Raw genomic sequence first — 144,179 nt, forward strand, 5'->3', positions numbered from 1 at the left:
AAAATATACTTGATATAGATACAGTTTCATTCATAATATGACCCTTTACAAAGGTTGAAGAGTTCAAGGCTATGTATAAAAGCTATTAGAGTAAAATAAAACATCAATTTCACTGTGTTTACCCAAATAGCTGTGTTTATTTATAGGCTTGTTTTTAAAATTCAGGAAGTAAGTTTTCTTTTAAGAATTAAAAAAAATTAAATTTTGTAATCTATTGTCTTCCAATGTACAACTTGTGTATTTTTCTGTCCTACTAGTTTTAATACAAAAGTTTTCTCTCTCTGGGTTGATTCGCTGAAATTGTTACTATAACCTCACTGCTGAGGAATTTCTCCTCTTATGATTTCATCTCCTATCACTTCATGAATAATTTTCAAAAACTGAGCTCTTACATTTAGACAACTTTCTTGCAGTGTAACACCTCATCTCCCACACCACAGGGTACCCTGGATGCTGCCTTGCATGCCAGGTTGGGCATATCAAAGACAGACTTTTTATATTCATCTCAAATGCCTCAATATTCTGTATACTCAGGTCATTATGAAATATTCAAAGTCTCCACATCTGGGATTTGGTTAAATTAAGACAGTTATTTTATCTTTGTGTTTTTTTTTTGTTTGTTTTTTTTTTGGTATGTGTGTGTGTGTGTACACTTAGTGATACCGCTGTTGACCGGTGACGAGTCCTTGCTCCCCCGATGTTGAAGAATAACACCAAAGAAGCACGCCGAGGCAAGGTCAGAGTAGAAATTAGAAGTTTATTAAAGGACAGCAGAAAAGACTTCTCCCGGAGGAAGAAGGGGACCCAAGAGGTGGAATCCGTGGAAGTGCAGTTGTTTCCCCTTCTTATACTTTTGGGGATGGAATGTAGGTTGGAAGGCCCAGGGGTGGGACACTTCTTTGTGATGGGCTATCTTTAAGTTTGCTGGGGGCTGTTCATTAACACTTCTTTGAGGTGGACTTTGGCCTAGGGCCTATTCGGGACTTCATTAACATTCCATGAGTTGTCCTGTGTTTTCCCTGAGTCATTCCCAGCATGGCCTCCATTTTAGATTTCACTTGATATTAGACCCGATTTACCTAACTACACTGACTACCTAACTTTAAATCTGGCTTTATTAGGATACAATTTATTCATGAGGTTAGTATGACCAAGAAAGCTACAGGGTTTCAAAGAAAGAAAGGTAATTCATTTTGAGAATGATAAAGAATTTATTTATTGATGGATTTAATGTGCTTTCAAATGTTAACTGATATGTCACAGGAAGGTTGAAATAAGTATCTAGCATGCTGGGGAGATTCCACTTCTTTATTGAGAGCACTTCCCTTGTCTCCAGGGACAGAAGCAGAAACTGAAATCCTAATTCAGTCCCTGGAATGCATATTGAGAATATTATTGGGAAGAAGTTTGGTGACTTAAAAAGCAGTGAAGTGGGATATCACTGAAAATGGTGAAAAATATTCAATTACCCTATTTTTCAATTATATATTTCAATTATATTGAAAAATCAAGCAAAAATATTATGACTAAACTTTTTCAGAATCTGGGAAAGTGAAATGGGTTCCATAATAAAACAAATACTGAAAACAAACAAACAAAAAACAGCAAATTTAAAAATTATAAAAATTATCTTTGTTGTTTTCCTTGTCCTCAACCCCCAGCCCTGGCATAGCCCAGGGGTAGCAATGAAAAGAGCATCCCATGTGTAGTGTAGGTGATACCACTGCTTATCTTGAATGCTGCAGTACTACACCAGAGAACCACACCAAGGCAAGTGTAGAAAGTAAGAAGCTTCATTTAAAGGATAGTAGAACAGACTTCTCTCTAGAGGAAGAGGGGGACCCAAAAGGCAGAATCAGTGGGATGAGGAGGTCCCAACCCTTTTATACATCTAAAGTTTTCTTTGTTCTCTTTCATTCTTCACCCTTATCTTGTTCATTTCCCTTCATCCCTGATATGTGACTGGGAAATGCCAGTGGGAAATCCAAAAGGTGGTAAACAGGTGGGCTGACGGGTCTGGGGAGGAGTGGTCCCATCTGGGCAGGAAGCAGGGCCCAGGGTGAATTAATTAGCAGTTCCCTGTCAACTTAGGGCAGTAGCGGCCAGACTTTTGGGGACTTTGGTATTTCAATCTCCCACTGTGGAGTCTTCAACTTTTTGGACCCCAACTTGTTTGGTCTGTTTTTCTCAACTTGGCCCCATTTATCTATCTACATTAACTACTTATTTTTAATTCTGGATTCACAGGGACCTGTTGCCTGTCCCAGAGAAGGCAAAGAATTGCATCTGTCCTTTCTAACTTGCCTGGAGGCTGCCTGAAATGTTGAAGAATGGATCTCTCTCTCTCTCTCTCTCTCTCTCTCTCTCTCTCTCTCTCTCTCATTCTCTCTCTCTCTTTCTCTCTCTCTCCCTAAGAACTCAAACAGGTCTGAATTTCTGTAGGACTGCCTATGATGATGAAGCAAGAAAAAAGGTCAGGCAGTAAGTGTAGGTAGATGATGGGGTTAGGGCAGGAAAATGAAAGCTGAGTTGGGTTGGGAAGATGGAAGCTGATTCAAAGCTTCTGAGCTTCATCCAGCACTAGGAAAGCAGGAAGTGAAAACAAAGAAACAAAGGCAGAGTTTTCAGTGGTCTGGCTAAGTGCTGAATGAATCTCATCACAGAACCATTCTGCAATGATTGGAAATTTTTTTCTTTTCCTATCTATTTGCATATCTATTTCATTATCTTTCTCTCTCTCTCTCTCTCTCTCTCTCTCTCTCTCTCTCACACACACACACACACACACACACAAACACACACACACACAAACACTCAAAGTAACATCTTGTAATTAAAGGAAATAAGTTTTAAACATTAGATATACAAAAGAGAAAAGAAAAGCTACTTCAAAGAAGCATATGCATGAAAAAGAATAAATTTTTATATCTTGAATTACAAAGAGATAATCAACCCAATTAAAAAGGAAAAGAAAGTATATGGATGTATCTCTGAAGTTTTATAAATTACCAAACTAAAATAAAATATAAAAAGATGTCAATATGCTGAGGGCCATTGCCACGTAGGAATGACGCATCGAAATTTCCTTGCCAGCATACTCCATGTTGCTTAGAAGACATTCGCTGGGACATTGCATGTATGCTTTAGTAAGGTGACCTTGCTCAAGGACCAGGGTGGATCCGGGTTTAGAGCTGATCAGGTTTTAGGGAGTATCCCGTCCTTGGGTTTAGGGAAGTTCCAGGTTTAAGGTGTACCCTGGGGGTGGGGGTGGGGGGGAATAGGGCGTATCCTGCTGCCTCAGGCACGCCGGCCGATCCTTGAGTTCTCGTGAGATTCAGAAAGTATTTTGGGACATGAATTGTGCGGCAGAACTTGGATTTCCCCAGAACGTGTGTGTAGAGGCCAGTGTGAGTTCGGGAATAAAGAATTGCTGTTTGAATCTACAAGGTGTGAGTGGCTCGTGATTCTGTGCCCAGCCAAGACTGCGGCATTCAATATTATTACATTAGGAAAATACAAACCGAAACCAAAATGCTATTCAACTTCTCCTCAACCTGGATGGCTCTAAGGAAAGAAGGAGAGAAGAAAGGAATAAAAAAGAATAGTAAGTACTCTCAATAAATATGTGAATAAATGGGAACATTTATACATTGCTACTAGCAATATAAAATTCTTCAGCTGTCATGGAAAACAGTTTGAAGGCTTCTCAAAATGTAGTTCAACATAGAAATACTGTATGATCTGATTGCTGAATGTGGACCCAAAGGGATTTAAAATCTGTGCCCAAAGGAATCCAAGTATATACACATTCATAGTAGCATGATTCACAATAGCCAAAAGTAGAAATAATCCAAATATCTCTGAATGGATGAATGGATATAAAATAAGAGACATGTGTTTCTCTCTCTCTCTCTCTCTCTCTCTCTCTCTCTCTCTCTCTCTCTCTCTCTCTTATTAATCCATACAAATAAATGTTGTGATAATGCAATTATGTATGGTCTGAATGTTTGTGTCTATCTCCAAAAATTCATTTGTTGGAACCAAATGCTCAGAGTTACAGTATGAATAAGTGGAGGTTCTGGGTAGTGATTAAGTTGTGAAGTCTCCAATTTCTTGGACTGAACTGATGTCCTTATAAAAGAAGTTCAAAGGAACTCCCTCTTTCCTTTCATCATAAGAGTATGCAGCAAGAAGATGCCATCTTTGAAGGGGAGAAAACTTACTGAAGGCAAGACACTCAATCTTATGGGTTATTAATCCTACACTCCCAAGCCTCAAGAACTGTAATACATTTTTATATTTTACAATTCATACATCCTCAAGTATATTTTAATGGGAGCCTCACTGGTCTAAGATGAGAACTAATATGTACAGCAATGTAGACAAATCTTTCTTTCTCTGTGTGTGTGGTAAACCTTAGAGGCACACACATGCATGCACTAAGTGAAAGAAACCAAACACAAAATATTAAGCATTGTGAGACTCAATTTATGAAATATCCATAATAGGTAAGTCCATGGAGACAAAGAGAAATTAGATGGTTGATTGCTAAGGGCTGGAGGATGGAGAATGAGGAATAATTGCTTAGGGGGTATAAAGTTTTCTTTCATGATGTTGAATATATTTTAGAACTAATCAGAGGTAAGGATTGTAAAACAGTATAATTGTACTGAATGCCACTGAATTGTTCACTTTAAAAAGAAATTTAAAATGGATTACTTGATGATAAGTGAATTTGATTTCAATTAAAAAATAAATAAATGAAAAACAGAAGACCATTGATTTCTGTCTTTGCATTCCTGGCTTTTAGAATAAACAAACAAACTATATATATTTATATGTGAACAAATCTCTTTTAGAAGTAGAAAAGGTTCTGAAAAATAACAAACTGTTAAGTGATAAAAACTTAATTGTAAATTTCGGTGATCCTGAAACTTTCTGGAACAAGTTATAGAATAACAGTATATATGAATAAATAAATTGATGTTTCCTTAAAATCCTTAGTTTCTTTCACATTCATATGACTTCCTTTAAGTGGTAAACCTTAGAGGCATAGTGGTAAAGGATAGCAAGACATGACTTTTTGGCATATGAATTACATTTATCTACAATGGTTGAAACAAGAGTTAGGATAATCTCTACTAATAATGTACCAGATGTTCACTAGGAAGTAAAGTTCTACATATCAAAGATGTCACCTTCCCTAGGAAGAGGAAGGCTGAACAACACTTATCAATGGAGATAGCACTGAATTAAATGTATAAGAAAAAAAATTATTAAACAACCAGTGTACCAGGGTCACCTTTCCATAACTTGCTATACTCAGAAGCTTAAACTCCAGCGATTGCTTATGATTTCTACTCCTTGGACACCCTTGTTTATATGCACAATGTAGATGGTGAAAAACCTGTTTTGTGTTTTTCTTGGTAATTGCCGTTCATCTGTCTAATTTATAGAATCCTGGCCAGAAACACTAAAGTAAATAGAAGAAAAAAATATTTTAATTCTTCCATAGTTTCAAGTAATATCAATTGCATTACCTTCCTTAGTATTTGATTGGGACAATATTTTGATGTTACCCAATATGTTTTAATAATTGTTATCTGATTATCATTTACATTTTAAATCTGTTCCTGGCATCAAAGTTTTAAGATAGGAAAATACAAACCAAGAGCCACAACAGAATAAAAAGAGAATAAGAAAGTGGGTTCTATTAGTTAAGCATTTGATTCTCCTCAAACATGAAATTTTTAAAGGATATATCTGTGAAAAAAATGAATAATTACTTATTACTCTACTACGGTTGAATATGGTTTATCTCTTCTTAAACTCATGTTGGAGATTACATATTGTGAGTTATTAAGAGGGCATAAACTTAATTCCTGATAGTGCTTAGAGGTGGGGACTTGGGAATGTGATTAGGATTGTATAAGGTCAGCAGGATGCTGAGGTCGATGTATGAAGGGGGGAGGGGTGTGCAGATATGACCAGAAGACACAGACACATTGCCAGGTGAGACCCCTTGACCTTGAACCATCCAAAGAATGAGCCAAAATAAACCTCTTCTTTATAAAGTTATTTAACATCAGGTAGTTTATTATATTTAGAGAAAATGGACTCACAAAGACTAAATTGATAGTTCATTTAGAAAAAATGCATAAACTCATAGATTAAATATCACAAATTTTGTGAATTAAAATGACTGTTTTAGAAATTTTTCTCAACACGCAAATTAATATTAAAGTCTATGAATGTTTATACTTACTAGGATAACCTGGTCATATAACTTTTTTTGTTTGCATTCACTATTTACATAGAATGTCCACATTTTAATACATTTTTCTTATCAGATATCTGGTTTTATTAGACTCAACAAGGATTATTTTAGCTAAATGACAAAAAATTCCATTCATATTAATGAAGAAATTTAAATGAACAAGCTGAGTAAACATTTAAAATTATCTAAAATATTTTTACACATTCTTTGTTTTCCATTCCCCCCTTTTTCTCCACCTTTGGAATTCATTTAACCATCACCCACTGAAAAATCTCCAAGTAATTCAGTGCTAGCCTCATTATTCATGGAAACAGAAGCAAAGAAAACTCAAGAAGCTTTTGTTCTTAAGCAGTCAAAACAAGATATGCCAACAATAGTTACAAAGCAATGGATTCAGTACTAATTAGAGATTTGGAGGGTCTTTGTGTAGCTGTTATTCTTCAGAAACCCTTAATCCTCCCAGTTTTTCTTTCTCATATATTCTATAGTTCTGACTTGTGTGAAGTGACATGTAGTTTCTGAGTCTGCAGAAAGTTTCTAAAGCTAAAAATGCAACACAACTTTCTTCTCTAAGATCCAATACCTATATGTAGCAAACAAACCTTTATACTGCACTATATAAGCACATAAAAGCATCAGTTTAATAAATTACTTTTTATTGAGCCTCTGTTAGTACAAGATTATGCAATTAAATGGTTTAGTGCATTCAAAGTTTATGAAATGATTTTATACTCTTCTGTGCAAAGGTGTAAAAAAGTAAGCATCCAAGGTTAATTACTGGCAATATTAAAAGCAGTAATTTTAGTAGAACAATATTTTGCTAAGCAAGACTAAATTATGTTTATAACTTGCTGTGACCTTATTTTATAATGTTAAACTTAAAGGTTACTTTTCAAAATGTAATTACCAACTTCCAGAAGAGGTTTTAGGGACTGTTATATCTTAGCATCATTGAATAAACTGTTGAAACATTTGTGTGGCGATGAGAAAAGTGCATTTATGTTCTGTTATTAGGCCGACGATAAGAAAAATGACCATGTTTTGCCAAGTCTAGCATTTAAGAGGAAAGTATCTTGTTTAAGCATATAGACCTATATGCTTAATGGCAAAAGGAACATGAGAAAGCATAGGTATAAAATGCTTCAAATAAATTTCTAATTAAAGAGTGTCTTAAAGCCCCTCTCTCTTTCTCTTTTGAAGATTTTTGATCTAGGAAGTTTTTCTCATTTTTGTCTAAAATTTAAACAATATCATGAGAAACAAGTCCAGTAAATGTTATCTCTGAACTGCTTCTTGGATTAACCTCTGCAGTGTAATGGAGACTGTAAGACTCTTGGGAATGACAGTAACCACAGTGACAGGAGAACACCTGGTTATTGGCATTTCATTCTTTATAATAGATACCCAAACAGGTCCCAAGACACCTTCAGAAATTACTAGGGTGTGTTAGACCATGACAGTTGATAAATTATTACCAGACACAATCTGGAAACAGGCTTTAAAGCTTTAGTGTCATCCTTGCAGGGAAAAGTACAGGTAAATATTCTGAAGAAAAACAATATATGCATAAGATAAACATCAACTCATTCTGGTAAATTCAACAGATAATTAAAAATTAAACAACAAAAATGTAAAAAATCAAATGTTTGAAAGAAACAAATATAATAAAATCAATGTCTATCAAATAGATAATTATTGAATACTTGTAGATTTTTATGCATGTGAACACAATGCAGCTAGAATAGCTATATAAAATTTTAACAAATAATAAAAGTATAGTAGATTAACATTGGGAAAATTGTACATTTTAATCACATATAATGAAAAAAATGTTAGACTTCTCTATATTCGTCATAAAGTAGTTCTAGAATGATCTTTCCAATGCCATAGACCAAAATTTAAAAACAATACATGTTACTGATGATTCACCAAAGATTTAGCTAAATATCTGAGTACTTAACCAAGTATTTACAAATAAGAGTGTATAAGATACATATATAACCAAGTATTTACAAATAAAGTGTATAAGAACTTTTGTTCCTTTTCTACTTTAGTGGTGATACTCAACACAGAACACTTTTTTGACCAAATGTAAGTTTTTTTCCCCACAATTTATTTCCAAATTATCTGAAGACAAAAATTGATTACATTAAAATTCCATTTGGTTCTGATACTATAACTTGCCTGGACTATAGAGTTCATGGACTACAGAGTCCAAGAGCTCAGTCCCATAATTCTGCTCTCACTTCAGATGCCCATCAATCTTGGGATTTTACCTTATACTTCCAGCTAACTGGTCAAAAAATTGCATTCTCACAACCCCCTTCTCAGGTTCAATTATTTGCAAAGAGAATGCAGAATTCAGGGAAAAACTTGATTAGTTTATTTTACAATAAAGATGAGATCCAAATGAGTATTGAGCATGGGACGGGACCTTCTGTCCCCACAGAATTGGTGACCATGCATACTTTCTTGGCATGTGTTCACCAATCTGGAAATTCTGCAAAATCCATATCTAAGAGTTTCATTTTTAACATATTCTCCATCAAGTACATACTGTTGCTATATACTCAATCTCCAATCCCCTTTCCATTTCCCAAAAGATGGGAATTAGAAAACTACCAAGATTCTCATAAAGATGTACATCTTTACATAGCACACCTGCCATTCAGGACATTATAAGATTTTTGTTCTTGATAAAATCTGTTTTTATTGTAGACTAAAAATGAACTTCATTTGCTTGCTAAATTGTATCTCACAAAGAATATAGAGACAGATTCTTAAAAAAAGGTGAAAATCTGGTAACTCTGGAAAAATAGATATTTGACTGCTGAGTTTATGGACTGCAGTATGTTTTCCACATGTGAAACTTAAAAAACAAATATTTATTGTGTCTTGTTTTAGTAAAACATTACATAAAACATTAAAATTTGTCAAGATATTGACCAATATTAGAATTTCCCTCACTCTCAAATGTATGTAGCCATTGCTCAGTATCTTCAGAGGGTTAATTCCAGGACCCTGTGGGTACCAAAATTCAGATACATAAGCTTTTTATTAGAAATGGTGTAATATTTGTGTATAACCTATGCACAAAATTTCGTATACTTTAAGTCATCTGAAGATTACTTATATTGCCAAATACAAATATAAATACTTGCTATTCTATATTATTTAGGGAATAACCACAAAGACAAAAAGTCCACACATGTTAAGTACAGACCCAATGTTTTTTCTGAAAATTTTTTTTTATCTTCAGAAAGTACTCAGGTATCTGGGTGCAGTGTAAGATGATTATAAATAAAAGAAGGCTTGGGACACTGTTTTAATAGGCTTAGGTTATATAATATTTCAAACATACAGCAGGAAAATGAAATGACAGATACTGTCATTTCTCTCTTTTATACACATAGTTGTGAGTAAAAAAAAATATGTTCTAGAATCAAATGAAAAAAATATTAAAAAGACATGGATGAAATGCATTATATAGAAAAATGAGTGGATATTGAAAAGTTTTAACATCTAACTTGAATTCTAATAATTTGTTCACTTATTTTCAGATTATTTACAAATGTTTGAAGAGTAGAAGTATAGCTGTAAAAATTTTACTTAATAACCATCAGCCTGAAGGTAGAAAAAGAGCTAAAAAGTCACTTGTATGATAACAATATTTGCATTTATGTTTTAAAGATCTTTTGCATGAAATAAGCATTCAGGTAATGCCAAATTCTGAAGCAAGTTTCCAACCTCACACCATAAAAAATCATTCTGCCACTAATTAGATTAATACATATCTTCCTCATATTGAACTATTCATATTAATAAGGAATTATATACCTTCATTATTGGCTCTAGATGAAATAAAAAGCTTCGTGATTATCTTAAACTCTTAGGAAAACACATTCTGAATATTGCAGTTTTGTTGAGAGTTAATGATTTGGCTAGGGTTTATAGACTTCTTATAGGAATTCACAGATTTTAAGCATCTAAATCTGCAAAATTACCACATTTCATGCATATTGCCCAACTAAAAAAGTCTGTCCCTCTTCAAACTGGCTTGCTTATCTGTGATCTGACAGATGGATTCTACCCACTGGTGGAGAAAAAACCTTATTTTAAAAATAAAATATAATTAAATCAAAATTGAAATCTCACACCAAACTACAAAGTATTTTTATTGCATAAAAATATGTTAGAGTACTGACAACATTGTTTTAATATTCATTTTCATCCATCACTGAAGACATTTCTAAAATCTTTGTTTTCTAGAAAACACAAGTAAAATTTGGTAGAGGAGTCAGACTGCATTAGAACAACATGGAAGAAACTATGACTTCTTACACAGTATCTGTCATTTCCTTTTTTCTAGTTAATTATGATTTTTTTTCTTGAAGCAGCAATGAGTCTGTAACAAACAACACATATACTGATTTAACTAAACCAATAGAATCTTGTTCCATCTTTTCTCTTGTAATCTGCTGTGTTGTGGGATAGGGGGGTTATTAAATGCTTTAGAGTTTCTGAGACAAAAAAGAAAAACTGGTAATTCCCTTTTCTGCTCTTTCTCTACTCTGATTGTAATTGTGTTGACTAGAAACTTTTATTATTTATATGCATGAAAAATACAATCTAACATCTCAAGATGTCAAGAGGAATATAGAAGTGCATATTGCCCAACTAAAAGTCTGTCCCTCTTGCTTATTGGTGAGATGTTGGTGGCATGCCAAGGGATCTAAAACTATGTTAGGATGGCCTACCTTCAAATTCTTATTTCTTATTTCTTAATTGATTATCTGATTTTTCCTTTTTTTATTTTTTGTTTGTTTTAATTAGTTTTGTACATGACAGTAAATGCACTTTGATTCATCATATATAAATGTAATATAATTTCTGGTTGTATATGATGTAGAATCCCACCAGTCATATAGTTATTATATATGTACATAGAGTAATAATGTCTTATTTATTCTACTATCTTTTCTATCCCCATATCCTCTCTTAGTCTGTATTCTATAGTATGTTATTAAAACACTGTTCAATGTCAAATTATGTTATTTTCCCTCACATATAGTGTAAAACTTCCTAGAAGAGTACACTTTTAATTCAATCTTCCCATAAATTTTGGTATATGTTTGTCTTTACATATTCTATAAACTCATAGCATATTGCCTATTTTTTCTTTAAGTGCTGTGTCAGTTACAACTTATAAAAATAAGAACAATATTTTATTAATCAATATTTTAGTAATGTATGTATTTTAGTAATAGATATTTTAGTAATTTATGTATTTTAGTAATAGATTTTCATTCCTTTATATAGATTTATGTTTCTATAAATATCAAGTGCTAATATCTGAAGTACTTCAATTAAAATTTCCTGTAGTGATGAACCACAGGCTATTTTGTTAACCTTTGTTTTTTAAAGGTGTTGTTTTGGTGTTTGTTTGAAGAGATACTTTTACAGTGTATGGGATTCTGGATGGACATTTGTCTTTTTCCTTTTCTTTCAGCACATTGAAAATTTCAATCTATTGTCTCCTGTATTGCATGGTTTCACTTGAGAAGTGTGTTCTAAACCTGTCTTTAGTTCTGTATAAAATAAGTCTTCTGTTTTTGCTCTTTTACTATGTTATACCTAGAAGTGTGTGTGTGTGTGTGTGTGTGTGTGTGTGTGTGTACGTTTCAATTTTCTTTGTTCTCTATTATGATTTTCTGGATTTCTTGTATATGTATTTTCATGTACATCATTTTTAGAAAAATCTTTACATTGTTTATTTAACTCTTATGTTCTGTCTCACATATACTTTTCATTTGTTATACTAATTGATGTTTTTTTTTAATTATTTTATTGTTGGTTGTTCAAAACATTACATAGTTCTTAATATACCATATTTCACAGATTGATTCAAGTGGGTTATGAACTCCCATTTTTACCCCGTATACAGATTGCTGTGTCACATCAGTTACATTTCCATTGATTTACAAATTGCCTTTCTAGTGACTGATGTATTCTGCTGTCTATCCCATTCTCCACTGTCCCCCCTCCCCTCCCCTCCCCTCCCCTTCTCTCTCTCCATCCCCTCTACTATTGATGTTTTCATGACTATATTTTTTTACTCTTTTGTTTCAGTTTGGATAAGGTATATTTACCTGACTTTAGTGTGTGGATTCTTTCATTATCTCCATCAAGTCAACCCATAGCATCTGCTATGGGTTGAATCAGGACCTACACAAAAAGATATGCTGAATTCCTAACATATAATACCTTAGAATGTGGCCTAATTCAGAAATCTATCTTTATAAAAGTAATCAAGTTAAAATGAGGTCATTAGGGTTGATTATACTATAGTGTGAAGAATCTCATGCTCAGACAGAAGATGACAGGAAGATGGAGAGCAAAGGCTGTGTGAAGAGGATTGATGGAAGTGATGATCCATAAACTCAAGAATGCCTGGGGCTGCCAGAAATTAGGAGGCATAGACACGTCATTTCTAGAACCTTCAGAGTAAGTGTGCCCTTGTCAAAACCTTCATTTCATATTCTTAGTATGCACAATTCTAAAACAATAAATTCTTGTGGTCTTAGCTATCAATGTGTATATTGTTAGGTGTGTGTGTGTGTGTGTGTGTGTGTGTGTGTGTGTGTGTGTTGTGTGTTTTAATGGAAGCCCTAGGAACTGCCAACCCTTTTGACAGTATTCTTAATTTCAGTTTCAGTGTTTTTTTTTAATTATTTCATTTGAATTTTATATATCCAATTCTATATATCTCTGTGCAAAGAAATAAGAAATACATGAAGAATAAAACGAAAATGGTATAAATAGCAACACTCTTTATGTGCTTATGCATATTAATAATAATATATTAACTACAATTAATTTAGTTTCAAGTTTAGTGTTTCCAAACCTGTGTCAGTTCTGATTCTATTTGTTGTTTTACCTAGGTTAGTTTATTTTACTTTTTTTTTAACAGCTCTTAATTTTAGATTAAATGACCACTGATATGTAGATCACTAGAATTTGAAGTAGATTATATTGATGACTGAAAATGAACCTGCCTTCTGTTTGCAATGCCTTTAGGTAGAAGATTGTATCAATCTAGTAGGAGGTGAGTTGAGTTTTATTGTCACTAAGGTAAACTTTAAGGTTACCAAGGTTACTATGTCATTGCCTTCAAGTTTCTTTCCTGTTATCCTGAACTTAAAAGTTGAGACTGGTTTGCCTGAAGGGTTTTCTTAACATTTCACCTCCACTGACAGCTTTCAAATTCTACTGCCCACTTGATCCTCAGGGTGTTTTTCAATGTTCATTTTTTTTTTCTTTAATAGAGTACAGTTGCCTTTTACCTCCTGTTTGTTACCCTTCAGAGAGGGAAACAGAAGTGTTCTCTGTTGTCTTACTTCATCCTAAATGTTATCTAGGTCCTATGTTCATCATGTCAGTGATGGGATTTCTCATTTATTGATCCATCTGATCACTATCTCCACGGCAGGGAAATCTATGTGAATGTTTGATCTTATGAAACATAGTAACCCTTGCCTCTACCTAAAGTTTAGGCATTACTAATTACCCTGGCACAATGGTTAACTATTCTTTCCTTTATGTTAGTGATCATTTTATTTTACCTTTCCTTTCTATTCCCCAGTGGCTTATCTTCTTTGTTTTGTAAGCAAAGGGAGACTGGAAAAGTATTTGTGACAATCCTATTGTGAAATCCCTTCTCCTACATCTGTACCACAGACAGAGGCTTTCTTGGACATCTATCCTACTTCTGAAAGTTTTTTGTGAATAGGAAGAGAATGCTTATGAAGAGAGCATAATCTTTACTGTTTATGCGTTGCTTGCGTGGTTTGAATAATAGGAACTTACTTCTTCAGGGTTTTGGAGACTGGCAGGTCAAGATCCAGGTGCTGGTATGATTGGGTCCTAATGGAGTCTCTGTGCTTTATCCTTCTTTTGTAGAGACAGGGGAAACCGTCTGGTGTCTCTTCTTATAAGGGCATTGGCTCTCATGACCTCATTTAACCCTAAGAACTTGCCAAAGGCGAATGTTATCACACTGTGTGGTTAGGATTTTAGCATATGAATTCTAGAAATTAAGCCTATAAATTGCCTAGTTTAAACAAAGCTACTTAGCATTAATGTAAACAATAGTGACACTTTGAAGTGATTTCTAATTTAGTTTCCATTTAGTTTCCATTTAATTTCCATGTATTTAGTTATTAATAAATTCAAAAGGCATATTTGTTCATAGACCAAATTCACTGGAAGACGCATGTTATGGTTTGAATCTGGAATATCCTGCAAAGTCTAATATGTTAGAGATTTGGTCTCTAAGGTGGCAATATTCACAAGATGGAGCTTTTGGAAAGTGATTGGATCATGAGAGCTCTAACCTCATCAGTCTGATTAGTCCTTTCATGGCTGGCTGAACTACTGGAAGGTGGTAGAAACTATATGCAGGTGAGGTATGGTTGGAGGAAATAGATCACTGAGGGCATGCCCTTGGGAAATATAATTTGTCCCTGGCCCCTTCTTTTCACATTATCTCTGCTTCCTGGCTGCCATAAACAGAGTAGCTTTCTTCCACCATGCTCTTCTACCATGATATTCTGCCTCCTCTCTGGCCCAAAGCAAAGGAGTCAGTCAATCATTGACTGGGGTTAACCACTGAAACCATGAGCCAAAATAAATCTCTCTTCTTCTAAGTTGTCTCTGCTAGCTATTTTGGTCACAGAAATGAAAAATTGACCATTTCATAAGGAAGATTGTAATTGCCAAATTGCATGCCTACTCTGAGAAATACGTTTTATCTCAATGATGGCACAATGCGTGTTAATTATGTGGAGGAAGTCACATAACACAAAGAACAAGAGGAGGCATGAGAACAGTAAGAAATATCAGAAAACATGTGATGCATTTGTTTTCTATTCTTGCCGTAATAAACACCTATTTATTTAGTGCCTAAAAAGCACATATTTATTATATTACAGTTATGCAAGTCAGAATTCTTAAAGGCCTCACTGAACTATAATCACAGTGATAGCAATGCTGTATTCATTGAGAAAGCTCAAGGGGGGGATCCGTTTTTGCTGTTTCACAGCTTCTATAGACTACGCACATCTCTTGGTTTATGGAACTGCCCCAGGTTCTCTTGCCTTCCACTTGCTCTGCAGAGCCCTATTGTGATTATATACAGACAGATCAGATTAGCCAGGATAACCACTTAATCTCAAGGTCTAGTGATGACCAATCTTATTTCTGGTTACAACTTTAATTGCCTCTACCATTTAACAGAAGTTATTGCAAGTTTCAGAAGTAATGATGTGGATATCTAAAGGGGGAGGGACATTATTCTTTCTACTATGATGGGTTCAGTGATTTGGAAGTCTTTTGGAAGTTAGAGTTCATAAACTATGTAATTAAGTCAAGAAAAGGGACAAAAGGATACCTAAATAAGCTACTTTGCCTACAAAGTCCACAATAAGTGATCATCTTTTCTTGGCAAGATAGATTCATGACGGATTCACTCCTAACAATTAAAAAGAAGTTAGCCACCTGCAAAAGAATCTGGATATCTGTGTCATTTCTGACCATAGGTAATAATTGGAATATTGGAACACCCTAAAAGATACATTGAACTAATTACTAGATGACTATAATAAAATGAAGGTTAAATATTAGTTTTTTATGTAATATAGAGAACAATGTATACATGAAAAATATTAAAAAATCAAATGAATTTTTATCTAGAAAGTGGCCAACCTGTTAAAATATCTCATTATGAATTGTCAATAACAAGCTTTCTTTTTGATGCTGAATATATAAATGCTATTTAGTTCTGCCATCTGTTCACAGAATGATTAAGTATAAATTAATTGTAATATTTTTTAGAATGCATTTAATGCCAAGATATTCTAAATGTCACCTTGGGAGAATTATTTTATTTTCCAAAATAATGGATTAAACTATTTTAAAAAGTGAAATAATGATACAGAAACTGCTACTCTAAGATAATTTTCACTTTTTCCTTTCTTTTAAGAATTTTGAGTAGCTGAAATCCAGAATTTTACTTTTGGATTTTGATACTCCTAAGTGGATTTCTTCTTAAGGAGGACTTCATTGCTCTTGCCTATTTCTGTATAACCATTTTTTTAGGAATAAATATTAGCTCTGAAATGGCAAGTTCTAATTCTACTAAAAATGCTCAACAAAGAGAAAAACGATGTTATAATATTAAAGTAGAAAGCGTAATCATTCAATATACAAGAGGATATTAATAAAAATATGTAAATTGCTGAAGAAGTCTGAAGTATTTCAAAGGAAGAAACTGACCCAAACTGAATAACAATAAAACATTCAAGTAAATATTACATTGTACCTATCATATGCTAGAAATTCTTTTAAGTGATTTTACAAATGAGGGTCCAGTTCTCCAAAAACAGAAGTTGTAGTGCTTAGAAGTGAATAATACAATATACATAAACAAAAATACAATATTGGCTAATGTGTAATTTGAATATGATTACTTCTTAGTCACTCAGGACTTTCTTTTTTAAAATTGGTTGATTGAGGAAAGTTTCTCCAGAGCCTTTACAAGTCAGCACTGCTAAATAACCAAAGGGAAAGCAAGGATCCTGAAAAACTGATAAGATCCTGTTTATTTAAGATCAAATTATTTTTCTCTCTCTCACTGACCTGAAAGTCATGAATTAATACCTCATTTCCTTAAAATTCTTCTTCTAGAGCCTATTTTTGTTGTTATAGAATTGAACATCTAATCATCTTAATTTTGCATTTATAATAAAGGTTTAATTATTTAATTTTAATTATAAATACATTTTCTCCATCTTTGTGAAATTTTCAAATAAAATAAATAATTAATATTGATCATCCTTTGCTTCTTAGAGAATTTTCCTGCTTTCTATATTTCATATCACAATACTCTACTTTCACTGTATTTTAAAAACAAAAAAAAAAAATATTTCCTTGATCGCACAACTCCTTTCAGTTTTCATAAAATATTATGGAGAAGAATGATTGCTATGACCTGAATGTTTGTGACATTCCAAAATTCATATATTGAAAATTAACTCTCAGTGTGATGGTACCATGTTAGAGATGTGGCCTTTGAGAGGTGATTATGTTGTGAATGAGATTAATGCTCTCATAAAATGGGCCATGAGCCCCAGATTGCTCCTTTTCTGAGTTTAGCATGTGAGGACACAGCAAAATTCTGAATATCTATATTCCAGGAAGCAGGACTTCGTCAGGCAGAGAAACTTCCAGTGCCTTGAACTTGAAATTTTTCGTCTCAAGAAATAAGAAATAAATAAGAAAGAAATTTCTGTTTTTTTAAAAGCTACCCATTGCATGGTAATTCATTATAGCAGCCCAAACAAACTAGGGAAAGGGTTAACCAATAGTTATGGAAAGAGTGCATATTAGATCTGTTTATTTACTTATGTTAAAACACAATTTTAGACATTTTGGAAGACCTTAATTTTTAAAAGGAATTTTGCATAAAATATCTAGTTTGAGTCTTACATCTATCTACATGTTCCACATATCTACAGCTCCACAAACTTATAGTGACAGAATTATTTATGTACCAATGCTGGAAATCACAAGAGAAAGTAACATATTCCTAGTACCTTTTAAGTAAGCAGTACTTTAGTCTTACCAAAGAACTTTCATTTTAATTGTATCATTTGCTCAAACAAAGAAACTTAATAAATTATACAGTTGGGTATAAATTATAATAAAAAAATTTCCATGAATACCCATAATAACAACCTAGTTTCTAAAAGTGCTGTGTTAAGAACTCCCGTGTTTTGAAAACTAGTTCAAATATTTTCCTTCTATATAAGGTTTTAATTGGAAAATTTTCATTGTCAACTTAAAACAAAGGAGGGTAAGAGGTTTCATTGGAAAAAAATTATCATCATTGCAATATCTTTTAGCAAAACCTACAGGAAAAAAATCATATAATGAATATCTCAGATTATAGCATGTGAATTGCTATAAGATATATTTCAGTGTTTAGTTCATTGTTCCATGAAGAAAGTCTCTTGTTTATTAACATAAAATTTAAGTTTTTTTTTTTAATATCAGGGTTGGCCAAATTTGTCATATATTCAATTAAAGCAGATGGTCTTTTAAAATGGGAATTTTAGCCAGTTGCAGTGGAACACAGCTATAATCACAACTACTTGGCAGGAGGATAACAAGTTTGAGGCCAGCCTGGGTAAGTTAACAAGACCCTGTCCCAAAATAAAATGGAAAGAGCTGGCAATGTAACTCTGTGGTGGCATGCTTACTAGTTTATGCAAGGCCCTGGGTTTAATCACACAGTAACTGAAAAAAAACAAAACAAAGCAAAAAAAAAAAAAAAAGTCATTTTAAACAAGTATTTTAATATAATGATAGGAAGGCATACAGATAATCTAAGATTTTTAATGTATTGTCAATTTCCATTCTATCAATAATTAATATAAATTAATTTTGACTGAATATTTTTTTAGGCATATAACATTTTCGGATTTTCATCATTGAATTCAGTGCAAAATAAAGGAGCATAATAATCATAATTCAGTGTTTTATGTAAATACAACCTTTGAGCCTAAAGGACAGCAGAAGCTTTTTATGAACACAATTCCATTTTTTCTGATGCAAGTAACAAATATTATCATAAAAAGGGGGAAAACCAGAAAACATGCTTACTAAAATCATTTTATTATTTGTTTCAATGACTTCTAAATACTGAATTAATTTGTGATTAATTATTCTAATAAACAATCGGTTGAGTATGTCCTAGCATCTGCATGCATTGTTGGGGAAAAAAAAAAAAAAACAGCATCAAATTAAAAAAAAAATATTGGGTCCAAATTGGTGAAAACTGTTGGGGAAAAAAACAATTGAAAAAAAAATAGGTATTTAAATCATATGCTTTCTGGGTAAACACATTATGATATGTATCAAAGTTAGAACAAAAAGTGAAATAATTTTTCCCATATTTATTGATACTATCTAAGGAAATAATTGTTTAAATAGGTTATTGAAAACTGACAATATTTAAAAATATCTTAATTTTATTTTTATGTCATTTTTGAAGATAATATAAACTGAAATAATAGCAATCTGTCACTTGAACTTTCTTTATAAATGTTTAAGTCACCCAGGAAGTTGAACAACTAAAATTTTAAAGCAGGTTGATAATAGGTTGCTAGATATTAAAGGTTACAATGTTCTTTTATTACATTTATTTGGCTATGCCATTAATCAAAGGCTTTTATATAAGATTGTGATGATGTCACCTTTGATAACATTCTTGACAGAAACAATTTTTATACATTGATATATCATTCAGTCTAGGTACTATTACTGGTAGAATTTCATACTTCATGTATTACAGCATTCACCACAGTAAATGCTTTAATTAAAAGACAAAGAAAACTATACCTATGTGTACACTTTCTGCATATTTTTTTAATCATTAACTTAGACATCTGTATTTTTGTACATGTAAATTTTGTAGGACCGTGTATAAAAGACTGATGACCAGTCAATACAGATGTGGAACATTAACAGGCAAAATGAAGTCTCAAGGATGAAATTATCATTCTATCATAAAGAAATTAATGCAAAACAGCCAGAAAAAAATGAGGAGTTACATTAGCTGATACTTTAAAATTGCCAGATAATTCATTACAAAATAATACACAATATCTACATTATCTTTCATAAATGAAATTTGTTCCTCCTTTTAATTTCTTTTTTTTTAATTTTATTATTTTTTTTATTGGTTGTTCACAACATTAAGTAAGTATCTCAGTTATGATTTCTAATTCTTAGTTTTATTATATCCAACCCAAGTTCCCATGGGCAGTTGAGTCGTAGTTCCTTTGCCTGGAGTGAACAAGCTGTGAAATAAAGCTAAAAAAAAGAAGTGACCCCACCCCCCAAAAAATACTACACAGAAAGTAAAAGTGGGGGAGGGCGGCTCTAGGACCTTAGCCATGGAGCTTCCATGCAGGACAGATAGAGTGAGAGCAGCCTGTGTTTGTTTTATTTATACAAGGGAACTTCAAAGGTTTTCTACAGAATGTTCTTTGCCAAATAAGGCAGGAGGTGGGCTGTCCAAGCCCAATAGGTATGCCCAATTCCAGCGCTACAGAGTAGTTGTCCCAGCCAAGCATTGACTGAGGTCATGTGCACTGCATAATTCAGCACCAATCATTTTTACTGGACACAATGATATCTCTGTGAACCTCTATCTTAAAATTTTCATGTTTTCAGAGTAGACTTCCATAAATAGATGATTCTGATTTTTTTTTCTGTGTATGTATGAAACATACATATGCTCCAAACTAATATGTTGATGTGTTTATGCATATTGACATTTTCTAAACAGGAAATTCAATATTAGAATCATAACTAGATACCCTCTATATTATTTAGTATGTCATTTTTGTAAGTGATTTATGAACAGGGTTTGAGATGTAATGTGAGGTCATAGCCCTATTGAAAATCTTTATCAAATATTTCCAAATAGGCAGAACTTCTTAAATGAGCCACTAAATATGAAAGCTTTCTTAGCACCAAGTATGTAGTTTGTGCTGAATATCCAGTGTTTTCTATCACCCTTATTTTATATATACTTTTTTGCATTCCCAATGATTGGATAATAGTTCATAATTGGGATGTGGAGTCATCATTTTTTTAGTCCATAAATCTTATTAAATTGGAATTTGATAATTTTACTGTGTTAAGGTTTGGATGTGAGGTGTCCCCCAGAAGCTCACATGTGAGACAATGAAAAAAGGTTCAGAGGAGAAATGACTGGGTTATGAGAGCCTTAACCCAATCAGAGAATGAATCCCCTGATAAGATTAACAGTGGTGATTGAAGTAGTAGGGTGTGGCTGGAGGAGTTTCAAATTGCAGCATGGCTTTGGGGTATATATTATCTAGAGAGTGAAGACATCTCTCTCTGCTTGCTGATCATCATGTGAGCTGGTTCCCTCTGCCACACTCTTCTACCATAATGTTCGGCCTCCCCTCAAACTCCCAAGAAATGGAGCCTGCTGTCTATGGATTGAGACCTCTGAAATCGTTAGCTACTAAATAAACCTTTCCTCCTCTACAGTTGTTTTGGTTGGGTCTTCCATCACACTGGTTAAAAAGCTGACTAAATCATATTAGGAAGACATAAAAAGAAATAGAGTGATTTTAATTTTCTTTGGGGTCACTTCTAAACAAGTTTTGCATGTCCAATCTAGTTTTTATGGTTAATTTCTTTGTTCAAAAAATTTAGGAAATTAACTAAAAAATATCTGATTTTCCAAGACCTTCCTCAGTATTAAGCTATTTTCCAAAAGTTTTGATTTGCTATTCAAGAAGTTAAATTCTCTGAATAACAATTCAGTTTAAATGTTTGTCTATCTTACAGATGAATTTTTAGAAATAACTTTTAAGAGAATATTTATTTTGATAATATCCTTGTTTACTCAATGATTTGAGAAAAAGAAAAAAAATTATAAAGCTTTTTTTTTAGTTTATATGAAGCCATTACATTACATTGATAGCTGTTCACTTATCTAGCTACTTTTATAAGGAATGTGTTGAAATGAACAGGTTCTTTCTTTAAATATTCAGAAAGGAGGTATAGCCATTTGTTGGTTATACTTTCTTATGTCCCCGTACAATTAGTGACACAAACCTTAGGTAATGGATAATAATGTATCACATTGACTTTGATGTTGAAATCTCATAACATATGTATATAGGAATAAGTGTTATGTACATTTATAAACTTTAAAAAGAATAAGAGGAATGAAAATATAGCAGAAAGTTTTAGTTTTTCAAACCTATTCTAGTAGTTCAAATAGAATTTGAACACTTTTTTCAAATAACAGAAAAATGAGAAAAACCCTACATGTACATTAGAGGAGTGGGAAGGTAAAAAATTATGCATCCATACAATGAGTCATGTACTAATTGAACATAATGCTTTCCCTCCAGTGATATTCACTAATGATTTTAATGAGATCTGTTAAAATGTTTAGTAAAAAAAAATAATAAATTATAACCCCACCTACATATTTAAATATCAATTTGTAGGAGAATTATCTAAAATATGGCAGTGTTTGAACATAAATTTCAATGGCAATTATAAATCATTTCAATTTTTTTCACTAAACATTGCCAGTTCTTGTAGGATTTGAATGAAAATTTATTATTGTTTCAAGCCTACATTCCGAATTGAACCACTGTTTTTTGGCAGAAAGTCAGTCAGTAAAACAAAAAACAAACATAGTCTGTTGAGGTTTTTGCCGTTTTCATCTCTTTTGTTGTCTGGCAGGAAAATACTCAATAAATTCTGAGCCTGTTATCCTTACAAATGACATATCCATTTCTACACTGAAATATTTTATTTAATTTCCATGTTTTTATAGAAAATATGTGTATTAGAATTGTCATTTAAAACATCTTTGTTTAACATACCGATATAGTCACATTTGTTTTGCTTTTGCGCTTTTGTTTGAGTTCAAAACATACATGGCTATTTTTATCTTAGATACCCTCATATAGGAGACTATGATTAATGCTCATTTTTTTCAAATAATCACTCATATTTTATAAAAAAGTGCATTTTATTATTTAACAACTTTTATTGAACTCAAGCTACAAAGGCAAACATAATTACATATGTTATGTATATTCCTCTGTTATATCCTATACTTCAGAATTGAAATGCATAAAAAACCCTTTCTAGACAATAACATAAAGTGCAATAATTTAGAACAACTCACTTAATATTATATCAATAACCTACAAGAACAATTTATAGAAGTAGATAAATGAAATTTCTACAGACTCCCTGAATTCTCTAAGGTGGATTCAAGTTATTCAAAATTGCAACATACCTACAACTGAATTACAATTCACTTAGTTTCTGTTTTCTTTTAAAATGAGTTTTGAACTTCAAGTTGTGGTCACTATATGCATTAAAAATTATTATTATCATGCTCTATCTGATGTGTGTTTGGTAAAAATTTGTTCTCAAATTATATGCTCGCGATACAACTCACTGATTATTTCTTTTGCTGAGAAAAAGCCTTTCACTTTGAATCCATCTCATTTTTTTGATTCTTGGCTTTAATTCTTGTGTTATAGGAATCTTTTTTCTTTTTTTAAATTTTATTTATTTTAATTTGTTATATATGGCAACAGAATGTTATTCAACTCATATTACACTATAGAGCACAATTTTTCATGTCTCTGGTTGTACACCAAGTAGAGTTACACCATTTGTGTCTTCTTACATGTACTTGGGGTAATGATGTCCATCTCATTCCATCTTTTTTCCTACCCCCATGCCCCCTCCCTCCCTCTCCCTCTCCTTTTCCCTACCTAAAGTTCATTTATTCCTCCCATGCACTCTCCATCCCCATTATGAATCAGCATCCTTATATCAGAGAAAACATTTAGCATTTGGCTTTTGGGGATTGGATTAGTTGCACTCAGCATTATATTCTGCAACTTCATCCATTTACTTGCAAAGGCCATGATTTTATTTTCTTTTAATGCTGAGTAATATTTCATCTCACTCCAGTCAGAATAGAAGTTATTAGAAATATAAACAACAATAAGTGTTGGCGAGGATGTGGGGAGAAAGGCACACTCATACATTGCTGGTGGGACTGTAAATTGGTGCTGCCAATATGGAAAGCCATATGGAGATTCCTTGGAAAATTTGGAGTGAAACCACCAATTGACCCAGCTATCCCACTCCTTGGTTTATACCCAAAGGACTTAAAAACCACATACTACAAGGACACAGCCACATCAATGTAAGCAGGGGCCAAATATGACATGATGGAGATTAGAGCCAACTTTTTCCTAATGAGTGTAGTGTTTCTACTTTAATTCCTAGGTTGAGTTGAGTTTAGTGCATGATGAGAGAGATAGGGGTTTACTTTCATTTTGTTGCATACAGATTTCCGGTTTTGCCAGCACCATTTGTTGAAGAGGCTATCTTTTCTCCAATGTACATTTTTGGCAGCTTTGTCTAATATAAGATAACTGTAATAAAGTGAGTTAGTCTCTGTGACCTCTATTCTGTTCCATTGGTCTACAAGTTTATTTTGGTGCTAATACCATGCTCTTTTTGTAACTATTGTTTGTAATATAAGGTCTGGTATAGAGATGCTTCACTGCTTCACTCTTCTTGCTAAGGATTCCTTTAGCTTTTCTGGGCTTCTTATTTTTCTAGATGAATTTCATGACTGCTTTTTCTATTTCTAGGAGGGATGTCATTGGGATTTTGATTGGAATTGCATTAAATTTATATAGTGCTTTTGGTAGTATGGTCACTTGACAATATTATTTCAGCTTATCCAAGAACAAGATGAATCTTGTCATCTTTTAAGGCTGTTAAGGTTCTGTAGTTTTTGTTGTAGATGATATAAAAAAAAGTATGTCAATTACCACATTGTCTTGTAATTTGTCATTAAAATAAGAACTCAAAAATCTTAATATAAGCCTTTGCCATTAACTTAAATGAATAGTTCAGAACCTTTAGCACACTTATAATTCATTTTCATATGGGATGTTTTTAGTAGTCTCTCCTAGATAAATGATATTTCACCATACAAGATTAATAAAACTTGGGTCCTGGTGGCCATTATGTTGCCACAGGTTTATGGTTTTTCTACAGTATTTTGATTTATGATAGCCTTTCTTTTAATAGAGGTTCATTATTTGTACATTAAGCTTGTAACTTACTCCATCATATGGGGACTTCTATTAATCAGGAAACCTATATACTTCAGTCTGACATTACTGTCCTTTTTGATGCTATTGCTCAAGCACAGCAATTTGTTTCACGTTCTGGCTCTTGGTGACTTAAGATTCACTTCAGCAGCTGGAGAAACATTTTCATTCTGAAGCAAAATGACTCATGTTTCATTTCATATGTCATTTAATCTAGGTGGTTGACTCTTCAATTTAACTAACACAACATCATCTATTAATTTTGACTGTATCAGCCTTTACTTTAACTTTTTTCCCTTAAATATAAACTACATGGTACCTACTTTTATTGTATCATATGGTAAAGCTGTGAGGAGTCAAAAACAGAACACTTCTACACCCAGACATTTAGTTTGTAGGGCTAAAGTTTCTTCCCATGACTGCCCGTTTATCTGAGGGGGAAAGAGAGAAATGTTAAAGATCTGAATCAATACTTATGAGATTTTCAAGTTCTGAAATTCCACACATATATAATCCATTGTAGGGTTATAGAAATTCCATTTCTATGTAACCTTATACTTGTTTTAGATACACACATCTGAAAATGAAAAGATCAATGCTGATGAGGTTATTTGCTGAGGAATATTAATGATGATTTTTTTTCTTGGTAAAAAAGCAAACTCCATGATTTGAGACTTTAGGAGACTTTATTTGAGGTTCAAGTTTATAATGTAATTTCGGGGAATATAATAACATACATCCGAAGGGTAAACTGACAGTAAATATTTACCATATTCTTTATGCTAGACTATGTATGTAGAATTTTCCAGACACTGGCAGGGAAGTATAGATTAATGTCAACTTATTTAGAGTGACCAAATCTATGTGCAATTGGCAAGTTGACTTTTCCTGAATAAATTTGAACAGCTATGCTAATCAAAAGTCTTATTTTCCTAAAGGAGTAAAAGATGGTGGGCCAGAGGGAGGCAGCATTCTGTGTTGCTATGAGACCTGAGTGTCAAGTTGTGAGAATATTGCTTCTCTGCGAGCAATATTTCTGCTCCCACATGGCAATCATGGCCACTGTGCCATCCAGGGATCCAGGCCTCAGCATCAGAGTAGGTCTCCCAACTATTTGCCCAGGAAGGACTACTGGGTACCAAAGTGGGCATCATCAACACACACATAGAACTATGAGCCACCCACTTGAGCAGAAATCACCAACACCACTCCCACGCATGACATCCAGCAGCTTCCCACACAGGAATTCTGGCCGTGGCTCAGGTATGGACCCCTATCTACCAACATGGGGCTTCCCCAGTTGCTGCCATCTTGCGTTGCTGGAGCAGCAAAGATAGCCTGCCTGAACCCAAGAACTTCACACAGACTCTGAAGTCAGCTGACAGCCACATACTGCATACTTCAGCTGTCTCTGAACTCCTCCTCCAACACCATTGCTTAGCTCCCATCATACAACCCTACAGCCCACCACTGAAAGCAGGTTTCTCCATCTTGGGCCACCTTCATTACCCTTTTCAGTGGGGGGCATGAAAAACTGCTGCTGGTAAGTGTTCACAGTTTCTGAATATTATATAATTTGTCAGAAATAGACTCTAAAATAATAAGTATGTAAATTGTAAATGCCAGTGTAGCTAACACAATAATTGAAAAAATAGCAACACCCAATTTGGAACTCCCACCTGCCAGGTATCCAGTTTCTGATTCCTCCCTCTCCCCAGCAGCTGCTGCCCTAGCACAGTGACAACCTGGTCACACAAGCACTCTGGAAAGACAAGGAGAGAAAGTGCCCCAAACATATCAAGATACCACATTATTAGAAACCATGGTAAGCACAACAAAAGAAATGACAGAGAAAGAGTTCACGATGTACATGATAAAGTGATCTGTGAATTAAAGGATGGTATAAGAGAGCAAATACAAGCAACAAAAGATCATTTCGAAAAAGAGCTACATAAGCAAATGCATGAAGCAAAAGATTACTTCAATAGGGAGATAGAGGTTCTTAAAAAAAGTAAACAGAAATCCTTGAAATGAAAGAAACAATAAACCAAATTAAAAGCTCAGTTGAAAGCAACACCAACCAATTAGACCACTTGGAAGACAGGACCTCAAACAATAAAGACAAAATATATAATCTTGAAAACAATGTAGACAACACCAAGGAAGTAGTAAGAAACCATGAGCAGAACATTCAAGAAATATGGGATAACATATAAAGACCAAATTTCAGAGTTATTGGTTTAGAGGAAGGAATAGAGTTCCAACACAAAGGAATGAGCAGTCTATTCAGTGAAATAATATCAGAAAAGTCTTATTTTCCTTATTTTATATCACATTTGAAAAATAGAATCTGCATTTATTGGATTTTTTTGTTACTAAAAGTGAAGGATAAATCTACTTAAAAAGATATTTTATCATTATACAATTATGTGGGTGATTATTCACCAATGTATTATTTTTCCATTTTTATGTATTATTTTTCAATTTCAATGTATTATATTCTAGTTAAAGTGAAAATGGAAGTAAATGGTTCTCCTTCCATTTTCACTTTAACTAGAATACACATAAAACATACAGCTTAATGCTTTAAGTGTTTCATGGCAGTAAAATTCCTCAATGCCTGCAGGTTCAATGAAGGAAGGGATGATAAAGGGAGAACTAAAGAACTGAGAGTACATGAAAACAATAGCACACAGAATGAATGAGGGGACATGAAAAACTACTGTTGGGAAGGGTTCACAGTTTTTGAATATCATGTCATTTGTCAGAAATAGACCCTAAAATATTATCTAAATTGTAAATGCTAGTGTAGATAAGACAATAATTGAAAAAAAATAAAACATTAAAAAGTTAATATCTTTAAAAGAGTTAAAAAATCCAAGAAAATGATCAATAAAAAGAGAAAAACATAGAAAATAAAGAGCAATTTTCTAAGTAAAAAACAACCTTTTCAATAATTGCACAAATGAAGTAGGCTAAATACTCCAATTAAACAATCAGTGTTAGATGGATGGAAAAAAAATAATAGATGCAAATATGTGTGGTCTATTAAAAAATAATATAAAGAAAAAATACTATTAAAGTGAACAGTTTGGAAAGATGAACCATGGGAGTATTAATGGAAAAGAAACTGGAGTATTCATTAGCAGATATCAAACACTAGTAATCAAATAATGGCAGGATAAATAAGGATTTTCAGAGTTTAAAAATAGTTGTTTATTAAGAAATGTGTTTATTAATTTTTTGTATAAAAGTAGGCTTTTAAATATGCAAATAAAATCTTATAAAAATTAAAAGAGAAATCATGGCATTTAGAAATCTTAGAACATTAAATCTAACAAAAGCAGCGTAATTTCAAAACAACTGACATTCCCGTACATTGCTGATGGGATTGAAAACTGGTGCAACCACTTTGAAAAGTGATATGATTGTTTCCTATTAATATAAACTAACAACATTTCCCACACACTCTCCCTTCTAGGTAAAACCAAAGAAATGAAAATCTGTGTGCACACCAATATTCTCATGTCATTGTTCATAGCAGCATGATTTATGATGGTCCCAAGTGGGTAATATTGAAGTAACCATTAACTAAAAATGGATAAATTATAATAATACTATGAAATGAACCACTAGTAAAAATGGAAAGAAACAAATTATTTATATATGCATAAATACACTCACAAACTAACCAAAACATATATAGATTTAGAATCTTTATACTTTGTTAACAAAGCCATAGGCACAATATACAACCAAAACTGAACAGCAAACCAAAAAGTTCCACAAAAAATTTTTCCATTTATACAGCACTCTACAAAAGGCGATATTATAAAGACAGAAATCACATAGTGGTTGCCATGGTCTAGATTTGTGAGGGTAGAGATGTATGGATTGTTTGCAAAGAGCATAATCAAATAAATTGGTTTGATGGAATATTCTATATTTCAATCATGATTATGGCTACAAGATTACACACATTTACTAGAGGATATTGAAATGCACCATTAAGAAAGTCCATTTAATCTATGTAATTCAAACTTGAATACATCTGGTAAAAATAAGAAAACTTTAAAGGAATCATTTTTTTACTTAATTTTTCTGGGCTTTCATTTGACATGACTGACCATTCATGACTTTAAGCAAAATTGATAGATTAAACAATGAAATATAAAAATTAGGAGATTGTTATTTATCTTTATAGATACCAATACATAATTCATATGAGATTAAACATCATGCTTTCAATATGTAATTTTTACTCAGGAATTGTTGATTTAATATGATTTTAAATGTGAGGCATTTCTGTTTATTTTAATGTTATATTAAAGAGTGGGTGCTAAAAATAGAATTGTTAATAGTTAATATACATTTACACTCACAAACTAACCAAAACATATTTTTTGCTATCTATTTATACATTAGTAATTATATAATTCAACTGTTATATTTTGTAGATCGAGAATTTCAAGCAGAATATCTTCACTTCCATTAAGCTTGCCATGAGTTTTTGGAGACTAAAAGGTCTATCAAAATCCACTACATATACTTACATGCTGTAGGTTAGCTTTCCAATGTCAGTTTGTTGTGTAATGTCTCCAGGCCACTTGTTCTTATGTTCTGGGCACTTTGATAACTTTACATCCTCCTCAAGATCTTTCTTATTTAGCCATATGAAAGCTATACCTCTTTAGTTCACAATTTTGATCAGTGCATAATTAGATTCCAATTCTATTAATTAGTTCAATTTCTACTTTATCTGACTTATATCCACAGGTATTTCTTATGATTACCTTCATTTATTGTTTTGTTTCTGTAATTACTGTTTTGCTTTTTCTACCAGTTATATTCTCCAATCTTGGATGATTTTAAGAACCACTGGAATCCTAGCCTCTTTGGAAACAAACTGTTGTTTCGTGTTATTTTGTTCCCATGGAAATAATGACAGCATAACTAAATGTAGATTTATTGTGACTCCAAAAATGAGTTGTACCTCAATAATAAGTTGAACTCATTCAAACAGCTCCTTCTAAGTCTCTATGCAAGGCTTTAGGAATATGTTTATATGTTCAAATATGTCATAAAATTTGCAAATAGTAGATTTTGTGATCAAAATTATGAGCACTTCAGTATAGTTCCATTGGATCTTTCATTTTTTTTTCATTTCTTTCTTTCTTTGCTTTTTATTGCTCTTGAATGGCCATCATATTTGGGATTTGTGTAAAGAAAAATTGAATGGTGGGCATATTTAGTGTATTCAGTTCAGCCTTAATATGATTGGTTATAGTTATTTTTTATCCCTACCAAATATGACAAAGAAAAATACATTCAATGTATATACCACAATGTTTTTTATGTGTATGCATTATAGAATGACTAAATAGAGATGATTAATATATGTATTATCTCATGTACTTTTTTTTCTGGTGATAACATGTAAAATCTACTTACAGTGGTCCAATTTAAATTTGTAACTTTATAGTGATGTGAAATTCATATGCCTTTAGTAGAAATTGCAATTTTGACTTTTTCTCAGATTCAACAACCAGATACATAGATACACAATATGACACTTCACAATGTTGGATAGCACAGGGAAGCTACAGCTCCAAGGCAGCAATGAGAGACCATGTTCACACAACTTTTATTTAAGTATTGTTAAACTTGTTATATTTCTATTAATAGTCATTGTTTTAAGGCTTTCATTAATTTCTAAACTAAAATATGTTATAGTATGAATATGTAGAAAATGATCATAGTATATGTAGGGATTAGTACGGTCTGTCTCTAGGTTCAGGCAGCCACTGGGGCCCTTGGAACATACCTCTCACAGATCAGAAGGTACTGTGTAGTTCTTTTAAAAATTTTGTTAGAATTCAGGAGTGAAATCATCAAATCTTTGGCTTTTCTTTGATGGGTTATTAATAAATTACTGATTAAATCTTCTTTCTCTTTCTTTTAATTTTACATTTCTTCATGTTTCAGTCTTGTCAGTTGTATGTATCCAGAAATTTATCTATTTCTTCCAAGTTCCAGTTTATTGGTATATAAATGCTCTCAATCTGTTTAGTTGGTAAATCTGAACTAACTCACTTATATGCTTAGCTAAATTGTGACTACCTGTTCAGGTGGTCTTGTTTATGGAGTGGACTCCTGTGTCACTTTGACAGAAAGTTCAGGATCAAAAGTTTTATATTCTGTCTCATTAAATGAAACAAACAACAAAAAATGTTTAAAGTGCATATAGTGGAAATCAATATATGGAAAGTTCTTTCAAATATTTCATTTTATATAAAAAAGGAAATGTAATAGTAATTTTCTCAAATTTAGCAATAATTTGAAAATTTCACCTTATTATAAAAAAATAGTTGAAATAAATCTATCAATACAAATAATCAGCATCAATGTGGTCAAATTATACATAATACATCTTATTATTAATATCAGGAAATCTCTTAAAAATAAAAGTATATATGAGTTTATTTTATTTTTTTGTTCACTTTATAAAATGTATATCTAATCATGACATTTGATGTCTCAAGATAAGTGTGTTTTAAACTAATTTTATACTTTTAATTTACAAAAATTAAAGTGGAACTCCAAAATGTATAAGCTCCATTTTCCACAAAATTTTGATATGTCCTTATCCCATCAAGTAGATTATATATTTTTTATGACTCATTGGTTAAACAGAATTAAAACTAGAAAGATAGTTATATTTATACCCAAGTAATGAGCAAAGGATTTACTGTATACCAAACATGTGGTAGAGTCTTTCTCATGATTCTCATTAAGTCCTATGAGAAATATTTTTCCCCCATTTTAAAGATAGGAAACCGAGGATCAGGGAGTCAGTCTCACTTGTTTCAGTATCACAGAAAAATGTCCCATGAAATAAACAAAATAAACAATGTCAAAGCAAATAGTAATATGTAACATTCTTGAAAGTTTAATATGTTGCTGATACTGTGCTGAATCCAGACCATATTTTCAAAATACTCACTTTCTTGTAAGGGAAGCAAACTTTTAACAACAACAACAACAAAAAAATACACTGGACACATAGTTATTCTAATAGGACTATCTAAAGGCATAGTTAAGATACAAAGAATAAAGAACTCAACATAGAGATTAGGATTAGGATATGTATTTTAGTAGTGAATTCTCTCACTGTCATCTTCAGGGATACATAAAATTGTAATGGGCTTAACATTGGGGATGGTAGATCCAATAAAATGATGAGAAAAAAATTGAGTTATGTGGTTTTGTTTGTTTGTTTGTTTGTTTCCTTGATTATTCAGCACCCTGGCTGCAAGAGCAAGAGGTACAACATTAGTACTTCAGGCATTTACAAACAGAGATGAATATCAATGCTGAGGATGATGACCTAGATATGGTCAAATGAAATGGAAAGCAAGTGATCACAATTTTGACCAACAAATCAGTGATAGAAATGGTAGATCAGCACAGAAAATAATGTGGCTGTGTTTAAGTATTCTTAGACAACATGTGCAGGTGAGTATAAAGAATAAAAGTAGTTGCCAGTATATGCCCACAATTATGGACTGAATTGTGTCCTAATCAGATTTATAGGTTGAAAGATGAGTCCTAGTGTAACTTCTTTTGGACGCTGGAACTTTAAAGAGGAAGATAATGTTACATGGTACCACAGAATTGTGCCCTAATCCAGTAAGACTGAAGTTCTTATAAGAACAGGAGGAGCCACAAGAAGTGTGTATATAAAAAGGAAAGTCATGTGACTATAAGAGCAACAGGTGCCTGTCTATAAGCCAAAAAGAGAGACTTCATTCTAAACCAACAGTGCTAACACTTTGCTATTGGACTTCTAACTTCCAGAACTGTGAAGATAACACTTTCTGTACTTCAAGCTACTCAGTCTGTGGTGATGTTTTAAGGCAGCCTTATGTGAGTAATATAACTATGATTAATTTTGCTTCTTTCTCTATTCATTTTATAATTTGGTTATATAATTTCAAAGATGGAGCAGTCTATCCTAAATTGCAATGTGACTTCTATGAGTCTATTCTTTTAATTAATATGCAGGGTAGGGATAGAGCAGGAGGAAGAGGGAGAGCAAAAGCAAAGAGCAAATATCAGTTGACTCCTTCCTTGTTGTTTTCCTCTATTTGGGCTGGGCTACTATAATAAACTCTGATATGTAGCTTATAAATATATATATATAAAACAATATCACAATTAAGGAGGTCTGAAAACCTAAGATCAAAGAGCCAGCATATTTCATGTCTGATAAAGGCCTATTTACAAGCTCATATATTTGTCTCCACAAGGCAGAAAGAAAAAGAGAATGTTTCTCAGGATCTTTTATAAGAGCATTAATACCATTCATGAGGGGTCCCCCTACATGACATGATCAACTCTCCAAGGCCCCACCTTCAAATACCATCATATTAGGTATTATAATTTGAACATATGAATTTGGGAGAAACATAGATATTCAGTTCATAGCTCTTGTTTAAATGAACACAAAATGATTTTTTTTAGTCCAACTTTCATTTAAGTAAACAAAACTCTCTCTAAGCAACCAATAGTGAAAGCCTGAAGGGTGACATGAGCTATATGAGGGACAGACCTTTTATGTGTCACTACTGTTTCCCAGTGCCCATGCCAGAGTCTGACAGGAATAGGTGTGCAATGAATAGATGAGGTATCTCTCTTAGAAAAATAAAGGGTCCTTATCTTTAGTTAGAAAAAAAGAAGAATGATTTGTGTACGCCTCATGTCATATGTCACATGCAATAATTTACAGCCCATTAATTTTAAATAGCATTATATATCTTGTGTCTGCCCATTATGTATGATTAAGTATTCACATTGGAAGGTAACATAAAGCAAGCACACCTATTGGAAATTTCTCACGTACTTTACAGAAGATAAAGTTAAGGCCTAGATAAATGAGTTGTTCATAATCATAGGACTAGTATACATCAGTCCTCCAGAGGACTAAACTAGGATGTGCAGACACCATGACATCCTAGGAAGAATAGAAAAAATATGTGTATATCACTCTAATCCAAATAGCAATATACCTCTCATTTCTTCTCGTCCACTTAACTGGAAAATTATATTTTCTTATCTTTAGCCTGCCAAGTGTCCTTGATTCCCTCCCTGGATTCCAAGTACATGGCTGGTGGTAGTCAAGAGAGAACGATGGTTTTCATTTGTAATCTACTTAGGTTTGCTCTTCCTTGGACAACTTCCAGTTGTCAAATATGCCAAGGAACCTCAAAGATATTATTGGTAATTATTTGCTGATTTTGACTGTGTCGCCTCAGCCCTAATATTTTTTTAATTTATTTGAATAGAGCTATGATTTCTATATTACCCCACAGGAAGTATCACTAACTAGATTTATGATGCTGTTCATTTCATCTGTTATTAATATGTCAAACCTAATGTAAAGATCTGTTGAATGACTACTGGCAGGTGATTTCTAATTATAATTTGGATTGTTGCAAAGGTTTTAAGGATAATTAAAAGAAGCTTATATGTTTTGAAAAATATTGAGCAGTCAGTTAAAAATTTCTATATATAGTTGATTAACAAACAACATTTGTAAACGTGCAGTCACTTTATTTTAGAATTATATACCTTATAGGAGTATAGTTGTGGATTTTTAGACCCTCTCTTCAAACAGAAATAAATTTATCATACTTGAGGTCACTGTCATATTCAACAGCCTCTGTAGTGAAGGCAGAAAAGCTTAGGTGATATTTTACAGTCTATTTTTTTCTCTTTATCTGTGGCATTTATGCATATAAATTTGTGCAAACAAGATTTACCTAATGTTTCCACACTGCTCCCCAAAACTGTTTGATTTTACCAATAAATCCAGTTGTAGAGTCTAGTTACAATTCGTAGTTAATGAAGGGAATCTATGTCAAGCAGAATAGGGTATTATGAACCACATTCCCATGTCATTTCTTTTTTAAAAAAATATTTATTCTTAAGTTTTTTCTAGGAGGACACAATATCTTTATTTTACATTTATGTGGTGCTGAGGATTGAACCCGGTGCTTCATGCATGCTAGGCAAGCACTCTATCACTGAGCCAAAACCCCAGCCCCATTCCGTGTTATTTCAACAAGATCAATAATATGAGACTTCAATAAACTACAGGCCAGCCACGATATGCTATCTTTCTAATCTCATCAAGCAACTATCAAGTCTCAGATAATATGTCTTTATCCATGTAAATAAAGTTCATTGATGGAAATCAATACTTTTCAGAGCACTTCTCATAGAACTATATATATATGTACTCATCAAAAAAAAGTACACTAACAGGAATGTGGCACTGTAAGTGGAAAGGGAAAGGAAAAAAAAATTGAAAAGCACAGCAAAGAAAGTTAAGAATCAATTTCTCTCTGAATTTCCTGGGAAGTAATGTTTTCAGGTGGTTCAGAGATTAAAGGACCAGGCAGTGATGTAGGAAGAGTTCAACTTCAGTAAGCGGGAATCAATAACTAATGCTACACGAAAAACCAAGCCAGACTATGATTTAATCAGGAAATTTTACTTTTATGAAGGTGGATATTGTACATAGAGAAGGAAAATGTGCAACCTTTCTTTTGCAAAACATAACAATATGTTCTCATTTCTGTTTTTCAAAGAGAAGTTAAAGATATTAGTGAATTTAATATTCTTTATTAAAGCTCATAACCATAATTAAACATATATTTGCTCTCTATCTGACCCTAATTCCAAAGGGTTAATGCTGATAATTGCTCATGTATCTTACATTACTTAACCTTCTTTATGAATATAATCTCTCAGATCCCCATGATCAATCTTCTCAAGTAGTACGGTCTCAAATTTTCTTAGTGTTCCTTCTTTAATTCAAAACTATTTGTTTGAAATTATTAAAATGTCCATTTTGAAGAAATTTATGTATCTCAGCAATATAAATTGTTAAATTGTCAATTTTGAAGATGTTTATGTATCGCAGCAATATAAGTATTTCAAATTATTGTCTTAAATGCTTTTAGCTATAACAAGCCTTGAAATCTTGTGAGTATATGTGTACAAGTATTTATAATGTCAACAAGCACTCAGTTGCATGTTGGTATTGTTTTAGTTAGCTTTCTTGCTGATGTGACTTAAAGAACCAACCAGTACAATTGTAGAGGAAGAAAGTTTATTTGAGAGCTCACAGTTTCAGAGGTCCACAGAGGGCTCCATTCTTCTGGGCTGGAGGTGAGTCAGGACATCATGGCTGAAGAATTGGTGGAGAAAAGCAGCTACCATCGTGGTGATCAGGAAGCAGAGAAAGTCTATTTGGCAGATACAAATATACACACAAAGCCACACCCCAATTCCCACCCCCTACAGCCACACCCTACCACTTCAGTTACCACTTCAATTAATCCCTAACAGAGGATAACATCACTGATTGGGTTAAGAATTACGACCCAATCATTTCTCCTCTATATTCTCCCAATCATTTCTCCTGTGAGATTTTGGGGGATACCTCACATCCAAACCATAATACGTATAAAGTTACACAATGCAGAAATGGTTAAGTAAAAAGATCAAGTGAATGTCAAGTGAATGTTCCAAAATAAAGCAATACCACAAAACTGGCAGAAATCAGAAATACTATAAAAACTGCATGATCTGGACTCTATCTAAATATATATAAATATAGATGTGTGTGTATATGTGTGTGAGCAGCTAAGCTTTATTTTTGCCCCTAATATCAATAAATTATTTTTCATTATTATTATGTGTACAGATTTGTTCATAATCAATCAAAGAAAATAATGTTACAGTATGTGATTTATCAGTCTTTAATTAGCATTTCTGAATATTTACAAAAAATAGTCCTAAATCAGTAATATCCCAAAATATTCAAAGAAAAGTAATTATTGTTTAAAAGTGAGCAACATTCATTAGATAAAATATTATAAATTTGTGTCTCTATGTGGAGATTGTTTTGTTTGAAAGTTATATGACATATTTTCAGGACATATTTCTTGTAAGGTTAAAATCACACAAAGATTTAAAAATTCTGTTAAAATTAATTTTATTGTATTTTAATGTGAAAATGATAAATAACAAATCAACTTTATATTTTAGAAAAAGAAGAGAGTGATGTACAGACCCACGGATCCAAAGAGAGCAACTGAAAAAGAACTCATTATCACTTTCACTGCTAGTCTAAGTTGCATTTTCATGCTATGATTTAAAAAAATTGGGGGGTGGTGCTGATCTCAGATAAGATAATTGCATAATTTGGGTCATGTACTCAAAGTATCAGATGAGACTCCATATAATGACCTCATTACTTCTTTAAATATTCTTTTGTCAAATTAATCTAAATTCTGAGATACTAAGGATCAGCTTTTCAATGTATGAATAGTGGAATGACACAATTCAGCCTGGAAAAGTGGTGGTGGGACTATGAGGTGTTAGATGCAGTTTGGCCAGGAAACAACCCTATGAAACAGAAATGTCTTGTGTGGCTTCCTCATTGCACAGCACTTGTGAACAATCTCTTTGCCTTCAAACATCTTAAGTAAAGCTCACAAAATACTTGTGAATTGATTCCTTGTTGGTGGTGATTCATGGCATGTTATATTCAGATTAATGTCACTTAAAATGAGCCAGGCTCTTGAGTTTGAAGGAATAAATGACATATGAGTTAAAACATTATTTTGTGAAGAAAGTTGTGAGATTTATTGCTTACAGAAATTATATTAAATCTGTAATTGCTCTTATTTTCTTTATTCTATATCTCTTTGTCTTCATTTGTATCTTAAAAACTTATTCCTAAAAAATATATGTCATTTATGTTTACATTCTCTTTCAAAGTTGAAAAAAATGGGACTGGAGTTATGACTCAGTGGTAGAGCACTTGCCTAGTACAAATGAGCCCCTGGGTTCAATCTTCAGCACCACATATAAATAAACAAAGAAAATAAAGGTGTTGTGTCCATCTACAACTGAAAAAGAAAATTTAAACTGAAAAAACTTACTATATTTAATATTAATAAACTATCAAATTATTAAAATACTTTCATAATATTTTAATCAGGAAATAATGCATATAGCTATATTTCATATATTAGGGCACATACAGAGATAGAAAAGTCATATTTCCTGCCTAAATGTAAAAAAAAATTAAAAAAAACATTTTTACCACTAATATTTTTATTATTGAATATTGGCTAATATGAATATACATAGATTTAAAAGATAACTGTGTTTATAAATATTATTATTTAAAAATACCAAAATAATTCTTGAAGAAGAATAAAATTTAAACAATATTACAATTTATGTAGGTAATCGACGGACATTCAAGTTCATTATGTTGGTATGCATGGAGTAAACAGTTCACTGTGGCCAAAGAATAACACCATAGTCATTTTCACATCTGATCCTCAAAATCTTCATTCATCAAAACATGGCTCATTATTTATTTGATCTATATATTGAATAGAAATTCTTTCAATATTTTAATAAGGGGATGCATCTTAGTATACATAACTAAAAATAAAACAGTAGCATTTATTTATTAATATTACTCTCAAATCTTGAAACTTTTTACAATTTTGTAACAGAAGAATTTGACTTCTGTAAAAATAACTATTCTCTGCACTATGAAGTGATGATAAAATGTTTGAAAAGATTGAAATGTTTGATAAGAGGATACTTTATACTCATTAAACTGCATGTTGTAAAACTGCTTTTCATGATCCTCCTACATTAACTGATGAAGGATAAAAGAATATTAAATTTTCTCCTATGAGGTATAAATCTTTGGCTTTTTCATTTTAAATGGACATCAGAATATGAGGTATTTTATCTTGTGTAATCTAAAAATGCTAACTTTACCTCATTCTTGGCAATGAAGTACAGAAGAAAAGTGAATGAAATCAAGGGTAAATTCATCCCCCAAATTACTATTAATTCCAGAATGCCTGAAATTTAATAAAGTAGCAATGAGACTATTTTTTATTGTATGTAAAAAATTATATCATGTGTAAAAAAGAATACTGGATTCTCACTTGCTTCATTTTTTAGAAGAGATTTTGGATGGAATAAACAAATAATTCAAAAACATTAAATAGAGTGGCACTATATTTATGTTTTAGCAATGGAGCTGCTGTGCTAAATCCAAAGATTTTGACTTTAATATTATGATTAAAAACTTGGCTGAGGTGCATGTAATTCAGTTTTACTGTGATAACAATTTATACTATTAAATACACATGAAGGTGAAAAATATAGATATCTTTAAGCAGTATATACCCAAGATAAGAAGTTTTAGAAAATGTTCATTGGGATTTTTGAATCTCTAAATTAAAGAACAAGTATGTATTTAAACATTGAAACAAAGGCACACATTTCAAGAAATATCTGATATGAAAAAACAAAAGAAACTAAGTTTTAGCATGTTGAAAGATTACAATGAAAACCTAGCACAATAGGTTGAGTTTTTTAAAATCAAACTTTGCTTAAAATTAAAGCTAAAAAGCTTTTGCTTCAGGTAAGGTGAAGGAACAGGCACCAATTTTCCCTTCTGATGCAAACAACTAAATAATCAGAGAAACACAAAACCAAGATTTTCCAATATTTTCCCAATCAGTAAAGAACAGTTATCCCAGAGAAAAGGCAATAAGTCTTATGATGATCTCAGCTCACTTTCTGGAATAGTTTCTGTACCTCAGCACAGTAAGGACAACATAACAAAGACACTTTCTGATAAGTGAAGAATACAGAAAATCACAAATCAGAGAGACAAGGTCATTAGAAATTCCAGAAATTTAAAAAAATGGAAATACTGAAACAAGACAAAGAAAGGTAAAGATAGGAGATGCAGTTCAATTAACTAATAAAGATATCAAGGCACCTGCTATAAATGCAATGCTATGTTCCTGCAGGTAGATAAAACGTGGAATCAATGTGGTAAAATTTGGAAAATATGTACAAAATCCAAACACAAGTTCTTAGAGAAAAATATAAACTATTTTTTGGAAAAGCTATATTGCAAAAGCATAATAAGCATAATTAGGCTTAAGTACTACATAAAAATGAAAACTAATTTGAAGCAATAGATATAGTAATTGAAAATAACAAAAATAATACACCTAGAAAAATAGGGAAGAAGAAACACTTACCAAACCTCAATGACTTATGAGATACATCATTGAATCTAACATTCACTTTATAAACCGAATCCTAAAAATGAAAGAGGAAAAACATAAAATATATTTAAAATTATAATGAGTCAAAATATTCAATTTTGAAGAAATATATAAACCAATATGTAAAAAGTTCATTAACACCAACTATAAAATCATGAAGAAAACTCTGCATGGTACATTAAAATCACTGAAAGTGAGTGATTTAACAATATTTAGGGGGCTGGGCTGTGGCTCAAGCGGTAACCTGCTCACCTGGCATGCGTGGTTCGATCCTCAGCACCACATAAAAATAAAATAAAAAAAAAAGATGTTGTGTTCACCGAAAACTGAAAAATAAATATTAAAAAATTCTCTCTCTCTCTCTCTCTCTAAAAAAAATTAAATAAATAAAAATATTTAGGCTGGGTACAATGGCAGGAGAATTGCAACTTTGAGGCCAGCCTCAACAACTTAGTGAGACCCAGTCTCAATATAAAAACAAAACAAAACCGGGGGAGCTGGGGATATGACTCAGTGGTAGAGAGCCTCTGGGTTCAACCCCTAGTAATGACAAATGAATGAACAAATGAATGAATGAATACAAATTTTACATGTAGAAATATATTAAAAAGACAAAGTTTGTGACACAATGACAGCTAGCACCTTATCAGAATTCAAGCGTGTCATAAGAAAATGGAATAAAATTTAACAAAATAGGGAGAAACAAGCATTGAAAGTAAAACTAAACAAAACTTTCATACCATCAAAATACATTCCACAAATAAAAAAAAGGAAAGACTTCATCATTGAAATATAAAAGCAAAGAAAATTCATCACTAGTATATTTACACTATAGAAAAAGTTTTGAAACTTTTTTTTTCAGATTGAAGGAAAATGGTAAAATATGAACATATTTACTGAGAAAGGAATGAAAAGCAGCAGAAATGCCATATATACAGTGATAGATATTTTCATGTTTAAAGTAAATTCCTTAAAAATTTACTGTTTAATGCAAATTAATATGACATTGGGAGTTATAGTATATATATATATATATATATATATACTATATATATAGTATATATATACATATATATGTTCTATAACAATTATAGAACAATAATATAAAGAGAATAGTTTGAAAATTATCAGCTGACTTCATTTCATGTTTTATGAGATATTAATAATAAAAAATATAATTAAGTGTTATTTAAAAGTAACTTATAAAATTACCTTTTCAAAATTAAATTTTCTATCATAGAAAAAGTATGTCACTCACACAGATAACCATGTATTATATTGATGTCTTTAACAATCAGATGATTTATTCTGTATAATCCTACTTATACTGAATAATAGCACTTATATACCACTTTATTATGAAATTCATAGTTTCACGATAACTGAGAGAGGAAATTATACACCAATAACTCATACAATAATTCTTCTCTGTAGCAGATATTTGCAGATGACCGTGAAGTGTGGATCTCAACTTAATAGCCATACATTTGGGGAACTTTCCTTGTTACCATATAGACTAGATAAAAATCCTTCAATTTTTATATTTTCCTCGTAGTCTTGACTCTCCATTAACAGACCTACTCATATTTAAAGTTACATATTTATTTTCAAGATTAGCTGACTCATGATATCTGCAAAAATTCTCCAAGCCTAGTGAAAGAAAAACTATTATGTCTTCATGTGTATCCTTGTACAGTTTCTTTCTACGATAGTTATCGGTCACTCTTAGTACATTGCCTGAGACAAAAATGATTCCTACTATGAAAAAAGATTTTCTTTTTATAAAATAAATTTTAAAATAGTTAATGATAAATGTTTTGCTTCAAAAAATGATAAATGTATTATGAAGTTAATAAAGTACAAGCTAACAATTGTTTTAATACTTTGGAATTTGCTTCTCTTTATATTTTACAAACAGGTCCCATTTTTTTAAGCAGATTGCCAGAAAAAAAGTAATGTACAACTTTTTTTTTTAAAATCTAACTATGATAATGCTCCTTGAAATGTCACTTAGAAGCTGCTCCCATCAATGACTGGAGTCTGCTTCCTCATTCTTAGTGCACAGACTTGCACTGGGTTTAACAGATAACAACTGTGTTAGCTTGCTTTTGCTGTAACAAAATACTTGAGATAATCTACTTAAGGGAAAATAGATTTATTTTGTTTCTTAATTTTAGAGTTTTCAGTTCATAGTTGATTAAATTCACCTCTTTGGGCCTGTAGTGATATATGACTTCATAGTGAATAGAGCATGATAGAGTCAATCTTTTGGAAAATTATTGACATCCTGGTAGCTGGAAAGCAAAAAGAAGAGAGAAAGGGAAAATATTTTCAATATCCTCTTCAAGGGCACACTCCAAATGACTTCACTTCCTTTCATTATGCCCACATACTGAAGATCTACCCTCTCCTAATAGTACCACATGCTGGCAACCAAGGATTTTACACATGGCCATTGGGGAACATTCACAATCCTAACTACAGCAGTAAGGAAAGTGATGGTCATTATTTGATATCTCAGCCTCTCAGGCTTTACATAGCTTCTCTCATACCACAGGTCCACCAAATCAGCCAGTCTAGTCTGTTGCACTACACAGGCTCCTGCAGCTTGCAATGAATGTTCTTGTTGAAATCATATTAGACATTCAGCTCATTTTGGTCTCACAGCTAACCACTAACCCATGAATGCAGGTGAAGTCAGCTCTGCCTGTCCTAGATCAGCACAATTGTCCAGGTAACACTACTCCTAAATTACTGTGTTCAGTGAATTTGCACAACAAATTATACCAAGAATGATAATAGTAAAGGATACATGTTGACAAAATATTATAAACTGTAAGATAATTTTTCCCAGTTATTATCTGGTTTCAAAGTTGTATCTAAGTTGAATGGACATCAATTCAAATTCAAAAAATAATTTAAAAATAATTAAAAGCAAAAAATTTCCAATATATATTTTCAAGTGATATAGGAAAAAACAGTACATTGTTAGTCTTCAGAGGAACATTTTAAAATTCATGGAAACTAATAAAAATTTGTTTTCTGTCTTAACACTATTTACATTTTCTCTCCTTTCTCCACATTCTGCTACTCCAATTTCCACATTTCCTTTCCAAAATCCTATAAAAATTGCCTAAAAGTTTTTCCCTACCAAAAAAAAAATACATTTGTCAGGCAATGATATAACCTTGGAGATTAAGTAAGTCCACATCTTGATGCTCTCAAGAGCTTCACAAAAACAATGTCATTTCTTTTGAAATATTTACTTAAAAAAGTTATTCTTTCATAAAAAGACAAGAAAATAGGAACACAAGTCATTTTGCTTTGAGATTATTGGTGAACTTAGTCTTGCTTCTGATATTAAAGAAATTTCTTTAGACTAAAAATCATGACTTGTAAAACCTAACTAAACGCTGAGAATTTTCTCAGTATCATTAACCACCACCATTTCCTGAGATTTTTTTTTAAATGAACAAAACTATGTTTTTGAATACTTCTACTTAAAAGATACTTCTTTATTTAACCATAGGCGTGAACATTTGTGTAATATGTCGATAACCTTATCTTTACAATGGTACAATGGTTTCAACTAATATATTCTTAATGCTGTGTGCAAAAATCTTGGTAGAATCATCATGAAAGCACACACTCCAAAAATGTCAGCTTAAATTCATGAGTTAGGTAAAGAATATAATCTCTTCAATTTTAAAGGTTGTCTTGGTTCATGAACACTGAGATGCAATCAAAAATCATTTCCAAAAAGTGTTCTTTCAATTTTATGAACTACTGTGCTTAGGAACAGTTCATGAACTTTAGGAATACAATTTTATGTTCAAAAGCATGACTTTTTGTGAAATATTTTGATAAATGATGCATTCAAAAAGGGAAAGATCAGAACCCTGGAAAGGACCAGCACCAGAGCCATATAAGACAAGCTGGAATGTTTCTGGAATATTTTTTGAGAAAAATCATGTATCTAAAAACATGGAAATACACTTAACCACTTTGTCTTATATAAAATATAATTTGAACAGTAGAGTCTTATTCAATCTTTTTAAAAGAATCAATGGGAAGTGTTTTCACTTTTTCAACCTCCAGGGGAAAATAAAAAAACTTTTCTAAATATTTGTGTCTATTCTGCTTAAAATATCAATAATTTCATTGATAATATATCTTTCTTTCTAAAATGTCTTTAATAATAGTTCTTCATTTCTTCATTTAACATTAATACACACATTTTTATTTGGAGGAACACTTAAGAATAGTAAAAACATTCTACTCACATGATAAAGATCAATTATTATGGGTTTTAAATTCTTGCAATTAATAATTTTGTATTGATAATTTTCTTTTATGTTTCACATTTTTAGGAACAAGTCTACAAAGTCTAAAAATATATGCTCTGATGCTACAAATAATAATAACAATTAAAACAATAATAAATAATGTGTTGCTATTTATAACACGTAAATAACATCTATATTAAGTATTTTAATCTCCACAAAAATACACATTTTTCACATGTTTAAGTAGAATATCTTAAGCTCAATAAGAAGCAAGAATCAAACACACAAGTAAAAAGCTATTAATAATAACCTACACTTAAATTAATAATAACTTACAGTTAAAAACTTTTATTTTGGTCTTAGAAAACTTTTTCATCCTTTAATGACTCACTTTCTGATCCTCGATTTGTCAACTGAAAATGGAAATAGGAAAATAAACTATCACATAGGCTTATTGCAAAGATCAAATGAAAAATATAACAATTGTCTCAGAGTTTTCTCATAGTTTCTTATATTACTGGTGCTGGTGTGGTTTGAATCATTTTTAATGGTTGATTTATTTTTATCATGAAATATTTTTCTTTATCAAATAATTAAATTTTTCTTTTTATTATTTTTTAGAAAGCATAAGTAGAAAATGCATGTCAATTTTAGTTGCCTTTTAAAAAATATTCAGTTTTTTTATAAATATTTGAAACCATCACTACCATCTTATTATTCATTCTTATTTTTATGAATTACTGGATTCACTGATCTAATAGAAATAGGGAAATTTGTTATTCCCCATGGAAATGAGTCACCATCAGTAAGAATTTTCTTTTGGTGGCATTAAGACAAACAGAGTCTGTCCTCCAATTTTCATTTCAAGGAAGTAAAAGAGTAGACTGGTAGGGTTGGCACAGCCCCTCCACTGTGTCGTCACAGGCGCCCCTTCTGCTTGGCTTTCATGGTTAGCCTGTGCCTCATGTTCAGAAGGTTAAATGGTAGATAATAAAGCTTCTGACTTTATGCTGAAGGTCAAGTGGTTGTGAGTGAATCAGAGAGAAAAGGAGGATGAAGGGTCAAAAGGGAATTTTCTAGAAGTCAATTCAACTCACTTTCCAGAGGTTTCCTGGAAATAATGCCAGCTTTTTTTCTTTTTTCTTTTTTTTCTATTTGACTATAGTCACCTGTAGTATAAAAGAATTGTGAAAAATGCAATACTTTTGCTAAATATGCACACAAACACCTCGTGCAAATCCAGAGGTTTGTTACTAACATAAAAAGTAAAACTGAATAGTGATTAGGCAAATAGACATGAGAGGAATTTTGCATACAAACAATATTGGTGCAGTACAGATTGATTTTCTATATAGATTCATGAAACTCTTCTGCTCAGGAGAATTCCACAAAAAAGAAAAAAAAATGTGAGTGATATGCTTTCCACCCTGAGCCTGTTTTAATTTATTATTTGGTAAGCTTAGCAACCCGTGATATGAAGGATCTGAAGATGCAGTATTGTTTATCTACAGATGTGTATGTAAAGGTGTCTATTGCAAATTGTGACATCATTATGTAATCCATCAGCTTAAAAACCTGATTTTTTGTGTGTTTTGGAAGCACATCTTCTTTAAAAAAAAAAAAAAAAAAAAAAAAAAAAAAACTTTATTTTATTTATTTATTGTCATGTGGTGCTGAGGATTGAACCCAGTGCTTCACACATGCTAGGCAAGCACTCTACCACTGAGCTAAAACCCCGGTCCCCACATTTTCTAATTTACTTGAAGTTTTTCATCTTCAAAATGATGTATGGCTTTCACTTTTTACATGGGATTATATTATGAACCTTATGAAGAGAGCTCATATACATTGTCATACATTCATCATACATAATATTGTGATGAAAACATTCCAGCACTTTTTGAGTTCATTCATTTTACTTTAAGTAGTTTTGTCAACCAGGTTATTTGCTGTTCTTAACAGACTTGATTTGAAAAACTCCAAACAGTTTCCCTATCAAGGGCATCATTTTGGGTATCAATTTCAATTAAACTTAGACCAGGAATATTCTGACATTATTTTCTGAATAAACATTCTTTGTGTATCTTTAAACCTCTTGTCAATAGATCTGTTCATTGATGTATCACCAGACAGTTTTTACCTAGTTGCTATAGTACATGTGACATTTACAACTGATATATTATTTAAGAGCTCTTACAGTTGTTACTGGAAGAGTGAAATTATCTTTTACTTCCTTTCTTCTGAGAAAGAGGGCAAGTTTGAGAATATCTGTAAGCTAAGCATTTTCTCTATCATCCAATACTGCCATTATTTGCTTAGTTACTCTCATGCCAAGTGATCTTCCGTATCATAAAGATACACTAATGAGCAAGAGACACAACTTCCCTCATCTTTTGAGCTAAATTTCTACATATAGGGAGAAAACAATGCAAGTAAGGCAATATTTAAATAATAAAATACGCATTAGTGACAAGGGCTAGGCGGAAATATAAAATTAGCATGGATTCATTTAGGTTAAAGGGTGAGAAAAGACCTCATAAAAGGTTAGCATTTGAGGTGATATCTGATTTCAAGTCAGAAGGAGGAATAGTCCAGGACAAATAAATAAGAAATGCGATGGCTTCTTGGCAGGTAGGGAGTTGGTGGGTTCAGTGAGCATAAACAAGGCTGAAGTGGCTACAAAATCAAGAGAAAGCAGGACAAATACAAGGTGAGATAATCTAATGGTTTGTTAAGACTTGTGGCTGTTTCTCTTAGAGAAAATAAAAGTTATCAAAAGTGTCATCATGGGGTTGATGTAAACTGATTTCTATTTTGGTCATTTATGATTAGTCAATGTGAAAATTTTTAGGAAATGCTGTCTCAGTGAAGCCTGATTCTGAGAGGAGAAGCGGGGCTGGGTACTGGGAATGGTCTTGAGAAGAAACACCCAGCTCCACAAAGATGTCCCTTTCTTCACATTTTGCTTTGTTTTATATGAAAACAAATCTCTTTCATGGACAAAGTTAAATCTTTTAGCAGAGAGCCAATGCTCGTTTTAGAAAGAAGAGAATTATGCTGGGCTTTACAGCCTTAAAACAAATATGTTTGAAAAAATCAGAGTAGACAGTGAATAAATACAGATTAAGCAGAATAAATATAGATGATAATGTGATATTGCCCAACACGACATTTCTCTTTTGACCCCAGTGTCTTTACTAGCCTATTGGGAAGGAATAATGAAATAATACCAGTGCCTAGCACACAGTAAGTGATTAGTAAGAGTTTGTAAATATGTTCTACTCTAAATTCCTTAGCGGTATGTGAAAAATATGTCACATATGTTTCCCTCAGATTATTACCAGGTAATTAGGATTTCCCTGGTTTTTTTTTTCATTTATTTTAAAATAATATTAACTTTGCTAATTTTTTTCCCTAAAGGCATATGTTTTACCCTTCACTGTTTCTTAAATTTTCACACACTACAAGACTTTAAATAAAACCCTTCTCTCTTCTACCTTGTTTAAATCTCCTTGGGGAAATATATTTGTTGTGTTGCCTCATCTCTACTCACATTCTGATTTGGAATTCTCAGTTCTATTAGTTCCTGGAAAATTTTGTGCAGATTACATCATGCAGTTCTCCTGGGTGCACAGAAATCAAATAAAGAGGCCTAGCCACCCATGACAATTCCTCTGCTTTTTCCATCAGTGAATCCTTTCTAATTAACAGATGTCTGGTTGGTTCAATTTCCCTGTCAAAGTAAAGTTCTGTATCTTGACTACAAAAAGCTGCTCCTAGAAAAGGGCCTGATTATTGCCTTTGACTATTGCTGTATAATGAATAAATAATGATTTCCTTGAACTGAATCAGTTTTCCTTATTGATATCTAATTGTTTATATTTCTCAACTTTCTGATCTGAAAGTTGATATATTAAAAAATTGTTTTAAGTTTATATGTACTTGTATATATACTCTGCAACAGCAACTAAGTAAAATGTTTTTAAAAATGCATGTTTTGCCTGTGTCTTCCTTCCTCATTTAATCTTATCTTAACCTGTCTCTGTGGTGAGCCTAGGATAGTCATTGCATTGGAGGTACACTCTACACAACAAATTTCTCTTGGGATCAAAAAGGCTGTTCAACACTCCTAAACTCAGAATTTGCCCTTAGCTAAAGGCTCACCATTCTGGGTGATTCAACATCAAAAGTGTCTTGTTCTCCATGAATTAAGAGAGTTAATAATCCCAATCAGGCAAGCAGCTCCTTTGGATTGTACCCTTCAGTTATCTCTTGGTCCACATCTGAGTTGAGAATTTTCAGACATGATTGTGGCTGAGGCTGTCTTACTGAGGAGAGAACCATCTACACCAAGAGCCATACTACTCATAGAGCATATAGTCCCCAGGTTCCTTAGCACTCACGCCAGGTGATAAAAAAACCAAGTCACCTCATATCTGTCTCTCTGCCCTGACAGCTCAGAATGAGCAAAGACTGAAAGATCAGCAATTCCAGTAATGGTTCATTTGAATTGTCAACTTAATTAGATTAAGAAATGCCAAGGATTAAGAAGTTTATGGGTATGTTAATAAGAGTGATTGGCACTCTAGGAATGACTGGCATGTGGGATAGACAACTCAAAGGAGACCTGCCTAAGAGTGGGTAGTACTGTCCAATAGGATGATGATTTTGATAGAATAAAAATTGGAAGAACAAGGAAGCAGCAGCAGATGCAATCTCAATTCTTCTTGAATACGTTCTTGATTGTGCTGTGATAGTCTGGGATATCAGACTCTTGCTTCTTAACTCTTTTAAAGCAGATTCTGCCAGTGTTTCCCCAGAAGCCTTCAGTCTTGGACTAGGGTAGCACCATTGATCCCTCTTGTTTTGGGGTTTCAGCCTCTTGAACTGTGCAGCTACTGGTTCTTTTAGCTCTTCAGTCTGCTGTCAGCTATTGTGGACTATCAAGCTTGTGATTGCCTAACCAACCTAATAAGTCTCCTTTTTATAATTATACTTCATGTTGATTCTGTTCCCTCTACAGAACCCTGACTTGCCAGCAAATTTTGAACTAGTTCTGACAATGCTGAAGTTGAGCAGAGTTTGTGCTCCCCAAACCACTGACAGTCAAGAAAACTCCCCAAGCTTTTTAGGTTCCTTGAAATGACTGACTACAAAGAACTTCCTTTTGTCATGTGACTTAGATAATATAAACATATAACTCTTATTTTTACCTGTGACAAGGGCAAATTCCCATTCTTGTCTTTAAGTTATTACCTAACTGATCTGTCCTTACTGATCCATCTAGCAAAATGCTCACTAACTGGACCAAGTGTAGTCAGCTCCTTCTCCTTCCTGAATATTCCTCCACTTACTTATTGAAGTGCTGAACAATTCCTTCCTGACAACACCACCTAGGGATCAGCTCCTCCATCTCAGGCAAAAGTACTCCCTCATTAGCTGTCCTGATTTTTCCTTCCTGCAGTAGAGAAAACCTCTTTTTTGATGCCTTTTGAATCCTGGTTGAATGCTCTCCATATGCTAGTAGTTCCTTTTCCTCTATGGCAAGAAAGTCTCTATTTGATCAAAGTAGTTTTTTCCTCCACTTATTGCAATAATCCTGTTGAATAAAACTTCTTCTTCTTGCAGTCAGGATTTGTCTATATTTAGCAGTTTATACCCAAGTACTAAACTGGAGGATAAGAGGTTTATTTTTTCTCCAATGACTCAAAGTCAGTCAAAACATTGTCATGTGTCTGTAATGCCGAATGTTAGCAAAGAAAAAATGTAAAACACAAAAACAACAACAACAACAACAACAAAAAACACCTTAGGCTTGAATCATTAATCCAAAGACATTGACTTCAACCTCAAGATCCCCTTTTACTTGACTTCAACCTCAAGATCCCCTTTTACTTTTTGGATCATAATGAACCTCAACTGGACTTTCGATAAAATTATGCTCCCATTATTCCTTCTGTACCCAAAAGGTTGGTTGTTGAGAAAGAGCTCATCCAAAAGAAAGCTTAGAGATTAAAATAACAACAATATATACTACTTGCAAATCTGAGTTTCATGTAAGTAAATTTGTGAACCAGCTATATGTATGCACCCTGGAGTTTGAAAATGATACCTTTTTTCATAGCTTTTCCACTAATTTTACAAGTCCTTTTTTTTTTGTCTTTTTTTTATTGATTATTTAAAGCATTACATAGTTCATGATATATCATCTTTCATACATTTGACTCAAATTGTGTTTTGAACTCCCATTTTCACCCCAAATACAGATTGCAGAATCACATCTGTTACATATTCACATTTTTACATAATGCCATATTAGTGACTATTGTATTCTGCTACCTTTCCTATCCCCTACTATCCCCCCTCCCCTCCCCTCCCCTCCCATCTTCCCTCTCTACCTCCCCTGCTGTTGTTCAATTCTCTCCCTCTTTTTCCCTCCCCCTTGTCCCTCATAACCTCTTATAATTTTGTGTATCATTGAAGGTCTCCTACCATTACCATGTGCTTTCCCTTCTCTCCCCGTTTCTCTCCCCCCATTCGTCTTTGTTTACTGTAGTCTTTTCCTCCTGTTCTTCCTTCCTGTTCTGTTCTTAGTTGTTACAAGTCCTTTTTTGAATCCTTCGATATACAATATTACAGATTTTACTTATTATCTTTCATTGTTTTCAAACTTTTTTTTCCTTTTTTATGTCTTAAATACCTTATTCTTCTGAGACAATTGCTGATTATCAAGAAAGCAAAAACAATAATGCACTCTGTGAAAATGATTTTGCCAATTTAAGAAACAAGAAATAAGGAATTTGCCACATTTTACCCTACTTCATGTGCTCTCCTATCAAGATTTTGTGTTCTATGATTATAATAATCTGATCATCTCAGTTTTTACATGTTATTTCCTTTCATTTATTTTTCTCTATTTTCATTTAGGAGCAAGTCTGCTATCTATATTCTCCTCATGAAATTATTTTCAGTTTTAAATACTTTTACACAAACAGGAGTCAGAATAAAATTTTAGCCTATGCATGGAAGATTTATAGGTCGAATATATAGCATCTGATCTATTTACTAGAATTCTATTTTCAAAAAGTAAGAGTATAGCTGACTTTATGGTATAGTCACAATATTGTTTGCCAATTGAAGTTACTTCTATTCCCTATAAATTGTCCTTGATCTAAAGAAGCACTTCTCTTGATTATTTATGAATGCTATTTATACAGTTAAATGCAATGGCAATGCCAACCAGCCTATTTTACAGTAGGTTAAACTCCACAGATAGAAGATATTTCTAACAGTCCAATCTTGACAGGCATACATTATACAGGAACATTGTCAGGAATGAGATAATTCATGCTGGTAATTATTTTAAAAGAGCAGGAAATAGAACCGTATTGTTAGAGAAATTTGTCAGGAGAAGCTTGAATTTTACGGATGATGTAGAAATAAGAAATAATTCAAGATAAAACATTTAAAATCCACACAATTTTAGAAAATTTAAGTAGGTCAAAAGGAAGTCTGTGCCTGATCATTGAGGCTGGGAGAAATCATGTTGAGACAAGGGCATGTTGGAGGCCGAGGCCTTTGGAAACTCTTGCAAATGTGCATATGGTGCTATACAAAATAACCTGATGAAGAGTAAAATAAAAACACAGAAGGAGAAAATATCTTATTACCAGCAAAATAAAAGCTATTAAAGAATATTCACACAAAGTAGAATTCATAGAACGTATATGCCTGCTAAATTTCACGGTTCACTTTGTCAGAGGTGACTGTGTTTGTCAATTAAATTTAAGCAAAAGAAAGCTTATACAAAAAGCATTTGGCATGCATGGCCCACTCTCACTGAGGGGATATATAAAGCCAGGAAGCACAAATGACACAGCTCAAGCTCTGATCTTTTCTGAAAATGCTCTTTTCTCTACCTATTAATCTTTCTTAGAAATATTCACCTGGAGAGGAAAAATGCTTTTTCTTCCATCACAAAAGAAACAAGCCTTTGAAATTCAGTCTTTGTTCTTCACAATGTAGACTCATATAATGTACAGAGTTCTTTCTGAAGCCCATAAACAAAGGAAAGCCTTGCTGTACACAAGTTATCTCTTTAACTATGAGCCCTTTCTTCTCCTCCTCTGTCCTGATTTAAAGTGTTTCAACATGGCACAAAACTAAGATCTAATCATTGCAACAATTTACTGGGGATTCCTGCTGAGATTTTAGGAAGTATATCTCACAAATTTATGCTAACATAGGCCCCCAAAGCACATTCGAAATTGGCTAAAGATAATTTGCTCATTTTTTCCTTTAAAAGTATCAAGAGAAATTAGATTTTCTATGTACCACTGTCAGAGATAATCTATTTATAAGTTGTTTGTCAAAATGAATATTTTGAAATGAGGATGTAAACATGCATATTATTCCAAATAGACAATTTGCACTACAAGCAATAGGAACACTGATCAAAAGCGATTCTCTACGTCAAAGACATACTTTTTCTTGTTTCATTTATTTGTTCTTCTGTGTTTTTTTTTTTTTTTTTTTCAATTGTGGAAGAAATTTTTAACTTCTGAGAAAGATATACCTTTACTGTCATTCTCAGGTAAAAGTTCTGGTCTTCCAAAAATTTAAAGCATTTTGCAAACTATAAACTTTCAATCCCTGATTTTTTCTTGCCCTTGCTTCCTCTGTGAAGCATCATTTATTTTGAAAACTTCATTCTTTCTGGCCTGCAGTTCTTGTTCAGAAGCACAAATGTTCTTGAAAAAAATCTTTATATTTCCTTCTTTCTTTTAAAATTTTTTAACCTTCCAGAAATATAGGGAACTTTCAGAAGATGGATATACCCACAAAGATTCAAACATGGAGAGAAACATTCCTAATTGTTGCTTTCTTTTTAGAATGCCAAATCTGAAATAGCCACTGGATATGGAAATTAGAAGTGAAGATGGTGTGGTGGTGATTCTGAAGGGATTCAGTCCCCCACCAAATTCAGATAGTTTTGAAAGAAATTCCAGGCAGAGTGCCTTACAGGCTTGGAGGGGTTGAAGAAAATAATGCTCAAGTTTCACATGCTCATTAAAGTCCCCATAGCCTTTATTTATTTCAATTTTTCACATTTATAAAATTAAGTAAACTACTAGTTGGTAGATAAAAGTTAGGCAGGATCACAAACTTTTCCATATACTGAAAAATACTGGATATGGACTTTAAGCACAATTTAGACAAATGGTGACTTAACTGATCCAGTTGTAACCAGTAGGCAGCATTTTTAAATAGTCCCTTTATTGAAAAATGCTGGAAAGGAACAAGAGAGAATATACTGTGGGAAAAGCAGATTCCACAAAGCTACTTCAGCTAAGTTACTAAATAAACACTTGATTAAAAAAGCAACAACAACAACAACACCCTCACCAAGGGAAAGGCAATTTTAAAACAACAACAACAAAAAGAGAAATACAAAGAAAGAGAGAAGTGTGATCCATAGACACACATGCTTACAAAGAAGCAGGCAGGAATAGAAGCTGTTTTTAAAAATGCCTAGATATTGAACTTGTTCTAGTAGGATATGAATCTGAAATATCTCTCAAAGGTCAACATATCAAGGGCTTGTTTGCCAGCTTATTGGCACTATCGGGAGGTCTTAGAGCCTTTAAGAGTTGGAGTCTGATAGAAGGTTGTAAGTCATTGGGAACATACCCTCAAAGGGCACTGCTCAATGCTGGTCTCTTCTCTTTTTTTTGCATCTCAGCCACCAGAAGGAAGTCAGCTGGCTCAGTTATATAGTCCTGGACATGATATGCTGCTTCAACATGGAATCAAAAATAACAGGTTCACCACATCTTGGATGGAAACCTGGGAAACTGTGACACAAATTGAATTTTTCATCTCTTCACTGTATGTGTGTGTGTGTGTGTGTGTGTGTGTGTGTGTGTGTGTTCTGGGTGTCTAATCCAGGGCCTTGTAAATGGGAAGCAAACACTCTACCACTGAACTACACCTTTTGCTTTTCAAATAGACTAATTTCAGCTATTTGTTGCACTAAAAGAACCAAAAACTTTTGACTGAATACAGAACATTGGTACCAAGATGTGTGGCTACTGAAGTGATTAAAACCTGAGATGATGTGGAAAAGCCTTTGGAAAAGGTTTTCAGGAGGAATTTGGAAAAGTTTGGAGAAGCAGGTTAGAGGAAACATAGAAGGCTACAAGCAGAGCGTATTGGGTGAAACAAGTTAAGGTTCAGAAGATCAGAATATCTGAGAAAAATGTAAACAGTAAAGGTTATGCTCATGAGTTTTCAGGAGGAAATAAGAATTCTGTTGTTAACTTGAATATAGGCCATTATTTTTTCACTGTAGGAAAGAATATAAAAAATTATAAAATCTTGTATAATTTAACTTTATGGGAAGCTAAGTATAAAAGTAACAAACTAATTTAGTCTGGGGGAGGAAATTTCAATGCAGCACAATAATCAGGAAGCAATATTGATATAGGATGACTGCTTGTGTGCAAATTTTCAGTCCATATCATGGGGCAAAAGTAGAGCAAAAAGTTTTTTTAAATGCATAGCTAAGCACACAAAGGAACATGTTCAAAGGTGTTTCCAAGGAGGGTGCAGAGATTAGAGCCATTAGAAAACATGATATTATTGGCGTGAATCCTTCAAAACTCTTAGTGAAACTAACATTTTTCTTTTTAGAAGTTGATTATGTCATATATTTGTTTACAATGATGAAAAGTTGACTAACATACCATCTTTTTGCCTCTTTATATGCAGTTAACCTTAGTTCTTTGAATATGTTTCTAATGAATGTTTTGAAGTTATGTTAGTTAGCTTTTCATTACTATATCAAGTAACTAAAGTAAATAAATGGGTTTAACCAAATCCATGAATTGTAGTCCTCTTCCTTAGCATCTCTGAATGTAACTGTATTTGGACATAGGTCCATTAAATAAGAATCAATTGACATGATGTCATCATGATAATCTCTAACCTAATGTGAACAATATTCTTATAAGAAGAGAAACTTTATACACAGATTTAAAGAAATATGAGACATATAGAAGCTAAGAAAAGAAACCTCAGAAGACTCAACCCTACTGTCATTTTCTTCTCAGACTTTTAACCTCCAAAACTGTAAGGAAATAAATTCCAGGTCTTTAAACCATTATATTTGTGATACTTTGTTATGGAAGACCTAGAGTACTAACACGGTAAATTTCATAGAACTTAAAAACTTTTATATTGTAAAGGATACCATAAAGAAATTCTAAGATAACCACAGAGTCAGAGTACATGTTTTAATTATATATCTGATAAGGTACTTGTGTCTAATATATGTCAGAATCCCGACAATACAACAACAAAATAGCAAGAAACCCTATTAAAACAAAAGCAATGATCTTAATGGAATCTCTGTACAAAAGACATACCAATGACCAATAATCAAATGAAAATTTATTCAACATCATCAGCCATGAAGTAAACGTAAATTAAAGCCACAAGGTGAGTATAATCCATACCCACTAGAATGGATGCAGTTAAAAATACAAATAATATTAACAGTTGATGAAGATGAATCTCACCCATCTGATCTCTCTCATACATTGCTAATTAGAATATAAAACTGCCTAGTCTCTAATAGTGTATCATTCTTCAAATGTTAAACATAAAGAAATTATATGACATTTACTTCTAGGTACATGCCCCAGTGGAAAAAAATACATATTAGAAAATTTGTATGCATGTATTTCTCATAAACAATTTATGATACAAAAAAACCACTTTTAGATGACTCAAAAGATGACATAAGTGGGAAATAGTACTGATGAAGAAGATAAAAACTGAAATAAAATTCCTTCTCCACTTCACACTGATAATATTTGTGGTACCACCAATTAAAGCTATTGATTCTTATCTGATATGTAAAGAGAAATTGAAATTGCTTATGAATGCACTTGTGGAATCCATCTTTATATTCAAAGTATATATGAGTATGAGAGAAGCCATGTGATGACACAATCCCCTCCTTAAACATCTGTAAGGAGGATAACTGATCAGTTAGATGAATATACCATCCCAGGAAAGACCATGGGCATTGTTCATACACAAGACACAAGACACACACAGGCTCAAACAGACTTTCACATGAGTTTTTGTTTTGCATAACTTTGAGGATGTACTAGAAATCTATGAAACCAATTGTTTTACCCAGAAGTGAAAAACACCTTTAGAATTACAATCTTGTATAAAGTTAAACTTGATAATCTAGAGACATAGAAGAATTGAACTTACAGGTCTTCAGAATTAAATTTACAAGTCTTCAGTTTAATCAAAAAAAGTAGCTTTTTGGAATGTTTTTGTCTACAAGTAATTAAGCACCTGGAATAAATGTAATAACAACTAGGTGACTATTGTAGATCAACATGCTGGAACTTGGGCCATGATCTGTGAGCTGTGACAATCTGTAGCAGAAAGAAAAGAGTCAATGTAATCTGTGTTCATATTGAACACTACTGATTTTCATAGTTGTTAATTCACTTTATTTTTTTAACTCTTTCCAACCAAGATGAGAAAATATCACTGTGAAATTTTTGCTACAATTACTAAAATAAATTATATCCAATAGGTAATACAGTAGCTGGTGGGTTGTAGTTATAGAGCTTATGAATATTTGTTTTATGAAAAAGCCTTGACATACAACGATTTGAGTTCTAGCAGTATAATTTCAAGGAACTGAAGCCTAGATCCTGAGATTAGATAAAGGGGGTGTTTTAGTCACCTTTTATACCTCTACATTGTAGAGGAGAAAAAATTATCTGGGGCTCATGGTTTCAGAGGTCTCAGTCCATAGGTGGCTGTTGCCACTGCTCTGGGCCCAAGGTAAGGCAGCACACCATGGCAGAAGGGGGTGGTGGAGGGAAGCAGTTCAACACATGGCAACAAGGAAGCAGAGAGAGTTTTCCTTACCAGGGACAAAATATGTACCCTAAAGTCACACCTCCAGTCACCTTCTAATCTAGCCACATCCTACCTGCATATAGTTGCCACTCTGTGGCTATATCAGTGTATTAATACATGGATTAGATTAAAGCTTTCATAACCCAGTCATTTTACCTCCGAATATTTTTGCATTTTCTTACACGTTAGCCTTTGGTGGACACTCCATATCTAAACCTTAATAGTGATAAAACACAGTAACTAAAAGAGACTGCAGAGTTTGGTCACAAAAACAGAGAAATTTGGGGTAATAAATTGTAGGGTTCTGGAGGCAAGACTATCTTTATTCATTTATCTTCTGAGACAGTGCTCCTTTTCATATGTCATGGGAGTGTGAGGGCTTGGATTTTCCTGAAGATGGAGCTGAGATCACATGAGAGTGCTTTTCACACCTATGTCTAAGAAGAGCAAGTTGATCTACGCAGTAACTGAAAAGTAGGTAGATCCTGATTGTCACTGGTAGTCAGGCTATGGCTTTCTGAATCAAGAATAACTATTAATATATTACTTAGAGCTTGTGACTCTAGTGACACCAGATTTATTTCTTTCTGATTTATTTACCTTTATACTCAATGCACAAAGGACTCTAGAAATAGTTCTGAGAAGAGCAGTATGATTAATGGAATCAACTCACTGAGATATGAAGAAAGATTGTAGGAACTAAAATGTATTGTTTAGTTAAGCATCAGTTGTCGAAAGATATGATAATAGTCTCCAAGTACTTGAAAGATGAAAATAATATGCTGTCCTTCATATGCAAATTTACAACTACTAGCCCATCATTAGCAGAATACATACTTAAGTTTCTTTATCTTTATGAGTAGAACAATCTTTTTCAATTTTAAATATTCTCCTTTATCTCTAGTCCTCTGGGGGACTCATGTAATGGACCACAGTTAATTAGATCAGTTAGGAATGAAAAATGAATGCTTAATTTTCCGATTTTAATAATATTGAATCCTTGATCTAATACAATTGTGTTTCCCCCTCATATATACCAATTCTCCATTCTCCAATTTTCTATTATCTGACACCAAAAGGGTGCCAAACAATTCAGTTCAATTCTGATGTTATCTACTGTGTATTGTTCTCGTATCTGACAAAACAGATTCTGTCCATTGAGATGCCCCTATTTCAGACACCAGTTACAAGTCCAACGCCACTTGTACTTTGGAATGAGTAACTGTACATTCGAAGTTCTCAGGGCCTCTTCTTATGTTTGATACTTAGTTAGAATGGATCCCAAAACTCAGGCCAAGATTTTATTATCAGTTGTTGGTTTATCATAAAGGAAAATAGGAAAGTGATAGAGAGTGAGGCAACAGAGAGTCCCCATGCCCTCTCTGGGTACACTATGCTCCCAGCCCTTCAATCTGTCCACCAACACAGAAATTCTCAGAACCCCATCTTTTGGAAATTTTTTATGCAGACTTCTTTGGCCATTATTAACTAATGGATTTCCAGCTCTTCTTTTTTTCTGGATATTGGGGGTAGGGCCAAAATTTCTAATTTGTCTTAGCCTTTCTGGTGACCAGTCCCTACGATGATGGAGATGCACCAAGAGTTGCCTCATTAGAACAAAAAACTCTATCAACCTATCAGAAAAATCCAAATATTTTTGGAGTTCTGTCCCAGGTATAAAGACAAAACATTTCTCTATGATACCATAAGTATATATGCCTCTTGAGTTAGATTATCACAAATATAGTGAAATATTGAGGCATCAATTAATGAACAAACCACATACCCAAAGAAGAAAATTAGCCCTCTGAAATCATGGGTGCTTCATCCAGTGATTTATCCAAGCTCTATGGAAAATATTCTCTTTTAAATTACTTCTGTACTAAATATGTACAAATTTTCCTTTATTCCCTAAATAATGCAAGAGCTATCTATATAGAATTTACATTGGATTAGGTACTAAATCTAGTCATTATTTAAAATATACAGAAAGAAGTGCATATGGAATTTTATATATATATATATATATCTGACTTCATCAGACACAGATCTTGCATCTGTGGATCTAAGAACTAATGGATCCTAGAACTAATGGATCCTAGAACTAATTGCTCTCAGATACTGAGGGACAAACAGATTTTTGTAGCTCCAGACCAGCCATTCATTTGAAACCTCCTTCTTTGCCTGACTAAATTTTGAGTCCATCTTCTCTAATTTCCACATTCTCCTGATCTTTGGCTTCTTCTTAACCTGAGCAAGTACTTAGATGCAGAATGTGCCTACTCACCAGCTTATCCCAAGGATCAGCTGACCACCATAGGCACATTTCATTTCAGATGGTACCTGTTATTCTCTTTGCTTGATCCCTCTTGCCTGCCTTGAATGTATGCAAAGTTCTGCTTATCTTTTTCTATAAAAGAAAAGTTATTTCTGTTTGCTTTTGAGATATTTTCAGATATATGAGCTCAGAGCATTCTCTAGATCGGAATTAAGTACCTTCGTATTGAAGTCTGAATTTGTTTTTATTTGACACACTGTAAAGCATATTTTGATAACACTATAATTATTTCAGGTGACAACATCAGCGTAAGGTCTACCTAGACAAAATGAAAATAAGAATTAAACAATTATAATATGAACATGGGTAGTTCAAAGTAGGCAAACTGGATAATCTTATAAATTTATGAAGTGTTTTCTGTAGGCTAGCTTTTATAAGCTAATTTCTTAAGTGAAAGAAAAGTAAAAACACATCATTCAAAAATAACATTTAGCTGCATACCAAGGAAAAATTTCTTAAAATATGAGCTACTTCATTTGTGTTAGCTCTCATGTATATAGAATTATATTATTTTTTTCTTGTGTGTATATCATTTGTATAAACCTAACCAGTCATCTAGCCTAAACTTCTTTTTTTTTTACGTAGTGTAACAACTTTATTTTTTTAAAAGAGAATAAAAATATGGAAGTCTTCACAAATTTGCATGTCATTCTTATGTAGAGGCATGCTGCTCTGCTTCATTATATGTGGTGCCAAAGCGAGTACCCAGTCATTTTTATACTATTATTGTTATTTTAAGAAAGATATTTTTATAAGTAGCCTTTCTGTTTCAAGGATTATGTTGAGAGGAGGCCCAATGACTCTCATTTTTGAAACAATAACAATTTTTGGCATTAATTCAAAAATCTTAGAGAACAGAAAAAATTTACTCATTTCATTAGAGGTGAACAATTTGCTACTAGAAGTGGTATGAAATCATTATGGTGAAGGAACACCAGGAGTTTTTCCTCCTACCTAGCTCTAATTTTGTACCTCTTAAACAATTTCTTCCTATACCCTTCCCAGTATTTTCCCTAGCACCTTGGAACATGCACTCTATTCTCAACCTCTGTGAGATAAACTTCAGATTCCACATATGAGAACTGGTGGTATTTTTCTTTCTGGGTCTGAGTTATTTACTTATCATAATGTTCTCTAGTTTCTATAGCAAATATTATAAAACAACTTGAAAGGATTTTGAACATTTTCATCATAAAAAATAAATATGCAAATAATGGATTACTAAATCTAATTTGATTATTATACAATATATCCACATATCAAAATTGCATGGCATACTCCATCAATATATACAATTAATGTCAATTAAAAAATTAAAAGCAGTGTGATGAAAGAGAATGTTGACTTTTAGATTGATTTTAGTTGTTAGTGGATTTAACTACTTCATTTGAAGAGCTCTCCCCTGTTTACTAAATCAATATTATTGAATTGATTACCTTAAATTTCAATGTATCAATTTGAAAAATATGATTTCCAATACTGTTTTTGTAATGACAATAGGAAAATTTAGATAAAACTTGAAAATATGAAAGCAATTATAAAAACAGCCTTTGGTATAATTTTTTAAATTTTAGTCTCCCCATATTGGTGCCAAGGATTGAACCTAGGGGCACTTAACCGCTGAGCAACATTGCCAGCTATTTTATCTTATTTTTATTTTTTAAATTTTGAGACAAGGCCTCATTAAGATGCTGAGACTGGTTATGACTTTCGATCCTCCTGCCTCAGCTTCCCAAACCATTGGGATTACAGGCCAGTGCCATTGCACCCCAGTTATTATAGTCTTTTCTTGAAAATAATTTTTCTAAGCAAAAAATGTCCTACTGTGTGAGAAATTAACATTGTCACTTTTTGAATTTGAAATTATGTATTGTTTTTAATCAAATTATTACAATTATTTCATAATAATAATAGAAAAACTGGAATCTTTACTTTTAATGGATAAATTTGTCAAGAAGCAATAATTATATTCACTCGTGCACTTTTGATTCCATTTCCTAACCAAATAGGAATAATAAACAACAACAACAAGGAAAAAGGATCTACAAAGTTCATAAATGATCTATGTAAGGACAGTCTGAAAATCTGGCTGTGATACCTGTCACTCAGTTGATCACCAGCACTGATTCAGTTTATCGGACTGGGTAAGTGTTGTGTCTCCTTTCTGATTTACTAGTCACTGTGCGTCTTTCCCAGTGCTACCACTTGCCAAAGATGATGATCTTCCCTAATGCAGGAGGGTCATCCTTTGGCAAGAGTACAAACGATCGGTTAGTAAAATTCAAGTATAAAATAAATAAAATAAGCATTAAATGAATTGCATGAAGATTTTTCACACTTCTCTAATTACTAGACATGTTGAACAATTTTTCATATATTTGTTGATTGAATTTATATCTTCAACTGGAAAGTGTCTGTTCAGCTCTTTAGTCCATTTATTGATTGGGTTGTTTGTTTTTTTGTTTGTTTTGTTTTGTTTTGTTAGTATTACGTTTTTTTAGCTCTTTATATATCCTGAAGATTAGTGCTCTATCTCATGTGTGCGTGGCAAATTTTTGCCCCAAAAATGTAGGCTATCCTTTACTTCATTGATCATTGCTTTTGCTGAGAAGAAACTTTTTTGAGTCCATCCCATTTATTAATTCTTGATTTTACTTCTTGTGCTTTAGGAGTCTTGTTAAGGAAGTTGGGGCCTACTCAGATGATGAAATTTGGGCTTCCTTTTTCCTCTCTTAGGTGCAGCATCTCTGGGCTAAATCCTAGGTCCTTGATCCACTTTGAGTTTTGTGCATGGTGAGAGATAGGCGTTTGGTTTCATTTTGCTGCATATGACTTTCCAGTTTTCCCATCACCATTTGTTGAAGAGGCTACATTTCCTACAGTGTATGTTTCCTCACATTGCCTGGCTAGAAACTTTCTTACTTAATAAAGGGGCTTTATGGTGAATGAGGCTCTTTCAAGTCATTCTCTTTCATGACCACTCTCAACTGGTGATGATACACATATAATTGCTGAGTAAAGATTTATTTATTTATTTATAATTTATGATCAGAGCCAACTCTAAGAAATCATATTTTTTCTTGCGGTTCTAATTTTTTGAAAAGATATTAAGTATAAAATGAGTGACAGGCCACTGAAACTTCTTAGATGAGAGTTATACACAAACTATTCCAGTTCATTACTGATTCTGTCAGTTATTTACAAAAATCATACATTCTAGTTTCATCTTTATTCTAAACATTTAACTTAGTTGCAACAATAGAAGTGATTCTTCTGAATATAAATTTGTTCTTATAAGCCATCTGCAATGTCAGGAGCAGCAATGGACTTATTTACGAGTCATTTTCAAATATAAGTCAAATACTTAGTACTCAAAGACAGCCCAGGAAAGAATGCCAGCAACAGCTGGAAACCTATTTAAATGCAAAATCTTTTATTAAATATTATTAAAAATGTTTCTCCCCAAACTACTAAATTGAATCTGCATTTTATACAAGATTCCTAGACCATTTGTATAAATAATGAAATTTAGGATGCATCAGTTTATTATTGCTATTAAAAGTACATTGGAATTCTATCTAATATGTAATTCTCATCTAATATGTAATTTAACTAATTGTCTTTTAAGGCACTGCACAATCCTGAGGGTATATTGTACTCTCTGAGAAAACAACAGCAACAAATCTTAAGTTTCCATCTAGTGGGCCTGTCCCCTGTTCCATCACATCTCTTACTTAAAGAAAAAGAATGATAAAACCATTTTTATTTGCATTTTGCTCAGAAAACCAAATTAAACTGTGCAAGAGAAATTTGAGATTTTCTGTCGTTTCCACTTCAAGTTAAATCTTGGTTCAGGGAACAAAAAAGAAAGAAAAAATTTAAAATATTTAAATAACCAGCAGTTTAACCATACAGATTTTGCCTCTCAAGTCACAAATACAAATTAACCAACTTCCTGAGATTTCCATGAATCTCCATTAATATTGATTCACAGTGAACTTTTCATACCTGTTCCTGCTTCTCCGTTCTCAACACTATACTCCTGATTCAAATCACAATCATCTGTTGTCTGAATTTTCACAATTCTTTAATTTTTTTCTGAATGTTCACACTAGTTTCCCCTGATACATTCTTTATATTGCAGACACAGTAAACTTTCTGAAATAGAAAAACTAATATTTTTCTGTTTCTTATTTTCCCTTCTTCTCCAATGTTTTCATTTTTAACAACTTACAATGAATATTCTCAGAGACTATATCCTTGCTCTTCTTTTCCTATTTCTTTGCTACATCACCACAGGCCCAAATCAATAGGGCCACCTGATCATAGGCTAGAACTTCTGAAACCATAAGTCAAAATAAAACTTTCTTCCTTTTAAGTGGATGATCTCATGTATTTTGTTATAGTAATGGAAATTTGACTAACATACTTCTCTTCCCCAAGTAATATTATTATATGTTTGATTATAGTCATGGGCATTAACTGCCCAAGATCATACAATTCTGTTTTTCTCCCTTTTGATATACAATTGTTTAAAAGTATCTTTCTCTCACCTCTCCTTTGTGTAGGTGAATGAAAGGAGTGTGCTGGGTTACAACCCAGAGTCTTAGGTAGGCTAGACTAGCACTCTACTGCTGAGTTATGTACCTAACATTTTTTCTGACTTTTATTACATTCTATTAATTCAGACACTGTTTTTGATTCAACTGGGAGACTTCATTTATACCCAATTTATATACCATTTTACTACATTCTTTGTTGATGTATTGAGTTTTTTCAAACTGGCATGTTGAACTGTTTTCTTACTACATCTTCTGTCCTCTGCTAGAAAAATGGAATAATTGACAGAGTAGTGTTTATATATTTCTGTGTCTTTATTTATAGCATTCAATGTCATCCTTAACTTTGAATGTCTCTCAGGGATGTATCAGGCCCTGCTGAAAAGATTATATTTCTGTGGAGACTAATACAAGTAACTTATATATATTTCTTCCAATAATCTGCCTTATAGAGGGCTAGAATTTGAAAGACTTAAGGAAATAGAGTCTCTGTAATATCATAACTATGTCAAGCAAGAACTAGGAAACAAGTCTCAATTAATTCAAGACTAAATTCCTCCCAGGAGCTTAGTATGTCAATACTCTATCTGTTGAGTAAATGATGATTCATGTGTTTTAGAGAAGATGAATGTGGTAGTAAAACTGACATGCTGTTCTAAAAATGCAGGACTTTGACTGGAATTCTCCTTCTGGCAGATGGCTATTTCATTTTTACAGGGACATAGGACACAGGAGTGCATGTGGTAATACAATGTATATTATATTTTCTCCTAAAAAGAGTTTTTATTTTTGTTAAGCACTCAGACATGTGCAGTTTGAGATTCAAAGTTCAGCACCATAAAGCTTAGAACAGACCATCTGGAGCTAAAAGTGCTTAAGAACAGGTGTTATAAATTGTCTGTTATGTCCACACAGGAACAAGTTGGTTGCAGAAAATCTGCTTTCAAGTAGAAATATGCATTGATAGATATTTCAGAATGACTGGCCTGGAAGATGTAATCTTGTGTGTCTGAATGATTTTGTCAAGTACACAATAAAGTTTAAGAACATGAATTCACATTTTGTCAAATGCCAAAATTTTAGTTTTGAAATATTTGTTGCTTAATGAATCAAACACAAGAAAGTGTTTAGCTGCAGGTATTTCTTAACATTTCCTTTCTTTGTAAAATAAAACTATCTTTTTCAGAGAATAATTACTGCAGTTTCTCACTTATATTGGTAGGTTTGTATCCAGCAATACTTTTTGGCAATCATCCTTATTTTATATGCTAAATTTTCCTTTCTTCATCAAGGAAAACCATATTTTTTCTATATTTGTATAATTTAATCTTAATGAATGAATGGAAGGAACTTCATCTATACAATTGTTTAACTTCTCCACAGTAACATTGTCCATATATAGTATAAAAAGCCAGAATATATATAAGTGTAGCTAATATTCAGTGAATGCAGAGCCCAGAAAACTCCTGGTTTTATTTTGGAAACTAGTTTCCCTAATACCTTAATAAATTCTTATTCTCACCACTTATTTCTTTCTAAGGAAAATTTGGAAATTTTCACTTATAATTAAAGACTTAAAACTATTTTGTAATTTAAAAATTCCTGCATAGCTACTGTATGAAAGCACCAAGTTGAGGGTTGAATTTACAAAGACAAAACTTGGCCTTTTCCATGAAGAATTTAAAGTCAAAAATAGAAAGAAGAAGAAACACTCAAATTAAAACTAACTGTGAAAACATTTGCAACTGAGAAATGTACAAATTGCCAAAGAAACACAAGAGAATTCTTTAACAGTAGGTTTTTGGAACCAGAGAATTTTACTTCACTTTCCAAATCCAACACATTAATGATTTTGTCTATTTTATCAACATCCATCTTGATTTCATGGGATGGTAATTTATGATCTTGCTTTACTAAAAGATTTGGACTATGTATTAGTTAAAACACAACCTCAGTAGTCAGATTACTATTCTGGCACTAAATAAATATTTTATTTGAGGAAAATCATTGAAACTCTATTTTGAGTTTCTTCTTCAGTAAAATATTGCTAAAAAAATACTTCACAGCGTCTCTCTAAAGGGTGAAGTTAATTTAAACGTTCAGAATAAAATAAATGGAATATAGTAAAATTTTGATTAGTGTTAATTAATTTACTACTTGTTTAGTGCTTTTAATTCTACCTTCTATTTTATTAATCAACTGCACATATTTTGATAAGATGTATATGTGATCATTTTACTTATCTACTTACAGAACTGTTATAATAAGGAATTCCCATCTGCTTTTGAGATACAGTACCAATATTCTTTGAGACATATTAAACATATTATCATGAAAAGCTTTCTTTTATCTCTAATTTCATAACTATTCAATGGTGGATACCAGTCCTCAGCTGGTAGCCAGAAAGGAGAAGCTGGTCTCAGACTTGTAACCACAAGAATCTGAATTTTGTCAATAATCCAAATAAGGAGAAAATGAAACTTCTCCTAGAGCTTTAAGGAAGGACACAGCCCTGCTTATACATCAGCCTTGGTCTGCAGAGCACCATGTCAGACCTCCAATCAACAGAAACATAAGGAGAAGATTTGTATTGATTTAAACTACTAAGTTCACAGTTAATTTGTTATAGCAATATAAACCCAATAAAATGTTCTATTTCACTTCAGAAAGGAGATTCCTTGAATGTGCTGCATAGTGGGAATGTCCAGATAGCTATGCAATTCCTTTAGTGAGAGAACTCAACTGGCATATCTTACAAATCTTGCAGTGTGCTTGTGATAAAGCCCTTCCTCCACAAACAGGCTGTAATTCACCATTATCTTGTTGACAATGCTATGGTTTGTTTCACACATCATTGTTAATTAAAATAATATGTACCTGAGCCTTAGTTTCATCCTACTTCAAAGCCAAACTTCTAACAAATTTATGGTCAATTAATTTTTGTGGATGAAGAGCAGTTGAAAACTATACATTTCTTTCACTTTTATGGTTCTTTCATTTTAAGAAATTTAGCAACTTAAAGCCAATGCAATATAACGTTTTAAAGCTCTCTTTTCTATTTTTTATAATTATTGAGCCTCTTATAAAAAGCAAGCCATTTGATTATTTTTAAAGTTTAAAGTTATTTTTCTTTAGAAATTACCTATTTCAAAACTATAATTATATCATTTATTTTACACAATATTCAATTTTAAATAGAAGTGCTTTATGGTGATCTGATTTCTCTTTGCTTGCAATAATTTTCCAAATATGCTTTCAATATTTAAAGGAAAAAAATTTCCTTAAAATCATGTAAAAACATTGCTTTCGCTGTGTTGCTTATATAATATTTTTTTCAAAATAACTGGCCATAATTTTACTCATTGGGAAATCATATATCACTCCCATGTAAGAAGGAAGAGGCAACGTGTACTCAAGTCTTTGCATTGGGTGATATTTTACACTAGAAATGCAGTACTAACACTATTTAACAGCTTTCTCCACAGGAATTTTAAATACCTCGACAGTTGGTGGGTGACAAATGTACCTAAAAATAGACCAACATGCTTTTTTGGTTGCAGAGAGGTCAATTACATTGTCTAAATCAGAGAATTCAACAAGAAGAAATTACTCTTGATGTATGTTTCACAATCATGCAAGAATTATGTGAAAGTGGAAAACTATCAAATAAATGAGACCATAGGTTCAAAAGATTTTAAATTCCCTGAGCTTATGAAAGAATATAAAGCAATATACTACATTTCAAGAAGATGATCTTTGGAGGAATAAAGAAAAAGATAGGCAAAAATGAAACTAGGCAGGATATATCCCCTACAGTTTGAATAAAAGATGTGATATTCTAAGGTATCTGTGTATCAAAAAGAATAGAAATAATTTTCATTATTTAAAAATAAAACATAAAGTTTCAAAACCATGCTTGAAATGAAAAACACTAAGGAAATATACTTTAGAATTAACAATGAAATCCTAGCAGGTGTTTGTCCCCAGGAAGTCTTAACTTATAGACAAATTTTTGAATTAAAAAAAAAAAAGTTTAGTTGGAATTTTCCCCTGCTTATAGTCAATTCAAACACAAACCATCTAACAAAACTAAGCCTGTGATCCTGATGCTTCTGTTTTTCTGTTTGTTGGTTGGTTGTTTTTTTGTTTGTTTTGTTTTGTTTTGTTTTGTTTTAGACAGAAAAGCAATTAAAGATTTAATAGTTACAAAATATTCATTTAAAATCTATAAATGTGCAAAGTGTAATGCCTTTATGGATCTGTACACACCGAGTAACATTATACAAACAATGAAATAGTGTCTGACATGTATGAATATGTGAGAGTATGTGTGTGCATGGTGTATGGAGAGTATGGTGCTGGACTCCATGATCATCCATGTCAAATCATGGTAATTACTATTAAGTATCCAATTATCCTGATCTGAGAGAGTGGCATAGACTAGTTTGATCTAGGTCCCATTTTGACTCTGAGAAAAAAAAGCATAACATTTTTCCTTTTTTTATGCTTACTCTACAAATCAAATTTCAAAACTTTAACTAAAATATTAAAAAGAATGCATTTTATTTTCCCTTACCTTTTCACTAAAATCACATCACTTTATAGAAATACTATAAGTTTTCTATAGAAACTGGACTCCCACTGCCCAAATTGGAGCTCTACTGCTTTGTTTGGAGCAGTTCTCTGTTAAGTCTCTTAATGTCCTTAGCCTATGGTTTCTTATGTATGTAAAGGAAATGTTTAGAGATAAACAGGTTGGTCTGGAAAGGTGGAGATCAATGCATTATATAAGAACTAGCACATTAATAGAACATAAGTTGTCTTGTAAGTCAACTAATATAAATGAGTAATATCAAAATATATATTTTAACTATAGGAGAATAATAATGCAAAATAGTAGGCCAATAAGATGGCCCCAGTAGTGATAAGGATTTTTTGCTTGGCCAAACATTAATCAGTGATTAGTCTTCAGAAACTTCTTGTAGTCCCATCTCTGAACATTTTATGAACTCCAAGCAATGAATTCTGATGTATAAATTTAACAAGAACCTTCTCTATCCTTGATATAAGATCACTTTGAGGATCTGATCAGATTCCTCATTCTCTTCTACCAAATATATAATGTCTAATTACTTGGGTTGTTTTCAGCAGGAATACTGTTAGGTCAGTTTAGACAGAATCCCTCTAACCCTTGCCCTTGTTTCTCCGTAATTTCCTAACCACTGAATCCCTGATCCATCTCCTTATCTGTAAATTCCCACTTGCCTTAATTGTGTTTGGAAGTTGATCCCAATCTCTCCTCCTCACTCTAAGAGTCTGTTATAGTGATCCCTGTATTTATTTCAATGGTGCTGGATAAATTCTTGGTATGCCTTAACAAATAAAATCAGATGATTTTTCTTCAGTAGTAATATTAAATAATTATTTAAAGACACTGAATCTGAGTCTATTTTCTAGGGTAAATACCACCTTCTTTTCCTACACATATTATGTGTGATACCAATGTTATGAGACATTTTGTGAAAATAATATAAAAAATGCTGAACAAGATAGAAATCAAGGATTTCCTTGGGCAGAAATTGATACAAGCATCAAATTGCACAATAAATTTATAATCAAAGTTCTATTTAGTCTTTATTTGTTTTCAAAAATAAATTTTGTCTTGCTATTTTAAGTTAGGATGGGCATATTTGTTCCAGGTTAATTAATAAAATTTGTTTGGATTAATGGGGAAAAGCAATTGGAGGAGGAAAAGGTGAATGAGAAGAAGTTGTCATAGGAAAGAAAGTTTCACAGAACCTGGAAATGGAAGCTCTATATCTATAGTAGATCTAAGGATCTCAGAAATAATCCTTTATGGAAATTTATCCTAATTCAGTATTCAAGTTATTTAATGTTAGTTATTATTCAAGTCAGTTTCTTTCAACACTTTCATCTGGTTAGCAAAAAAACAGTAAACATTTGAAATGAAAAGAATGCTACAGCCTGAGTGACTGAATATTGAGCCTATATGTGTGTGTGTGTGTGTGTGTGTGTGTGTGTATTTTACTAAAAGGATTTTTTGTCTGTGAATATTTATTATACAGAATGGCAGTTTTATTGTGTCATATTCACATATACATAAAAGTAAAATTTAATAAAATTATTGCAATCATATTGTGAAAATAAAATATGGTTGTGTTTTGAGATATTGTATGTTATTAATTTTTAAAAAATGCATTACCATTTAATATTATGACTTTCAAATAATACAATCTTTATATATCAAACATTATAAGTTATACATTGAAATGAGTTCTAGAGTAAAATATCAAATAACTGAATTTCTTTATTTCACTAGAAATTTCTAAACAGCTTCTACATAAGTAGACTATCTGACAAATTCTTGATTTAAAAATGGCATTTTTATTTCTCAGAATATTATGGCACGTGAAAGGAAATTCTTCTCCAGTCTTGAGTTTGACTCTCAAGAAAATGTCTGCTAACATGGCAGTGACCTAAGTACGGAAGAGCAAGAGTGGCATAAGAGTAAAAGTCAATTTCCTGTATTTTTATGGTAGAGTGGAAGAACTTCACCTCAGAATCACATAAGCAGGATTTTAAAACTTGAAAAATAAGTTCAATTTTGAGAACATATGTAGTGTCTCCGAAATTGGGTATATCTTAACAACTGAAATATTTCTGTTCATTAGATGAACAATGAAAATAAAAGAAAAATTTATAAAAAATAATTATTGTGCTTAAGACAATGTTCACAGATTGTAGGGATAATATATCAAAATTAGACTAAAAAATATAGTTAACACCGATTGAGTTCTTACTCTGGGGTATTTTTAAAGCACTTTATAGATATAAATACACTTAAAACTCACAGAAATAATACTGAGGTAGACAATAATAATAGCCTCCATTTGCAAAAGGGAAAAATGAGTTAGAGGTAGTTTAATCAAGTTTTCCATAATTAAGAAATTATCAAAATAAAGATATAGTTTTCAAACTTAGAGCCTGTACTCTTACAATAGAGAAAAATATGAAAAATCTTTAATTACATCCTGTACCTTCAGTGTTAAGGAGTTATTTATATCAGAACTAAAGAACAAGTTCTCTTTTCATTCTTATGTTCTGTGTATTTCACATTTCTTATGATAAAAAGGACAGTGATATGCCTATATTTTCCTTACTTCTTTTACTAAGAATTAAGTACTGTTACAAGATGACTATCTTCTTTTAAAAATCATAAGCACATGTTAAAATACTTAGAAATAATTTATTTTTGGAAAATATCTTTAAAAATTCTTGTGAGTATAATGTAGAAACTTAAGTAATATTTATTCTTCCTGGAGAAAATATTAACAAAGTTTACAGATTGATGAAGTGATGATTTATAGGACTGAAACTTCTTTTGTCAAGACATAATTTGTCCAACTTTAAAATAACAGTTCAATTTTTTCTCAGATTATTCTACAAGAGTTTATTTAAAACAAGAGCATACTTCTGAATTGTAAGCATCTTGTAATGTAACTTCTAAAATCTAGAAATACCTTGTAAATATATTCTGAATAAGCATTTTGTGAATAAGGACAGAGTAAGTAAGTGCATGCACTATAGTTAAAAATAAATTTGAGTGGGCATGTGCCTGTAATCCAAAATAATCAAGAGGTTGAGGGAGGAGTCTCTCAAGTTCAAGGACTGCCTGGACAGTTTAATAAAATCCTACCTTAAAATAAAAAATTTAGAGAGAACTATATATGTAACTTAGAGGTAATTTATCCCTGGATTCAATCTCAAATACTTTAAATAATAGCAAGAATAAGAAGAAGGAGAAGAAAAATAAGTAGTTTGAGATAACCATTCAATTATTATAACTGGGGCTAGGGTTGTATCTCAGTGGTAGAGCACTTGCTTAGCATGTGTGAGGCACTGAGTTAGATCCTCAGCACCACATAAAAATAAATAAATAAAAATAAATGTATTGTGTCTGTCTACAACTAAAAAATAATAATTTTGTGTAACTGAAGTCAATTTTATTTAACTGCTAAGCCCTCTTTACCATTTTACCATACCAAATACTATTAGACTAATAGTATTAACAGGATTTAGAATAAAATATTGAAAACATATCTTTCAAAATTTTAAGTTTACAACAAAAAATTACAAGAGATAAATGAACTACTTGCTTGCAAACTCAATACTCAAAATTATTGAATATTTTTGCAAATTTCTCCAAATTGATGTTAAATTTCATGTAATATTATATGTAAGATCTTGAGATATAATTGACCTACAACAAATGACATCCGTTTAAAATACACAAGTAAAAGAGTTCTAAAATATCTATATATTTGTGTAAACACAATTATATTTATAAAGCAAAACATGTCAATCTTTCCTGTTTCTTCTATATCCTTTTAAGTTTGTCCTCTTTCACTTAGCATAATAATTTTCAGATTAATTATCCATATTCCTTGTGTGTAAGTGGATATATATTTATTATCAATAGTTTTTTATTAAATGTCTATTCCATGCCTGTAATCCCAGAGGCTCAGGAGGCTGAGGGCAAGAGGATCATGTGTTCAAAGCCAGCCTCAGCAAAAGTGAGGTGATAAGCAATTCAGTAAGCCCGTCTCTAAATAAAATACAAAATAGGTAGAATTTTTACCTATTTTATTATGCTCACTTTGGAATTACTTTGTTGCTATTTTATTAGTTTTCTAAGTGCAATATTACATTACTAATTTTGGACATTTCTTCTTTTCTAATATATGCATTCAATGCTATAAATTTCACATAGCATTGCTTTCAAGGATTCCTATATAATTCTGAATAGTTGTGTTTTGAAAAGTAGTGTTTCAATTTTCATATGGTTAGAAAACTTTTAAACTTTTTTCTTGAGATTTCATCTTTGACAAGTGTTATTTAGAAGTGCATCATTTATTTCCAATTTATCTTCAATCTCTCATTTATCTTTCATGTATTAATTTTTAGTTAAGTTCCATTATAAGATGAGAATAGCATGTTTTATGTATTTTTAAATTTGTTAGTATGTGTCCCGCTTCCCAGAATGTGGTCTATCTTGCTGAATGTTCCATGTGAGTAGCCTGCTATGTTTGGATTAAGCAGTGTATTGATGTTAATTATATTCAGTTGATTCTTAATGTTGTATAGTTCAACTATGCCTTTAAGATCTTCTCTCTGATGAAACTAGATCTGATATAGGACAGTTAAAGTCTCCATGTATAATAATACATTCATCAGTTTCTCCTTGAAATCCTAGAGAATTTTACCTTACACAGTTTGACACTCTATTATTAAGTACATAAGTTGGTTTCATAGAAATTTATAACAAAAATGTTAGTTATCAGAGGCTGAGACCAAAATGGGTAAAGAGAGAGAGAGAGAGATGGGAAAAGATTACTCAGTGGTTAAAAATTTACAGTTAAATAGAACCAAGAATATCTGGTGTGCTTTTGTCTAATAGGATGACTATACACAGTAATAATATACTATACATTTCAAACTTAAGAAGAAAGGATTTTAAAGATGTTATCCATATAGAAAAGATAATTATTTTTGAAGGTAGATATGTTTAATCTGATAGGAACATACTGTATTGAAACATCACAGGGCGCCCCCCCCATTCTATAAAATTTTGATGTTTTATGTGTAAGTTAAAAATAAATTTAATTAAAATTATTATGTCTTCTTGCAATATTCAGCTCATTATAAATATTTAATCCCTTTCTTTATCTTTGATAAGTTTCATTCCTCTATTTGCAATCTGAAATTCATATACTTACTTTAGGTTTCTTTTGATTAGTATTAGCATGGTATAACTTTTTCCATATCTACATTTAATTCATATATTTCTATATATTTAAAGTAGGTTTCTTATGAATGACACATATTCTGTTCTTGTTTTCTACACATTGTGACAATCTTTATCTTTTAATTGGTGTATCTGTGTCATTGAGCTTGTAATTTTTTATGTAATTGAATTGATATCTACCCTATTTATTCCTAATTTCTCTTTTTTGTCCTTTTTCTTTGTTTTTATTTTTGTCTTTTACACTATTTCACATTTTATGGTTATAATATTTTAGCATTTTTAAGATTTATTTTCTCTAATTTTTGTCATTTCAGTAATATATTTATGTATACACATGTATGATGTGAATAAAACATTCTAAGGTGCTATCACACAGTACGTTAACAATGTATAACAATAATGTCCTGGACATTTCAAAGCTCTAGAAGAAAAAACTTTCAACAAAAAAGAAGTGATAAATGTTTGAGGAGACAAATATGTTTACTCTTATAAAACATTATAAAATGTATACATGTATTGAAACACTACCTGTTACCCCATTAATATGTGCAGTTTTGATATTTTTGTACACCATTTAAAATAAATTTAAATTACAAAGTTATTTAAAAGTAAATTAAATCTATGTCAGGAAATTTGAATTAAAATAAAACTATTACCTTATAATTAAAAATATCATATAATTTACTACATTTGGGGATTATTATGTTGTATGAACTGTTCTATAGGTTCAATTAGGTATGGGAAAAATTTAAAAAAATATTTAGCTTCATTTAATCCAATGTTCTTGTGTATGGTATATAGATCACAGCTTCTAACCTTTGTAATTGTCCTCTTTAAAATTTTTTTTATTTAGGTTTATGAAATTATAATTTGCAGAATTAAAATTATATCTGTTTAAAATTATATGTTTAAAGTGTACAATCTGTATACTCATACATTGTGAAATGATTCAATCAAGTTAATTAACATATCAATCACTTAACACAGTTCCTGTTTTTGTATGTTTATGCAAATACTATATATACATATTTTTATAGGGCACTACAGATATAAAATTTCATTTTGCATTTTGAAATATGATATTAAATCAATCATTTTAAAATGAAGAGAAATAATATCCTCTTATCTTCAGTTTGGCTAATTGCAATTAAATACTACAAAATATATATGTTTTTGCATTCAAAGTTATGAAGAATTATACATTGCTCTAAGCCAAGCCATTTTATGAGAGTAAGGAAATAAAAGGATGAATTGACAGGCTGGCAATTAGCTCATTTCAAAGTAGGCAGGTGGAGAACTTGCCCTTTTGCAGTGTCTCAGTGGTTTTTCAGGGCTGTGGGTAAAGAAAAGAGATAATCATCAATTCCCATTTACCCTTTTCCTCATTTCTCTGCAGCTAAAGATCACAATTATTTCTGAAATGTTTCTGAATATATTTGATATTTATAAATGCCAATATAATATTCTGAAACAATAAATACATACAAATATAATCAGAAAATATCTTAAGTATCAGTTAAGTTTTTTGATTGTGTCTTGTGAAAGTAATTTATATTTTCTTTCATCACTCTTAATACACCAATAAAGAATCTGGTGGGAAGATGCAATCTTAAGATATTTTCTGAGAATAGGGTAAAATATTACTAAAAGAGTAAAGATACTGCTGTGGCAAATTTCCCTAAAAATTTCCCTATGCAAATAATTATACTCTGGTTCTTCTTACTATGATGAACTCAAAACCTGTTATCAACTAAATCTATGCCTCTATAAAATTGAACCAAATGCCATTCTTATATATTTGGCAACTCCCTCTAAGATTATTTTGTCAATCATTTTAAAGTGATAGTGAAGTATTTTAGACAGAAATATGTAATTTTTAAAAATTATAATATTTCACATAATGATCATTATATAGCATAACTGCTTGGTATTCACTTGTGACTTTTTTAAAATTGAACTTCCAACATAGCAAAAATGTAATGATAATTGGTAATTAGTTAACTTTTTAACATTAATTCTCGTAATCCCTAAATGCTATATAATTTCTATAGCATATTCTTGGGAGTAAAGCCACAGACCCATTTGTCCTAAACCTTGATGACTCAATGATATTTCACTGTTGGTAGTGTCGTTTATTGCAACCCATTTTCTACTTCTAGCACTTGCCTTTACCTTGACTTTTAATTGCATTCAGCACCCTCTACAATAATATGTAACATGTGATCAATGGGAATATGAAAGACATGCTTACCTCAACATTGAGCAGTAAAGGAAAAGTTCAAAACATGTCAGCAAAACAAAAACTTCTGGAGAAAACAAGGAAGTGAATAAGACGAGTGTTTTCCAGGCATCTTTTAGCATGTTTCTATAAAGAGCTAAGAGCAGAGGTCCCCTTCTTTTGCTTCAAAAAGACATTTGATCTATATGGCTTTGTTCACTTAACAACATGAAAAGAAACCCCATGATAAAAAGTAAGAAAACATTGTATAAAACTTGGATACTTGAAAAAAGTAGTTATTTTTTGTTTGGCAATTTTAGGGAGTTTAATTAACTTTAAAAGTTGCTTTCCCATGCTCTTAACCTTAACACTATCCATGTTGGAAGCAAACTATGAAAGCATTTATAAGAACACAGGTATCCAGCTAATATCCAGTAGTATCTGTCATTTAGTGCTTTCTTATCACTTCCAGGCACCATTATACGTGATGTAAGCACATCTTCAGATTCCCTTATCATTTGCAACCGAATGATGTTGGTATTTTATACTAATTTTACAATAAAAAGACTGGGTTTTAGAAAATTAAGAAATATTAGGAAATATGCCCCAGGTGATTTACAAATAACTGGCAGCATTCTGAAGCTAGAACCAGTTATCATAATCTCTCTTTCCTTTTGGGAGTTCGAAATAAAGAACCTTTGAAGAATAATTTGCATTGCTTAAGTTCATATTGAATAATATTATGGACTATCAGGATATTCATCTATGTATGTATATATAAACACATAAAAATTTAAAACAGTATTTGGCATAATTATTTCTCAAATGATTTAGCCACATTCCAAATGGAAAATACACTGGTAAAAATCAAAACTATATTTCACATCCATATCCTCAGGCACCAAACATGTGCCAGTTGCTTAAAAAGCTACTTTAGAATAAAAATGCATAAGTGAATGTAATAAAGAAAGAAATAGAACACATCAGTACTCAAAAACACTAACAATGTGCTAGCACTGATTGATGGTAGACATTCTGGACAGAAGTGACTCAGGAGTGCCAACTGTCCTGAAATAACAAAAATTTTCATAGGAAAAATAAAGCAGGACTAATTCTCCTGTCTGAAAGGAAAGGTGGTTATTTACCTCCTTCTTAAGAAATATGAAAATATTTACTGACAGTACTGTAGATATATATGGCAAATTCAGATGCATTAAGAATTAGCTCATGCAAAAGCATAAGTAGCAAATGATCTGGAAAAGGAGGAATCTAAGAATTTACCAGATAATGAACACATCAGAGACCATATATGTTTAACAAAAGTTTTCCATTTGTCACCTTGTGTATTTATATACAGTTGGAATTTCTGCTTAATAGCAAACCAATACTACAGAAGTTTTAAAAATGAGAAGAAAACAAAGGCTATGGCAGCTAATGATATGGACCAGGACAATGCCTGGGGGTGGAATAATTTTCTTACCAAAGGTGGTATTTCAAGAATAGTTTTAGGAATATATAAATAAAAAGACAGGTAGAGAATTGTAAGAGCTTTCTAGAATGAGAGAAATATAAAGATTTTAGGAATATGTCCAGGAAAGCAATAGAACCATGAACACAGGGAAGAAAGAAATTTCCCTATGTAAATTTTAAGTAGCTTCACGAGTATAAAAATAACATGACTTAATCATCACAGCATTTAAAAATATTTATTTGAGCCAAGCTAGGTGGCACATGCCTGTAATCCCAGTGGCTTGAGAGACTGAGGCAGAAGGATCACAAGTTCAAGACCAGCTTCAGCAACTTAATGAAGTCCTAAATAACTTAGGTAAACTCTGTCTCAAAATAAAAAAGAAAAAGTACTGGGCATGTTGTTCAGTGGTTAAGCACCTCTGGTTCAGTCCCCAGTACAAACATATATAGAGATAGATAGATAGATAGATAGATAGATAGATAGATAGATAGATAGAGGTATAGATAGATAGATAGATAGATAGATAGATAGATAGATAGATAGATAATAGATAGATATACATGCATACACACACAAAAGTTAGATAATTTGAAGGATAGTTTCTTCATGTGATTTTGGCAAGACTTTTTTTTATTATCATTAACTTTCTTGCAATAAAAAATTAGTGGGTCCAATTTGTAGGCCTTTTATCTTTCATTAATTATTAGAATTATAATATTAGTACAAGTGTGTTTTGAAAGTATTGAATAAATGAATTTTGAGGAAAATATTTCAAGAACAAAAAAAGATTGTTACTTGCCACAGTTGAAATAAAGAATATATCAATAAGTATGTTTTGGAATCCAATTAAAAATTATGACATGTTTATGCCAAGTCGACTGAAGATATTGCAAAGAACAATAAGAATGACTTTCATGATACAATAGATGAAAAAAGGATTACCTGGTGAAAATGATATATTAAGTGAAAAAATTAACTTTCACAAATGTGTCACGAACTGAAAATTAATAAATTTGACTCTGATGTGAGAAGTCAGTGATCCTCTCCATAGAGGTTTAAAATCCAGAGACATTCAGAACTAAGCTGTAACTTAAATGGCAAATGTCTATGAGAGAAAAAATTCGGGAAGTGATTATGGTAATTGACACAGCCTTGTCTTTATAGAAGCTCTTGGCAGTTCCTGGAATGATTTAACAGATGAAAGGGAAGTTATAAAATATGACATAGTTCTTGTGTCAAGAGTGGTATTCCTGTATTAGGAGAAAGGAAAACTGGCCAAAAAAAAATGATAAGTGATAAAGTTGTTCTCACTCACAGAAAAAATTATCCTGTTTGGCATTTTGCCTAATATGGTAAGTTAGCAGCACTGAAGCTGTAATAAATCAGATATGCATATCAAGGAGAGAGTATAGATGAAACATTCATTGAAGTTACCCTCAGTATTCACATAAGTTATTTTATTTAAAGTTTAAATAAAATCAAAAGTTCATACATAAATTGAAATAAAATGTTCTTGAGTAAAAGACTCATGAGGAATGGCAATAGCACTGTTTTTAGGATAGAAGCACCTGCTTCATATGATCTTCGCAATAACTAGGGCTATTTATCTCCTTAAATAGGTCTGTGTCCATTCAGTATTGCATTACATTGCCAATCTGTACCAGGACTTTCATTCTTAGGAATCTCTAACTTAAAAAAAAAAAAATACACACTAAAAAAAAAAACGTAAAATAAATCAGAACTAGCAAGGGAATAGATTTGGGGAAGATCTAATACATGTAACATGGTAATACCTAAATTAATGTACTTCTTCCACAATACAGAGAATTGGGGGAAAAGGTATAATTGTCTCAGTATTGTGTGACTTCATAACCACCAGATTTTATCTTTTTTCTCAGACTCCTATGTAAAATTGTTGTCAACTTGTTTATTCCTTTTTTATATTTATAGACTGCACATATTTTGTTCTCTAGCCCTCATCATTCTTTATTTTATTCTTTACCTTCAGCTTTTCATCTTTTTCCTTGTCCAAAATATGATTCCTAAAGGGATTTAGTTCTGTTCTTCAACATTTGTTGTTGTTGTTGTTGTTAACATCCTTTACTGAAGTGCTTTCAAGTGCTTTCTTTATCAACAAAACTAAAATGGTCCTGTTCAGTTCAGACATTTTTCTTTTGTTCTAGAAACTTATTTTCAAATGTCAGTTTGTAAGTATATCTTTGTTCCCTGACCTTGACCAGCCAGCCTATCAATCAATACTCACTTCCTCCCTTTGATAATGATATTACCAACTTCTGAATTTACCACCATCTTCTGTTAAAACCTTTGCACAATTTTTCAATTTCTTTCTATTTTACTTCTCACCAAATAATGTTGTATATGTGTGTGTGTGTGTGTGTGTGTGTGTGTGTGTGTGTGAGAGAGAGAGAGAGAGAGAGAGAGAGAGAGAGAGAGCGCCATTCATTATGGTAATATCTTCCTACATTTTTCCTACCTCAATCTTCACTTATTTAGTCCATTCTTTAACTGATCCTAGATATTTTTTGTCCTAAGCCAAACACATTCCTATTCAAATTCCCTTTGTTCAACCTCACAGCCTAATAAATATATTTCTAATAGTAATATTATAATATGGAGGAATTCCATATTGTTTCCAACTTTCCTTTTCAGACTTAACATCCTTAAACCAAATTCAAAGCAAACGGAATCTTTGATGTTTCCTGACAATATTATTTTTATGTTCAAACTATTTCTAGATCTTGAAATACACTGACATACCAAGTTGGTCTCCAGCTTAGGGATTACTTCAAGAAGCACAGTGTATAAATATACTTGAATTTCTCATCAGTGCTCCAACTGCTAAAAATTAAGTTTTTATCACATTCTTCTTTCTCTTACTCATCTAGTCACAGGGATAGACCTGGAGTGTAATAAACCAGAGTTATGGATGTAAAGAAGCGAGGAGGGTTTCATTCAGAACTTTGGCTTGCCAGGAAATGATATTGTGACTGGTCTAAGGAAAGTGGAATATATTCCGAATGAGACCCCCCTTTTGGAGGGGGGGGCTGGATTAGAAAGGGGCTTAGCTAGGTATGGAGTTCTCCCATTAAGTGAGGATGGCTTGATTATTGGGTATCTGTCCTTATAAAACAAATGACAAACACACAAAGAGAAGCTTGGAGAAGATTGGTAAGACAGCACTAATGCCCGAAAGGAAGTCATTATGATATGATTGTGGGAGGCACAACGTCCCTGGTTAACTGAACAGCTGCCCATCTGTGTGTGCCCACCTTTTTTCCCCATCCTAGACCTGTTTGCTCAGAAGGATGTATGTCTTTCTCAGACCCACCTCATGTTTGCTTTTGAGAGCATTTAGCATTGGCCCATGTGTGTGTGCCATTTCCTTTTCTAATTGAGGGCAAGGATATTAGTTTTCAAGGGAAATGGTATAATGAATTGGTCAAGAGGCAGTTGTTGGTTCTAGTCCTGAGTTACGTGGGTTCCATTTTTCAAAAATAATTTTATATGAGTAGGCTGTTTATTCAGAAAAAAATAATGGTATAAAATATCTTATTCTTGTAACGAATAATGAAAGTAATAACTGATAAGTTGTGTTGCATGGTGATTAGGCTTTACAAGTCCTCAAAAAGCATTAGGTTATACTTCAATATTCCCGAAAAGCATTAGGTTAAATTTTAATATTTCAATTTCCTGGTAAAGAGACCTGTTTTAATAGGCTTTTATAATCTCAGAACAATAAAAAATACACTCTGTTATCAAAACTCAATGACTACTACTATTTTATTGTGATTTAGTTACTTTCACATATATGATCAGGTATGGTTCTCATAATATTCCTTTATAAAATTAAGTTAAAAGCATTTAGGATGAAAATTTTGCTTCTTTTTTCTATTTAAGATAATTTTAGGGGAATTTTTTTAGTAGTGAAATTATGTATGTGTATGTTTAAGTCACATAAAAGTGCCTTGTTCGGGATTATGTTTGGCTTTGTTTTTATTAACACAGTCCAAATTTATGAGGGAAATTAAACATATCAAGATAAATGAAATTGTTGGGCATGGGAATGTACACCTGAAATCCCACCAGCTTGGACGCTGAGGCAGGAGGATCATGAGTTCAAAGACAGCCTCAGCAATGATGAGGTGCTAAGCAACTCAGTGAGACCCTGTTTCTAAATAAAATACAACTGATGGCATTCCCTCTAAAATCTGGAACAAGACAGGGATGCCCTCTCTCACCACTTCTATTCAATTTAGTCCTCAAAATACTAGCCAGAGCAATTAGACAGACAAAAGAAATTAAAGGCATAAAAATAGGAAAAGAAGAACTTAAATGATCACTATTTGCAGATGACATGATTCTATACCTAGCAGACCCAAAAGGGTCTACAAAGAAACTACTAGAGCTAATAAGTGAATTTAGCAAAGTGGCAGGATATAAAATCAATATGCATAAATCAAAGGCATTCTTGTATATCAGCAACAAAACCTCTGAAATGGAAACGAGGAAAAACACTCCATTCACAATATCCTCAAAAAAAAAAAAAAATACTTGGGAATCAACCTAACAAAAGAGGTGAAAGATTTATACAATGAAAACTACAGAACCCTAAAGAGAGAAATAGAAGATCTTAGAAGATGGAAAAATATACCCTGTTCATGGATAGGCAGAACTAACATCATCAAAATGGTGATATTACCCAAAGTTCTCCATAGGTTTAACGCAATGCCAATCAAAATCCCAACAGCATTTCTTGTAGAAATAGATAAAGCAATCATGAAATTCATATGGAAAAACAAAAGACCCAGAATAGCAAAAGCAATTCTAAGCAGGAAGTGTGAATCAGGAGGTATAGCGATACCAGATTTCAAATTATACTACAGAGCAATAGTAACAAAAACAGCATGGTACTGGTACCAAAACAGGCAGGTGGACCATTGGTACAGAATAGAGGACATAGAGACCAATCCACAAAATTACAACTTTCTTATATTTGATAAAGGGGCTAAAAGCATGCAATGGAGGAAGGATAGCATCTTCAACAAATGGTGCTGGGAAAACTGGAAATCCATATGCATCAAAATGAAACTGAATCCCTTTCTCTCGCCATGCACAAAAGTTAACTCAAAATGGATCAAAGAGCTTGATATCAAATCAGAGACTCTGCACCTGATAGAAGAAAAAGTTGGCCCCGATCTACATATTGGGGGATCGGGCTCCAAATTCTTTAATAGGACACACATAGCACAAGAGTTAATAACAAGAATCAACAAATGGGACTTACTCAAACTAAAAAGTTTTTTTCTCAGCAAGAGAAACAATAAGAGAGGTAAATAGGGAGCCTACATCCTGGGAACAAATTTTTACTCCTCACACTTCAGATAGAGCCCTAATATCCAGATTATACAAAGAACAAAAAATTAGACAATAAGATAACAAATAACCCAATCAACATTGGGCCAAAGACCTGAACAGACACTTCTCAGAGGACGACATACAATCAATCAACAAGTACATGGAAAAATGCTCACCATCTCTAGCAGTCAGAGAAATGCAAATCAAAACCACCCTAAGATACCATCTCACTCCAGTAAGATTAGCAGCTATAATGAAGTCAAACAACAACAAGTGCTGGAGAGGTTGTGGGGAAAAGGGTACTCTTGTACATTGCTGGTGGGACTGCAAATTGGTGCGGCCAATTTGGAAAGCAGTATGGAGATTCCTGGGAAAGCTGGGAATGGAACCACCATTTGACCCAGCTTTTGCCCTCTAGGACTATTCCCTGAAGAACTTAAAAGAGCGTACTATAGGGATACTGCCACAATGATGTTCATAGCAGCACAATTCACAATTGCTAGACTGTGGAACCAACCTAGATGCCCTTCAATAGACGAATGGATAAAAAAAATGTGGCATTTATACACAATGGAGTATTATGCAGCACTAAAAAATGACAAAATCATGGAATTTGCAGGGAAATGGATGGCATTAGAGCAGATTATGCTAAGTGAAGCTAGCCAATCCCTAAAAAACAAATGCCAAATGTCTTCTTTGATATAATGAGAACAACTAAGAACAGAGCAGGGAGGAAGAGCAGGATGAAAAGATCAACTTTAAACAGAGACATGAGGTGGGAGGGAAAGGGAGAGAAAAGGGAAATTACATGGAAATGGAAGGAGACCCTCATAGATATACAAAATTACATATAAGAGAATTTGAGGGGGAAGGGAAAAAAACAAGAGAAAGAATTAAATTACAACAGATGGGGTAGAGAGAGAAGATGGAAGGGGAAGGGAGGGGGGATAGTAGAGGATAGGAAAGGTAGCAGAATACAACAGTTACTAATATGGCATTATGTAAAAATGTGGATGTGTAATTGATGTGATTCTGCAATCTGTATTTGGGGTAAAAATGGGAGTTCATAATCCACTTGAATCGAATGTATGAAAAATGATATGTCAAGAGTTTTGTAATGTTTTGAATAACCAATAAAAATAAATAAAATACAAAATAGGGCGGGGGATATAGCTCAGTGGTCAAGTATCCTGAGTTCAGTCCTTGGTACCCAACCCCCCAGAAAAAAGATAAATGCAATGAAAACTTTTATGCTTTTTAAATTAATTCAACTTGATGATTTTTCAAAATGTAATTATTTAAATGTGTATATATGTTCTAACTGTTTTAGATTTTTTAAAAAATCTATTATTTAAAATATATATTACAATTACCATACATTTTTATATTTCTTAAACTTTGCCAGAATACTGATTTGGTACATGATTGGTGCAATCAGGTAATAAATATCATTTGAATAAGTAACTGAAAAAATGTACCACTGCCTTCAAAATGCAGTGAAATTTAGCAAGACTCCCCAGAGCTGATAAATAGTAGGCCTTCTTTGATGAACTGGAGTATGAGATGAAATCATAGATCATTTTCTAGAAGTTCCAAATTTCGTCAACAAACAAGAACCCATCACATAATGTATTATCCCTGAATGTTTCAAAGCCTTTCAAATTAATAAAGTTGTATCCAAAACAGGAAGAGAGTGAGAATGTGAGACTGTGTATGTGTGTGTGAAAGAGACAGAGAGAAAGTGCATTCTCACCTTAGTAAGAACTTCATGGGAGTATGATCAATTGTATACTCAATTGATATTATTTCTCAAATATTTCTTACTTCTGAATCATACATTTTACCTGATTTACTAATTTTATTACAGTAATCCATGCACTAGGAGATGGGGATTTACTCCTTTCTTGTTTTCTTGCCTCACAAGGAAATATGAAAAAAAAGCTAGAACAACCTTGCCACCTATTACTATTGTTTTGAATATTTGAGGAAAGCAGATATGATAGAATATTAAGTGATTTATTACCAATATCACAATTAAAATAAGTTTGAAAAACTGAAAATAAATAGAAGCAAATCAACTTGAAACAACACCAATTTTTATTATAATGAAATCATTTTATTTTTTAAGGCAAGCAGTACTTCATATTAAAAGATTTGGATAAAAATGCTTGAGTGTCAATACCAACAATCATGTGTACTACATCTACCAAAAGGAATTTATCATTTTTGACATACATCATTATTTTACATCATCCCCAAGACACACACAACCTCCATAAATGCCTAGTGTGATACTGTTGACTTCAACAAGTACATGGAGATCACAGATGCTATGAGAAAATACAATTAAGTTGATGAAATATGGTGGTGGACATAAAAAATTACTTCATCTACACAAAACTGAGTTTCTTAATTTCAACAAAGAGTAATAAAGTACCCATTTATTTAAACTAGTTTGGTGATTGAATCACAAAGCTCATACAAAACACTTAGAAAAATTCATGACACATGTTAAACTTATTTCCTGGAATTAAAACTTCAACAAGTATTATATTTTTTAAAAAGCAACATTATAGATTAAAGGAAGCAAATAAGCATATTTTTTACATGACAATTTTTTCTGGAAGGTAGAAATCAACTGCTGGGAATAGCAGACATGGCACACAGTGGTTCTCAAAATAGGGTTCCATTAACAAGAAAGAAAAAGAGAACAGAGAAAAGAAGTAACAATCTCATAAACCCAGAATCAATGTGGCACACCTGCATGCAGTTCCTCAAGGGAAAATTTAATCATATAAGGTTATGTGTACCTGCAACATCTACTGAGAAATGAGTTCTCTAGCTTGATGTCTCATGCCTAAAATAAACCCTATTCCTATGTAAAAAATAAGAGAATGAAGTAAGTATAAAGCTAAAAAAATTCTGCCACAGTACATGTGCACATTCAATAAATGTCAGTTATCATTATTACTTTAGAAACAACAGAGAAGACTGGAGAAAAAAGAAAATATTGCATTACCTTTAAAAATTATACAATGCAGAAGTATCATTCCTTCCTAAAATATAGAAAAATCAAAGTTATATTTGTGATGTTTTAAATGTAATGTGCTTTCAGGAATTTATTTCAAAATAATTAATGTAATGATAATATCACTGTAATTGCATTTTTTTAAACCCCCTACATGATAAGAATAAGTTACATGTTCACAGGATTATTTGGTCTCTTTCATGGTCAGTCATCTAAAACTAGGACATTATGCCTCTTAAATTTTCCATAAATTATTAGGAATACATTAGAAAATTTTCAGTAATATTGTTTGTGGTTTAAATTCATCTTACCTATACATTTTATATAAATAGTATGGTCATGATAATTTAATAACAATGGAATCATAACATATTTATTTAACTAACAAATCAACTCTTCCCTTTACAGATATAGGACTCTTTTTCTGTTTCTGTCGTTGAGACCTCACAGAAAATTGGAGCAGCCACTTTACCAAGTTTCTATAAAATAATATTTTAAATACTTAAAGAATTACTTCCTTGCATTGCAGGTGATTATCAGCAAATACCTTTTGAAATTCTGTTTCTCTGCATGTAGTTTACATTTTCATTAATCAGTGGCATCTAATACTTAATTGAACCTGAACTTTATGCTTTGCTAAGCTTAGACTCATCGTCAATCCTGAGTAATTAATTTTATATACATCACCAATTCCAGTTCTCAAGCAGGTTCTTCTTAGTAAGTCTGTCAACCAAAATAATCTGTGTAGAACATAGTAAGTTGTGTAAAAACAGATGCACAAAAATAAAATACCATTGGCAAGATATACAGTGTATTTTACAAAAAAAAAGAAAAAGAAAAACACTAGACAATATTGGCTTCTAGATCATTCTCATTCTTTCTTCTTACTCTTTTTAGCAGTATAAGACATGTCAGTTAAATGTGTCTGATTTCTTAACACAGTACAGAGGACGAAAGTCCTCTAATGATAGGACCATGCCCAATAAAACATTTTGTACATAAAGCAAACGATTTAAAACAGATCATTTCTCATAGTTCCTTACCTCACTGAATAAATGTATCTAAATTGCAAAGGTAAAATGGGTTTCGATTCCAAGGTCACCACCTTTCTTCTAATCTTGTAATTTATGCCTTCATTGCTTGCTTACTTTCAGAAAAAAGTGGCTTTTCACTAATGACAGCAGTTTCAAGCATTGTTAAAGTAAGAAAAAAATGAGAAGGTATACTGAGTCAGTTTAAGAAATATAGAAAGAGAATAAGAAATAGCATAGTGAGAAGAGCAGTTATACAAGTACTTAATCCAAAAACTCTCTCTGGGTATGATTTTGCTATTTTGTTCATGAAAAATGATTGGACTAGAAAAAGAATCATACCAGGGCTTAAGTTTGTCTTTCAGCAAATGTTATCCATGTTTCTATGGTACAGAATCAGAAAAGTATTTTATATAGTTTCAATAAACTGCTGTGTATAAAATAATTTACAACAGGAATCAAAGACAAGTGATTTTTTGTTTGTTTGTTTGTTTAAAGAAAGAGTCCTGTATCCTGAAGATGGGGAGGTGGCAGTTAATCATATAATTAAATGTAGATTAATACCAGAATAAATACACAAAGATATAGATTTTTCTAAATAAGAGTCATAGAGCTAAAAATTTTATGAATCTATTTCTCTGTCTTGAAATGTATTTATATGTAAACATATTATTATACAATAAATTATTCTTCTTTGTTCTCTATATACATAAAATGAATTATACATAATTTAATTTAAAGTTATACATGTAGTTTTAGTAGAAAGTGTATTACACATAAAAATGTGAAAGTAGAATGTACTTGAGGTTAAATCAAGATAAAATCAACATATTGGCCAACTCTGGGGTCTGACTAATTTGTGCTTTGAACCCATGATTCTTCTGAGTCAGCCTTCCAAGACACTGGGATTTATTTGATTCATAATTCTTTTTTTTTTTTTTTTTTAAAGAGAGAGGGGAGAGAGAGAGAGAGAGAATTTTTTTTTTTAATATTTTTTTATTTTTTAGTTCTCGGCGGACACAACATCTTTGTTGGTATGTGGTGCTGAGGATCGAACCCGGGCCGCACGCATGCCAGGCGAGCGCGCTACCGCTTGAGCCACATCCCCAGCCCTGATTCATAATTCTTAAGGAGTATGACAAACTTAATATGGAACATTAATATTTATATGTCATATATATGCAGTTAACCCACAGCTAAAAAATGAACAAATCCAGAAAATTTCCCCAAATAATAGATTAGTCATTAAATTTCCAATGCTTGAAATGGTTTAATAATTTTATATAATAAGTCTGAAGGAAGCAAGACAAACAGTGGTTTTTTTGTTTGTTTGTTTGTTTGTTTCCCCAAGTGGGATTTAAGAAATGACTTGACGGAAAAACTCCATATTCAAATATTTATTGCAATATTGTATCCATCTGTGGGAAAATGTGCACTTAACCCTGTTAATGTTGTAATTCATTACAAACCAATGGGATTGTTAAGTAATATTATGTCATGAACTATTTTTTCATGAGACTTACTTTCATAGTTAATCATTAAATATGGTTTATGTTCACATGAATGATTTACTAGATTAAAATCATTCACCTAGGTTGAAACACATCATGCTTAAAAGGAACAAAAGATATATATTAAATATTGTTTTTATTTCAATTTTTTCAAGAGATTCTATTTGACTTTGTACTCATGGGTACACTGCTTATAGGAAGGCTCCTTTTTTCTCATTCAAAAAATTTTTTTTTCCAGATTTTAAACCAGGGATCCATTCATACATATTAAGTTAACCTAAAACTAAAGTCAGCTTTCTGAATAAATTGAAATGTTTTTGTAACTTAGCTTACTCTGAAACTGGCAATTAAACTCAGAATCTGTTCAGGAATTAAAGTCAATATGAATCTTTTAGTTTCTATGTTACTTAATTTTCTGTTCATTTTTGTTTTTATAACATTTTCATTTCCTCTAGTGAAATTAATAAAATCCATGCATGGCTGAGCATTTGTACTCTGTTGGGCAAATTAATTTTGAACTTTAAAGTATGGAAGTAAATGAGTACTTTTATTGTACTCTAAGTAATTGTATTTTTATTCTAAAAAAAATCCTCTTGATCTTTAATAGTAAAATTTTACACCGTTATGTATTTAATCAATGCAAAATAATTTGCTTGTCAGTCAGACTAGAAATCAACTGTTTTGAAATAATTGTCAAATAAAAAAAATTTGAAAAACTTTTAAGTACTTGGTATTTATGTAAACATTTTCATCCTGTGATTATTATACAAAATCTGTTGGAGTACAAAGTTACCCTGATGATGAGTACAGTAAATGAATTAATTAATATGTAAATGATTAACATTAAATTAATGAATTAACAGTAAGCAAATTAATTAGTTAGTATTAATTGCCATGTATAAGATAGATATCAACTGGTTGAGAATATATAACTGTTGAAATAGTTGTTCTATATAGCTCTAAGGAAACCATGATCATTAATCATGTCCTCATGCTTATTTATAAATATAACTTTATAACTTACTTAACTTTTAGCAATATTAATTGGGAATGAATATATGTATGTATGTATATATATATATATATATATATATATCCCCCGGCCAGGAGATTGAACCCTACAGGAACCCTACAGTGTTATACTACTGAACTACATATCCTGCCCTCTTTTGAGTCAGGGTTTTCCAAAATTGTGACCAGGCTGGTCACAAACTTGTGATACTCCTGCCTCAGACTCCAGATGAGCTGGCAGTAGACACCATACCTAGTTTCTAATTCTTATTTTCTTACATTAATCTTGAAGCTACTCAACACAGTTACGTGAAATTAAAGGTCAGAAAACTGGGTAATTTTACTCAAAGGAAACATACATATGTGATCTGACTATTGTGAGCAAGGGAGGTTTTAGTCTCAAGGACACCCTGCAAAGAGCAATGCATTGAGTTGATTTTAAATGACATAATTTATATTCTTTTAATGCTACTGTTTCTGTGAAGATTTTTTAAAGTGGTGTTTGACTTGCACAATTTCTTGATATTCTCAGTTTTTGTTCATTTTTATTTACATTTTTTTTCATTTCTATTTTTGTTTTTGTTTCTTGTAACTTATCAGGGGTGCAATGAGACTAAATTAATAGTGATGATGGAAAATTAAGTCAGGAGATTCTGATATGATAGCAAAATATAGTTCTGTCTCTTAAGTTCCATCTTGATGGAAATATAATGTTTAATAAAATCGTAGCACAATGACAGTTAAGCCCTCCATTTCAAAATTGATACAGTATATTCCACATACAAATGTTCATTTTTTATTTTAGTTATGAACTGGCATATTCTATTACCACACTTCCAGATATTGTTGTTGGACAGATGAGCCTGGACACTGAGGAATTAGCAGGAAGAGGTTTATTGGCTGCACCCAGGTCCAGAGGGGAAAAAAGAAACCTTTCGCTACAATCAAGTTCAGAAAGTTTTAGAAGTTTATACCCAGTGTGTGTCAGAAATGTGATATCTCAATTGTAAAATTGTATCAATTGTAAAAAAACAAAAGAAACAAACAAACAAACAAAAAACACCCAAGGACATTCTCTGTGAAAATCTGTGCCCAGAAAAGGGAGAGCTTCCCTCCACTTTTGCCCACCAGCTGGCTTACAAGGATTTAACCACTGTCCTCTGAAATGCAAAAGTCTTTGTGAAGGCCTTGAGTTGGTCGTTCTTATCTCATCCTGCTTCTGCAGGCATAACTCTCACCTAAAAATTCTTTGCAGAAATTTTGCTGAGAGTCAATTATGGTGAGGGTCTCTGGAGAAGCTAATTAAGATTTCCTGTGAAAGAGGGTGTGCCACTACAATATCATGTTACAATGTCGAGGGAACATGAAATATGTGCACTGGTGTCATTAGCAGGGGTCTCAGGGGTAAGAGGGAATTCACTGTAACTGAAGTTGGAGGAAATGTGTTTTCTTCTACATCTCCTCTCCATGTATGCATATACAAATGCCACAGTGTCACTGAAGATAAATGTATTCAAATCCTCATGTCTATCATTTGGTTTGTTACATTATTAATTGGCAACAGAATTACATTATTAATTCCCATTCCTCCATGTACTCCTTCATTTGGTTATTCCACAAATAGTTCTCAACCACTTTCTCCTCTGTATCATTGTAACTTAGTTACAAAAGGTTAAACAAAGAAATAGCACCTGCCTTCATAGATCTTAAAACTGAGGGAAGAGATAAAAACAAGATCAATGATGCTCAAATTTAATATAAAACTGGGAAAGGAAAATATTCAGAGTAAGAAATAGCAGAAGGATATTTGGCCTACTCTGAATAAGAAAGAAAATATTCTCACTAATGAACAGAAATGCCTTTGATTCTATATCTAACTAGATTGCTGAGTTCATTTATTAGTTCTAGGAGATTTCTGGTGGAATGTTTTGAGTCTTGTAGTTGTAGAATCAATTCGTCTGCAAATAGTGATAATTTGAGTTCTTCTTTTCCTATTTGTATAAATCTGCTGAAAGTGAAACTAGGAAAACCACCCCTTTTACAATAGCCTCAAAAATATATATAATAAAATAAAATACTTGGGAATAAATTTAATGAAAGAAGTGAAATACCTCTACAATGAAAACTACCACACTCTAAAGAAAGAAATTATGGAAAGATCTACATTGTTCTTGAATAGGCAAATTAATACTGCCAAGATGACCATACTACCAAAAGAACTATACAGATTCAATGAAATTCCAATCAAAATCCCATGGCATTCCTTATAGAAAGAGAAGAAAATTCATGAAATTCATCTGGAAAAATAAGAGACCCAGAATAGCCAAAGCAATCCTTAACAAGAAGAGTGAAGCTGGTGGCATTACTATTCCAGACTTAAAACTATACTACAGATCAATAGTAAAAAAAAAAAAAAAAACCAGTATGATATTGGCACCAAAATAGACCTGATGGCCAATGGTACAGAATAAAAGACACAGAGTCTAACCCACATAACTTCAGTTATTTTATATTAGACAAAGGTGCCAAAAACATACCTTGGAGAAAAGATAGCCTCTTCAATAAATGGTGCTGGGAAAACTGGAAATCCACACGTAACAAAATGAAATTAAACCTTTATCTCTCACCATACACAAAACTCAACTCAAAGTGGATTCAAGGACCTAGGAATTAAACCAGAGACCTTGTGCCTAATGGGAAAAAAAATAGGACCCATTCTCTATCATGTCAAATTAGGCCCCAACTTTCCTAATAAAACTACTCTAGTGCAAGAATTAAAACCAAGAATCAATAAGTAGGATGGATTCAAACTAAAAAGCTTCTTCCTGGCAAAAGAAGCAATCAGTGAGATGAATAGAGAGCCTACAGAATGGGAGCAAATCTTTACCATAAGCGCATCAGATAGAGCACTAATCTCTATCTAGGATATTTAAAACACTCAAAACCTTAACACACACACACACAAAAAAAATATCAATAAATGGACCAAGAAATTGCACAGACACTTCTTGGAAGAAGATATACAATCAACTAACAAATATATGAAAAAATGTTTAACATCTCTAGCAATTAGAGAAAAGCAAACCAAAACTACTTATCTCACTCCAGTCAAAATGGCAGCTATCAAGAATACAAACAACAATAAGCATTGGGGAGGATGTGGGGAAACATATTGCTGGGGTTTGCAAATGTGTGCAGCCAATCTGGAAAGCAGTATGGAGATTCCTTAGAAAACTTGGAATGGAACCACCACTTGACCCAGCCGTCCTACTCCTTGGTTTATACCCAAAGAACTTAAAAACGGCATACTACAGGGATATAGCCATGTCAGTGTTTATAGCAGCACAATTCACAACAGTTAAACTATAGAACCAACCTAGATTCCCTTCAGTAGATGAATGGATAGGGAAACTTTGGTATATATACACAATGGAACATTACTTAGCATTAAAAGTGAATAAACTCATGGCATTTGCAGGTAAATGGATGAAGTTGGAGAATATAATACTAAATGAAGCAAGCCAATCCCAAAAAACCAAAGGCTGAATGTTTTCTTTGATATGAGGATGATGACTCATAATGGCAATTGGGTTGGGGAGCATGGGAGGAATGAAGGAACTTCAGAGGTGAAAGGAGAGGACAAGGGGATAGGAATGATGGTGAAATGAGTTAGACATCATTGCCCTAAGTACCTTTATGAAGACACGAATAGTGTAAAAATAGTTTGTGTACAATCAGTAACTTGAAAAATTGTGCTCTATATGTGTAATATGAAATAAATTACATTCTGCCATCATGTACAACAAATTAGAAAAGTTTTAAAATGTATTCTCAAATGAGATCTGAAAAATGATTATGTAGACTGAGTTAAATAACAAGGTAAAAAGTGGAAGAACATTTAAATAAAGAGAGAAGAAGGAGGATATGCTGTGGCAATGGGAGGAGGTCAGTGTGTTTGAAACCCACAGAATGAAGATATGGAAGGAGAGGTGGCTGGAAATAGCAAGAATGAGTAGGTTGTCTCGACAATATAGTTGCATAGGGTTTGATACCATGCATTCAGGGTTTGATACCATGCATAGAGGAATCATACTAACATTTCTTGATGACTTCCTGATTTCTTGTCCAGGCATGTTGCCTAAGTCTTACCTTCATTTGCCCTGCAACTAACCCTTGAATGAGTACTTGGGATCCAGTACCTTTCAGAAAATTCAAATTAGTCACCCCGGGAAAGCAGATAATTTAAAATAAAGAACTAGATTTACTTTTTTCTCAGCAGATATTGAGAGGCCTGCAGTATAATGCATCCAGAAGGCAATGATTCATAAAACATCAATACTAATTGAGAAATATAGCAAAGTGAAGATTTATTCTATCTTAATTTCAAGAATTTGAAGGGACTGAGAGTCAGATCATTTACAGTGCTTCTTTATGGTGACATTATTTTAATGGTGTCATTTAAATCCATTTTCAGTGCAATACAGTAATTCTTAAATGATAAATTGCACTGTTTAATATTTCAATTGAGACATTGGTTAGATATAGAGGTTCAATTTTCTTAATGAAGAGTTTAAAGATTTGCTTGCATGTTAAATTAAAACCTTGTACTAAATTAATAATTTGTAAAGAGAACATCTTTTTTGATTTGTTAGAAATGTGATATATCAATTGTAAAATGAATGCTATATGTTGTATTTAGCATCACTTAACTTTCAGTGTTGGTCAACCCTAAGAAAAATGCACAGCTTGCAAAGATTATAAATGATGAGTTAACTTACACAGTTGTATTCTTAGTCTCAAACCAGTAAGCCTTTTGCCCTTTCTCTCATTTATCACATATTTGGTTTAGGGAGAAAATGTTAAATAGGGAAGCTCATTTTTAAAATATTTACCACATCTTTTTCTTGTTCCCTTTCTATGTACAAGCAAAACAAAATGATGGTTGTAACTGAATAATTTTGAGTAGATAGAATACAAGTATATATGAAAAGTCCTGTCTTCTCCTTTTTAAAAGTAGTCCTACCTAGTGAGTTCACTAAGAGCCAAATTCAGATGAATTAAGAATATTTTCATTCAACTCGTATTTCTTGAGACTTCAGTTTGTCAGGAGATGGAACTATTTAAGGAATCAGAAATGGGTCACAGTGATTTCTTTATGCATCTAAATGTTAATGTTTTCTTGCTTTCTTGGGGGAAAAAAAAGATTAAATAGTCAAGTAGAAATGTCAGGCTTACTGAAACGGCATTTATTGTTAAAAGTTGCAGAAATGAAAAATTAATGGCAAGCATGCATTTCCTGTTGTCTTGTCATCTTCAGGAACAGATAGTGGAAGTGAGTCCAAATGACCTGCAAAGAGACTTAGGAAACAGGGTAGTCCTTTGCCTGTGTCACTTTAGGAAAGATCCGGAGCGCATGTCCTCTAGTGTTAGCGAAGCTACCTTTGAAAACTACAGGCTGATTTGGGCGCTTGAATCCAGCCAGTCCTCTATTGCCAGCTCAGTATATGGACTGAGGTTTGGAGGAGAAAATTCCCTCCCCTGATATATTTAAGAAATAAAGTCAGAGAACTATGGTGGCAGCAATTTCCTTACCACACCATTGGTCATCAAAAAGTCAGGACAGAGATCCAAGATTTGAAGTTGACTATAGTTTGCACTGAGCATTGCATTTGGAAGTGACCTGTCTGCTTTTTGTGTCCATCCTTCAGAGGTTCAGCACTGGATAGGTTAACATTTACTTAAAACTTTCATGTATCAGAGGTAATGTTATACCATTTGGAGGCTCAGAAGGACAGGTATTAACAATCTATAATTATCACTATAGTCAATTACCCCCTTCAGGCTCTACTTGTGTGTCTCTGGCAACTCAAATCCCCAAAATTCACTGTTTCCTCAGAATCTTTTACAATTTGAAACCATTCCATACAGGTGTAGTAGGAGATACGAACTATGATTAGATGAAATCTTTTTTAAGCTATGACATTAACAAATGTCTTCTAATTTTGTAAAGAAATAGTTGCAACCAATATTTTAAATTCTTTTTCATAGCTAAATGCTTTTTCCTTAAAAATCATATTACTATTGCTTGGTGGGTTACAATAAATGTTTTTCTATTTTATGTGAGGGATAATAAATGTGTAGACTAATAATGTTTTAAATATACATAATCATGCAAAATAATATGTACACATAATATATCAATAAGCAACATTAAGCCACAGTCTTGCTTTTGTTGTAGGTGAGAATTTTGTGATGTCTTTTTAAGAATGCAGAATTTACTTTCTATTACATTCTACTGTTATCTAAACATTTTACAATGGAAAAAATATAAATGCTGCTCTTTTCAACCCACTTTTTTCACCTCAGGATATTTTTGTCATGTTCATAATTGGTTTACTATATTCGCATTGTCAATAGAACTCTGCTTTTCAACATTTAACACCTGTGAAGAACTGTGACTTTCCTGCAAGCAATAGGCATAATTGGTTGCAAAAGAACCAGCTCACTAGCAAGTATGTTGGACTTAAGAGCATATGTCTTACTTCAAAGAAATCTGAATCCATACTTTATAGTTTTCTTTCTTTCACAATTTCTGGTATATTATATTTGCTTTCAAACTCCTGATAAACTCTGGCAACCTTTGGATATGTTTCTTTAGCTTTCCCCAGTATTCTCTATTATCTTATTTTCATGTTTTTACTTCTTTGGCAATTGTGTGCATTTTTTTCTTGTGAGTAAAGAAACTATGTTTAAACACTTAACGATCCTTTTCTCTTTCAGACATCTAAATGTTCACTCACTTCTTATCTAATCTCTCCTTCAGACTTCTCATCTAATTGTGCACTTCTAATTTGTGGAAGAAAACAAGACAAACACAAAAATATAATAACAAATAAGAGCACACCTTTATAAGTTTTTAGATGCAGTTTTCAAATTTAATGCACATAACATAAAATGACCCAGAAATTATGCACACATGCAGTAAATGTGTGATTTGAGATAAGAGAGAAGTAAGCTCATACAAAAAAGGTCAATGAAAAAAAAAATATATATATATATATTTTTTTCTCTTAAACCGTATGACTGGAAGAATTTGCAGATGACAGGTGGTGTTATATATAATGCCAAGGAACTGGCCTACTATGTAGCTATGTATTGAGTAAGTGTATATAGATTGGTGAGGAAGTTATATTTCAAAATTTTGTTAGGTCTTTCATTGTGAATTTGGATGTTTTACTAAGATTTTATTATAATTATTTTTGATCCCAAGATTCCAGATCTGAAAATACACTTCTAGTTCAAAAGTTATTTAGATAACTTTGTAAAAGTTAAGGTATTGGAAGCCAGTCACAGCCAACAACCATTTTTATCACTCCTGTCCTCTTTTACCACAACTTTATTTTTTCTCTCACTATGCATCTATACATATATTTCCTAGTGTTTTCTTTCCTCCTGTAGAAATGATCTTACCAAAGGACATTGCTTGAAGAAATGAAGAAATGTTTTTCTTACTCAATTCAAGTGGACAATATGAAGATTTGGTAGATATAGATATTTGTACCATTTCAAGGCCCCCAAAGAACCTGATATCACTTATTTGTTATATGTAAATGTAGTATGTCTGTGTGTGTGTGTTTGTGTGTGTGTGTGTGTTGTGTGACCTGTATATCTATAAGGATCATTAAATAAGGTATAAAAATGCCTGTGAAAGTGACAATGAATATTTGTATTAATGATTAAATCTTTGTTTTTGGAAGGTGTGTTTTAGCTTCTTTGTTGCTGTCACCAAAAGACTTCACAACAACAATGTAGTGCAGGAAAAGATTATTTTGGCTCATGATTTCAGAGGTATTAGACCACAGATGGACAACTCCATTGCTCTGGGCCTCAAGTGTAGCAGAACATCATGGCAGAAGGGCATGGTGGAGAAAGGAGCTCAAGACATGGTATGCTGGAAGTCAAGAAAGCTCTGCTCACCAGGTACAAAATAAGAACCCTAAAGGCATGTCCTCAGTGACCTATTTTCTTTAGAGTTATCACCTTGGTAATGAATATCAGAGGATCAATTCATTGATTAGGTTACAACTCTTACAATCTAATTATGTCAATTCTGATCATTCTCATATTGTCTCACACATGAGCTTTTGGAGCATGCTATATATCCAAGCCATAACAAGGTAATATGAGACCCATTTTTTTAAGAATCAATGGAAAATCTGGGGTATTTGCAAAGTCTTTACTTTATACAAAAATTGTAATATAAGGCTCTCTAAATGTATATACACATTTCTCAAAATGTTCTAACAGGTTTCTGAAGAAAAAATATATATATACTCTGTACATGTTGGTATTCTTTCACTACTCATATAATTGTCTCTGTGAAATCATTTATTTCTAGACTTTCCAAATCTTCAACTTTGTGTTTTTAAAAATATTTAATTATTAACAAACTCCAATATTTTGATTTTTCATAAAATTTCCTCCAACTTATTTTCCTAAATGAAACCTGCTCCTGCTTGCATTCACTATCTTTTGTTGCAAATGAACACAAATGTTGTGATTTAAAATAAAAAGAATTTTTTGTTCCATTGGATGTACACAGCGGATATTCTCAAATGAATAATCTCACCTCAGAATTTAAACAACATGGTATTTTGCTATCAGAGCTCTTCTTTCCTGACTTCTTCTGCACCTTATCTTTATCCTTGAGCTGATATCTTTTCCACGAACCTATCAAAGTAAAATTAAGGGCAGAAAAATTGAGAAAATGTATTATTTTTTAAAATAGAAAGTAAACTTTGCAAAATACAAGAGAATCAATTTAAGGAGAGGGGGTCACTAAGTAAAAAAAAAAGACAACAATGCTTAATGAAAAGGAATTTGAAAAAAATATTATTAATGTTAACAATTTTTTTTTAATTCTTACCATTTTATGAAACAGGTTACCTATGTTCTTCTGGACCTCCTGAGATCAAGCAATCCTTCCACTTCAGCTTCCTGAGTAGCTGTCAATAAAAGGTACCACACCAGGCCATGATTTATTTATTTATTTATTTTAAGAAACAGGGTCTCACTACATTTCCCAGGCTTATCCAAAACTCCTGGGTTCCTCCTGGAATACTCCTACTTCATTCTCCTCCATAGATGGGAATATACTCAGGTACCCCTGCTCTTATCTTAATATTATCAAATTTATATGAGTATATTCATGGTAAAAAAAATCAGCATTATTCATAAATGCAGAGAAGATTTCCCTCTGCTTTGTAAGAGTTTAATAATTGAGTCTGTGAAATAAACTGACAGAAAAGCAGCTGAACAGAAGAAAATTATGCAGTTTTATGATATGTACAGATTAATCATTGGAAAAGAAAATGAATGCCCCAAAGTGGAGCCATATTCCGAGGCTTATGTACCCTTTTTATGGTGGGGGGTGGACAACTCAGTGGGAAGAAAGAAAGGAGTAAATGAATCCTGTGCAAAATAATTTGGCCCTTGGAAGAAATGTGATAGTCTGTGAGGAAGTTTTTTGTGTGCAATGGCAGTTTTAGTTTCCTCTCCAGGGATAGGAGATGATCATTCACAGTTTATGAGATTTGTTGGGAGTGTGCTATTGATAACTGAGCTCCTTTTGGAGGCTCTGCCTTTAGGCACAAAAGGAAGAGAAGGTAGAGCTCTCCTGCCTTTGCTGTTGCTCTGGTGCCTTTGGTTTGAAGTAACCAGCAAGCCAAAATGTCATATTTGGGGATAACATTTCCTGAACTTTACAAAGATGATGCCATAACTTTAAATAACAAAAACAGAAATCATGAGGAAATTATTTTAGTAAGAAGTACATTTTATTTTGGATACAAAATTTATCTTCCCCACCTGCCACTGACTACACAAATTGTCCTTAGTGATGATGGAAGGAGAGAAAGCTCTTTGATTTTGTTTCCATAATGCTAGTTTATTTCTGGTCCACCTGACCTAACTCATGGTTCACAACATCAATTGCTGGTTCTCAAGGTCTCTAAATAGTCTTTGCAACTCATATCTTCAGAGTCAACCACAAGCCTTTCCTTCCTCTCAGAAAACACCTACCAAGTATTCTTTAGTTATTTGTCCACAGCGAACCTAGATGAGGAGGAATGAAGGGACAAGAGACACGAAAGGTGACAGCAAGACAAAAGTTCTGATCAAGCTGCAAACTTTTATTGTTCACACAGGGGGATTGATATGCTGGGGATGGGGAAGCTCTCTAATCAGTAATTGCTGAATGTGGGTGGGTATTCATATGCTGGGGATAGGGAAGCTCTCTAATCAGCAATTGCTGGATGTGGGTGGTAAAACTGCCAGCTGCAAGATGTCTGATGATCCTGATAACCACAGGATGTTCCAGGGAGATAGGTAGCTACAGGATGCCTCCCAGGCAGGATGTCTCCCAGGGGGCTGTCAGGCTAATCTTTGAAGGAGAATTTCCTTCTAGTCCCTGACATCTCCCCCTTTCTTATATAAAATATTTGACCATACCTTACCTGCCATGTTTTTAGGGGGTGATAGAGGCTCTGTTCCTCTAGGAGGCCTTAGAATATTTCCTGATCCGAGCGAGCGTCTTCACTAGGAGATTTCATGGTGGCCTTGGCATGTTTTTGGAGGAGATGGCTTTGAGGGGGGAGCATGCCAACTGCCATCACCAGAGCGTATCACTCAGAGGTCTTGGGTTTTGGGATCCATGGATCCATCCTCCTGCAGTCCTTCCTGCACCCTCCGTTATTATGGCCTAACGTCTTCACTCCATGGGTGCGTCCTCCCCCAAGCGGAGGGGCCCATGGAGTAGCGAACCCTTATGGCAAGGGCAGAAGATGGTTGGTCAGAGCTGTTACTTATACTTTTATATAAGAAAGAGAGATCTGTGATGTAAACTTAAGAAATAAGCCTGAGAGAAGGGTAGAACATCCTTTTAAATGTTGGCAGCACCGTCTTCCATCTCCAGATGATGATAGTGGACCTGTATGGGCGACAGTGCCTTGGTATCCAACTGACTGTAACTTGGTGTATATGCCTTCTTCTCAACGACATGGAGGACATGAGTTCCCTTTTAGAAATCAGTTCCATTTGAGGTCTGGCTGGGGAAAAACAGGTTGTCATCTGGGGATGGGTGCTTTTATGAGGGAAACAAAAACTATGAGTACTGAATAAGTGTTGTAGCAGCTGGAACATGTCACTGTACAGAATTTCCCTCTCCAGGCTTTAACATTTCCAGTTACCAGGACTGTAAACATGACATTTAACTTTTAGGGTTACAGATGTCCTTTCCCTTAAGACACAGTTTAATAATTTAATGTCATCTGATCTTGCAAAATCCTTTTATTAGTATGACCTCTGTGTCTAATAGAGAGACCTTTAATTCTGTTACTTAGGGCTGGATAACCATACTAGCAAACACCAAGCCTACCTGTGTAGGTTAGGGATATCTGTGGGCCTTAAACTAGAACTACTCTGGCAGTTTCTTTTGATAGTTATCAGGCATTCCTACCTAAGAATCTCTTTGGTAGCCTCCAGTTTACTTATTTTTGGAAGTTATATTTAACTATTATTACTATTATTTAAAATGCCCAGGAATAGCAGTGTTTTGGCTTTGACTGTCTTTGCTAAGTGTTTAAGATGAAGCAAGTCAAACTGACTTTTGTTTCTATCTATTGTTAACAGTCAGCTGAGTTTCCTTGGGAGTCCTGGGGGAACTTTACTGCAGCTTCTCAGTTTCGCTAGTGCCATTTGCGCTGCTAGTGCCATTTGCGCTAGGATGGGTCCAGGCCTTGCTTGACCATGTGGCTTCCCTCGGAAGCATCAGGGATGTCTCCCTTTTTTGATGACCCTCCTCTTCATAGCAAATGCACTGATAATCTCCCTGATCGGGAGGTTATGTGGCCCAGGGTTGCAAAGCTCTTTGGAGAAGTCCCCTATTCCCTGATTCAGACTGATTCAGAGGGCAAGAGCCAAATATTGGTTTTCTTGGCCCTTTTAATTTAACTTTAATTTTAAAACTTAATCTTAAACATCCAGCAAATAAGTTAACAGCCTTATATTAAGAGTACTGGGCTTTAATGTCTATCTCTCTATCCTGTAAGTGATAACTCCTTATCTTAAATTAACCCAGGTTGTGTGTTCTTAAATCAGTACCTCTGTAAAACATTAACAGGCAATCTTAAATCATTTATAAGAAAACTACAAAATAAAATTAACTAGGATAAAAACATTTTTAGTTTATGTAATAGCTACCTTGAATTTTGGCAGAGTTATTTATACATTATAATCTCCTGTTTGAGATCCTAGTAATCTTGGCAAAAACCAACTTTTGGACAGAACTTTAAATGTACTGAAATCTGGCCTACTTCTTCCATAGTCACTTTCACATGTAGTGAGATGGGACATAGAGCCTTATCTCAGGTAAGGCGGGGTTCTTCATAAATCTTAAGTACTGTAGTTCTGAAGCTGATCTTTGTTTTTCAAACATTATTTTATAAAGCCTACATAAATTGTTGCTCAAGTTCACATGAATATTAGCTAACACAATATAATATCACATCTAAAACATGAATTAAAGAAAAGCTGAAAGCTTTTAACCTTTTGTAGAAAAGTAGCAATGTACGTTTGTGTTTTGCAATAAAACCTTTACATAGATTAGGCTCTCATTAACTTAAAAAATACATTTAAATTGTATCTCAGTGTAAAAAGTAACATAAAACTTTACATATCTTATTGATAACAAGTCCAGTTATAGAACACAAATGATATAAATAAATCTCCAACATGTTTTTCTTTTAAGCCTAAAATTACCATACAACTTTAGAACACCAGCTTGATATAATGCTCTTTTGAAGCTTCTACCTTACAGGCTTGTATACCTGGAAGATATGAACACATTAATAACACCATAATTACATTGATGTTTTTATATTAACCAAGTTTAGCTTTTAAACAAATAGCATTACAATATTGAAAAATAACAGTTGTTGTTTAACCATAGTTGTATAATTTTTAATTTCTTTAAGATTACTTGCTCAAAAACTTACACATATAACCAATTTACACAGACCTTTTTTATCACTTACTTAAACCCGTTTATTAACTTAATCACATAGACTTTCTTATCCAGAAACACATTTCCCTCTATTAAATCCATATCTAGAACCTTTTAGTTTTTCTTTTCCATCTGTTAACCTTCGTTTTTGTTCACATTTTGAAACAATACTTGTAAATTTCTGAATTTAAGCAATTATTTCATAGACATCAACATCTTATTAGGTTTTTTTTAAAACACCTAGAAAAACTTATAAGCTTAATTTTAAAGACATCTTTACTTTTATCTGTTTACCCAATTTAAATTGAACCATTTGAATCATGTGAATCAAAGATATTTGGATCAATTTTTTAAATTTTTTATGAGCACTCCTCATATATCTGCCATATATCTCCTCATATATATGTCTGTAGGATCAAAATCATGAGCTCAAAAAAAAAAAATACAGAATCTAAGAAAAAGCAAGAGTCCTAAAAAAGATGACTGGCCAGTAATTAGTAAATACCATACAATTTACTTTTTGGTTTGGTCTAGTTTGAGTTCAGGTAAAAAGACACTTTTACTCTATCTCCTACTGAGCAGACTCCAGGCTTCTTCTATTTGCATATCAACTTAAGTCCTGGCTGAGGTCTGGAAGGAACTGGGAAAACTGACTAAGCAGGGTCGGGCCTGGTTAGGCAGGGGAAGTGGGGAAAAAATATCTGAGGGGGCAGTTGGCCCCTGGAGGGCAGGAGCACAAAAGGCAGGAGGGATATAGTAGGGAGGTGGATGTGTAAGTCCTATAGGGTGTGGCAGGGTCCTGAGAGGTGGAGGGTCTTCTGAATGGTAGTGAGCTGCTTCCTTCTCCAAGGTAGCCTCCTCCCCAGGGGTCAATGTGTCTCCGGGATTTAAAACTGGATAGGTAGCTACAGGATGCCTCCTAGGCAGGATGTCTCCCAGGGAGCTGTCAGGCTAATCTTTGAAGGAGAATTTCCTTCTAGTCCCTGATAGTTATTTAATTTACCTGTTTGGTCCTATTTTAAGCATGTATGGCACTGGATAAAATCCCATGACTATACACATTAGTTCCCCACTCTGCTGCCTCCACTTGCTAGATTATCCTCTTTCCTTCCTCCTTTATACTAACAACAAGAGTAAATGATTCAGAATTCCTCTGTTCTTGCTCTCCTACATTTATAATGAATACTCCTTGCTACATGTGGTGGCCAAAGAGGAATGTTCCTAGGCCTTATCTCCAGCAAGGAAAGTTTAATTTGATATTCTGGAAGCAGCAGCATATTCAGGACTTCCTGCAGCATTTGAGGCAAAGCCACCCACTTGTTATGTAAAATTGTGTCAATGACTGAGCTGTTTTATGTACATTAGAGCATATTCATGGTTGCCCAAATATAGATAATTAACACTTGTTTTGTGTTGCCTAAAACTGAAAGACCTATGCCTCTTGGAGGATCCAACTAGAATTCCACCTCAGTAAGGAAAGTCCACTAGACATGTTTTCCTGCTTTTATTATCCATAAACCTGCTGAGGGCCATTGCCAAGTAGGAATGACGCATCGAAATTTCCTTGCCAGCGTACCCCATGTTAAATGGACTTGCCTTGGAATTTCGCTGTTGACATTGCATGTAAGGTGACCTTGCTCAAGGACCAAGGCGGATCCGGGTTTAGAACTGATCAGGTTTGAGGAAGTATCCCGGTCCTCGGGTTTAGGGCGTTCCCGGTTTAAGACAAGTTTAAGGCGTTCCCGGTTTAAGACAATATGGGTTTTAGGGAAGTTGGAGGTTGAAGATTATTGCTGCTGGAAATAGGGCGTTCCTGCTGCCTGAGCTCCCGTTGAGTTCTCAGGAGATTCAGAAAGTATTTTGGGAAAAAAGCCTGGTGGACTAGGTGAATTGGGCGGCAGCAGAACTGGGATTTCCCCAGAACGTGTGTGTAGAGGCCGGTGTGAGTTCGGGAATAAAGAATTGCTGTTTGAATCTACAAGGTGTGTGGTGGCTCATGATTCTGTGCTCAGCCAAGACATTGGCATAAACCTGCATTTATTTTTTACATTTTTTATTTGATCTGATTAGTTGATTAGTTATACATGATAGTAGAAAGCAGTTTGACACATCATGCATAAATGAACCATAATTTGTTATTCTTCTGGTTATACAAGATGTAGAATAACATCTATTGTGTAGTCATATATATATATATATATATATATATATATATATATAGATAGATAGATAGATGATAGATATATAGATATATATATCATGGGGTAATAATGTCTGAATCATTCTACTATTCTTCTTGCCCCCATACTGTCTTCTTCTTTCATCCCCCTCTAACTAATTTAAAGTAACTCTGTTCTTCCCTAGCTCCACCCAAAACCTTATTATGAATTAGCATCCACATATCAGACAAAACATTTAGCCTTTGTTTTTTTTTTTTCCAATTGGCTTATTTTGCTTAGCCTGATATTCTCCAGTTCCATCTTTTTACTGGTAAATGCTATAATTTCCTTCTTTTTTAAGGCTAGTAATATCCCATTGTGTGTATATATACCACATTTTCTTCATCCATTCATCTGTTGAAGGGCATCTAGTTTGGCTCTACAGTTTAGCTACTGTGAGTTGAGCTCTCTAAACATTGATGTGGCTGTGTCACTGTAGTATGCAGATTTTAAGTCTTTTGGGTATAAACTGTGGAGTGGAATAGTTGGGACAAGTGGTGGTTCCATTCCAAATTTTCTGAGGAATTTCCATACTGCTTTCCATAATGATTGCACCAATTTGCAGACCCACCAGCAAAGTATGAATGTACATTTTCACCCACATTTATTCTTGCTTGCTTTTTTGATAATAGCCAGGCTGACTAGAGTGAGATGAAATCTTGGAGTAGTTTTGATATGCATTTCTCTAATTGCTAGAGATGTTGAACATTTTTTTTTCTATATTTGTTAATCAATGGTATTTCTTTTGTGAAGTATTTGTTTAGTTCCTCAGCCAATATATTAATTAGGTTGTTTGTTTGTTTTTTCTTTTTCTTTTTGTTGTTAAGATTTTTGTGTTCTTCATATATTCTGGAAATTAATGCTTTATCTGAGGAGTATGTGGCAAAAATTTTCTCTCATTCTGTAAGCTTCCTGTTCGTGTTTTTTATTGTTTTCTGTATAGATTTGATGCAAGTCTTATTAAAATCCCAATGACATTCTTCATAGTGATACTGCCAGCTATCTGTGAGGAGTCCTGCTTCCCCACATGTTGAAGTTGAACATTAGAGAAGCACACTGAGGCAAGCATATAAAGCAGGGCTTATTTAAAATGGGGTAACATAGACTTCTCCGGAGGGTGAAGGGAGCCATAGCTGGTATCCTGATATCCCCAGAGGCAAGGTCTTCTGCCCTTTTTATATGTCCTAGGCTTCCTTTGTTCTCCTGCTGTTTCCTCCTTATCTTTCTCCTTCCTGCTTATGTGACTAGGCCCCTGAATGCTTGGTGGGATGGCCCAAAGGTGGGAACCAGGTGGGCTGAAGGAGGAAGGGCAGTTGGAGCAACCAACCAAAGACACATTAATTAACAAACTTATGGCTCCCTGTGGGAAGGGGTAATTCCTGGGACTGGTTACCTTAGTAACAGGTTGGAGCAGCTGCAGGTTCTTGATAAGGGTGAAGGAAGGGCTCTGAAGGAATTAACATTTCAATCACTCAGGGGACAATCTCCAACTTCCCAGACTCACTCAAAATTGGCCTCCTTGATATGACCTGACTTGATTGATTTACCCCTATACTGACTGCCTGTCTAATTCTGGATTCAATAGAACTAGAAAACCAATCATGAAATTTATTTGAAAAAAAAAAACATGAAATCCAGAATAGACAAAGCAATCCTTAGCAAGAAAAGTGAAACAGGAGGCATCATAATACCAGACCTTAAACTATACCACACAACAACAGTAACAAAGACAATTTGGTACTGGCACAAAAACAGACACATAGACCAATGGAACAGAATAGAAGACACAGAGACAAACCCACTTAAAAACAGTTATCTCATACTAGACAAAGATGCCAAAAACATTTGCTGGAGAAAAAAATAGCCTATTCAACAAATTGTGCTGGAAAAATTGGAACTCCACATGTAACACAATGAAATTAAACCCCTATCTCTCACCCTGCATGAAACTGAACTCTAAGTGGATCAAAGACTTAGACACTAAAACAGAGATCCTAAGCCTAATAGAAAAAAAAGTAGGCCCAAATCTTCACCATGTCAGCCTAGGATCTGACTTCCTTAACAAGACTCCTAAAGAATCAATGAAAAGGATAGATTCAAACTAAAAAATTATTCTCATTTCTAACAAGTTAGTCTTCATTTTTTTCAATATCAAAGTATGAGTTGATTCATTCTCCAGAAAAGAAGATCCCTCTGCATAGGCTTACATTTGTCCCATTTCTATTTTCTCATTATCCTTCTCATATCTACATCAACTGCTTCTTCACTTTATGCTTTAAAGCATTCCTTTCTTGTTATGCTCAAATTCAGGACCCCCCAAAAGACCACCAGAGACTAAGATCAGTGTAAGCAGTAAAGAGGTGTTTATTGAGAGCTAGCTCAGTCCTCAGGATGCACACAGCAACTGGTGATGCTGAGAGGCCCCAAGCCCAGGGTTTGCAGCAGTTTTATACACTCTTTTGGGAAGGCAGGGTCTTCACATACCTCATAGCATCTCTTAGCAAATCATCACACACCGCAGGAAAATCATAAAACAACTCTAAAACATGATTAGCACATTCACTGGTGGGAACAAGTTGGGTAAGGGTGATTGGTACAAGAGGGGGATTCCTTTGAACTGATTGGTTTAAGCCACAAGGGGAGTACATGCTGAATTACATTGTTTCCCAACATGTTATCAACCACCATAAACTACTGGGAGGGTCATCTGGCATCCCAGGTTTTTTCCCTGTCTCATGTTAATTGGTGGTTGTTAGGGGGTTGCTACAGGTCCTCACCTAGCCTGACTGAATCAGGTACACCTGTCTTCGCAGATGTTTCCTGATATTTATAGATAAGCAACTCAGCAGAGTGAGTATGTGCCTAGGAGTGCTCTGTGGGTTTTTCCAAGGACAAGGGTCACACCCCCTTCCTTGGACAGGTTTTGCTCTGAGGTAGAGGCTGGTTTCTCAGTCTGCCAGTTCTTATTTAAGAGTGTGCAACAACATGTTCTGTAACAAAAGAACTGAATGAAGAAAATTAAGGGAGAGGAGAGGCGGCTCAAGTGTAAAACAGGTTTATTGAGGACAAACGTTTGGAGGGGAGCTCACTAGAGTCTGAGACCCACTGACCCCTTAAAAACTGGGGTACAGGAGAATGAGGGAGGGGGAAATTTTTGTGGTTACACCATTGTTAGGGGATTGTCAGAGAAATGGTCCTGGTGGTGTCACCTTCATGAGAAGCCAGGCATTTTCATGATTTCAGTCTCAGAGAACAATTTTCTTTCTTATGCTTATGGGAAGTTTGAGGTTTCTTTACATGATGATGGAGTATCCTCTGGGGTTATAGTCAGGCTAAGTCAGAGTGGCCATGAGGTGACTCTTGTTCTAGGATAGAGGACATGTTTCAAAATGGCACTGCCTATGTCAGGTTCTGCCTTGCATGTTCTACTCTGGAAGAATAGAATGCAGAGTAGGTTGAATTTTAACCCTCAAAATATATGTTCATGAACTAAACTTTGGAACCTGAGAATGTGATCTTATTTTGTAAGGGTCCGGTGAAAAGTCGGAGGAAGAGACCACCAAGAGACTGACTCATGCAATTGCAGAAGGGGATTTATTGAGGATCCAATTCAGCTCGCTGAGGCTCCAGGCTCACTCAAGAAGGGAAAGCAGCCCAGAGCCCAGAGCAGAGGCTAAGCAGTGCTTAAGTACACTTTTTGGGGAGGGCGGGGGCTTTGTATACATCAGAACAAATCAGCATGAGGCGCGGGAAAATTGAACAACTCTCATACATGATTAGCACATTCATTGGTGGGAACAGGTCGGGCGGGGGTGATTGGTCACTCCTAAGCAGGGTACACATTCAAACTGATTGGTTCAGCTCTGTATGCCTACATGACAAGCTGCACAGGGCCCTAGGCTAAATGGCCAGTAGGGCGTTGTCTTAACTGTCTCAGGAATTTCAGGTTCTGGGTGTGGCAGAGGAACTTAACAATACCTGGTCCTTCACTTTTTAACTCAGGCCTTGCAGCTTAGAAACTTTACAATGCCCGGTCTTTTACATTTTAACTCAGGCTTTGCAGTTTAGAAACTTTATCCTTTCAATTTGAGAAAAGATCTTTGCAGATGTGATTAAGTTAAGGTTTCAAGATGAGATCATCCTGGATTGGGACTCCACTTAAATCCAATGCTAAGTATCTTTATAAGAGAAGGGGGAAAAACAGACACACAAGGATGAAAGTCATGTGAGAATGGAGGCAAAAATCAAAGAATGCCTGGAGTCACAAGAACAGGAAGAGGCAAGAAGATTCTCCCCTAAAGTCCTCAAAGAAAGCTTGTCCACACCTTGTTTACAGACATATGGCCTCCAGAATTTGAAGATAATAAATTTCTGTTGTGTTGACCTACTAACTTTGTAGTAATTTGTTGTAGCATCCCTAGGAGATTTAGAATGGAAAGTGGGCTGTGAATGAGGGGTATCAAGTGGAAGGATTCTAGCAGCTGGAAATTACTTGAAAACTATTTAAAAATGAATAAGTGTTTGTAATGGGTAGATACATTCTCTGTTGCTGACTTGTTTTTTTCCAGACAGGAATTTGAAACCCCAAGGAGTGAAACAGAACTTACATGAATGTCAGAGAGTATCCTGGGCTCAGAGTTCAGGTTATTCTGGAAGCATCTGAAAGGTCACAATATCTAGGGTCCAGAGTTTTTCTTATGCATTTATTTTTTATCTGCTCCTATGCCACACATTCTGGAGTCAGGAACATTCTGCCTCAATATTTCCAGAGAATAAATTTTTTTTAAGGCCTGGAGGATAGAACAATGTTGCTCTTCACCATTCTAATTTCAACCCTTTAATTTTTAATTGTCCAAGTCCCACCAGAGACCCTCAAAACAGACACTTCAGAGACTCAAGGGGATTGAAGCAGTTTTATCCCTTTCATCACCTCTTTTCATTTAGGTTCCAACTTTCTCTGCTCTCTTATGGTTACTGGCAGGAGTTGGCATTCAGTTCTTGTTCTTTCCATAGAGTCAAAGAATGAACACTGTGAATGCCACAAGGTAAACAAGTGGACAGAAATTTTACTAAAAAGGGAAGTGAGTGAGACACTCAGAACTCCTGGTGCAGCATGCCTGGTGTTACAGAACTGGAGTGTTCTGAGAAACTGAGGCAGTGCAAAGACACCCCCCACCCTCTTTAAAACCTGATTCTCAAGATCAAGTCAGAAAGATTTCAGACATATTGCTCAGAGTAACAGGAATGAATTTGTAGAAGGGAGGGCACACTCTCAAGGGAGAGAGTGGTCCTGTTGGAGAGGAGAGGGTCAACATGGTGTTTCTTCAGTGTTTTATTTGAGGATCCCAGGAGAACTTTCTAGAGCATCTCACCCAGTCCACTTCTTGACTTTTGACTGATAGAAAGATGACATCAGACTTTCAAGTCCCCACTCTAACATGACAATACTAGGTCACTGTGGCCCATGCTGACCAGTTCTAATTGGATTTTTAACCATAAATTCTTATAGATTTTATGGTTAGGAAGAATATATCTTTCTGAGTTTCAGGATCTGGTCTATATAAAGGATCACAAAAATCTCTCCCTTTAGAGTAACTTGAGTTCCTTTTGTCAATATTATTTTGGACCTACATTTCTCCTGCAGTTAACAGGTAGTTTGCTGTGGAATGTGACATAGCCTGTCCACTTAGGCCAGGCAGGGCTACAGGTAAATTGCTTCTTAGAAAAGAAAACATGTGGAGGTCAGCAAAGTGGAACCATTTTATAGAATTATTCCCTTAACCTTGTGTTACCACTATTTATTACCACTATTCATATCTGTCTGCCCCCTAACACTGGGAGGAGCAGGAGTGCAGTTTAAGACTTTCAGCATTCCTTCTCTTAAGGGCAGGTGAAGAGAAGTTGATAAACTGCTTCTTGTCATGAAATGATTTTTTGTTGCTGTTTTTAGATATACATGTCATAGGGTGTATTTTGACATATTATACATACATGGGGTGCAACACATTACAATTTGAATCCCATTCTTGTGGTTGAACATGACATGGAGTTACACTGATCGTGTATTCACATATGAGCATAGGAAACTTATGTCCTGTTCATTCTACCATCTTTCTTCTTCTTGACATTTCGATTATCCCTCTCATGGGTGCTGGCTGAATTGTGAATCATGCACTCGTTTTCACAAAGATGGAAACTTCTGCTTCAATATCTTCCCTGCCTCCTTCTACTGTATATCCCAACTCAGATCAGTTTCATAAACCTCTCAGTACAGGAAGGTGTTATTTTAAAATGATCCATCAGAAATAATGGTATTCAGGGGGCTGGGATTGTGGCTTAGCAGTAGAGCTCTAGCCTAGCATGGGTGGGACCCAGGTTTGATTCTCAGCACCACATAAAAAAATAAAGGCATTGTATTGTGTCATCTACAAAAAAGATATATTCTCTCTCTCTCAAAAAAAAAGAAAGAAAGAAAGAAAGAAAGAAGAAAGAAAGAAAGAAAAAAAGAAAGAAAGAAAGAAAGAAAGAAAGAAAGAAAGAAAGAAAGGCATTCAGAACTTACATCCTTTTCTAGCTGCAGTTGTTAAGTGGTTAATTTCCCTACCTCTACTGGAAGCTTCATCACTATAAGTAGTAAAAGTAAGATGCTTCCCAGAATTTAAGAATGGAGTTATGATAATATCATCTGCCAATGATTGACCTAGGTTTGGGTAAAGTGCAAAACTTCCAAGCAATAACACACAAATGAGTGATTAAACAGCTTTTCTAATAAAGTGGTCAGAATATTGTTTCAGAAAAGGATGACCTATATTGTTAGGTTCAAGTCTGTTGCAGAATTAATATCTAAAATGAAGAATATTTTAGTTAGAAACAAATTGATGTTTAGTTAACGAAAAAATGTTAAAATCTGAATTTCGTCCAGAACTCAATGGGGAAAAGGCAAACTAAGCATTATAATCTTCCAGGCAAATTTTCAGGGGATACACATGTCTTCCCCCACCCTGTTTCTCATATATGCCGAGGGAACTCATTAATTTTTGTTTGGTTTGTGTAGCTCTTTCTTTCAAAAACCTAAAAAGGCAAACTTGATGTTTACTTCAGATACCTAAACACACATTAACTGCTAAAGAATTTGATTATATGAACCTACAATATTCTAAACACAAGCATATGTGGTAAATTAATTATAGATCTTATTTATACAGGTTTGATTAGTTTAATTCAATAATCAGATTGTGATTATATAACATTTATAAGAAAATACATTGATAATGAGATTGCCTGATTTTTTTTTAACATTAGTTTTCCTTTCTCACGTTGATCATTATTGTGTAGTCTGGGGTAGGACTTAAGGAGAAGTATATCCCAGGATAATGGCATTATTAATCTTCTCTTCTTTCAAGTTGAAGTGTACTGAACCGGTTGCTAATTTTTCAACTACGAAAAAATATGTCCTCTTGAGCTTTGGGGCATCTTGTTATCCCTACCTTTTTGTTTTGTTTGCTTTTTGTTGTGTAATCACCCTTGACTAATTATATTTCATTATCTTAAAACATGATGCATCAAATATGCCATGTCCCAGAAGGTCACATATTTAACATGGGAGATAGCAATATTCTTTGAAAATGAAACAAAAAACAGACCAAGGAATTGCTTGGGAATTGAAGATGTCCACACAATTACCTAGTGTAACAAAAATAAGCTATGCATATATTTTTCCTGCCTTCTTTCTTTATATTTTATAGAGTATAGCTTCATGTCTCATTTTCTCTTTCGGGGTCATCATCTTCATGAGCATATTATGTGCCAAATGTGAATATGTCTAGTAGATGCAGTAAAAGATGATTGCCTTCAAACTGTATTCCCTGCACAGCATTAAGACTCCAATCCTTTAGTACTATAGCCTATTATTCTTGCAATGTTGTAAATGGAAAAGAAATTAAATGTCCAGGATGGAAACTATAAATTGTTCAAACTGGCGCCCCCAAAAAATAAGTGCTCAAAGATGAGAAGAATATTTTCTTTGGGTTTCAATGTCAAATGTGGTACTACTCCTTACAGTTTATTCTAATAAGCAGAAATAATATATTTAGTTACCTATAATTGGGAATTTGGAGACCTATATCCCTAAAAATAATAAAAAATCATTTTTGCAAATTATGAATCAATATTGGGAAATAGTCATTATACATCACTAGAAAAATGCAATTCAAGAAGGACAAAAGAACAAATCTAATATAGGGTCATAATCCAAATCAAAGGAAGCAGAGCAAAGACTTGCACTGAGTAATAGCCTTGTTTACAAAAATTTTATCACTGTGTTCTACTTGCTTTGGTCTCCTGTTTTTCTAACCTATTTATCGCTCTTTTCTCAAATTTGTGTTTCTCATAATTTTCTACAAAATTACTTAATTTTTCTATTTAATAAACCTTAAATGGAAAAGGATTGGATTATTTAAATTTGAAAATAAAAGATGCATAGATAGATTCAGATGGCTGATAATTCAGGGAAAGATGAGTTACTGATAAAAGGCCATGAAAGGGAATAAACAACAGAATATTTGCAAAATAAGTATGTTCCTCCATTTGTATTTCTCATTATTTCTCATTCTCTGCCCTTCCCTGCCCCTTTGTTTTAATTAGGTTTTTATTTTTTATTTTTTCTGCCATGACCAAAGACCCAACAAGAACAATTTTTGAAGAGAAAAAAATTTACTTGGGGGCTCACTTTTTCAGAGGTCTCAGTCCATAGAGGGCCAAACCCATTCGTTGGTGTCTGAGATGAGGTAGAACCTCATGGAGTAAGGGTATGGCAGAGGAAAGCAGCTGGGAGCATGTCACCAGGATTCAGAAAGCAAGAACTCCCTTTCAAGAAGGACAAAACATAAACTCCAAAGACACACCCCAGAGATCCGCCTTCTCCAGTCACACTCTACCTGCTTACTGTTACCATGGAGTTAATCCCTACTAGAGAAGGAACACAGTTTAGATTAAGGCTCCTATATTGGATCGTTTCACCTCTAATTGTCTCACACAAGAGCTATGGGGGGGATACCCAATATTGAAACCCTAACACTCCTACCTCATTTTATCTGCTTCTTCTCTTTCTCAATCTGTCTTCACTTTGAACATCTACTTTTGATTTATCATCCTTGTTCATGGTCAGTATTTGCTTCCCACAGGAAGTACCAGCCTTTCCAGTGCTAACTATCATAGATGACTGAACTGAGCTTCTCAAATCCATGGAGGAGCATCTAATTTGTGCAGCTTATCTATTCGGTGAAAATCACAAATCAAAGGTAGGTGACTAGACTACTGAATGGTGTCATTGAATAGGATATATAGCTCTTTATCAGTTATCTATAGCTGGAGAGGGACTGGGCATAAAGAAGAATGTAGATTTCTTTTAAGATGGCTATAAAAATCACTTGTATGCTCAGAAATCCCTCAATGCTTTATTATTTTTTGTATATATTTGATTCTTAGTCCTCTTACCTTTTTCTTCTTATAAAATCAACAGAGAAGATTGACTGTTTTATTCAAATCAATCATTAGTTTCCTTATTCTCATATTTATTTGAGACTATTAAACTGAGTTTAATTTTGATATCAAATGAAATTTATAATGTTCTTTTTTATATTTTCTTTTTTAAAAATAATGTTCTTAATACTGCTTTCAAAACAAATTATTCAGGTTCAACGTGTTCTTGCTCAAATAGTTATTTTTAAAACAAATTAATGTTGTCTTATTCTAATATCATATACAATCGTCATCTTGAGAACAGCCCACCTATTTTTCCTATTATGTTTGTAACAATGGCCACTCCATTTCGAGTTGTCCTTGCAATATTAATTCCTCTCCCTTTGTCTGGCATTCTAAATTCTAAAGAAAAGAAAAGCCTAAAGGATTAAGATACTAACCATTAAATAATCTTTTAAAGTTACAGAACCTAGAACATCTGGTGACCTTCAGATTATAGTACAATGTGTAAGATAATGTTTAGCTTGCCAAAAGTAATGTTTTTCTAAAGAATTACAGGAATTAGCCCCAGGAGATTCAGGTCAATAGTGATGTTCTGGCCTTAGAAAACAATAGACACCTGCTCTGCATGATGGAAACCCTGCTCAGCAAGTAGGTCCTACTGCACCTCCTCTCCCTTCCTCTAAAAGCCTTTTTCTGTACCTGAGTTGTCCAAGATGGTCTTTTTGGGGGAAAGAGAGCTTCCCCTCCCCTATCTTGTCATAAAAACTCAGAATCAACCTGATTCCTTTCTTAGCAAGGCTAATGTTCTGAATATTGGCATTCAGGTGCACACAAACCCATGTGGGTCCAGTAACCCAGTTAGTTATTTGATATTTATGCAACATCTACTTTTGCTTTCTAGAATGGATCTCCTAAAGTAAGACTCCATAAGGCTACATGATTACTTAATCCCTCCCCTTACCCTCACCACTGGATGTACATTTCTGGATAGGTATCTGATTATTTACCACTTGGAGCTAACATATATTTAACCATCAAAAAACTACTCAGAGACAACCATGACAACTATGTAAGTACTACAATTTACCTAGGAGGTTGAACCAAATCATCCCCAAGATACTTTTCAGGATTTTGTATGATGGCCCAAAATAATCAATGAATGGAGTCAACACTTTAAAAATAACAAACTTTTCCCCTTTTGCATCTTGTGAATATAGAATGTTTAAAATAAAATGCGTAATTCCTGATTCTTTATAGAAAAAACAAGAGATATTGGTTATCGGAACTAGGTCAAAGTCTTGACTCTGTGGATCGCAACAGTGCAAGTACAATCAGGTTAATCATAGGTTAATTGAAGGGATGAAAGGAGTGAAGTCAGAAAAGTTTATTCTCAGGTTTCTACAGTGGGAAGAACATAGAGGAATTTATCTTCAAGGTGCTAAGTGCTAAGAATAGTCTTAGTGTTACACAGGAAAGGAATGAAGTAAAAGGTTAGGATATTGCACAGACAATGATGTTGTCTAGTTGATCATTCTCTCAGGATTAGTTGAGTTGTGCTGCTTGTAGGATAATTTCAACTCCTGTTACCAGATATTAATCCAAAAGACCCGAGGTTCGTGAAATAAAAAGTGAGAGAGAATAAGTTTGAAAGGCAAGAGAGTTAGTTAGGTCAGTGACTGTGTCTTCCTTCAGATTTAGGAAAATGATTGGAGATTTTTGGGTACTGTTCTGGTGGACTGGACCAGCACCACTATAAAAGCAGATGATTAACAGTCTTTAGATCATGAAGTCCATGTGAATTTTGAAAATATCTTATTTTTATCTTGGTGTCTTCATCCTTGAAGGGGAATTGTAGAGATTAGGTAAATTCAGAGCTGATCCAAATACTTGTTAAAAGATTAACATATTCACATGCAGAATTGAGCAGGATTCTGACCCAATGTTTAAGTTGGCAAAAGAAGACAGAGGCAATGGGAAGGCAGAAATGTCAAGCTTTCATCCTGATTTTAGTTATCTGTTGTACATTTGCAGGCCAAAGTGTAGAGTCAGTGCTTTTTGCAAAAGTAGTCTTTAAATACCTGTTACAATATAATTTTATTATTAATATAATTGCTGAAAAACAGATATATTTTCTATATATGCTAATTAAAAATGGATTAATATTAAATTAAATATAAAAAATATGAAAATTTTGGTTTTTATAATCATATAAATACATTCTCCTAACCTTAATTTCATTGTTTTAAGCAATCAGCAAAACACTAATGCTACTTTTCCCATGGATTATTATAATTTAATAACCTGAAAATTAAGTAGAGACAAAAAGAAATTATAAAACTAGGTTTCTGCTGCCTCATACTTATTCTGTTATTTAAAACTTTGTTTTCAAAGCTGTTAGAATTTTTTTGGTGGGGAGGACATCTGGAAGTTTCTATAGCACTTCACTTATGTCTTTCTTTGGAATATTTTAGAATTATTTATATACTTATAAATTTATAGTTCATGAATTCATACTATGTTCTTATTAGAAAATAAATCAATCCACATCTTAGTACCAGTCTTCTCTTCTCTTTTACAATTAAACCCTGTCTTAATAATTCGAAGCCTTTACCACCCCCACACATAGTGTGGTTATCAGGATTGTCCCACTCTTGAAAGTTGAGCCTTAGCCTTATGGAACTGATAGTCACAGGATGTGAACTGGCCATTGAAGGAGGAGATATGTATCTTTTGGTCAGATGAAATCCTTAGGAACCACTCATTTCAGCCAGTAGTTGGCCTCAGTGGTCCAGGAGCTGACCACATTCTTGACAGCCAGATGAATGAATGCTACATTTCTGAAGGATGGTCTAGTGGCTCATCAAAGAATCCATTACAGGCATGAGTCAATCCCAGCTTGGGATAGGATCTCTAAATTTCTTACTGGCTACTTTGCCATATGGAATTAGAAGAGCAAAGTTAGTGGAAAAGAGAAACGCCACCACTGGTACAGCAGTTCACGAGGGAGCACTTAATACTGAAACACACTGAATTTGGGTGCCTGATCTGAAATTGGGAATGACTTCTTCATGCTGACAGGGGAGACCCGGGAGGCTGTGATTTCTTCTTAACTGTTTCTCGAATCTGTTCCACCAGCTCTAACATCCTCTTCTGGTATTCTGAGTTCTAAAGAAAACCTTCTGTAACACATTTTCTTCTTAGTTAAAAAGATAACTAATTTATCTAAAAATGAGACACAGATGCTGTCTCCATTAAGTTCCAGCTCCTTCAATTGTTTGTTCTTGTGTGGTGCTGGGGACTGAACCCAGGGCCTGTACATGCTAAGCATGTGCTGTGTCACTAAGCCACATCTTCAGCCCCTCCTGGTTCCTTCTGATACAATAAAGAGACTCCAGGTTGGAACCTGTGAAACTACTTTTAACCAAAGACCACCTGAACCTGTAAAGCTCCTACCTTTTGTCTTAATACATTCTTTCACCTCTTAAAAGTCTTCCTCATCCCAGAGATTTTAGAAAATACAATTTTTGAAACATTGAAGTTTCTTCCATCTTCCTTCAAAGCTGGCTTTAAATAAAAACCTCTTTTTCTAACAACTGGACTCTGCACATTTCTGCAGAAAATGGCCCAGCCTGTTTCTTCCCAGGCAGGATCTGTGTAGCCCGGTAATACAATTCCTGTCTTGTCCAGATTCTATACACCCTCTCCTAGAGTTAGTTAGCCTGACTATAAAGTAGGGTGAACTACCCATTCACCCCAGAGGTGCTGGGGATGCTCCATTTTCAGCATTTTTTTCTCAGGACTAATATAATTGTCCATTTCCAACAAAAGATAGACAAGGGAGTAAGAAAAGGCTCCCTAATATTTCACTTGAATTCCAAATTAATTCTTCTATGCCTCACTTTGCAACATTATCCCTACTTTCTTCCTTGCTAATGATGACACTCTTCAGAGACATGAAGAAGATCCACTCACCATATAGCAGCTGTAAATTGATATTAAGTGGCATTCTGTTTCCTGCTGAAAAGTATTGCTTCTTGGACAACCAGGAAAATCTAGACTCACACCATTAATGCTTTGAAGATCAGAATTTCATGAAGTATGAATTTCCCATCTGTACAATAACAATTGATGGAATACTTCCATTTTAATTCCTGAATTCCTACACTGGTATATTCTACCTATTGGAAAACAGCACAATAAAGGATAATTGATTTAGGATGTATGCTGCATTTTGGAGCAAGGAACCCCATCATTTCAAAGTAACATTTACAAAATCTATATCACCTATAGTCTTAAATTTTGATTTGCTGTTCAATCAAAACAAAGATATGGATCTGAATTTTTCCAAACAACCTGTAGATCCTGTGACCATGAGTTTCCTGTCGTATTTTTTTTTTTTGCTATAAAATGATTCCTATGATCTAAATCGATTTTATATGAGATTACCTGTTTTCTAGCTTCTGGATTTTATCTTGGACAAAGCTCTGAGCAGGAAAGAGAAACTCTTAGTAAAATATATTTTCATCTCAATCAGAAAGAATCCCTATTCTGTAAGGTTGAAAGTCATCCTACTTAATGAATGTGCCAACAGGTTTTAGAGGTTCAACACTGTTTTATTTTACTAGATGTTTGTACATTGGGCTTGGTGAATAGGATTCCATGTTTGGTGGCCATGTTTAGCTATAATCTCTACTATCATGGCTTTCCTGTTATGAATCATTGTGTTAATACTCAATGATAGAAGTTTGTTGATGCCAGTTGACTGTGACATTATGCTCATTTGATGATTTAGTGCCTTTTCTATGGAGTATGCTCTCTGGTGATTGCATTTAGAAGTATTCATACTCTGTTCCTATTGTCACTGATCCCCCCACATCTGACTTATTGGAACCACCTAGTCCTTGAACACTTACTCTTGCCCATATTTATTAAAAATAATAATTTACAGTTTTATGAGCACATAGTAAACTATTTCCCAATGTGGGATCTGTGTGGTCACTAGACCAGGCCATAGAGATCCCACCTGGGGAGGAAGAAGCTAGTCCTCTTTCTGCAGAAATGTGCAGAGTCAAATTGGTAGGAAAAGATGTTAATGAAGATATCAAGATCTGACTATTGTTGATGTCAAAGAATGGGATAATTAATCAGGCAGGGAAGTAAATAATTGCTTTCACCATATAAATAACTGGTTGTGATGTTAACTACTGACAGGGAGAGAAAAGAAGGCATTTAAAAGACTATGCTCATCTGTTAAAATATTATACTAGCCATAACAGAAACAATTGAGACACAACCATTTAGTAAAGTGCTCTTCTGCCACCATCTGCTTTGTATGGGCCAGGTTGATTTAATTCAGTGTGTCAGAGATCATTAACTTTATGTCTTTTAAGGCTACCATAACCTTTTCTCCTATGTTCCCTTGTCTGATCTTACAGTCCTCATTAGTTAGCCATCCTCCCAGTATAGTAGGAAAAAAAAGTGCCTCTATCCTAAAAGGTAAGGGGAGGTGTTAGCTTCATGCTCCACAATTTTTAGTCATTTAATTTAGAGAATGGTATCTCCATCAAACTGGTATCTCACCTTCTAATAGTTGGAGACATAGTTGACTCTTTCCACAACAGTCATACAGGGACCATCAAATCCTGGCCATTATGCCTTCCAAACATTTCTTGAAGTAATTAATTTCTAACAAAGGATGCTCACAATCTCTATTATAGGAAAGATTTCATTGTCTTTTATCTGGATACTAGAACCATTCTCCTACCATCACAACTGTGGTCAGTTTCAACAATTTACTATGGATAGACTTTTTAACATCATTATTCCACAGATTAAATAAATGTTTAATTTTACACATATTTCATAGTAGAGTGTAAATTTGGTAAAAGTGTTCAGTAATTTTTTATGGCATACATGATTTATATTTTTAACATCAATTAATGTTAAATTTATTTGTTAGGGTTGTCAGGAGAAAGTTCAACAGACATTAGCAATAGAAGTTTACTTTCTTGAAGTTCTTGAAGTTCGCAGTCCAAGATCAAAGTATCAGCAGGCTTGATTTCTTCAGAGAGCTCCCTTTGGTTCTCTTCTACTTTTGCATTCACACGATCTTTCTTCTGAAAGCATATGAGCCTTAATCCCTTCTTTTTATAAGGATACTAATTCATATTGGTTTAGGGTCCTTCCTCAGTCATCCAATTTTATCTCAATTGCCTCTTTAAAGATTATCTCTAAATACCATCCAAAAATATTGAAGGATAGGGCTTCAACATATGAATTTTGAGAGGATGCAACACATGCTCATCTTTAAAATCTGTTAAAATATATTACTTATCCAAATGTATCTTCTTGTTATTAATTTAAGCTTATCTATATGATTACCTGGTCTTAATATTTTTATCATTTCTTTTACCCATACTTCAGGTTTAGAAATGAATGTTATCCTCATTTTCCTCATATCTATAAAATTGAATTAAGTGGCTTTCCTAAATATCCACTGCGTGATTTATTTATCATAATAACAGATGTTATTTTAATCATGTCTTTGCTCATTTGTTTACCCATTAAACTATTAACTCCAGAAAGACAAAACTACTTTTTCACTATTTCATCCCCAGGGTATAACATAGTATCCTTCAATATGTAGGGTCATCATAAATAATTTTGATATTTATTACATGTAAGCAGAATCTGTGCTTTATTCAACATTGTATCATATGTGGCATCCAAATATCTTATGTATTTGATGATAAATATACAATTCTTTTTAAGTCAATTATATTTAAGTGATGAATGAGATATTTGGTCCATTGTTGAAATATCTGTAGAAATGTGATCACTTTAGGAATTACATAAAGCATAGTTGTTAACTCTTTGCTAAAATTTTAATGCCTTTCCAAATTTCATGGGAAAATTTGTCAGTTTAGCAGTCTTGAGACCATAAAGAGGATATGGCCAAGGGGTCATCATAATGAATAAATAAGGCCATTTTCACAAGAGTGGTTTAGTTATAATGGGAATTGGCTATTGATAAAAGGGTAAGTTTGTTTCCCACTCTAAGGAACTTGCTCTCACCCTCTCACCACGTGATGCCTTCTGCCATGTTATGACACAGCAAGAGACCCTCATCAGATACAGCTCCTAGCCGTTAGAATTCCTAGCTTATAGTAACATGAGACAGCTCATAAATTTCCCAGTCCATGGTATTACAGTATAAAAACAGAAAACAGACTAAGATACTCAACTTCCATGTATACTTTCAATAATTTTGATTATGCCTAAGATAGATATTAGTAATATTGTTTTCAAAACTGGATCTTAAATGGAAGGCCAAAGAAATAGTTGCATTTCATTTTTAAAAAATTCTTAAGTAGTAATTATTTTTCTCAACAAGTGCAATGAGGCTTACTAAGTTAATTCATTACAACCTGTCTAGGCTGTTTTCTTCTTTAAATTTCAATTGAGTTTGAAAGACACATTTGAGAGTCGTATGGGAAAAGAGTAGCACAGTTTACCTGAAAAATGATTTTAGTAAGATAAAATGAGATATCCAAGAAGGCTAGAGGAAAAAAAGTAACTAGAAATATAAGAACAGGTATCTTTGAGCATAATTCTGAGAAATGAACCATAGAAATTGAAAGGTGGAATGAAATTTAGAGAAAATATAAATGAATACACTAAATTTCAGAGTTCAATATTTGACATGGAAAGATTTAAATGTCTTATCTTCTGAGCCACAGGTTTAGTAACAGAACCACATATTTTACATAATGCTATATTCTCAAACTAAATAAATCTTGCATTAAATACACATACCTTAGTACATGCATACATCTCACATGTGTATGTATGAGATGATGCAAATTTATTTCATCCTTAAAGAAAAACTTTGTTCACTGCCAGGTATTGGGGACTTGAAATAGATGTGAATTTCATTTAAAAAATGAGATGTTTTTTAAACCCAAGTATAATAGATATTCTAGTAGAAACCCACAAATGACATGGTTCAAAGAGAAAATGTTTCTAATAATTATTAGCTTACAGACATTTTATATTTATTTTTTAAGACAGAGAAAAAGCATCTAGATAAAAATAAATAAAAACAAAGTCCAAATACACAGTAAATGTTTATGTAATAGAATTAATTGGTAACAAGAAAAGATACATTAAATAATTTCAATTATTATTAATAATAAATGATATATTACATCTGTAAAATTTCTTACTAATGTTGAGAGACTGTTTCATAAATCATTTTCTATTTCAGTCTTAGGTCAAATAATATCACCATTTTTATATTCAGAAACTAAGAGGTTTTGTGATTTGTCCAATTATACTTAACAAAACTGCATCTGATCAAATCATCAATGATATCCCCATTGCTACAGCCAATGATCCGTTCTTATTCCTAGTCTCATAAACACACCAAGAGGCAGTGTTTATCTGCCCTCATATTTACTCTCCTGTCCTCTGAGCACTGTGTTTAACTCCTGCAACTCCACCTATTTCCGGTTTTATTTCTTCTTCACTAGCTTCTTCCCCTTCACATTCCCTTGGTTGCTTTTTCTGCTTCTTTATTATTTCTTAGTGTCAAATATCCTTTTTGCTTATTCAGATATATGCTTTTCCTTGTTGATTTCATTCTGCTTCATCAATAAAAGTACTAATACTACCTCTCCAAAATGTTTCTAACTTGAAGAATTATCCTATACTCTGGATTTATTTAACTAGCAATATAATATGACATTCCTAGAGACAGGTTAAACATGGCTGAAATGGAATTCCTAGTTGCTTTCACCCAACCTTTTATACCCAGTGACTTCTCTACTACCAAATGGTCGAGGTTTTAATTAGGAAGTAGATTCTTTGAGATGGGGATTGAAATTTGACCTTTGGCTTTAACAATATGCAATTCATTGTTGAAATTGACAATAGGCAATTACTTATGTAAGGGTGTATGTGTTACAAAAAGACGAAGTTTATCTAAGTGCACATAGATAGATAATTTACAATGATGTTAAATACCATTACCTTCATTTTTCAAAACCTGGTCAAAGCTATAGTCAAATCTCCTGGATTATTCTGATAAACTCTTACTAATTTAAATTCTGATTTCAACCTTTGTCTATTTCTACCCATATTATTTACAGCACAACCTCTCATGTAATTCTTATCCACATTTTGTCATTGTTAATGAGAACTCTACAAAAATATTTGTCTACTTTTTCTTTCTGATTTTTTGTCTAAATGCATATCGTTTTCTTTTGGGGGTGTTGGGTGGGGTAGGGGGGTACAAGGGATTGAACTCAGGAGCACTAACCACTGAGCGACATCCCCAGCCCAATTTTTGTATTTTATTTGAGATAGAGTCTCACTGAGTTGCTTAGTGCCTCATCATTGCAGAGGCTGGCTTTGAATCTCCAATCTTCCTGTCTCAGCCTCCCAAGCTACTGGGATAACAGGCAAGAACCACCGTGCCTTGCCTAAATGCATATCATTTTCCAAAAAATGGGGTGGTTTATTTATATTGGCTTATTTCCCCTTCATTATATTTAAGCTCTAAGAAAAGACAGAGTCTTGTCTGTTTCATACATGTCTGTAATCCCAAGGCCCTATTACAATACCTAATATAGGTGAATGAATGAGTAGTAAGTAGCAGAGTGGTCTAATGATAGAAACCAGAGTAAGAAAAAAAAAAAGAAAAAAGAAAGAAAAATATACACTTCATCTGGCACCTTAGGAACCACTAATCAAACATAGGATAAAAGCTGATAAGCAAATTATTTGTCCATTAATCATCTGAAGTTTTACAGACAGGATGTGAAAAGATGTTGGGATAAGCTGTGCATAATAATTACACGTTAGGGCAATGACTAAGGGACTATTAAATAAATATTGGCATATATATCTAAATGGAAAAAGCTATATCTTCTCATATCATACCAAATTAAATGATGCCATTAGAAATTAAAATGAAAGGTGAGAAATTTAGAAACTTAAGTAAATAGAAATACAAAAAGGTAATATGTTATGTAATTTTTTTTTTGGTAGTAGGAATTGAACACTGGGGCATTCAACCACTGAGCCACATCCCCAACCTTATTTTGTATTTTATTTAGAGACAGGGTCTCACTAACTTGCTTTGTGCCTCACTTTTGCTGAGGCTGGCTTTGAACTCACAATCCTCCTGCCTCAGCCTCCTGAGCCACTAGGAATCCAGGTATGCAAAACCGGGCATGTCCATGTACTTGTTGGCAAGTATTATAATCATGAATTTATAATTGTTATAAATTGTCAGTCACATGATGTAATAAATAAAGATCAATAATTAAGAACAAAATATCTTAAAAATATATATATATATAGGTAACAAAATCATTTTTATATATAAGAAAGCAGAAGATAGAAATAGTTATTTCATCCTTTTTTCAAGGAAAGAGAAACTAAATTTCACAAATTAGAGTAGTTTAATCTGGAAGAGAAAGAGGTATCAGTCTATGAAGTTTATTTAAGTACCACCTAAAGACCTACAAAGCCAACAAGTACACATATTATGGATGAATCTGAAAATTATGTGAAAATTATGTCCATCAAATGTGACAAAAAAGTAATGAGCATAAAGTCTTGAGAAACAAAGAAAAAATAATAATAAATATCTTGTTACTTTGGAAAATTATTTTTCAATAAGTAAGAATAGATCCCAAAGCTTCATGTGTTATAAGGCTTTTATAACAGAATGATACCATAAAATCTAAAGGCAAGTATTGAGAATGGAATAAGGTGTCATGTTAATCAGCTCTAAGTTGTTGTGACCAAATACCTGAGAAAGACAACTTAGAGGAGGGAAAGTTCATTGTGGCTTATGGTTTCAGAAGTTCAGTCCATGAATGGGTCAACGTCATTGCTCCGGGCCCAAGAAGAGGCTGAACATCATGGCAGAAGTGCATCCGGGAGGAGGTTGGCTGGGAAGAAGAGAGTGGGGAAAGGGCTTCAGGGAAAATACACCCTTTCAAGTCAAAACTCCAATGACCCACATCCTCTAGCCATGTACCCCCTGCCTACAGTTTCCATCCAGTTAGTCATTTAAACTAGGATGGACTGAGTGGGATATGTCTCTCATAGTCTAATGATTTTACCTCCTTCATTAAACAGGAACTTTTGGGAGAAACCTCATATTCAAACCATAGCAAATATTCTTCATCCCACAGACATCCTTTAGAGGTGTATATAATGACCATTCCTGTTTAAGAAAGTAATTTTTAAAAACTTAAACAAATACTGAAGTTTATGAATGTGAATTTAAGTACAAGAAAACATTATTATTTCCTTAATTTCAAAGAGGAAGGCAAGATATTTAAAATTCTTTGTTTTACATTTACCATAAGTTAAATTTAATTACCATGTACACATTACTATGACCTACCTAGATGTTATTCTAAAACTCAGCTTGTGAAGTAAAAATATCAACAGATAATCATCTATTTGGGTCTTAGAAAAGAATAGTAAATGATAACTTCTAGTTTGTATAGAAAAAACAGAGAATATTTCCTTAATAGTGTAAACAGTATGTTTTAAAAAAAGTCCACTATGAAATGCCTGGGTAATTATCTCCAACAAGGGATGTATCAATTGGCTTTATTACTTTTTTCCTTCTTATTTGAGTAACATCTAGAATTTGAAGTGTATCACTCTGACCCCTGTGAGATTCTTGGCAGAGATGTAACCTAATGGATGAAGGGCCATAAATAGCTTAAACTAAACAACATACTTAACTAAAAATATGAGAAGCAGAAGAGGGATTTGGAACTTGGATTGACATTACTCCCTGTATCCAGATGCATCCATTTTTCTCTCCATTTTGTAGTTACTATAAAATCTATATTATATTTTAAATATAATACTGGATTAATAATAACTAAAATGGATTATTTCTAATTTGTTTATATTTTTCAAAAAACAACTTTGAAAACTCCTAAAATTTAAAATTAAAATATCATCACTGCAGGAGTGATAGTATCCAAATTATAGGGTCATATTGTGTATTGTTCGTATACAAATATGTAACAACAAATCCCATCAGTATGTACAACTAGAATTAACTAATAAAAATAGTGGGAAAAATATCCCCACTGAAGTGTTGATTAGTGTGTCTCAAAACTGAAGTCTACCAGGAACTTCAGGATGTTACCTTATTTAGAAATAGGGTCTTTGCATATGTAATTAATGAAGACAAATCCCTTAATCTATTGACTGATGTCCTTATCAGGAGAGAAACTCTTCTCTCCCTATAAAAACACAGAGGAAAAGATCCATGCTAGAAGAAATACAGAGATGGAATTTTGCTGTTACAAATAAAAGAATACCTAGAAAAGTCAAGAGCTCTATGAGTTGGAAGAAACAAGATAGGATTCTTCCCCAGGTACTTCAGAGGAATCATAACTCAGCCAATACATTGATTTCAGAAGTCTAGCCTCCACAAGTGTGAGAGAATAAACTCCTGTTGTTTTTTAAGTCAACCAGGTTTTGGTAATTAGTTATGGCAGGCCTAGGAAACTAATACACATTTTATAAACAAAATAAGGATACATAATAAGCATAATCAATGATCCCTAACAATTATCCAAGTAATATTATATATGAAACATTCAATTTCTATGTGATCTAGAAGCAAAATGTAATAACTAAACTCATATCTAACCAATTACATTGTCCTCCTTCAGAATAATAAACAATACAACAGATTTTGATAATCAGTCAAGTTCAGCAAAGCATGCACCAAAAAGCAAATTTCTATTAGGAAATTCTGTGTAACTTCAATGATTGAAGACACATGGATCTGCTAATTTTTAGCATATATTTAACTTGTATTTGATAAGCTGACAAAAACATTATACCATACTAGAAAGTAAAATTGTTCATTATAAATGAATTAAAGACTACAAGGCACTAATGTGTCCTGAATATAAATAGAATTATATATTAATCATTTCTGTATACATTAACAATTTTGATCCTTAAAACTAGAGACTGATGTCTGGAACATGGAGCATAGTAACTGAGTTTCATTATATACTTCAGTAACTTAGCTAGTTGGTTAATTAGTTGTCCTCCAGAGAGTCAAGTATTTATTAAGCAGCTCCTTTATTAGCCAAACAAACGAACAAACCAACAAAAAACTCTCACAATATTTCTCTGATTTTCTCAGTGACTTTTCTAGAAATTATTACCATTGTTATTCTGTCAAATTGAAGCCAACACAATTGTCAGTGCATCCAGTTTTCCTTTTCTCCCAAATTTATTTGAACTTCCTTGTATCAGACAGTGTCCCATCAAGAGACAGATATCAGAGTTAAACTTGAACAGAAATTTCATTTCAATAGTTGTTAACAATGAGAGCAAGTTGGCTATAAAGACATAAAGAAAACTTTAAAATATAAGAGGAAGGAAGGATGAAGTTGGGAGAGTGTGTTCTTTTTAAGGCTGGGATGCAGGTCTCCTTTGGAGAAATGTGGAAAGATGCCCTTTGAATTACAGAAAATTTCACTGGTCTTTTCCCAGCCAGAGTGAGCCACAATTTCTCCTCAGTCTGGAAACACCTAATTTGGCCTGCAGGTGGGTGAGGCTGACCCAAAGGTTCCCAGGAGTAGGGATTTCAGGAATCTGAGTGAATGGTGTGATATTGGTAGGGTTGCATAAATCCATTCTTTTACCTTCCTAGGTACAGGCTGACTCCACAGGGGGTCCAGCATTGTGAAACTTGACTGACAAAGCAATATGGGGCTGAGATGCAGGGTCTGTTTCAGGAAGGCTGCAGAAAAGTGATCACAGAAAGATGACAACCAGTTGAGTGCTTGGGCTGCAAGCTTACTAAGAAACTGCATGAGCTAGGCTTTAGAAGAGTTCCTTGTGTAGTTGTGCAACAGCAGCAAAAAAGGAACAAAAAGGGCAACAAAACACATAGGAAAGAAGCTCTTTACTATTCTAATGTCTCTTCATTGCCCTCTACTGGCAAAGATTAATATTGTGCTTGCTAGAAAGCTTCACAGAGCAGAAAAAGAGAATTTTAGAACCAAGAGTGACACAGTTAATAACTAGAACACTAAATCCTTTTGTTCTCTAAATATTTTTAAAATCACAATCCAAAGCTCCCATAAAGCTAAATACTATGAATAGGAATCGTTTTCTATTGCCACTGCAGTTCTGACAAGGGCTTAATTTAGCAGAATTATCTTCAAAGCCACCATTTTGCATACTTTACAAGTAGTCATTTATATTAGTACTAATATGAATTACACACATCCCTTCCAGTTGTGCTTTAAACAATTTGTGTGACAGAGACCTTAACCTTCATATATATTTCAACTTGTCACAGAATTTGTAGATATGCATCACTTTCCTTAAGAACAATGTAGTAATTACTTAAGATTTTATGCTATTCCTTTTTTGAACAATATTCAAGTGATACATCAAATCGTCTTTTTATTCCCTCTCATATTTTATGCATAACTTTAAATGTAACTTGTACTAGTTTCTATTGAGTTTTGATACATTTTCCCAAAACTAATTGTGCTTGTTTTGTATTTACACTGTACATACTCTTAATTTCACACAAATCCCATGTCCTTTGAAGAGTTATGGAAAATAATATTTCTACAAAAAGTGGAGAGACAGTGTAGCTCAGGAGGAGGTGGGAGAAACAGCCAAGAATTACCTCCCAGTTAAATCCTTTCTCAGTAACAATGGACCCTAAAAGAAGGGGGTGGATGCTGAATGTTGGGCTCTGGATTTGACCTCTTTCATTGCAAATTGGTCCTAAATGGAGACACAGTAAATATTGAAACTCTGGGAAACAAGGAATCCCAGAGAAAGAAAAGCAATGAGCAAAATTTAAATACTCATCCTTCCAAATTTGGGCTCTCATCTCTCCAAGTAACAATGAGTTTCAATTTCTTACAACTGCCCTCTTGTGTTAAAGTTTTAACCTACACAACTGGCCCCTGACTCTCTGAAAGGTACGTCCAGAAGTTCCAATGATTAAACCACCCTAATTGTATGCTATAAAACTAAAATCCCCTCTCTAACCAACAGCCATTTTACATCCAGAAAATGAGCCCCTATGGTGCATGGGTTCATAAATTAATAAAAGCTTCCCTGAATCTGTTGAGGTCTGCATCCATCATTTTCCACTTACATTCTTCATTGACTGAAACAGAAACATTCACTCATGTTTGGGCCACAACTCTTTTATTGTAAGTTCTTTTCAATGCATGCTTGAATTTTAATACATACTTGGATTGTGTAATATCAACATTAAGCCATCTGCCTTTATGTTTATTTGAGATCAAAAACTATGTATAAATTGTATAATATTTTGGATATATATCATTTATTTAAATCTGATAACCCATTTTTAATAGACTTAAACAGTAAATTTTAAAAATATTAGCCAACTTTTCCATGTAGTTAAAATAGAAGAGAAAAAAAAAAACATATACATATGTGTGTGTGTGTGTGTGTGTGTGTATTTTAATGTGTGTTTGCTGACATAATCTATTTATACCTGTATGTGGTTTGATGAAGGCATCTGAAAAGAATCTCAGGTACTTTTACTATGAAGAACAGTTTTTACATATCACCTTTTTTTTTTTTTTTAAGTGTAGAATCAGAATCAGCCTGTAACTATTTCAATTTAGACTGTAGCACTTTCCAGAAAAGTGGCCTTGGAAACTTAATAAGTTCTACTGGACCTTATTCTCCTCATCCATCACTCATGGATGATAAGATCCTATTAGTCTGAAGACATAGTATGTAGAAATATCAAGTCATAAATGCACATGAATACAAATCATTCTTTGTTGATCTATACCTGGATATTTAATTAATTAAATTCCTCATTCTGTTCACTGATAAAATCTCCCTTAGGTTGTTTTCTATTTATTATTTCCTGAGCCATTGCCTTGCAATCCTGGGCGAGACAATGAATGGAAAAATCAGAAACTCTCATAGCAAGGACTTCTGCTGAGTGCTGGGGGCAGGGGTATGTCATTCCGGGTTCTTGTCATCACTTGTAACCTGCTGACATATGCTTTGTGAGGTATTCATATTTCAGGCTGCACATTTCAGTATGGAGAGAAGCAGTTCCCTGCCATGTCATCTTCTTCAGGTTTATTTTCTCTCAGCATTAGCTTCTACTGGGTTTTGGAACAAGTAAAACACTATCATATGTCCCCGAGTTCTGGCTTTAAATTCCTCAGTTAATTTTGAGACTCTTGAGTCTTGGTAGATGGAAGAGAACTCTGGGATCTTAATACCATTTCAAACAATGAAAACAGAAATTTCCTTAGTTTTTTGGGCCCCTCTATATCAGGATTGTCTTTCCCATTGATTACCACCCAATTTCAGACTCAGATCAGTATGGCTACAACATTGCTTAACTTTACAGAATCCACCAGTGACTAAGTTTTTGTTTAACTCTTCATCTTCTTTCCATTCCAAAATCAAATGCAATCTCTCTCTCTCTCTCTCTCTCTCTCTGTGTGTGTGTGTGTGTGTGTGTGTGCACGCGTGCATGCATGTGCGTGAGAAGTGTGATATAAGGAAATTTAGGACAGAGAGAAAAACCTTTGTTTTCTAAATACCTTCTTCTGTAGTAGTGTTAACACCAGTTTTAGAATCTTAACCAAGCAAGGCATGTGATAATTTTCAGTTAGCCAAAGAATGCAAAAATTACAGCTTCACCATTACAACAACAAAAAAGAATAAGTGAAAATATTGAATGTTCATTGTTTTATTGTATAAAATGTTTTATTACTCAATAGAAAATTGAGTTAGAAAATTGGTATATGGAACTAAGAACAGTGGCCAAAATATTGAAGATTTTGTTTTTAACTTAAAAATCTAAGCCTCAGAAAGAAAAAATTAGATGCTAAATATAATGAACAAAATGGAAAATTACTTCACAATTCTTGTACTTCCTTTTTTAAAATCAGAGTTCAAAATTTGAGATATCTAATTTCTGCAAATTAAAGTTATATTTTGCATAATTGTAATTAAGTCTAGTAGAAATGATATTTCAAATGAAACGCTGTAAAATAATAAAAGGAAATGGAAAACAGGTAGGGTTTATAAAGAAAACTGAAACAAATGCATGTAAAAATATAGTTTTGAAAAAGTGGAAATTAAATAGACCGATTAAATTAGATTAAAAAGCTAAAACAAATAAAATTGTACAAAATAAAGCTAAAGATTAAAAAAACTTAAGAACTGAAAAAAATTTTCATCAAAAATAACTCTGTATGAAATTAGAAAACTAGAAAAATTTTCTTTTTATAAGACTTTATCATTACAAAATTTTATATACTGTCTCTTTATTGTACTATACTGTTTCTTTATTGTAGTTAGATATGATCACCTGTTTTCCACTTTGCTAATACCAGATTGCAAAAATTACCTTATTGTATTTATTATAGCTTTTACTGATGTTCATTATCCTTAAAATAGGAGACAAGAGAATTTTTAACCTGATGTAGTTAACTTGAGTGTTTTCAGTTAAGAATTAATTTATTCTTTCAATTTTAATTTTTGTTCATGAAATATTTCCCTAATGTATTATAACCAGAATGATAAAAATATTGTGTGTGTATTAATCTAATATTTGAAGGAATCACACTCTTATGGCTAAGTATAGAGATTTTTACAAGGATTTAATTGGATTATTTATCCCGAATACTGCTTTATATCAAGGACTATTTAATCAGATTGAAAAAAAATAGAAATTTATCTTACAGCTAGTTCCAAATATATTACATGTAACTTAATGCTTATTCCAAATATAACATGTAATTTTAAACAACTTCAGTTGTTTAAAAACTGAAGTTCAATAAATTAATTTAGCAAACAAATTAAATGCAGATTTTATCAATACAAAGCAATAGACAATTGAAATATTAAAGATTTTATCATTGTTCCCTCCCTTTTTAAAATTTCTTTTTAATAGTTTTTTGTTTTAATTAGTTATACAGGACAGTATAATGCATTTATGCACTTTGTTATATCATACATAGATATATATAATTTCCCATTTTTCTGAGTGTACATGTTGCAGAATTATATTGTTCATGTAGTCACATATATACATACATTATTAGTGTCAGTTTCATTCTACTATTTTTCCTATCCTCACATCTCCTCCCCTTCCTTCTCATTACTTCCCTCTACCTAAACTAAGGTAAAGCTATTGTCCCCTAGTGTACCCTGCCTTATTGTGAATTAGCATCTTCATATTAGAGAAAACATTCAGCCTTTGATTTTGTGGGATTGGCTAATTCACTTATCATGATATTCTCCAACTCCAGCCATTTACTGGCCAAATGCCATAATTTTAATCTTCTTTAAAGCTGAGTAATATTATTGAGTATATATAGCACATTTTTTTATCCATTCATCTATTGGGGGACACCTAGTTTGGTTCCATGGTCTAGCTATTGTGACTTGAGCTCCTATAAACATTGCTGTGGCTGCATCACTATAGTATGCTCATTTTAAGTCCTTTGGGTATAAACCAAGAGTGGGATAACTGGGTCAAATGGTAGTTCCATTCCCAATTTTCTGAACTGCTTTCCATAGTGGTTGCACCAATTTGCAGTCCCACCAGCAATGTATGAGTGTACTTTTTTCACCACATCCTCGCCAACATTTATTATTGCCTGTATTCTTGATGATAGCCATTCTGACAGGAGTGAGATGAAATTTTTCATTTCTCTAATTGCTAGAAACATTGAACCCTTTTTCATATATCTGTTGACTGATTGTATTTCTTCTTCTGTGAAGTGTCTGTTCAATTCCTTAGCTCCTTTATTGATAGGGCTAATTTTTTTTTTTTGGAATTAAGTTTTTTGAGTTCTTTATATATCCTAGAGATTAATGCTTTATTTGAGGTGCATGTGGTTAAGATTTTCTCCCAGTCTATAGCCTCTCTCCTCACTTTATTGTTTTCTTTGATGAGAGGAAGCTTTTTAATTTGAATCCATCCCATTTACCAATACTTGATTTTACTTATTGCATTTTAGGAGTCTTGTTAAGGAAATCAGATCCTAGACCAACTTTGTAAAGATTTGGGCCTATTTTTTTCTTCTATTAGATGTAGGGACTCTGTTCTAGAGCCTAAGTCTTTGATCAACTTTGAGTTGATTTTTGTCCAGGGCCAGAGCTAGAGGTTTACTTTCATTTTACCAATACAAAGCAATAGACAATTGAAATATTAAAGTGTTTATCATTGTCCCCTCTCTTTTTTCTTATTTTATTTTTAATACGTTTTATTTAAAAAAAAATAGTGTTCGATTCATAAAAATCTTGAGTGAAAGATACACAGGCTTCTTGTGTGTTCCTAATTCCACTGCTACCTCATTAGCAGTTTCCCTCATTCAAGTAGTACATTCGATATGACTGATGGACAGACATTGACATACAATTGTTAAGTCCCATGTTTATGTTGAGGTTCATTGTTGGTGTTGTTTATTCCTCTGACCTTGATCACTACCAAGAATTTGAAATTTGTTGCCTACAAATAGTATCCCTTTTTGATCTCCCATTTATTCTTCAGGTAATATTTTATTATCATTTTAAATAATATGGACAGTTTTGTTTATAAAGCTAAGATTTTTTATAAAATTAGATTGTTTTAAAGAGGGAAAAATAAGATTTAAAAGGAAAATTATTATTACATTCATCACCCATATGTAAGAACTTTTACATTTTGTTTCTCTTGGTTTCTCCATGCAGTTGGTATCATGATGGTCATATTATGAAACATTTTATTTTTTTTTGTTAGAGAAAATAACGAGGTTGTTTTTCATATCATTAATATGCTTTGTCAAATAATGAAACTGTTCTATTCCATTTGCCTGCACATGTGTTATTATATTTATGCCACAGAGTTTTAATTATTTCTGCTTTCAAATGATCCATAACATATGGCTACATAGTTATATAAATTGTTTACTTCCTCTTTATTTCTTTGGTTTTTCAATTATTTTAATAAAGCTTCATAATATTCTTTCTGATTTCTTGCACTCCTTCTTTAGTTTCAGTCCAAGTTTCATTATATTTTATTGTTGTTGAAAATGGTATCTATTAACATTTTTGTTAGATATTTGTCACTAGAAAACAGATATTCAGGATTTTTAATTTTTTTCTTTCCTGTATACAGAATATTGTTTTATTCAAACATTTGACTCTTTTCTTTCTATGTATTATCCCTGAGTAATAGTATATTTTGAATAACCTCTTTTATTCCTTAACCATTTTTTTGAAACATTTAGTATACTTATCTATTAACTTTAAATTTATGCTTAAATCATTTTAATAGAGGTTTCATTGCTCCTAATAATGTTTTAAAATTAATTAAAATTAATTTTTATCTGATACTCATGTATTTATACAAGATTTCACCTGGTTAGAATTTGCTAGTTGTGGTTTTTCATCTGCTATTACAATTTCTTTCCTCTTTCATATCTGTCTTTTGTACAAAAATTAAATATTTCTAATCTGTTCTGGTAATTTTTATATTCAAACCAATAATTCGGACCACTTATATTCATTATTATTAGAACATATCTGCCAATCAACTATCAATCTGTCTTACATCTTCCTATCTACTTGTATCCATTTTCTTATTATGTAATTCTTGCCTTTTCTATATTTCCTTTTAACTTTTTAAAAATACATTTTATTTGTAGTGGACACAATAACCTTTATTTTATTTTTATGTGGTCCTGAGGATGGAACCCAGTGCCTCATGCATGCTAGGAAAGCGCTTTACCTCTGAGCCACAACCCCAGCTCTTCCTTTTAATTTTTTTTCTCTGTTTTGCTATCTTTTCTTTACCTTTATCAATCATGTGCTTCCACTCTACTCTTTAGAACAATACATCTTGAATTTCAATATTGAGTTTTTATACATCCATATTTTAATTTACAAATTCTTAGTTTTTAGTTATTGTGTGCATTCACTTGTCATTTTAGATCTGATTCTTGTAGTTTTGATTACTTCTTATTCTCAATTCTGGCAATTTTTCTCTTATCAGGGTATTAAATGTGTGTGTGTGTGTGTGTGTGTGTGTGTGCGCGCGCGCTTCAGTGTGTGTGACATGCATATATATTTATATATATGCATTTATATACATATTTATATATAGACAGAGAGAGAGAATATGTGTTCTGTCTGTATTGTTGAAATATATATGTATGTATTATCTGAGAGTATATATATATATATATATATATATATATATATATATATATGGAGAGAGAGTATGTGTCTGTGTAGTGGAAATATGTATATATATAAAATTATATTTGTGTTTTATATATATAGATAAATATAATTTTTCTTCACAAATATAATTTTTCTTCAGATACTTTATCTTTCTGATTTCTACCAATACTCTGGATCATATGTCTTCAATTTTACTAGTCTTCATTGTAATATTTTCTTCTACATATTCTACATGCATTTAATAGCCTCCATTAATATTGTTTTTTGACCAAATCCAATCTGTTTTCAGTCCTCAGGGATGCCTCCCTCTTCCTCATATAAAATGCTTTATTTCCTGATCCTTTTTGTTAATTGGTAGCCAGCAAAGCATGATATCAATATACATTTGTGAGCATTTTTGTTCATTTTACTTTGTGTTTGTCAAACTGATGCCTAAATTCTCTCTCTTTAAATAAATCAGCAGCAGCCTGGTGTGGTGTCACATGCCTATAATTCCAGTAGATTACAGGCCATTTACTTACCATGTGACCTTGGGCTAAGACACAGGATTGTGAGTTCAAAGCCAGCTTCAGCAATGACAAGGTGCTAAACAACTCAGTGAGACCCTATCTCTAAAAAAAATACAAAATAAGACTGAGGATGTGGCTCAGTGGTTGAGTATCCTGAGTTCAATCCTCAGTACCTGCCCCCCCCCCAATAAATCATCAGCATTTATATTTACTTCAGGTTCTGTTTAGTAGAAGATATAAGCTAATAAATATCCTGTCTTCTTGTAGACCATCACATAGCAAGTATATAGATATGGTGTGTGGCATATAACAAATGCTGTAAGAAATTTTTGTCAAATGAATCACTAAAGATGTATTTTAAGGTTAGAAGAATATGCAAAAGTTAAAAAGAGCATCTACTTTGCCCAGGGATGATGTTTCTTTGTGCTGATTTACACATATACACACACAGTATTAAAATATTGTTTTGGTTAATCTTCATAACAATACAATGGAGGTGATTTTTTAAATCTCAACTTTATGGATGAGAGTTGAATAGCTTAGAGAAGTTAACATGACCTATATAAGGTTATACAACTCATGATTGATAGGGTTGGGAATTGTGCACAAGAAACTTCATGTTCTTCTGCTATTTGGTGCTGTTTTAGAGGCTTATCTTTATTCCTTATGACTTTTGGTTGGAAATACATGGCTGGAAATTTTTCATAGACAGTGACACAAAATACTCCCATGGCTTGGAGAAAGTCATTTCCCCCCTTCTGCTGCCCTATACTACTTAATTTGATATATTAAAAGATGAATCTTTGGAGAAAAGAAGAAATTGCTTGCCATTTACTTACTGTGTGACCTTGGGCAAGTAACTGAGTCACCCAGGGCCACTGTTTTCTTAAATCTAACAAGAAGAAAATAAAAACTACCTCAGAAATTAGTTGCCAAATTTTAATACCCAGTATAAATCTTCAATAAGTACTTCTATTCCATTTCTGTATAATGCATTTCTTGGTATTTCTGAAATAAAGGAGGATATAACATTTTTTTTCAACATGAAATAGCTTTAGAACATGTTGGAGTGTAACTTAAAACAGTGTGCATTTCAAAGGGTATCTATAAATGATTTTGGAATTCACCACATGATAACATTGCCCCCAAATGTATCTTCCTAGTAGGGTTTTAATTTATTTAAAATATCATTGCCTTCTCTAAATACATGCATTCATTAAAATCAAATTACAAAACTTTAAAACTGCAGTGATAGGAACTGATTATTGCAAGATGAGTGAAGCAATTCTTCCTTTGTGAAGCTCAGAGACATGTTCGATGAAGATCTGTAGTAAGGTGGAGAGTCAGATCAGATGTGAGTTGCTGTGGGAGCACAAAATGAATCTCCAATTAAATCAGGAATGCCTTCCACTTCCTGCAGCTTGATTTTTCCCATCCTTCAGTATTGGCTGAAAATGTGCTAGGAAATATACCTGCTGATGGAGACATGTGAAATATTATATAAATGTATGAATTTTGTAATACATATTATTTTTCCCACTCATCAATCCAATTTTTGTATATTTTTTCATGTATCATTTTGTCTCTTCATTCTTAAGCTTTGATTTCTGTGTGATGTGTGCACAAATTATAATTTAACTGTAATTACCAAACATGTACCCATTCCTTATAGTATGTAGTTTGTTTATTTTGTACTCCATATATATGTTTTCAAAATATATCTGATGGGAAAGGTATATTTTATAACTTTTAAACTTATTTTAAACTTATAATTCTCTACTTCTATTATTGTGTGTGGCCATTCCTTCCCTCTTAAATCATAAAAGCACTATTTTGTGAAATATGGCACATGTGGTTTTTTTTCAACAAGCTTAGGTAATAACAAATTCCAAAACTTTGCTGACTTTCCTCAGCAATTGTCACAATAAACAATCCAGATAGACTTTGAAATACAGGGTCGTTTAACTCAGAACATTTCCATGATTCTTATTAAAACTTGGAATCATGCCCTTTACAGCTGATAGGGAATACTTTTGGGTCACTTTTATGCATTTCCTCTTGTTCTCTGCTCCACATGGTCCCATATAACTCAAAGTTTATGCTTATGAGTTTCATCATCATAATATCGGCAAGTGTGACCACTCTTGTATTTATCTTTTTCTAAGTCTTAAAGATTATTTTAAGACCAATCTTTGTAACTACTGTCTATTTCCACCATTCCCCTTGATTCATGTGTCCAATCACATTCAACAAGAACACTATATTTTATGCATTCCTGGAGATAAAAAATATAGATGGTAAAAACAGTTTACTCTCAAGGAAGTCACATCCTAGTGAGGAGTGATATGGGGCAAAATATAGATTAAATAAAAATGATACTTTTCACTATAGATGAAAATATTGTCACAATGAAAGGATGGGAATTTTAGGTTTGGAGAGATGTTATTTTAAATAAAGTCTTCATAAAGCTTACAATATTTCTTCTCTATACAATTAGTTACAGCCCTAATTTTTGAAATATATAAATATATTTATCTAGCTATTACATAAATACTTTAAGCATATTGATTGATACAGTAGTCATTTATTCAGAAATGTAATCCTTTGTTGGATAGTGGGAATATTGGTAATTTTTATATTATTAATGCACTTTATTTTTTTAATTTTTTTTAGTTGTAGGTGGATACAATGCCTTCATTTTATTTATTTATATATGGTACTGAGGATCAAACCCAGAGCTTCACATGTGCTAAGTGAGTGTTCTACCACTGAGCAACAACCCCAGCCCTAAAGTGCTTTATTTTTAAGGCACATTTAAGTTAACTGAAAAATTCAATACAAAGTAAGAAGAATTTCCAACAATTTCCAAGGTTGTGGTTCAGTGGTAGAGCACTCACCCAGCATGTGTGAGGCCCTGGGTTTGATCCTCAGCATCACATAAAAATAAATAAAGGTACTATGTTCAACTACAACTAAAAAATAAATATTAAAAAAAATTTAAGTACTCCCTCTCTTCCAGATCATGCATATTTCAGAACTGTTTTGTTTAATTTAGCAGTACAGATTTAAGATTTCATGCCTTTCATTGTTGGATGGTTTCCTTTTCTTTGCCATAGAATATTACTCTGTTCTGTGAATATACAATAGTTTGCTTATTCATTCACCTATAGAAAAATCTTTGTTACTTGCACTTTTAGGCCATGATGACAAGCACTGATTATAAACTCTTGTGTGCATGTATTCTTGCAGACTTAAGTTTTCAACTAAAGCAGTATGATACTAGCATAAAAGCACATGTCGATTAATCTAAAATAATAGAAAACCAAAAATTAATCCCATTCTCATACAGCCATCAGGTTTTTGACAAAGGCTCCATGAACCATATAGTGGAGAAAGACAATCTCTTCAATAAATGGTGCTGGAAAAAATTACATTGCATATTGCATATATATTTGTTGGTCACATATAAAAGATTAGACTAGATCCCTTCCTCTCACCATGAATGAAAATGGACTCAAAATGAATCAAATGCCTACATCTCAAATTAGAAACCTGAAATTACCCCAAAATATGGAAACACTTCAAAACATTGGAGTAGGCAATGTTTTTTTTTTGTTTTGTTTTTTGGTTTTTTGTTTTGTTTTTCTTTTTTGATAGTAACCCCAAAACATGGGAAACAAAATTGAAAATAGACAAATGGAATTAAATTGAAGTTAAAAGGCTTCTGGTATAGCGAAGCAAACAACCAACATAACAAAAAACAACTTACAAAATGAGGAAAATATCAAATAGTACATCCAACAAGGGATTGACAGCTAGAATATATAAAGAACTCCAAAACCAGAACACCAAAAAACAAACAATACAATAAACTGGGCTAAAGATCTGAAAAGATACTTACCCAAAGAAACATGCAAATGTTCAAAAATGCATAAAAATGCTCACTTTCATTAATCAGCCAAAAATGCAAATTAAAACCATATTGAGCTATTTATTATCTCACCTCAATTAGAAAGAATATCATGAAAAAGCCAAAAAGGAATAATAACAAGCAAAGGGAACTCTCTCTCATATTTTGTTATGAATATAAATTAGTACAACCATTTTGGAAAACAGAAAGGAGATTCCTCAGAAAGCTAAATATAAAACCACCATATGATCCACAATTTCACTACTGGGATGTATCCAAAGGAGATTAAATCATTATACCAGAAAGATACTTGCACTCCCGAGTTTATTTCAACACTATTAACAGTAGCCAAAATGTAGGATCAACCCAGATGTCCTTCAGTGAATGAAAAAAGAAAATATGGTATATTTCACAGTTAAATGCTATTCATTCATTGAAAAAAAAAGGAAGGAAGGAAGGAAGGAATGAAGGAAGGAAGGAAGGCCGGCCAGACTGCTATTTGCAGCAACAGGGATGGAACTATTTGGGCATTATGTTGTGTGAAGCAATCCAGATAGACACAGAAAGGCAGATATCATGTTCTCATTCATTTATTGAAACTAATAAGTCAAATTTGTAGAGAATGTGAAGGACTAGTAGTCATCAGAGACTGGGAATAACCATGGGAAGGGCAGACAGAAAGAATTTCAATAAGGGACATGAAAATCACAATCATAGAGTAGAGGTGTCACTCCTGGTGTGTCTTATTCAGTAAGGTGACTACTGGGTTTAACAACCTACTATATATTTCAAAATAACTAGAAAAAAGCTATATGAAATTTCCAATAAAAAAATTATTGATGGCTGAAGAAACAGAAAGACTTTTACACTGATTTGATTAGTATACATTGTATATATATATATATTAAATTGCCATAATATTCCCCATAAAGATGTATAGATAAAAAATTAAATAAATTAAATTTTAAAGAATCGCATTTATCAATTTTCAACCTTCCATTTGTCAATTAAAAATTTCCTCATTATAAGTATTTTGATATAAGTAAAACATTCTCAATCAGTTCCATTTTAAGGTAAAATTTAGGAAGTATATGATGAGATATCACATTAAATGCAAAAAAAAGGTTCATTTTATACTCTTTTAAAGGAAAATTTAGCCTATGAGCTTCTCTCATTGAATAATAAAATAAAATATCGTCAGCATAGTTATCACGACATCATTTTTTCCAGAAAGTTTTAAAATCTTAGGCAAAATAGATATAAAATTTGTTTTCAAGATAAGTTCAGTGCTTTATATTAACTAAAACTCTTCTGTTATCAATACAATCTCCAGGGCACATTATTATTTTTAAGAGGCATTAATTTTGATTCATCAAATAGCTTATGGTACTTAAATTAAATCATATATTTACTTGGTCATAAACATTATGTTTAAAATAGAGATGGGGGAAGATTCACATAAAGTACTGTGGAAAATAGAAAAACAATTCTTAGATAAGAACTTCTCCTCAATTGTACCCTAAACTTGTTTTTAATGAGTCACTGTGAATATCAATCATAAAAATGAATTTTCCCTTTTGCTTTATATTATATAAAATATTTTTAATATTTTATATAAATATAAAGAAAAAAGAATATCTCTGTAGGTTTACTGATATGCCCCCCCCAAACATCATAAGATGTAAAAGAAAAAAGCTCTGACATTTAATCACAATGATAAAATGAAAATTCTTTAATAATGCAAACTGTGTTATTATTTATCGATGATTTTTTCAGTTTACTTCATCAACCTGTACACTCACATTTGATAGAAAGACTGCTTTTTAAAAACTGACAAAACTATTTTGAGTAGTGTGACAGAATTTAGGTTATTTCAACAAAGAAAGATTAAATAATGTATTACCTGAGCTCCTATTGAGGATGATTAGTATTTTCATTTAAAAAAAATAACAAAGAAAATGAAATTTTAAGTTATTTTCTGTCATGTTCTCACAGGGAAATAAAAGTTCATTTGAGCTGGTGATTTGGTTCGGACATATATGTCATTGTTATGTGTCTATCAACTATGAAAAGAATGACATGAAGGATTTTTCTGGTGATATTTTGAAGTGAATAACCAAAAACATCCTTCCTTTCTTGAATTAGAGATAATTTTGACACAAACCTACAAAGGAAATGAATGTGGAATGAAACATTGTATAATTTTTTTTCTCACCAATTTATTTTCCTAAAATAGCAGCCTTATGAGGTATGCTTCTTGTACTTCTTCTAAAGAAAGAGTTTTCAGAACTGGATGTTAATAATTTGAAACATTCAATTATTCTTTGAAATGCATTAATATTAGAAGACATATGGATATAGATATAGATATCTTGCTCCTACTTTCAAGACAACTAGTCTTTTGTTCTCTAGTTTTCACAATGATTATGTAACATTCATAGATTATCAATTTTTTAGGAACTGTAAATTAAGTCTGAAGTATTCACTGTTTCAATTGTGTACTGCACAAAAGGACTTACTCAGTGGCAAAGAGGAGTGAAAATTCAGCTTGGGCCCCATACACAGTCCTTAGGATAGGAGCTGGACTATTTTTCACATGGAAGAAAAAGAATGCTTTTTCACTTAATATGAAATTCCTTATGGACTAATGATGAATTTTTATGTGATATCATACAGAATTTTAAAACTAAAAGGTTACAAGCAATATATTAAATATCCTTTTAAATTTACATTGAAATTTAAGAAAGTCTGTTTGAAATCTACATCTTCATTCTGATTTTTTATCATGTGTCAATACTCAGCTTCTTTATCATAGGAAATATTCAAAATAGAGTGACTATATAATTAGTGTAATATAGGTTTTGAAATACCAGCTCACCCTGGCCCCATGGGGAAGCTCCATTGCCCAAACCTTCTCCAGTAAGGGCCTTCCAATCTGATCACCTTCCCTGTACCCAAGACCTCACAGGCTTTTCTGTCATCTGGTTCGTAAAGGGTTAGGTTATAGCTTATTAGGATCTGTTCTAGAGCTAAGGATTATAAATGATTTGATTATGTGATTCTGAATGAAATTTGGTTAAGAGGTTGGAAAAATACAAAATATACAGCAAAAACATACGTTAGCTTCTGGAAACCTCATTGTTTTTATTCAGTGATTCTATTCACATTAGCATTCTGTTCTAGAAGTGTTTTTAAAAAATTAATTAATTAAGTATAATTTGCAACTATTGTGTAAATTGATAGTGTTCAATGTGATGTTTTGATATATGTACCCATTGAAATCTACATCTTTCAAATACTTTAACCAATAGATGTATCACTTTACAATCTTATCAGTTATTAAGGGGAGAACACATTAAAAATTTACATTGAACAATTTTAAATTATGCAGAATATCATTGTCACATTTCAAGTACAGAGTATAGTCGCCATACTACACAATGGATCTCCAGTATTTATTTCTTCTAACTAACACTTTCTACCTTCTCATTACCCCTATACCTAACTCCCAAATCCTGGTAACCACCATTCTGTTTTCTGCTTTTATGAATTTGACAATAATATTCATAGACGAATGAACATGCAATATTTGTCTTTCTTTGCCTAGCGTATTTCACTTAGCATTATGTCCTCTAGATTAATTGATATTGTCATAAGTGACAGGATGTTCTTTTTTTTTTTTTTTGGTGGTGCTGGGGATTGAACTCAGGGCGTTGTGCATGCTTGTGCATGTGAGGGAAGCACTCTATCACCTGAACTATATCCCCAGCCCAGGATGTTCTTTTATGAAAGACTGATTGTAATATAAAGGATTACAGAGTATATGAAGTATATGTTGTACATACATATGCAATACTATACCAATTTATATGCTT

Source organism: Spermophilus citellus, assembly GCF_964194105.1.
Source record: "Spermophilus citellus genome assembly, chromosome: 7".
NCBI classification, from domain to species: Eukaryota; Metazoa; Chordata; class Mammalia; order Rodentia; family Sciuridae; genus Spermophilus; species Spermophilus citellus.